Raw genomic sequence first — 144,179 nt, forward strand, 5'->3', positions numbered from 1 at the left:
GTTCCCTCCCTTTGAAAGCATCCCCCTATCTCAGGTGTGCAAAGTCAATACGGGCCTGATTTTGTTGTATTATACGGGCTAGCCTTTAATGGAGATTTTGGGAACACGAATGCGGTTCCTCCGACCCCGGAGTGTGTGTGGGGGGAGGGGGGGGGGGGGGGAGGCTACCCTTATATAGAACCAAGCCCGATTAACCTAGAGGTCTATAGATCTAGAAGTGTTTAATATTGTGTGGAAAGGGTCACGCCGACTCCCCCCCCCCCCCGCCCCCTCTTTTTACCTCCCAACCCAAATTTCTAACTTTGCTGCTATGACATTCAAGACTTTTGAAAATAAAATTGGAGGAATTTATGTAGCAGCTTTGTAAATGTCCTAATTTATTATGATGCTGCCCTCTTGTGTCGTTTTTCAAATATCGAAAATTAGCGGAAGATTTTCAATGAAAGAAGTGGATGCACAGTCATATTATCTCACAAGTTGTACTTGTAGCACAATTTCTGCAATCAATTCTGGCACGAAAAGAGGCATCTGATCTAGGACTCCAGAGGACACCCACTTTTTCTACAGTCTCTTTATACTTGGTAAGCTGCTTTTATTTATGTATTTTCCTCACACTCGGCTCGATCTACCATTTGTGAATCCATCGGTGCCAGCCGCTCCAGCCGCTCCGGCCGGCGGCGCACCGACCGGTCCTCTTATTTCGGTAGGGTCGGCTCCTCTCTTTAGTCTAGAGACAAAAGCGGGCCATACGATCTGCTGTGTAAAGTTAACTGGCACGATTGTGCCAGTAAATTTTAATTTCATTTTAGCGGATGCATATCCCAGGGCTTAAATTAATCCAAGGCCACCAAGGCCATGGCCTTGGATGCCCCTTTGATTGGCCTCAAAAGGCTCAATGCCCCTCTCATTGGCCTTGGAGATTTTTTGTGCCCTTTCCAATTCTTCCTATTTGTGCTGTAATATAGGAATGTGCCCTACAGAAAAGTGGCCTTGCCCTAAAAATATCGAAATTTAAGGCCTGATATCCGATGCATTTAATTTATACTCTAAAATTTATAGGCTAAAATACATTGGTTTCACTTACCAGCTTGACAGTATAATGCGTTTAATTAAGTTTTTTTTTCAGGATTTTCTGGTCAAAATATAACTCTGTGTTAAAAATCTTGCAGCCGTAATGTGATTATGAAAGAAAACTGTGATAAAATCATTACGAACCTGTAGCTTGTGCACATTGATTTCCATGCATTTCCTTTTCAATACATTGAATATTTTTATTTGAGTGCTAAAAAATCAATTCTGAATCTATCGTTTTAATGCCTTGTTTTTTTAAATGTTTTTCTTTTTGTTGTTCTGTGAGGTTATTACAGAGGTTCTCCTACATGTATTTAGGAGGGCGGCATTATGTTATGTCATTTATTGTAAATGCTTTTTTGTGTTGTGAGGTTGTAAGGGGTAATAACAAAAATGTTGTACAAATATACATGTATATAAGAGAGTACATTTGTAGTACAATTCACCTTCAATTTTTTGTAACCACAAACTTGAACTTAATCTCAATCTACATGTACCTCTTCCCGAGATATCACACGACAACATTGTATATGACATTGAGATTTCCCCTTCCAGAGTTAGAGAAAAGCTTTCCAAGCTTCACATCAACAAGGCCTGTGGTGGGATACATGTAAATGTGTTAACCCGTTCAACTCGGGAACCGAGATTTCTCGGGTCCCGAGGTACGTACTCACAAACGGGAACCGAGATTTCTCGGGTCCGAGCAAGGACTTCTTTTATTGCAGAAAAGTACATCTATTCACATTCTAAATACAATATAAACTACCTGTATACAAACCTTGAACCTTTGGCTACATGCATCTCATTTTTTACCGACTGTAGATGCGTAATTTTTGTTTTATTACAAGTTTAGCATGAGAATGCACGAGTCCTCTTTCAGGATATTCGTATGCCCATGCAAGTCAGTTTACGTTATTTTCATAGATTTTCGGATTCGCTGCTGCTAGCTAGCTGGGTCTACTATGCCTAGGACTGTGTAAGCCGGACATAATGATTTTACAAGCAGCGAATTCCACACTCGCTCTGGATACCTTTGTACTCGGCACGCGCGGAAACACCGTTCAATGCATGAGCCTTGGCCTTATATGGTCATGACGCCTATTCATGGTAACGGGCTGATTATTGAAAAGCTTATAGTATATTACAGTCTCGTTCGACCTAGCGCTCTCAGTTCAGTTTACTCATGCGTACGTATACAGGGTACCGGGCCGACCTATTATTGGGGAGATTAGCTAGTCTCGATATAGTCCATCCCATTGTTTCGTTTCAAGGTTGTCGGCTATTATTTACTTATCGTGCTATAAAGTGTCGGAGTTTCACTATTTAGTTCAGCTTTTTGATTTTCATGATAGTTGGTTGCACAAATTAGTTCTCAATTCTTTGCTTATAACTGCTCTTTATCTATGTAAGATAGTTTCTCAAAATGTCTCGTCATCGGAGAAAGCCTATTTTTAGCGTTGAAGATGCTCGAGAAGCGATCCTTGACTCGGACTCAGAAAATGCTAAAATGGACTTATCAAGCGAAGAAGAGTATTCGTCGGACGTAGAAAATGAAGAATATGAAACAACGACATTCGATGATATTTCCATAAGTTATCTATAAAGCCTGTTGTCTCAAAAGTTTTGACTCCACAGCTATCTTTTACGTCATTGTATTTACATGACAATACGCTTTTCATTTTATCAACTTGACCAATTTAGCGAATCATTCATGTATGGACCTCCTCTTTTATGAAAGGCTTATCCAGGCTCCCTCAGCTGCCCCACGCTAAGGGGGAACAAAAGAATGTAAAGAAGTAACTACTCTGGAAGATTGCCGTTTTGAAAGAAGAGGATGTAGGCGTAAATAGGTCAATTTACATTACAATACAAACAACCACTCTAACTTATACACCTTTACGAGGGCATGTAACAATTTTAGAGCAGGTTGAAGTAAAATATCTTGATCAACCTAAAGCCGGTCTTGGCTTGAGCGGGCATATGAAATGTTCAAATGTTATGTTCTCAGTGAAAAACGACCCCTTGCTCTTCCTCTCTCTCCCCACGGAATATTACTCTTGTCTTGAGCAACTCCGGCGGTAAAGCCACGAATATGAGACTTTTCCCGGGCAAAGATGCTACCATTGTTGAAAAAAAATGCAAGGCAACATAAAACCAGTTTTCTGGCAATGAAGAAAAGCGAGTGCAAGATGAAGAAAATAATTGTTATTATTATTATTACTATTTTATTACAATATTGTAAGCATCATCATCATCATCATCATCATCATCATTATCATGTATGCATGTACATGCCATCTCAGTACAGAACTGATCATGAAACGAGGATTATCTATTATTGACACGATAGGTTGAACAAGGACACAGATGGAGACGAAGACAAATAAAGTGAATTATCACGTTGTTTGCACTTCTTTCTTTATTGTTCCGTAATATAATGAATTACTATATTTTCAATATCATTTATTTTCGAATAAATAAAAGACTACCAATACTACGGCGATTAACTCCTTATTAGCCGCACCCTTTCAAAAAACAAAAAACAAACACAACAACGCGATACGGAAATAAAATACACTGAAGCACAATTCCAATTTCACGAAATTCCTGACGTATTCAGAGAGGGAAGGGGGAGGATAGAGACAGACAGACAGAGACAGACAGAGAAAGATAGATAAATAGATAGAAAGAGAGAGAGAGAGAGATGATTGTGATGAATTATGATTTTGTTCTAATCTCTGTCATTCATTTAGCTCTTTCCATTACATACAAAACAAATAAAATATGCGTACAATGATATTTAATGATATTTGTCTCTCCGGTCACCCCCCCCCCCCAACTCTAATTTTTTTTCTTCTTTATTTTGTCTCCTTTTTGTTTGATTATATCTTTTTGCTAAAGTATAATGTCCGACGTATAACATCAAGGATATGTTATAATAATTAATCTCAAGGAAGGGATGATGTCGGCATACATGCAAATGGCGGAATAGACAACATTATGAAGATGAAGATGGAAAACGACATAGACAGAGAGACAGACGGACAGGGAGAGAGAGAGAGAGGGGGGGGGGGGGGGGGGCGAGGGGAGATAGAAAGTTGGACGTAGTCTGTACTGTATTTATTACTATGATATTTTTCTCACCGACTCCCCCCCCCCCCCCCCCCCCTCAAGCTCACATTTTTTCTTTCCATTTTTTTGTTTTGTTTTATTTATATCTTTGGGCTAAAGTATAATATCTGACGTATAATAGTACCGTCAATATAGCATAATAAACAATTTTTGTGTCAATCAGTTTGATGCAACAGGGATTTACAATCAAAAGTTTTACTTGGTATAATTGTTGTTCAGTAATGTTTTTCTCATTTCGACATTATCAGCCGCTCGTTCTCTATTTCGTTTCCTATAATAAATATAAGATATAATAAGTACATCATCAGGGATAATTACGTTATAATAATTAATCTCAAGGAAGAGATGCTGCCGGCGTACAAGCAAATGGAGGAATAGAAAACATTATAAAAAAAGATGAAGATGGAAAACGACATTGCCAGATAGACAGAAAGACAGAGAGAGAGAGAGAGAGAGAGAGAGAGAGGGGAGAGGGAAGGGGGCGAGAGAGATAGAAAGTTGGATGTAGTCCGTACTGTATTTATTTATATGATATTTGTCTCTCCGATCATCCTCCCCCCCCCACCCCAGCTCCGATTTTTGTCGCCTTTAGTCTGTCCTTTTTGTTATCATATAGATATCTTTTCGCTGAAGTATAATGTCCGACGTATAATAGTATTGTCAATATAGCATAATAAACAGTGTTTATATCAATTTGTTGCAACAGAGATTTTCATTCAAAAGTTTTACTTTGGAAATATAATTATTGTACAGTAATATTCTTCGCATTTAGACATTATCAGCCGCTCGTTTTTCACTTCACTCCCTATAATAAATATAAGGTATAATAAAGTGTGTACATCATCATTATTTTATAATAATTTATCTCAAAAAAGGAATGGTGCCGGCATACAAGCAAACGGTGGAACAAAATTGGCAGATAGACAGACAAAGCGACCGGGTGAGAGATAGAGGGAGAGAGAGAGACACATAAGCAGAGAGAAAAAGAGAGAGAAACAATCATTTCTATAATTATCTATTTGTCTGTGACATCTTTATCACATATTCTTGTCCATTCCTTTATCGTGCATGATTGTTGTCTTTGAATGAGTGTTTCAGATAGGTAAAGTCTGGCTTTACGTTATATGATTTTTATTTATGAGAATGTCGGAACGTGATCCCATTTAAAAATTAAAAAAACAGCAACGACAACTGCAATAACAACAAGACCCTTCCCTCCCCAAAAACAACATAAACCAGGGTTATACATGAATACAAAGTCAGTTCATTGTTGTTGTTGTTGTTGTTGTTTGGTATTATCGGCGTTTCATTCTTTTTTTAGAATATTTACGCCTTTCACTTTATTTATTTTTTTCTTCTATTTTTTGGTACTATTTGTAAATTTCATATTCTTCTCTTTTTTTTTGGATAATATAATCTCAGATCTGTCATCCAATTATTGAATTATACCCTTACCTTACTTCCGCTCTTTAGAGTTTATAGCCATGACAACGACCCGTACCTTCAGCAACGTTCATTGTTCCTCTTACGTAACTCAGCTGTGGGAACATGCATGGGCCAAAGACAAAGACAAAGCTCTTTTCGCACATTCTATATAGGTCCCAAATACTTGCAGACATTTCTGTGTCGATTTTATTTGTATGTTCCTTGTCAATACATATACTTACAAACTACAATTGTCAAAATTTGGCAATATATTCATACATATTGATATTTATATGGCATAAACATGTTCAAAGCGCTTTACATTAGTAAATAAAACAAACTAATTATTTTGCTCTCCAAATGGCACATTGGTATAGTCTGTACTGTATTTATTTATTATTATTCTATTTTGTCTCTCCTTTCACCCAACCCTCCCCCATTCTGGATTCTTCTTTAGTTTCATTTTATAATGTCTATATCTTTTCGCTATAGTATAATGTCCGACCAAATAATATTATAACCGTCAATTTAGGCTGGTAAATTATTTCATATGAATATGATGCAACAGAGATTTACATTCAAATCTTTAATTTCTTATGAATTGTGTATTTTTCTCATAAAATTGAGTATCTAAATAAAAAGAGAAAGAAGAAGAACAAAATAAGAATGAGGCGAAGAAGAAGAAGAAAAGATAACGAAGAAGAAAACCCTACGAAAGAGCTGAAAGAACTGAGAGGCTTGGAGCACAGCAGAGAACAGCCGTGCAACGTGTTCTCGACATGACAAAGCCAGATTGGCAAATGATCTGCGCATGCGCTAGGTTCCCGTTAGTCGAAGCCTATGGCCGCTTGAACGCACACGCATTGTGGCGCGCGCTGAGCGGTCTCACGGTACGGCGTGTTCCATTTTTAATCTCGTTTGTGAGGTGGCTATCAGGCTGAATAATGCCGAGCTGAACGGGTTAAGGAATGTTCCTGATTTGGATGTACCTCTTTGTATTTTATTTGATCAATCTGTCCAAACCGGACAGATACCCCAAGAATGGAAGGACGCAAATATCACTCCACTCTTCAAGAAGGGATCCAGGTTGTCTCCAAACAACTATAGACCAGTCTCCCTTACCAGTCAAGTGGTAAAGCTTCTTGAGATAATTATCTATGACAAACTGATGGAACATGCAGTGGACAATGATATGATTTCATGTCACCAACACGGCTTCCAGAAGAAGTGTTCATGTGTGACACAACTCTTAGAATGTCTTTATGACTGGACGAAAGCATACAGTGAAGCGAAAGGAATGGATGTCATATACCTCGATTTTCGAAAGGCATTCGATACCGTCCCCCATCGTCGACTGTTATACAAGCTCAAGCACAATGGTATCCGTGGACACATTCTCAATTGGATTGAGGGGTTCCTAACTGGACGCAGACAAAGAGTAGTGCTAAGGAACGGCACCTGCAGATGGAGGTCGGTGACAAGCGGCGTGCCGCAAGGGTCTATTCTCGGACCGCTCCTCTTTCTAATCCTCGTAAATGACATTCCCGATATGGTTCTCACTACTGCTAAGATGTTTGCTGATACCAAGGTATAATAATAATAATAATAATAATCCGGTTTTTTATATAGCGCTCAATACACCGATCCAACGATGTACCTAAGCGCTTTACAGATATATTATTACCCTGGTCATCGGATTCAGGCTTACCCGCACACAATGTGTGCACATTTTCCACTCCCTGGGGAGCATTCCAGCCAGTCGCCATTTTACAGGCGCACACTTGCTCGTTCAACCACATGAACGTTCGCATCCTACCGGGTACCCATTTAACACCTGGGTGGAGAGTAGCAAGTGCAGGTAAATATCTTGCCAAAGGATATTAGTGCCGTGTCGGGATTCGAACCCTCGACCTTCGCATCTACAGTCAAGCGCCTTAAACCACTCGACCACGACACTCCCGCGGTATACCGCCAAATAACATTGAAAGATGATTGTGACATACTACAGAGAGACTTAAATGCACTCGCTGCATGGTCTAAACTATGGCTACTTGAATTCAATGCTGAAAAATGTGTTGTCCTGCGCATCCGAGCAGCTATTAACTACAATTATTCTATCAATGGTGTTCATCTGCAGGAAGTGACAAACCAAAAGGACTTGGGAGTTATAATTAGCAATACCCTCACCCCTAACGAACATGTTGATGAACTAGTTAAAAAGGCTCGCTGTAAGATTGCAATGTTCCGACGCTGTTTCACTGCACTGGATGAAAGGAAAATCACCATTTTGTATCAATCCATAATTAGTCCAGCGCTGGAATATGCATCATCTGCTTGGAGCCCACTTACAAAGAAGAATATTGAGAAGTTAGAGAAGGTTCAGACCAAATGCCTACGTCTTGGTAACAAGGAAATTCCTATTGAGACATTGAAGGAGAGAAGAGCAAGAACAGACCTTATCAATTTGTACAAATACCTTAATGGCTATTACACAACGCATTCTAGAAAAGTGTTCCAAAGACGTTCCAGAACTCAACTGGCTGGCCACTTTTATACTAACAGAGTGGTCCAACCTTGGAACAACCTACCAGAAAAAGTAGTGTCTGTACCTACAGTGGCGACTTTTAAGAGTCAATTGAGAGCCCTTTCCTTAGGAAAAGAGGGCTAATCTACCAAGTATACCAAGTAAGTAAGTAAGTGAAAGGTATGTTAACTCTGTTTTTACCTTTGTTTTTTTTTCTCTAAGCCTACAGTTTGTAATAATTTGAATTTGACATACAAAATACATGAACGTCTCTGATTATGTAGTTTGAGATGTATTTTGTGTAACTGTTTTGGTTCCATACTTCTGCCTAAATACATGTATCTAAAGAATTGAACTTTTTCTAAAATTATATAGATGGGTCTAGTCTATATCTTTTTTTTGGATAGACTCTCGATGAAATTATTATTTAATTAAACAAACAAAAAAAGAATCCTGAAAAAACATACAAGAGCACAAAGCAGATGGATATATTGTTAGACACTCTACATGTAGGCCTATTCAGTATCAGGGAGTTTGTCTAAAATGAATATTCATTTCAATGGAAAGATATCTCCCTCTTTAGTAATGCCATAATAATTATGAATACATACAGGTTGTATATTGCATTCTTATAAAAAAAATCAAAATTTATTTCCTTTTTTTTAAAATTCTAAATGTTTTGATTTTTTTCACCCTAAAACTTTCACTTATGTTATTCCCCCATTCTAAGACATGCTGCCAAATGTTTAATGTACTCTTATAACCATGTCAAAATGTCAAATTTTAATTATAACTGAGAAGTGAGAACCATGAATATTGAGTATATTATGATCTTACTACAGGTGTATGTGGACACAACTTTTAATAGAGAGGCTCATGAACATTAACTATCTAGAATTAATTCTCCTTCCAATCAATTAGGTAGGTGCTGAAAAAGTCTCTTCATTCATATTATACTCTTGGGTCCTTGCTTTTGACAACTCGATATGTTGATATTGGCAAGCAACCATGGTTTCCAGTTGATGCGACAATGACCAGGAAATCCACATTTCTACAAAACAGCTGCTCAGCTGAAATTGTATTCATATACATGTAGTCCAGTTAATTTCTGTTGAACTGTGGATCTATATACTTTAGCTCCATGATCAAAATTTACTGAAGACTTGGATTTTTAATGGTCTTTATCCTATTCTCCATATGTAATTTGTTGTTGTTGAGAACCAGTAAAAAAAAAAATCATTCATTCACAAAACAATGGCTTCGTCACTCACCTTAATTCTAAATTTAGGCTTCCTTCATGTCCTATGAAAATTTTTAACCTAAGGAGCATTTACACTGCAATAATTTTGTAATTTTTAAATCATCATATTTTTTTTTCTCATTATTCAGAGTTTTGTCAGAAGTTGGAAGGAAACTACCCAATTAACATAAAAAGCCAGAAATTAAAAATCCACCTCTGGAGTGTCTTTTTATATTTTTACGCCGGCAGAAAATCCAACGTTTTTTGTGGTGTAAATGCTCTAAAAATACCAGTGAATTATTCCAGTTTTTGGTCATGGGACTCTTATCTCCTTGTTTCTATGTTAACACAAACAGATGAGCGAAAAGTAGTGCATGCACACTACTCACAAAAATAAAAAACCCCACAGAATTATCAAACATCGACATTTTTAAAATCGTAGTTTAAAAAAAAAAAAAAAAATTGAATTGTTTTTTTTTTGCAATGTAAATAGTTCTTCCGGGTGGATAACTGTCTATTCCACAGACCATGGCTTTTACTAGCTTGTACTAGCTTGTAAAGTCTATTCATGCTGTCAATGGAAGTTCCTAATGCCACTATGCCAGTGACATCAATGGACAGAAAGAAAGTGTTTTGATCAGCTTAGAAGGACTTTGTTAAGCCAAGCTTTATGGAGACAATCAGGATTTAACTTATGTGCTATCACAAGAGACATTATGGTTTGAGTGGAAAGATAATGGGTGATTTAATGAGTGTGTTGCTAACTTTTGACATTTTTGTTCACAGTAGTGGTAATTATGTACAGACAGTCATTAAAATGTATTCAAATCTGGAATACATATAACATTCTTCCTTTTTTTCAGTTTATGTCAGTCACACAAGTTTTAAGCACTGCATAAGGAATAATCCTTAGATATATATATCTAAATTGAGGGACTGATATTATTATTTAACTACCAACCTCACACACAAAAATTGTCTCGTATGCACTAGTGCCATGTCGCGATACAATATTCAAAATATGAACCTCAAATACTAGTACTTCTGTAGAGAGATTTTACAAATTTGAATAGACTCTAAATAAAAGCGAATTGAGAGTAGACCACTCAATTCATCCATATGCACTTGCATCATAAAGCCTGCATCGAACTCAAGTTTAGGATGTGAGTTGGTCTAGCAGTAATGTCCATGGTCAGCTCTCTGTCTTCATCTACAAACTGATTTTGATCAGACCTGTAATCGAAAATGATTTAAGGTCGGTCATATCTGATTGATACACTGTATAAATCCATTCACACAAATGATACACTGCTTACTTTTCTTTGTACATGATGTAGTATACTCTATCATGAAAGCTAGAGGAACAAGCAACCTTGTGATCACTATTTGATAACAAGATCTCAAATCACGTTTCTCTTTTTCTTTCTTCTTCTTCTTCATTCTTCTTGTAATACAACTTTTTAAATTATATTTATGTTCCTACATATAATATTGTTTGAACAGATATCAAATATGTTGTCAAATTGAATGGAAGAAAATAAACGTTCATTTGAATTGAATTTGAATGAATTTGTAGCAACTATGAAACCCTTTCGTCTAATTGCATTACTATTTAAAAAATGCTGTATACAATATTTTGACAAAAATTTGTCTTTTAAAGTTTGTTTGTGTTTACATGCGATCGAAGGGAAACTATAATTTTAAAACAGAAATGAAAAGACAACATGCAGTCAATCCCTGAGATTTTTCTAACCAGTGTCATTTTAAGTCAATAACAGGTATTGAAGAAGATATTTCCTCTTTCCCTTAAAATCTTCCCAGATTAGATTTGAGCATAATCACACAAGTCCTTAAGATGTGAATGGATGACTACCCAAGCCCGACTAGGAGGTGAAGAAAAAAAAGCATTGTTAACTTGCAAGTGGATGAGGGTTATTGCAAGGCTACTGGTGGATGTCATCGACTCGCTATAGAATGAGCGACTATCTTATTGGTGTAAGCTTCATCATAACCACTTGTTGATGCCTCTCAGGTAGATATTGATTTTATTTGCATTCACTGTCTGCCAGTACTGAAACTACATGTAGTTAATAATTCATGTATGTGTTATGTTCTTTTACTGTACCTGTTTGGAGTAGATAGAATATAAAAAGCAAGAGAAAATACAAAATGAAAATAGAATAATTCATTTTAAATCAGTGTGATTTTAGGAGAAAACATATCACTGTTTTTGACAGTGTTTATAATATAAGCGGGTAAGATAAATTATGAGAAGCACGTATTAAGTATTAATCAATATATTTTATGGGTGGTGGGTAATGCTGATTAAAATTTGATGAGTGCATTGGAATTCATAGAGATTTAAACATTATTATAAGGAATCCTCTTTTACTCCATCTGAAGAAAAAAATCAATGAAAATCCTGTATTTTCTCAAACTACCTTTCTGTTTCACTAAAAATGTATAGATCTGGAAATGTTGTAACAATGCATTCATTTTTGAAGGGCAATGCACTCAATGGAAATTCATTTCATAGAAGTCTTTGATTAGTCAGATCAGAAACACAAGTGGAAGTGGTTGTAAAGGAAGCATTGAAATGGCAGCTGCATATACATGTAGTTGTCAAACTTGTCATTGTGTAAAGTTTCTACTCTCCTTTGTATTTTTCTGCTTCCACACAAATCCATTTCCTTCCTTTCCTCTTAGAAAAATAGAGACTGGTCTTTGAATCAATTCAGACCTTTTTTTTTCTTACTATAATTCCTTCCCTAGAACAGAGGGTTCTGTAATTACAAACATGCATTCAATATCATGTAATTCCAGTGAGAATGAAAAAAATGATATTTAGATGATGTACTTGTAGCACCAACCCTACATGTGACCTGTTACAACAAACTTAGACAGAAGTCGCTGGGCTAGAACTTAAGAAAATTGGGGAAAACATGAAAAATGTCATATTAAAAAATGTTGTTGTTGTTTGTTGATGTTCAATGTTGCATGAAAGTTCTGTAGAAGAAAAAAAATTGTTGAAAAAATAAGTCTGTGATTTGAAAGGATAGATAACAAATGTCAATAATTGCTAGGTTTTAATTTTTTTTTTTTTTGATGAACAGGAGACATTCTTTGCGAGAGTGCAAAAATTGACTTGCGCCAAAGTGATGCCTACAGCATGTATTATGTTGGGATTAGCGGAGTGAGAGAATGAGTTGAATGTATCAAACGAAATGCATTGCATATGGTTTTTGCAGAAGCAAAGTCACACACACACACACACACACACACATGCACAAATGTTCTTTGATATTTGATATTTGTTATGTGGCATGATTTATTTTGTTAGGGATGTTATTTGGATAAAGATCTGCAAAAACTGAATTAATACTCAAATTTTATTCAAACATCACATAAGCAACTTTGGCGCAAATTGATTTTTGCACTTTCGCAAAGAATGCCTCCTGTTCATCCAAGCGTGAACACATACCACACAAAAATGGTACCAAATGATTTGGGATAAAACACTCTTTCATAAGATGTATAATAATTTACTATCCATAGATGATTTTTATAATAATTAGCAATTTTCTAAGTGTAAACTTGTTTTTACCTCACACTGTATGTACCATATATATCCTCTTTGTTTGCCCATGCCTCTGTAGATATACATGAATGTACTGCATGTTGTGGCATGACTGTGACTGACTTGGATCTGTAGCCCTGCGGCCATGGCTAGTGGGGGATCTTTGTTTGAGATGTGCCTCAAGGAGGCTCAGTTGGACCACTATTCTTCATCTTTCCAGGGTGGGGGCATTGGTGATCTTGAGACGTTAGCAACCCTGTCCATGCAGGAGTACAACAGCTATGGTGTGACGTCATCCCAGGACAAGAAACAGCTATTTAGGTCTGCACAGTTCATTTGTAATTGACATAAATGACATTGTAACCTATTGTTGAGTATAATAGTACATCATAGTATAAAAACAGAAGAAAAACATTTGCAGCTTTAGTGTTAGACAAACTCTTATTACTATCCATTTAGATATTTGGATCTTTGCATGCCTTTTTAATTATTTTTATAAACAAATTCTGTGTTTTTTGAAATTTTAAAATTATCAAATTCTAAGCCTGCAATATGATCCCAAGTATCTTGATTGTTTTCTTGATACTTTATTTTATTACTTTGTTATAAAAGTACTCGTAATACTGTTTTAATTTTCTCAGACCCGTATTGTTAAGTGGTCAAATGTCTTTCAATACAGAGGCATCGACTACATGTACAGTGTATATGTACATGTAGTGATTTCAAAAGTGCAGCGAGATCATCATGTTTTCTTTATTTCTAACTATCATAATCCTGACCAGTAAAAAATTAAGAAAGAAAAAAAAACCTTCATATCAAATGTACTTAGTACATGATTAATAGTAATTACTTGAACTTCAAGACTCAAGAGTATACTTTACTGATTAATTTAGTATCACACATGTAGTTTAGTCTTTTCTTGATTTATTTTGATTACAGGTTAATCCACACACTGCGTAACCTAGACCTCAACAAGGTGTCTGATCTGAATGGACCGGACCAACAGGTTACATCCATTGAAAGCAGCACACCCTACACCATGTCTCACAAAGAGAAATCAAGTCACCATGGAAATAAAAAGGCTGTTAAGAATCACCATAACAACATGGCTTCACTGTCTGGTAGGAATGCTGAAATGGTACAATCCGGCGAGAAGCTGAATAATATTCATAACGATCATCACATAACAAAACTAGGTGATATGCCAAGAAATAGTGTGCTAAATAGAACTTTTGATAAAGATGATGAATCAGATAGAGACATCAATGATCGTTCTGTTACCATGGAAACCATTTACAATGAACCTGAGAAAAACCTTAATAATGGTGTTAATGATAGCCAAGTCCTGGTGTTGGAGCACAGCAATTCTGGGTATAATTATGGGGTACCTTCAGCCTCACCTACCACCCAATACAAACTGAAATCAGGAATGAAGTCGGCGACTGTTTCTACACCCCACTCAAGGAATGGTGTTACTGCGGATGAGAAGATCAAAGTTTGTGTGCGGAAGAGACCAATGAACCAGAAGGAATGGAGGGCTGGAGAAGGAGACGCTGTGTCAATAGAGGGTAGCAACACAGCGCTGGTAAAGGAGAGGAAACTCACTGTGGATCTTACAAAGATTGTCCAAGTGGTAATGACTTTTTTTCCCTCTTTCATGCATGATAATACTATAATCAATGTTTGTATTGTGAAGAAAGCCTTTGTAAATTATCTTATACATGTACATGTGGCCTTATAGCCTTTTGAGTTCCCGCCTTGATTAAATCACACTTAGCCACTGGGTTGACTTTTACAGTCTGTAACTTCACGGAGCTTGTCATACATGTATTTGTTGTTATCATTTGTATCCTGTTGTAATTAAGCTTGAGGCTTTCTTCTTTTCATGTATTATCCATTAAACAAAAACAGAACACACAAAAAAACACACACAAAAATCTTCCCATGGTAAGTTCAGAATCATAATTGAACCAACTGGACAAACCGACTTTAGACCGACTCCAAACCAACCAATTCTTGGCCATAGATATAAATTATTGTTTTCATTTGATCTGTTGTTGGTCGGTCTGATGTTGTTATTGTTGGTGTGACTAAGGTATAATGATACACTGTAAACCACTTCAATCATTTACTTATAACTGGACTGGTGCTATGTGAACAACAATTTATATGTACATGTATGTCTTATTCAGCACAGATAATAAAATTCACAATCGATATTTGATCAAGGAAAATGTGGGTTTTCAATTCCGTAATGTCAAGAATCGTAAATCGTAATCGAATGGATTAATGAGCTGACTTTTTTTCTATTTCCTGCCGAGCTTGACCTTGTACATCCTGTATTGAGAGATGAGGATTTGAGAGAAAGAAAGAAAGATCAACATATCTTGAATACCGTATAAAGCCCTGCCCAACACCTGACAAATGTGTAATTCATATCTTGCAATCTTTAAAAATCTTCGAAATCATAGAAGATGTATTTCTGTGATATGTGACTCTGCTTTCAAATTTTATTCAACTGTGAAATTTGACTTTGCAATTTCACATGGGCAGTTATAGAATTACTTGAGTTTTCTGCTACGTAGAGAGTAAGCTTCCAGGAGAATTATGGTATTAACATATACATGTAGGAGGTCAGTGAAATTGAATTTTTGTGTATACCATATTAAAAAGTAGTCTTGCAATTCTGGTACCGATAAGGGTGAAGAATAAATTCATGTGCAAGATATCAATGGGTGTTCAACTGTGTAGAAGAGAGTCACCACCTTTGCACGGTAAGAACCCCCTGCACTATTCTTATATGAGTTCTACCGGGGGGAGAGACCCTAGGGTTACAGTGATTCAGTTCGCTTTTTGCATCCCAGGCACAGGTGACACCAAATATTGAGTAATAATAATAATAATAATAATAATAATAATCCAAAGTGATTGTAGATATAAAATTGCCTTGAAAAAATATGTGTTTTTGCTGTTATATGTACATTTACCTGTGTATTATTCAAAACTTGATGCAATAAGTAGAATAATTTTGCCTAGACCTCAAGATAGCCTTCAATTGATAGGCTTCTTTCTTTTCATGAATGGATGGTATTGAAGCAGGAAGTTGAGCAGGTGTATTGCAAGGATTTTCATATTGATTAGCTATTCAATTTATAATTGATTCAAATGTATTTCAAAGAGGCATATTAAACATACAAGTACATTATGTTTCATATACATGTGTACATATGTAAAAGGCAAAATTTAAAGATGGATACCTGTCCAGTCTTGATAAACACAGTAATCTGACTTATATAATAGCCCTTACTAAGTTTTTTTTCTCTCCTGGCACACAGTCAGATCTATTTAAAAGAGATTTATATGTATGCAATAGAAATATATTCTTTTTTTAAAAATATGTTTGTGTAAAATTTTGTTTTAATGTTTTATTCTGTTTTTCTTCAACAGCACAAGTATCACTTTGATGAAGTTTTCCATGAAACATGCAGCAATGAAGAAGTCTATGAGAGGACAGCCAAGCCTCTTGTACAGATCATTTTCAACAGGTAAGTTCTACACTGTAAACAACAACAACAACAATTTTAGATCTGGAGTTGGAAAAGGTTAGAGTTATGCTATCATGAATTAGCTGGGGGAATGTTTATAATTTATTCCAAAAAGGTTTGATATTCAATTGATCAGTATAGATTAAAAAAATATGTACAATTCAGCCTACAGTAGGCTTTTTGCTGATGTAGGCTTGAAATGTTTGACTATTTGTCACTAGTATGCTGGCACACTTTAATAAACACAATGACATAAATTCTTATCCAGGCCTCACACTGTCAGCCTCTGGCTGTATCAGGAGCATCTATGTTACAGGGTCTATGGACTGCTGTCTCTTTGTAGTCTCCTATCTCAGTGCCTCTTTTATGCATTAGAACTGACAAGGGTTTGTGCCTGCAAACTAATGTGTCACTCTGTAGTCCCCCTCAATTAAGGGTGACTTGCTGACGAAGAGCTCTGCGCTAATTGTCAAAATATTGATCCAATCAGAAGGGCATGGGCCCTCCAGTTCCAATTCAATTATTCATTTCACTTTCAGCTGTGTTCTTCTCTACCCTTGCCTGTGTATAATGGGTATGCATACATGTACAGTATATGCACTGCAGGCTGTAGTAAAATTAAGCTCCTAATTGTTTTATTTTGTAGATTAATTATGTTTGTGTTCTAGAATGATGCTAATAAGATATGATCATCTAGGGTCGCTGTGAGATTTTATGTATGATTGATTCCTTTAGTACAATTGATTAATCATGCTAAAATATTATACTTGGACATTGAATGAAGAGTTAAATGGTTTTGACATGCTAAACAGATATTTTTACAAAAATATAGTAATTGTCTATCTTTTAGGACTTTTAATAAAGAATCATTTCCTTGGCATAATTGTATTTTTATGAAGAGGGTGACTAGACTAAAAAATATATCATATTCTGTTGATTTTGATAAATAAAAAAAAATCTCCCTCAGGCATCAATTCGGAAATTGTGTGTAAGATGTTTATGTCTCCATCCTGATATTAATCAAAATGGAGGAAAAAGCGATGATTGAAATTTGTTGTGATGATGATCATGATTCCATTATAAAAAGTATAACCTACATGTATATATTTACAATTATCTGTTTATCGTTAATTATACTTTAAATATCTCAATTCTGAGCTAGTACACTAGTAGTAACCTACCCAGATGCATTTGAACCGTGACTCAAGTGCATTTAAAATTTCATTTTATTTCACGGACACTTGTCAAATGCTGAAGTAAGCCTACCTTTAAGCACAATCTATGGTACCTACATGTACATAACATTTACATATTGTCTGAGCCTAGAGATAAAGCCATAGTGATTAATGGGACCTTTAGTCATGTCTGGCTGGTGACTCACAATTGTAGATTTGATGTCAAGTCATTAATCCTTCAATTTGTTATTTTACCTCCCAGCCCTAATTTGCAGCCAAATAGAAGTCATTCCATTTTTAAAGGAAGAGGGAAGATCCTTTGTCAGAATGGAACATCTGTTCACTTTTAGGATGTACACAAACAAGTTATATTGTTCATTTATGTTTGTGTTATACATGAGTGTTTCCTTTCACATGCTTAATGCTAATTACATAGAAGATTGAGAGAGAGAGAGAAAAAAAAGAAGAAGAGAGAAACAAGACAATCATCATGTACCTTATTCAAATTGATAGATCTCTGACCAACATAGTGATGAGCTCTTCCATACAATTTTTTTTATCAGTTGTCAAGTTAATGCCAATATTCAGTTGTTATGTTGGACTGACCTCAGACAAATGTGTTGCGTTCTTGCTTAAGTCTCAAATTTCACATTAAATTTAATATTTGAAATAGGGATGGTGCAAAAAGCATAGTATCACATGAAAAGGTACAACTACATGTGGACAAAAAGCATACATGATGAAGTGCTGCTCAGAGATCTTGACATATCAAGTTGTTTTTATGCCTCCGTTACGAAGTAGCCGGAGGCATTATGTTTTCGGGTTGTCCGTCCGTCCGTACGTACGTCCGTACGTCCTGTTCTCGTGATCGCGTTATCTGAAGAACCGATTGATGGATTCCTGCCAAACTTTGGTCATGTATGTATCTTGCAGAGCCAATGAACTGATTAGATTTTGGGGTCACGAGGTCAAAGGTCACAGGGCTCATTATGTATGCAAAAACAGCTTGTGATCGCGTTATCTGAAGAACCGATTGATGGATTCCTGCCAAACTTAGGTCATGTATGTATCTTGCAGAGACGATGAACTGATTAGATTTTGGGGTCACGAGGTCAAGGTCAAAGGTCATGCGGCTCATTATGCATGCAAAAATAGCTTGTGATCGCATTATCATTAGAACAGATTGATGGATTCCTCCCAAACTTAGATCATGACCGATCTAATTTTGACCAATTTCTCAACTTGTTTTCCTTAAAGGTATAGACCAGTTTTAGAAACGCTATATCCCCTCCCCAAAAATGAAATGGGAGCTCTTATTACCAATCATGTGAAAGAATATGTTTTGACTGCTACATGATAATAAAAATTTTGCCAGGAAACCGCCTGCTAATTGATATATTTGGTAAATTATCATATCGATCCGGCCTGGATAGATATCGAGAATACACTTCAACATTGAACATTTGGGCATACATTTCTGTTTTTTGTGAATTTAGGTTGAAGTATTGCCATCTAAACGGCTGAATGCAATATTTAAACAATATTGAATGGAAATTTTGCACCCAAAACCCTTGAACCGCAATTTTATCACTACCGGTCTATATCTTAAAGTTAATCAGATCCTTTAAGGCTCATTCCTGATGAGAATTGGTCCAATGGTCTACTAATGAGCTCATTCTGTATTCACATAATTAGATGAGATCCTTTGGGAAATGTCTTGAGATGCATTACTCACTCTCACCATAGTTAGTTAGATTATTAATTTTAGATGAAGAAACGGTTCATTGTATGGTTCAAAATATGATCAGACATGTATGTGTAAAAATATATTTGGAACAGCTGCTGCATTCAAATATTGATAACAATAGCAAGATAATATTATATTTATTTGCTTTTTGTGATATCCATGATAAGTTTAAATTTGGCAGTGTTAATATCTTCTTTTTTTTTCATTTCACATGTTCTTTCCAAAATGTGAAATTGATTTTTAAAAGGTTTTGTTTTGAATTTCTGTCTTTGAATGCCTGTCAAATAAAATTCTATATGTCTTTTGCCCGTGCTACAAAGTTGCAGGAAGTGACAGAAGCTTGTGTTGTGTGTGTCTGAAGAACATGTAGTTTTGAGAAATATTGAAAGAATTTGAAGTATACTTAAATTATGATCATATCTGACCTTGTAAATAATACAAAGCCATAGGAACTGAAGTAAAAGTAGCATTTAATCAGAATATTCAGTCAATATGCTTGTGCTGGGAGTAATTTTTTATTAGGTTAATTGACCTATCTTTGATCTGTTACTATCAGAAAGCTGTTTTGACAGTCCCAGCATAATGTAGGAATTAAAAAAAAAATGTATATTTATGTTTGACTAGCAACGAAGATTGTATGATATTAATACAATCAAGGAAGGGTTACTTACATAAAGGCCATTAACACTGTGCATAACTGACACCCGCCCCCACCACAAGAATATAGATAAATTAATTGATTATAATAAATGGTCATAAATAATCTTGGATTGGAATATGTCTATTGTCTACTATCTTCTTAAACAAATGAATTCTTTATGGACTTGCATCATTGATAATTCATTTTTCTTGATTCTTAAAGGGGTAAGGCCACTTGCTTTGCCTATGGGCAGACTGGGGCAGGGAAAACTCACACCTTACTTGGAGGTCAAGGGGGAAAGGTCAAAGGTCTTTATCTACTTGCGGCTGAAGACATCTTCACCATCATCAGGTCATCTGCAGATGGCCATGGTCTGGCAGTGTATGTGAGCTACTTTGAGATCTACTGTGGGCAGCTGTGTGATCTACTCAATAACAGAGAAAGGTAAAATATAGCCTACAGTGACAATTTCAGTAAAACAATGCATGGGAGCAGATGCAATTTAGCTTTGGAACATTGAAAAAAGAAGAAGAAGACATGCTGGAATAAAAACGATGAAATCCCTGTTTTTAAATGCAGCTTGTTCTTAAGAATAAAAAAAAAGAGTTTCTGCAAAAAATTATCTTTTGCACTGCTACACAATTTAATTAAAAGCTTGCCATGATGGACATTGGAAACAATTAAACATATATATTGGTACAAACAAGCGAAACAAAAACAATTCATGGTGTCTAATACAAGGTAAAGTGTGTTAACTATTGTAGATTCGATAACTAGCAAACTTAGCAGTCAGTTTTATCACTGTGGGGAGAGAATTTAAATTTATTATTTATATTTTTATATCATGTTGGCATGCTCCAAATACAGGATATATAGCATTAATTATGGATGATAAATAAGTAATCCATTATTTTTGGTTTTAATGATAAACTTCAATATCTGTAACAGTAACAGATGTTTAAAGAGAATTCATATTTTAAGACATGCAATGATCTTTATCTTCACAGATTACATGCAAGAGAGAATGCTCATCATAAAGTGTGTATCTCAGGCTTGAATGAGATCAAAGTTAGTGGACCTCAGGCTCTCATGCAGGTAAGAATCTCTACTTTTATCTTAAAAAGTATGATGGCGAACCCTACATGTATATCTGTGAACTTAACCGTTTCTGTCATGCGTAATCTGACATTATAAATGTACCTTACATTCTAAAGAGTAAAGTATGCCTACACCCTCATCGAAATATAGGCGAGAGCTATGTCATTTTCACAAGAGAAGGCAGCTATTTCATTTTGACATTGCAAAAACTAACGTTCCTATGTCTGTGAGCTCATAATTTTACATGTTGTTAGGATTTTTTGTATTTGATAACTAGCATTTCAAAGCTTTTGAATAAGATTACTGAACTTAGACTTTTCTCAATATTCTTGACTCATTTTAAAAACATCTGTATACAAATTGGTATTGCTATACACAGAGACTAAAATTTTGTGTTTAGTGCATGTTTTGTTTTATCAGATTTGCACAGTTATGCTACATGTATGTGCAGACAAGGGCACTGCAATGACATTATAAGCACTCTAGCCATACATGAATATAGGTAATGGAATTGAAAGTGTAGTAAAGTTGTTGATAATGCAGGCAGGTTGATTTGTGGTGATACCGCTAGAAGTTACAGCAGTGATGATGATGATTTTGATGTTAGTGATATTAAATGATTATTTGTGCTACAGTTAAAGGTACTATATCCCTTTTGCAGCCGACCTCAAATGCTGTAGAACTTTGCAGGAATTATGAATATGTCATGTATATCCTATCTTTGAAATTTAAATGTTAGCAGTGTCCTAATATTCAAATTATGCAAGGAAACCTGTTTACTTGCTAGACTTCACTGTCAGACACTATTGAGTGACTGACTGGCTTTTTTTCTTCTTTGGTAATAACATACATGAAAAGAGTTGTAAAGGGTACATGAGCATTTGTCTACATCAATAACCTACTTCTTGTGATGGCCAAGATTAAACTGATTGAATCTTTGCGCAGCATAAAACGTATGACCATTCGGTACAATTGTCTGAAAATTAAGACTATTACTTTTGGGCTCTATAGCCCAAAAGTCGATTTGACAACTAATAGTCGTTATTTACCCACTTGAAGACATTTTCAAGCCCCACCTTTTTTAGGGAAGTTCTAAATTAGTATTATCTTTCAAATGCAGTTGGAATTTAACTTTTTCATTTTTTGGGCCTGCTAATGGGACATAGTACCTTTAATATAATTATGTAAGACAGGTTTTTAAAAGTTCCTTTTTCAACGTTCATCTTGATATGCATTGTTTCATGATAACTTACAATTAGAAAATAAAATACATGTATCATCAATTGATATTTAATTTTAATAAACATGAAGCATTTTTGTTTTTCCAAAAGTATTAACCCATTTTTACGGAAATCAAGCTCCTGTATTCAAACCTATAAAGAATAAAATCATTCAGTAGTCAATGGATGAAAAGTATTTCAATATTTTCTCACTTTAAAGTGCCTAAGTACCAAAGGCAATTTTTAAGTGACATACAGTTTAACATGTGTCTAGTTTTGATTTGAGAATGAGGGTATTGAAATCAGATTATTTTTAAATTACTACTGTGCGGAGATATTCAATTATCAATGCCCTTTTGTGTCTGTGTTTTATTTAATTTGTAATAAAACAATTTGTTTGAAATGATTTAAAGTTCTCCTGATTCTCATCAGCAAGTAATGAGGCACAAAAAGAACCAAATGAACTATGAGACAATTAGTTTTAATGACCTATTTTTCAAACGTCTTCTCCAAATTTCTTAAAGTGGGGAAGTGACAGTTCAAACAATACCTTACCTTGGACACATGTTGACCTAACCCTCAAACTCTCCAGACTCTCCAGACTCTGTGAGATCCGCCCACGACCCTATGTTTATTTAATATGATTGATGAAAGCACTTGTTACATTATCCAAACAAAAGGAAAATAGTCATCATCACACAGAACTGGTGTTTGAGGAGTGTGCGATCTATATGCTCTCAGTCAAGGGAGACTGTGTAATCAAAGTTCACTATCGAGATTTAAGTTAGTCATCATTGGTGCAAACCGTTCATTTGTGAATTAAGTTGGATTGTGTGAAGTTTGTGAACAGCAGAATACTTGCTCTACAAGCTAATTTTCCTTAATGATCATTGTGCACATGTGCAGCCGTGTGTAGGCAATAAAAGATAACACAAAAGTAAGTTTTGACTTTCATTATCAGAGGAATTGAGTATTACATTTAGTGCTGTGTGAGTTTAATACTGTTTTCACATTTATCTATTCCTTCCTAGAGTGAAAAATAAATATTGAGAATAACTACTTTCGGTTAATGAATTTAGTTCTACGTACATGTTAAAGCTTGAAAACCGACAAGAAAAAATATTATGCCTGGTATATACATTTCATTATGTATTGTGAATTGATATTGAAGAAGAGCATACTAGACTACTGAGAGAGAAAGAGAGAGGAAGAGGATGAGAAAATAAGGGGCAGACAGACAAATATACAAGATTAAATTATTCAAGAAGAATGCTATAATATAATCATATATGTCTGTTTACTTTTGGAAAATAGTAACTTAATTCCTAGTACACTATTATTCATGATAATTGTGCAATTGGAAATTTATGAAAAGAAATCAAAACACCATGCAGATTAGTAGAGTGTTGTCTTATTGTGTAGTGTCGCCACTTCCATAAAATAGTGCTGAATTATCCTAGTTTATGATATGTGTATAGTGTATACAATATTGTATTATCTCTCATGGATTGAATATAGAATGATTTAAATTTCAGTTTGACATACCCACTTTTTCTGAAACGGATCAGTGAACTCGAATACAAATCTTTATTGTTATTTTTTTGTTCATCATTCCAAATCTTCACTGTAACTGCATGATTAATCAACCCCAACTTGGAATTTAGATTTTTGTCACAATTCTTTGGTATTTTAGTTCAGATTAAACACCATATCATTTTATTGTGAATTTGAGCTTTCATGATAGGAGTATCAAAGTCAAAGATTAGCTTAGATGAGAGTCTATTATTTTTGCAGCTGCCATCCCATATAAATTCAGCGCACCAATTATAGTCTTGGTAAGAAGTAACAGGGCAGCAGTCATTACATTTCTTAAAGATCTGTCTAGTTTTTCATAAGTCAAATCAGATTTACTGGATTATCAATTTTAAATAATATATGTATATATATCAGTCAATAAAGTCAATTTATTGAAATGCATTCATTGGAATTAAATTTTGTTTAAACCAAGCTTGATGCAATGTTTGGATATCAATTTTTTTGTTTAATGATATATTGTGTTAAACAGTGGATTCTGCAGTCTTCATATTTATCATTTGTATGACATACATGATAATTGCATTCTACCATTTTCCTGTAAAGATTGTTGAGACTGGTAACAGATTGCGAGTAGTTGGTGCATCAGGAGTTAATGCAGATTCATCCAGATCACATGCTATACTTCAGATCCAACTCAAAGATAAAGCAGGCAACCAGATTGGCAAGTAAGTAATACCTTAGTCACACCACCAGACTGACTCCAAAGTCCAGATTATGTGTTCAGTCAGATATAGGTCTCCTTGGTGTGACTGAGGCATAAACCAGATTCATTTTATTTAGTGCAATGACATTTAAAAATGCCAAATTTCAAGTAGTTTTTGAATAGTATGTGTGTGTTTGTGTGTGGTATCTACCAAATACTTTTCATTTTAATTTTTCTTTTTTTTTGGGGGGGGGGGGGGGGAGGGGGGAGGGGGGAGGGGGGTGGAGGAGGATAAATCCTGTTTCTTCTTTTCTCATTCCTTTTCTCTTCATCTTGATCAACTTGTCTCTGGCAGACATAATTTGTTGTTTGTATGCACTTCTGCAGGTATTATATTAATCATATCATAATCATATTATTTTTACACAATGGGTGTAAAGTGTCAGTTGAACGATTTCATGTTATATATTTCCTTGTCCCTTTTCTCATCATGTGTTTATTCTCTTTTTATCCATGATATATCAGATTTTCATTTGTTGACCTAGCAGGGAGTGAGCGAGCATGTGATATGAATGATCCTGATAAGGTCACTAGACAAGAAGGAGCAGAAATCAATACCAGTCTACTTGCAGTAAGTTCAGTTTATCATTTTCTTCACACTTTATAGCTTTATGAATTGTGGGCAAGCCTAAGGTACAACGTATGTCCAGATGTTACCCAGTATTATGAAATTGTGATCATATTTTGACTTTAAAATTGTATTGTATTTGATTTTTTTGTTGTCTGATTCAAACTCTAGTAGGGCTATCAGCTTGATAAAGTCATCAGATATCCTCAAATCTGTGGTCATCTACTTATGGGGAAAATATAGCTGGGACTTGCCCTTTATGTAGAATATCTTTACAACAAAGGTGTGGAGAGGACATTCATTAGACAGATATTGTACATTTACTTTTCCATTCACCAATTATGTTGAATGTCTTGTTCTTGCTTGTTTGTAGTTTAGGGGAGGGATTTTCTTTCATTGCTGTTGTTGTAATGCTCCTGATAGAACCAATTAGACCTTAGGCATCATGAAGACAAAACCTAAAGGAATATAGTTACAGGTACAAAGCAGAGTACAGCATGCATTTCATTTTCTGTAGCATATTAGGCTACTGAATATTCTGAAGCATGCTTTTTTTTGTCAAATTGTTTGATAACAGATCATAATCCACCGACTGTCAATATATATCAGTCAGTGATAGATTCAATATTCAATTAATAAGGTACCGTAAGTGCTAACACCTGCTGCACCATTCTGTAAGGGTTTTCAAACGTGTCTGATTGAGATTGTATGATTTGCTCCTGTTTCAGCTCAAGGAGTGCATACGAGCTCTTGATCAGGAGAAACGCCACACCCCATTCAGACAGAGTAAGCTGACCCAGGTGCTTAGAGATTCCTTCCTGGGTCAATCTCGGACCTGTATGATTGCCTGTGTGGCCCCTAATGCTAGCGCAGTGGACCACACTCTCAATACACTCAGATATGCAGATAGGTAGGCTATTTTCAAGTAGTGTTTTGTTGCTCAGTCACTTGGCTTGTTTTTTGTTAACTGTGCTCATCTATAAGTTTATATTTAGTATTTTAATTTTGTGGGATGAAGGTTTAGAGGCAGCTGTTATTAATCCTTCTATAAAGTAACAGTAAGACATATATGTGTATTAATATAGGGAATGAAAATACCTTTAAACAAACAAGTACTTTACAATAAACTTATTTTAAGGTTACAAAACTTAACTGTTATTTTTGACAAATATTATAAGTACCGGTATTGTAAAAATAAAAAATAAATAAGTACAAAGAAATGACATATAGTTAAGATTAAAAGTAAGTTTTTTTTCTCCCTTATATTGTAGAGTGAAAGAGCTGAAACAAGAAGGAGGACTTGGAAACAGTCCTGCTGCTGATTCTTCAATCACCATAGCAACCAAGCATCCTCCAACACCATCTAACTTCAGTCCTGGTAGCACATCAACTCCACAAAAGACCAAGAGATCCAAGCAAGAGAAATCTTCTGCTCTTAAAGGTTCCCCAAAGAAGAAAGGTGATTTGAGCCAAAGAAAGAATAGCACTGTAACGCCCAGCAAGAGCACTGGTAAGAGCAGAATGGAAACGAGACGAAAGAGTGCCCCCGATACCTCTCCAACCAAGACTCCTACCCATGCTGAATCCAGTAGCAAGTTTGCTGGGAAAAAATCTGCATCGCAACATAATCTTCAGAAAAGTTTGATGATGAGTGGGCAGAGCAAAGCAGAGAAGAGGAACAGAGGTGATGTGGCGGTGGTGCAGAAGCTGAAGTATGAGCAGGTCTCAAATGCCTCTGGGAGCAAGTCAGTGGAGAAAAGGATAGTGATTCAGTCAGGGGTGAAGGTGAGAGAAAACAGAACCCTAGAGGAGAGGAAGATAAGGGCCAGTGCAAACAGGAGCAGATATGAGGATATGAACCTGTCTCTAGGCAACGAGACCCCTTCCAAGAGAACTCCAGAGGTGAGAGCAAGAATGAAAAAGGCTTTCCTGAATAGCAGTCTCCCTGTCTGGGATTTAAACCAGCAAGAAACTGAGGTACCTTCACCTTCCAAACTTACTCCTACTCCTCAGAAACTTGAATTTGAGAACCCAAGGTATGTAGAGAGTCCCTCCAAAGAGAAACCAAAGAATGACGATCAGAGGACATGGGCCCAGAAAGTTGCTGATGAGGGCAAAGTCAATATTCCATACAGATTTGATGTACCCAATCCTAGGTATAGTTTGCAACAAGGGAGCCCAGAAGACATCGAAAGTGGGTACCTTCCCGATATGGATTCTGAGATCGAAACACCTAGGAATCATTCTGGACATCAAAGTAATGGTGATATTACAAGCAATGGCCAAGAGCAAGATTATAGATCTGACAAGAAGTCTTCTATTGGAGACTGCATTGTATATGATAGCCAGAATGAAACTACATCTAGTTTGCAGCTAGAGGAAGTCCAAGAAGTCAGAGTTAGTTCAAAGAGCAATGCTTATTCTGAAGAGAATGGGAGGAGGACTAGAACACCGAGCTCTGAATCTCGTCCATCGAGTAGGTCAGATGACACAGTTGAGCTTCTTGCAGAGATAGAGAGATCACTTCAACGGTCTCCTGTACCTGTAACTCCCAAACCAGGGTCAGAGCCTTGGATGAGAGTCATATCAGAAGATAAATTCCATGGAAGTGAGGTCTTTCCAGCTGAATCACCGAGGAGACAAACAGCGGACGGGTCTTCTATCAGTGCTAGGAAAGAACTTTTTGGTGCGGGAAATGGAGAACCAGAAGGATTGAGTGAGGAATCCCCTATGAAGAGGAAGGTGAAGCAAACACAGGATGTGAGGTGTAGTGTTGATGCCACTGGTGCCAGGGTTGGAAGCGGTGTGACAGATAGTTCAGATAATCAGAGATCATTTCATGTGTTCAAGGAAAAATTACATCATTCAGGCTTCTCTCAAAGAGAGCTACTTAGAGATGCATTGTCTCCTCAGATTCTCCAGGAGACCCGGTCAGAGAATTTACAAATGCACAACAGAAGCAAGAGTAATGTGAAAGATGTCAGAGTGCAGTCTTTACAAACTGGATATCCACAGACAAGATCAGCATGGGCAGAGGGCTCTGTTGATGGTTCTAGACCAGTTGTCCAGCAAGGGAAACAGAGCTCTTCTCAGGAGCAGTTCTTTTCTGCACTAAGTCACATTCCAGTCTCTCCATATGATTCCCAGAGTACGAACTATGCCACCCCAGCAGAGAGCAGACTAGGGCAGCAACCAACAGCAGTATCATCAACTCCAAAGGCATTTAAGCATGAATCTTTGGACTCGTCTCTTTTACACCTGTCATTCTCAACCATCCAATCACCCGGGAAAGGTTCCCAAAACCCGTCCTCTGAGACCAACGAGTCTTTCACTCCAGCCCGTGAAGCAGTCATTGGACAAGAAAACAAAGGAAATGAGTGTGAGGAGGTTGCACTTCCAGTCTCACCTCGTCTGACCCTCACCAAGTCCAAGAGTGATGGCAGTCTAATGACGATGTCAGTTAATAGGCAGAGCTGTAACGGTAAGCCAGATGGTACCAGCCCTACACTTAAACCTCCTCAGAGACCAGAATACCAGAGACAAAACTCTGCTGCTGAACGAGCAAGGTAATTATGACCCATAAATCATATCTATGCGATTCATTTTACCTTGCCCCTTACAAAATTAAAACCAAATTTATTTTCTTGTTTTACTTTGTGCGTGTGTGCATAGGGGGAGAGGTGGGGGGGGGGGGGGGTTGAGGCCCAAAGGATAGTAATTGGTTACTATATGAATAAGCTTATAATTTTTAGTGATGCTCAACATGTTGCCGTTATTTTGATTATCATGATGTGCAGCATTGAATTCATTTAAATTGCATTTGACATACATACATTGTGAGAAATTTTTGGCTTAGATACGTGGTGTTTGCTACATTTTACTTTAGTTTTCTGATGCTCACTTTTTGATGCAATATCCATCTTTGAAATATTCTGCAGTATGTCATGACAGTTCCTTCACTCATCTTCTGTATGCAAACATTGGAAGAAAATGTCATTGAAGAAAAGTATATGTTTTGTTCTTTCAGACATGTACATGTTTCTAAACCAAAATGGTAGGCAAACTCAAGTTCTACTGAGTGATAGTTTTGATTTGATTTGAAAGTTTGAAGTGACATTTGCATGCTACATGTATTCTCTCCATACATCTCCTTCGGTATATTCATTTCAGAATTTTACTATATACATTTTATTTTAAAAATTGAATTTGACATTCTTCTGTCAACCTATGTATGATGCCAATGCTATTTCTTTTTAATCATTGCATTTCAAATCTAGCATCATTAATTCAATGAAGGAAAGATGATTGTATCATATGTCAGAGAAGAACTGCTGAGGATAGTTATTCATGTGAAGTTGGCGGAGAAAGAATATGTGAAAAATCATGCATACTAAACATTTCCTATCTCTTGGAAACAGATTTTGTTACATCTAAAATGGTAGAATAAGCCTTAATTAATCAAGGACATCGGTCTCAGGAATTACATGTCATGTCGTGCTTCTCTTGTTGGCAGTTCATTTCTTACTTTTAGTGTGATACTATTGATAAGGGTTGGGTTTAGACCTACATGTAGGAAGAATATATTGTTTGATATTTGATTTTGCTAATTCTCTCAAAAATGCTTTAAATCTGATTTCTGTCCTAAATTGTATCTCAGATACTCTTTAAATTAATATAGCTACTTCTTCTCCCCCCCCCCCCCCTCTCCCTCTCTCTCTCTCTCTCTCTCTCTCTCTCTCTCTCTCTCTCTCTCTCTCTCCCATTCTCCCTCTTACACACATGATCACTTGTAAACATATTTGCAAACCCATTCTTTCATTCTCTGATGCGTTTCTCTATTCTAACACACAAAGCACTTGTAATCTTTCCAGTCATTCTTCTACTGCTCACCCTAACAATCACAACAGCACCAGGTAATTAGCTATCTTTCAAATATTTAGAACTACAACCTGTATATTAGTTGTTTGTGCATGTGTTCGTGATTTTTTTTACATCGTCCTCTTTTGTCTCCTTGTCTTTACTGTGCTTTTTGCCTTTCTTTTTTAAATCCATATTTTGTTTGCTCTTCTTGGGTTTTGTTCCTTTTAATTTTTTGTATTTTTTGTATGCTAATCCATGCTCCCTTGTGTTATTTCTGTTTCATTGTCGTTGGCTGTGTTTTGAATTTGTTTGTATTGCATGTATATTGTTCATGTGCTTTATTATGTAATGCTGACAAACTGAATTTCCAAATGGACCAATACAGAATCTGAATGTAACTTTTCAACTGTTTTTGTTCAAATTTGACTGATATTACCAGAAGTAAGAATGGGTGTTTTATACATCATTATCATTATGTGACAACTAATTTTCTATACTTTCAGACTGTATAATACAGTTTGACAATTAATATGTCTTGCTCAGAAATTTCTAAAATTAACTCTGTATTTCTGTGAATTATATTGATTGTATGTGTTTATGTTCCAATTATGGTAATTTTGTTGTTTGTGTATTTGTGTTTAAGTTTGTGCATTAAATAGTCTCTTGTTGATTTTTGCGTTTGTTTTTTGTTTATTATGGTAAAATAAAGAAAGGAGTGGTTGTGTAAAATGTTACCATACTTGCTATGAGCATGAGTAGCATGTTATTACATGTACTACATGTAGATATAGAAATGTAAAAACTTATAAAAAAACAGAAAAGAGATCTCCCTCAATGTCATTGGTTTGCCAATAGCCCCAATTGTAGATTTGATTTAATACACATGTACTGTTTATGGCACTTATATTCCTTCCATCCTTTCTTTTATCATTTCTTGTTTGTTTTTTTACATTGTAATTAGAAATTGCTTTATTATATTTCCTGTACAAATTATTTGAATTCATTATTTTATTATAATGTTTTTCTTTTGCTTCCATTCTACATTAGGAAGGTTCTTATAATTTTCACTTGAAGTGGTGTAAATTTTCTTTGCTGTTTTATAAAATTTAAAGGATTAAAGTATACTGTATATTGTTCAGGCTATCTCTTTCTCAAATGGTACTGACTTCTATCTCTCTTTTGAAAAGGGGTATTCCTTCTTTAAGTTTCTTTTCAGTAGTTGCTATTAGCAGGTTCAGGTTATTTTTGAGGAGGTTGGTAATGTTTAGAAAATATAAGGGAGCGATATTTTTATCAGACAGATAACCAACTTCATGAAATGACATTTACTTATAGAGAATCATATGCATACTTACATTTGTAAAAGTAAATACATGTATGACTGCATGTACCTTTATATGTTCTTAGCTGCTGCATGTACATGTAGTGAAGGATATATGTACCCTCTTTTGATATATGCCTAAGCAACTCTTTGGATATGAGCACAGTATGTTTGGAGATCCAGTCAGCCATATGTCATGAAGACAGATGCGTTTTAATGGATAAAACTATCTTTAGAATGGCATGCTAGAAAGGTAATTACTCATAGTTCTTCATTACTTGGTTTTCTTGTAGGGATCTGTTACTGGCAGCACATGCAGAGCAACTTGAGGAAACTCTGAGGTTATGTGAGACAGGTTGGAGTCTTATTGCACAGCTTAGAAGTAACCAAATGGTGAGAGAACTTAGATACTTTCCAAATCAAAGATTTCTCTGCAGGGCCCGGTTGCATAAAACTTACCATTGATGGTAACTTTGCCATTAATGGTAACTTTCATGGAAACCTTGATTTTGATTAGCTGTTGAGCCCTGCTACCACGGTAGTTTCCTTTGATGGCAAAGGTACCATCAATGGCAAGTTTTATGCAAAGGGCCTTAGATTTATAGTTAATTGTAAATTGCCATTCTTGAGTATTTATTAATAATTCTGTAGCTTATCTTTATCAGTTTGAACTGTAAATGTCTTTAAAAGGAATTTTGAGCCATTTCTGTCAGTGCTTCAATTACATGGTGACACCAAAAAGAAATTGTGACATGTAATGAAACTTTTAAAAAAATTGTTACTGAAGCAATATGTAATATATTAGTTGATCCTAAAATCTTTGAATCATCTATTGTATATGAATTGATACGTTCATTGACAAAACATGTGTACATTAAATGCTCATGCTTTCATATGTTTTTTGTCTTTTTCCCACTAGGATGTACAGTCGTACATGTCTGAGGCAGGAGATCTACTAGACAGTCATGTTTGGTGTCTGGATACATTCAGAGATCAGTTGAACTCATTCTCAAGGTGCTCTACACCGAACAAGTAGACTGGGGTGTGGCTTCAATATTGATATGAATGCAACCAATCTAGTTGATTGATTGAATGTCTAAATATAAGATACAATATATAACCCGAATTGATCAACCCGTACAAAAGTACTACACATGACAGTTTAATAATTAAAGGGTTAATACTTGCAAGTAGGAATAAAGTGAAAAAAATATTGTATGGCAAATTTAACGAGGATTGATATTCCCCTAATATGTATCAACAATTTTTTTTATAAATAAGTAGTACTTTTGCTTCCATGCATGTAATCTTGCTTTCTTCTCCTAGTGCCACTAAACAGTATTCTCTCAGTCTTTCTCATTGAAACACACAAGAAGTGCAAGTGAACACAACCGTGTATATGCATCTTTTTTATATTTATTTCAATAATTGCACAGTCTTGTACATCAAATAAAGGCATATAAATTGCTTATATTATATGTAACATGTAGCTACATTGAGTTTGTTTAGAAGTACATGTTTACATATTATATTTGAAGTGCCATAGCTGTGTAATCACTATTGCTCAGCACTACAATAGCTGATCCTTTGAGTGAAATACTAAATTACAGATTATGTACAATGTAATGGAAGAACTTTCTCATGATACACGTGTAGATTCAATGACTTCATTGACTTGTAGCAACACAATTTCTATGCAGCTCCTACAGTAAAGCCTCGTTTGCATATGCCGTCATTTACAGGGGGAGTTTGGAAGTGTAATGTAGTCAAGTGGTCTAATCAGTCGACTGAGAATGCAAAGGTCGTGGGTTTGATTCCTGGCATGGCACTTGTGTCATTGAGCAAGGCATTTTGTCTACTCCTCTCCACCCTGGGGTTTAATGAGTATCCAGTAGAAAGCGAATGTCAGTTTAGTATGGCATATGTTGACGAACTTATACGTTCGAGAATAAATCTTTGTTTTGTTTGGAGAGTAGATAGCCCTATTAAATATACTCACTGCCTTTTCAAAGTTTTGTATATTTGATACATGTACATCATATTGCTAGCCTGTTTTTTGTCCATGAAGCCTACAGCACACTTGACAATCAGTCATAATAAAATCTAAATCTGCTCAGAAAGGTAGTGATGACAGACCAGTGGTGCAAATGTTTACGATTTGAAGCTGATTGTGCTTTTATTCTGACTAGAAATGCACTAAAACTCTGGTAGTTAGTATATTATATCATTTATAACCTACTTGTAAATCAGGGTTATGATGTTAGTTCAGATTTCTAATATAATTTCCATTTCTTCAAAAAATGGATTACATGAGGATCGTATAATGTGATGTGAATGCTGACACACTGCCTATCTTTTTCTATATTATGTTGAATTCAGGTAACTGATGTGCTTTCACTCTGAATCGCCATTGTCTCTCAATTGTATCACAGCTTCAGTCTTTCTTTACATATCACTTAATGAATATGAATAAATATTATAAATAATATTTTGCACAGAATGCATTCGTTCATACTGAATTTAGTAACACGTGAGGCTGTGATACATGCATACATACTTAGGTTTGTCTAATGTTGGGGTTCCACATTCAGTGTGAACAGCCTGTAGACAATCACTTGATGATAACACTTCATATTTATTACTATTATAGAAATAAATCAGTTTTCTTTAGTTAAATGATAAATTATTTTAAATAAAATCACTCTAAAAATTCATGCCCAATCTGAGCCTGAAGAAATAAACTACATGTAGGCTATATACTGTAGTTACATTTCCATAATATCAATCCAATGTTTTGTCATTGACTATGTACTGAAGAAGTCAAACAAACAAGAAATAATGTGCCAACTTGACATGAACTGATATGGGCATGCACTGACACATAGTACATATCACACATTCTCCCAAGTCATTACATGTACTTGTAGTAATGAAATTGTCACTTGTTTTGAAGAGTAGACCTGGATTTTATGTGAAGTCCATATGATCCTTAAATATATGATACACTTTGAGGAGCTCATCTGACTAAGGGTTGAAAACTAAAGAGTGCTTGCCATTTGATGTGTTATTGATTTTGTACGATTTATATATATATATATATGTTCTTGCCATTTGTGAATATTTATTTTAGATGGTTGAGTATGATCTGTATATTTTGTTTGTGGTAATGTTTAATAGGAAAGTTTCCATAGTGTGATTGTGTTATGTACAGTATGCAGCTTTATGACCCAAGTGCAAATCTTTGTTAGTTATACAGTGAAGAATAAACATGTGATAATGGAATGACTTGGTAAATAATATTTTCTGAAAATTAACTTCCAAATATGCAAAAGATTTCTTTAAGCTGAAATCATTTTCAATAGATGCAAAATAAAAGTCAGATAGATAATAAATCTGTGAATTCATTAGCAGAAAAATGCAAAATTACAGTACCTGTATGCATAAAAGTTAGAGGAATTAAAAAAGAAAATTGATCTTAAAACCAAGCTGAAATTAACATTTTTTACATCCGAAAGTCTCAGGCATGAAAATGTTTTACAATTCATTGATAAATCTCATTAGATACATTTATATGATATACATGTTTTGTTTTCATGGTACATTCCAAATGACTTTATATGAAGTTATGTTTTTAATACATGTGCAATTATGTCCAGTATGTCAGCTTCCATTGAGTAATTCAGGAATGTGAATGCCAGGGCTCAATTTCAAGAGTTATAGTTGATCCAAGTAACAAGATTTGTAATTGATTTAATGATGACCTTTTCATGAAACTTGATAGAAATAACGAGTTACAAAAACTGTTACAAGCTAGTGCAATCGTTGCATTTCATTGGCTGTGAGAAAATTTGTTAAAGAAATATGACACTTGTTATCGATAAAAAAAAAATATATGGAATGGGGCCTAGATCAATGAACCACAATACTTTTAAGGTTGGGCCTTGGTGTAATGTCAAGCTTCCTTCAATATGCATTTCTCGTTGATTTTCACTTTTCAAATGGTCAATTGTCTACCAACTTGTGATATTATTGACTTGTGAATAAAATAAGTGTGCGATGTTTCAAAATGACCCCTGTCTCAAAATGTTTGTCTTTCATAATTCTCATGTTGTGATTGTACTCAGCCATTAATCATCAACTTTAACCAGCACCAATGACTTGTACATCATTGAGGCTCATTTTCGCATATGTCCCCACAGTAACAGGTAACCAGAAAACATTTGCTCAGTCACAACATCTAGAATGAGCTATTTTGTACACAAAAAAGCCTAAACTATGGTCTGAAAATAATTTGCCACGGCCTGAATTCAGGCAATTGCCTAAAATTGGCATTCCTGGTAGACACATTTTGTTATACTGCAGGGTATTATGGGAGGTGTTGACTGAATGGAGTGGTTGGGGATGAGGCCATGTGTGTAGTGTGTGTGTAGAATGGTTGAGCAAAAGGGGAAGGGTCTGCGGACATTGGTTTAAACATTTTCTGATCGTGAAAGAGTTGCATATGGAAACGCATGATGAACATTACAAATAAAATATTTTGAGTAAGCTGCAGTTATAGAACAAAAGGAAGATAATACAGTGACCTTTTACTTTCACATTCAACTCACTTTTTTCTCTAAATCTAATCAAGGCTTTGATTGCCTCACTAAACCTAGGAAAGTAACAGAAGCCTAGGGAATTCTTTGGATGCAAAGACTTGAATTTTTTATCTATATGAATCCTTGTGAATCTGATGACAAGGATAAATTAAAAAAAATTCCCTGTCATTTATAAACTTATAGTACCGTAAATGTCCGTTTATAAGGCTCACTTTTTTTCCGTCGGGGAAAAATCGAAAGTCGGGGGTGCGCCTAATACACAGGTACAGGATATTTTGAGTTCTCAAAATGCTACTTTTTAGTGGTTTCCGAAAATCTCTGTGTCTCAACATGAATTACATAATGCAAATAAAGAATAGGATCTACTATTTAAGTTAAATTGCGTTCTTAATTTGAAGGGAAGAGAGTTTTTTTTTTTTTTTTTTTTTTTTCAGTCTCGATAAATTATGCCCCTTCACAAAGCACTTTGCTGGCCAAAGCTCCCCTGTGTCTCCAGCTCACTCACCTGTATCATGCAGCTCACTAACACGGGGTATATCGAATCACCACTCAAAAACTAGCCTGTCTAAATTTCGATTTGGACTCGGGAGGAAAATTTTTCTGTCATCTTTAGTTTTAAAAACAACATTTACTATTCTATTCCTAATTCCCTGCATCATGGCTTTGGTTTCCGAACGGGACCGCACGCTGAAATAAGGGACCATTGAGTTGGTGTCGGCAAAAAAGCAAACGCAAAAGGAAAACAAATTTTTTTTTTTTTGTTTTTTGTTTAAATCTCAAAAATAGGGGTGCGCCTTATACACAGAGATTTATGGTACACACTGAACTACATGAAGGCCCTTAACAGAAGATTGCATTGACATCTAGACTTGGAACATGGAAATATTTCAGATCAGGGCAGCATTTCACCCAACCGACAAGTACAATATAACCGACATCCCATTGAAACATGTGTATTAAATTTTAACACACGTTTCAATGGGATGTTGGTGAACTTGTACTTAAGACGGTTTCATGAAATGATGCCTAGGCTCCTTCTTAAATATGGTTCAGATAGGCAACGCAGAAGCATCACTCCTAACAATGGTGTCCACTGTCAAAGATCATCTTGATTTCATCATGAGATGCATTTCAGAGTTGGTTATTTCCTCCAGTACTAGATGGCATGAGTGAAAGAAGGAGAGAGAGAGGGAGAGACATTTAGGATGAAGACAATTCCATGGTTTGCAGCATTTCATGAAAACAAATTCCCGGATTTTTCTCTTTTGAAGTTTCAAAATTGACCATTATTTCAATCTGTGTCCAGTATGAAACATGGACATGCTGTTTGGACACTGGACAAATTATAAGAGAATTAACTACTTTCTTTTGGGAGCTAATGAAATTCCCTGACTTTTCCTTGATTTTAGGGATACATTAGAAAATCCCTTGACTTTACGCTAACTGGAAAGAGGGAGAAACAATTCTCTAGGCTTTCCTCGATCTACATGATAGCTAGGAACCCTGATTACACATGGGTCAATTATTCCAAGTGTAGTATATGTGTGAAATGAAGAATCTTGGTATAGATCAGTTGAGACCCAATTACACTGGTAGGTTTGATGAACATGTAACAATGAATTGATGTGAAAATGGTGGTGGGGTAATTTTGTTGAAGAATCATGGTATTCTACTGCTTTACATCAATTTCTCACCACATTTACTTGAAAATACCATACAAATGGAGATGTAAATCATTTTGCTTTAATTAGGCAAAAGGCTTACCTGCGCAAATTTATGTATTTGTTCAACGACAGCTGCGAACACTGCCCCCACACTCTCATCAATCAACGTCTGCATGTAATGAACAGCCTCCTCATCAGTTAGGTCTAGACGAAACTTGTCCTGGAGCTGGAATTAACATTCAGACAAATAAACATTCATTTAAATATTATCTGTACAAGTGTGAAATGGATGATGCAGAAAATTGCATGCAATCTTTCTTTACAGCAATTAATAATAATAATAATAATAATAAATACCTATAAAGTGCACTTATCTAATAACTTACTCAAGGCGCTATACAAAACAAAAGACAAAAATCTCTCTCCAGAATTTAACCCACATAATATCATTAATAACTCTGAGTAATTAAACCCTTTTAAACATGTTTCTGAAAGGTTTCTAGGTATTGAATGTTTTGAATTACAATCTTCCTTTACAAGACCCCCACGTCAAAAACGAATATCATTATGAAGTGCTGAAAATTTGAGTTCAACAAAACTACTTAACTGGAACTTATTTTCTTTTTTTCCTCACAGACACATTTTAGGAATTTACCGCATGAAATTTTGACTAATTACCCACCTTTTATTTAAATCTTTGAGCCACACAGTCAAATACTTGTAGGCACATCAACTACAGAAATTGTCACTCTTAGCTTTTGACCCAGGTGTACAGACAGAATTTATAATGAATCAAGGAGGGTTTATTGCTTGTAATGCGTACCCGTAATACAAGGCTATTAAATGACAGCATAAATTAACTTTTATGCACTACCGGTATACATTAGTTTCTCCAAACTCATGTTACCTACCCACAAACAATGCTGATTAGACTGACCTTTTTAACTGTCTTGTCTGGTTCTAATGCAATATCAGGCACGCTAGCATCCACCATCAGGGAAAACAGGTTCAAGATCAGATTGGAATGTCTGGAAAAATAGAACATCAAAACTATCATCGTTATCATTATCAACATCATTATCCTAATCGTCATCATCATTGTTGTCACTGTAATAATCATCATTATTACTTTCATTATCATCACCAACATCATTGTCACCACCATCATCATCGTCATCATCATCATTACTATCATCAACTTCATCACTATCATTGTCATTATCACTGACATCAAAATCTTCATTATCGACACGATCCTCATCATTGACGACATCATCATCAACAATATCATCATTATCATCATTATCATCATCATCATCACCACCATCATTATCATCACCAACATCATTATCCTAATCGTCATCATCATCATCATTGTCACTGTAATCATCATTATCACTTTCATCACCAGCATCATTGTCACCACCATCATCATCGTCATCATCATCAACATCATCACTATCATCAACATCATCACTATCATTGTCATTATCACTGACATCAAAATCTTCATTATCAACACGATCCTCATCATTGTCAACATCATCATCAACAATATCATCATCATCATCATCACCACCACCACCACCATTATCATCATCATTATCACCATCATCATCATCTTTGTCACCATCATCATCATCAGTATCAACATCATTATCCTAATCGTCATCACCAACATCATTGTAACCACCATCACCATCATCATCATCATCATCATCATCATCAACATCATCACTATAATCAACATCATCACTATCATCACTATCATCACTATCATTGTCATTATCACTGACATCAAAATCTTCATTATCAAAATCTTCATTATCGACACGATCCTCATCATTGTCAACATCATCATCATCATCATCACCATTATCATCATTTTTATCACCATCACCATCATCATCATCATCATTATCACCATCAACAACAATATCATCTTCAACAACATCATCATCACCAATATCATCACCATCATCATCATAACCAACATCATCATCGTTAATGTCATCATCATCATCATCATCATCATCATCATCATCACCACCACCATCACCATCATCATCATCATCACCGTCATCATTCACCTCATCATCATCACCATCACCATCATCAACACTTGACATAGTTATCATCAATGCAAGGTTAACATTTCCAAAGGACATCAACTCACCTTCTAAGATGCAGGAATGATGTGTAACAGATCTTCCTGAAGTCCTGGTAGAGCTCTCCTTGCGCCCCTCCCATGCCCTCCACCATCTCCTTACTCATCTTCATGGGTGGGGGTAGAGGCTTGGGGTCACGCCCTAGGATGTACCCAAAGTCTACATGGAAGAGCTTGCCACACTTTGTGAGGAGGAGGTTGTCAAGGTGACGATCTCCGACCCCTAGAAGGTAAGTGATGACGCAGTAACCGGCACAGCTTTTAACGTAGGTATCCATCACATCAGGGCTGATGCCATATGGGGCTGCCTCGCTTGGTGCATGCTTTCTGAAGAAATTCTGGAGAATCAAAGAAGAGTTGTTTCTGTAATAAATGTTTTACTCCATAAATGAGAGTGATTTGATGGAATATTTCTTAATCTAGATTCTCAATGCAATACTTCTATATAATAGCATATTTTCAATGTAGGGTTAAGCTATCATTTCATTTTGTGTTGTTTTTTACTGCTCCACCATGAATTATCAAGCATAATTCATCATATGTTAAATATCATTACCAGCTCCATGACAGTCATATCTTTGTATGTGATCTACTGAGTTGTCGGGAACCTGACAAACCGTTTCACAAAACCATGTTGATTCAATAACCTCATGAAAGTGATACTATGTTAAGAAACATAGTCTTCTCCTGCATTACCATACCTGCCAACATTTGAAAATGAGAATTAAGATTTTTAGCACAGTATGTCTTCGAAATTAAGAAATCTGTACCCTAATAACAGGCGTTCGCACATGCAGCAGCAGTGTAACTGGCAATATGCGGTAAATCTGTGCAAAAAAGTGAATACCAATTTGCTGCTCAATCATGCAGCCCTTCAACGCATGCAATACATGAACTCTCACATCGCAGCATATGATAAAACAAGCTTCATTTGGCTTAAGCAACACAAAAACAAAAACAAAAACAAAAACAAAAACAAAAAATTCAAAATTTTGAAAATCCGGGATATCCCGCATTTTGGGGTCCTAAAAATCCAGAAAAACGGCATATTCCGGATTATTCGGGAGGGTTTATGGGATTATGACGCTCAATTTAAAAATGAAAATGTAAACTTGAAGAGAGTGGTAGAGAATAAGTGAATAAAGTGAGAGTTTGTAGATCAAGAAATAATTTTTTAATCAAACATAATTTTTCATATTTTAACTACCCATACACCATCTTTAAACTGATTTATTATGGCATTCTAAAAAAGATATGACGGGTTTGGAGTTACAACAATTCTCTTTTCAGGGAAGTTGTCTCTCATCTTTGCCAAGACGGTTTTGTGAAACACTTAGCGGACAAGTCGAGCGATAGCGTCGAATGGTGTTGATTTTGTTCTTCATTCAATTTTCCCCATTTCAATGCTAGGACTGGTATCACATTTCCTTATGTCACATAAAAAAGTGTTATTCTGTGTTAGCACAGCTTGCATTTTAAGATTATAAACATACTTTTGGATGTTACATTTCATCTCTTCAATAATAATAATTAATAGTGGGGCCTTATATTTATAGCGCTCAAGTCTGTTAAACATTATACTCTTTTATAGCATCATCAGTGTAATAAATTTTTTTTATTTAGGTTTTATTTCCACATTAACTGCATATGAAAAGAATTTACAAAGTAAGGCATATACAAGGTAACAAAACATGTACATAATATTCGATTGATACAACAGTAATAAAAACAATGTAATGGCAAGTCATTAAATACATATGATGCTAACAATTATCTGCAGTAATGAGGAGGAAACCTTGGAAGCATAATGCTTGTAATTAAGGTTCCCTTAAAACCCTATTTAGCCCGGGCTATTTTGAAACTGCATAGCCCAGGGGGGGGGAGGGCTTCTAAGGCCCCCCCCCCCCCCCCCCATGATCTCGGCCGTGAAACACCCGATCGCCGCAAAAATTTGCATACATGTCAAGTGAAGTTTATAAAATACAATGGTAATTTCAATTTTTTGAAAAATTCACTCATTTGCATATTTATGCAAATAAGGTCATAAAATTCACATTTTTGCCCATAAATCAGACATTATACATATTTAAGCATTCTTTGTCACTACACATATAATTGTTGGACCATTTGGACTAATAATACAACACAAAAAATTGAAAAACCAGGGTTATTCCTTATGTTATCTATTGTTTTGATAATTTCTTATGTATTTCTTTGTTTTTTTAACTTATGTATTTTATTGTTTTTGTTGTTTTATTTCATTTCCAACTATAATTTAACTATTTTGAACCCAAAGTAAACACCTAAACTATAAACAATACCAAATAAACAATGCTTTATCTCTTTATTTGAAAAATGAGATTTCCATATGTTTTGTACACAAATCACAAAAATGAGCGATTTTCGGGCTGACATGCAAAGACAAAAAGACACGTGACTTTGTAATGGTAGGTCCGATTTTCAAAAAAATTCTTTCAAAAGATGGGGGGGCTTCTAAAGCCCCCCCCCCCCCCCCCCCCCCCCCCCCCGTGCTAAATAGGGTTAAAGAAATTACAAGATAAATCTTTATTGCAATTGTAACTTAAAAGGAAAGTTGACAATTACCTGAATGTTTCCCTCTTGAGAGAGCACATCAGCCACAGCTACAGAGTCAACGAACTGAACAAACCCATTCTTGCTGCTTGTAGCTAGAACTCGGTATGGAGTTAGCTTCAGATCCAAATTCTCTTGCCTCAGCAACTACAAAGGATAGGACATAATTATAATTATAATGAATATATCTAGTAGAACCATTACAAATGCACTGAAATTAAGGTTATATGGGGATCATGAAGTCAGTATTAGTTGAGAAAAAAAAAGTATAATTCAACATGTGGTATGCTGAGCTCCTGTTTTATTCATGATATATCCTGATTACATTCAATCTATATTATGTAATGAATTTCTATGATTGTCAACTGAAATATGGTGCACTATGGCCCTCTTCTTGTTGGCCCTCTCCTGTTTTCTCGCTTCTTCCTGAGAGAAGAATGCATGTAACATTAAATAAGGATAGATTTATAAATCTTCAGTTTACATGTGGGAAAATAATGTGTTAGAGACATAAGATTGTGGCTTATCATCAAGAAGTGATACTTTAACCAGAAAACAGATGTTTTATCAATTACTAAGAGTGGACTGCACCATATACAGGTGTTACATAATAATGTACAGATCCTCCATCAATTTCCATCAGGAAAATTCCTCATCATAAATTCCCATCCAACCCTGACTAACCACTTTCCAATCTTTCACATTATATTCTGAATAAATTCCAAGTGGGCCACAAGTTTCGCTGCTTGCAAGATTTGTACACAAAGAAAGTGATAATTTCAACAAGTCCAATTTAAGTCCACTGTTTCACAATGCACATGGAAACTTTAAAGTTGAAATTGGGGGAATTGAGCATCTTTGAAAAAAAAGGAATTCATCTTTTTTTTCCCCCCTCACCTGATCCATAAGTGTGATGATCTGAAGAATGAGTTGGTCCTGTCTTAAATCATCTCCATTCTTACAGATAGCTACATACTCCTCATGATCCGTCGTCTTGAATGTGAGCTTGATAGGCATGAGGGAGCTCTTAAACATGGATGCCTTCTCCGCAACCACACCCAAAACCTTGACCTCTGGATGAAGAGGCAAGGGTAAAGGGTCAAAGCTTGTGAAGTTGACTGACTGTTGATCGTTTTCACCAAGTAGTGCCTGTAACCGCTCAATCTAGTGAAAAGACAAGTGTTATCCTAAGATTTGAGTTTGGATGATTCAATGCATTATGAGGTAAAAGATTGCCTGGATTGTGAATTGTGAATATTACCCAGAAGAATTTTAGTTGAACATTCAACAACAGACTCCTTGCTAATATCTTTCAATCATTGTACATGTGTATATCAATATCAAATATCTCTCATATACTCATATACTCATATATATATATATATACTCATATATCATATATTATAAAGTCTTTTTTTTAACGGTCATCTGAAATGACAGAAAAAAAGTATTTTCAGAATGTTATCGCTGATATATATTTCCTTAATTATCATACTCAATCCAAAACCAACTGTATCAATTATCAATCATGAAAAACATTAGCACCTCAAGTATTGGTTTGGTCGAGTGTCAACTAAAAATATCTTCTGGTCTACAGATTCTTAAAAATTATAGTTTTATTGGTTTATACTTTTCTAGCTAAAAGAAACACATAGTTTTCTGCAGTCACAAAAGTTGGATGCACAAATACATAATTTCTTGACAAAGGCTTAAAGCGAAAATTTGTATATATTTTGTATCTCCAACGGTTGTTACATTATTTCTTCTTCCCTTGACTACTTTATGTCAACCTCGGCAGGACTACATTCATTCCTATTTGGATTACAATTCATACATACATATGTTTGAGTGAAGTTTGGTATGGATTGCCTTGATATAATGAATGAAAATAAATGGAAACACACTTACCTTTTTCTTTCTGTTACCATTCTCTTTAGCTACCAGTCTCATGATATTAAGAATGTGATTGGTGAGTGTGTGTTGTCTGACTAGGAGTGACCGATAGTGAACACAATCCTTTCCTCCCTAATGGGCAAAGGAAACAAGATTATTTGCAATTTTTATCATATGGAATATATCCTGTGGAATATATCTGTTGACTTTTTGTCCAATTTTTTATATAATGTTGTTTTGTATCAACTTTTAAAACAACAAAAATAACTTAATAAGTAAACATAACATACATATATTGAATTAATGCATGTTAGATATTTTGTGTAAAGAGAAAAAATTAGAAATTTTACAATTATTTGAACATAAACCTATGACCAAATTGTAAATCTGAGACTTCCATATACATGTACCGGTATCTAATTATTACAATTTATGCATATCAATACAAAATCTTTCTAGTTTGCCGGACACTTTTTCAAACACTGGGCAAATCTAAGATGAACATCAATTTGATGTATGCCCCATGTATAACTGATTTAACTTTATAAAACATTTTGTTATCAAGGTATGACATCCATTTAGAAATTGACTTTTGAAAACTAACCTTGCTTAGCGACTGACTGAAGCATTTGAGAACGGTCTTGTACATTTCAATGATGCGTGAATCCTTGGAGATTGTATCTTGTTCATCACTCTCTACCAGTAGATACCAGTAGAGATAGTTAGCTAAGGTGTAGTTACAGCATGCTCGCTCTATCAGGAATGTTGCTAAATTACACTGGAAGGTAGAAAGATACATGTAAGAATGTCAGAATCTCTTCTCTTTACAGGGTTAACTGTATTTCATTTCAAATAAAGAATTTCATTTGAGAACTGTCATTTCAGTGATGCAGGTATCATAAGAATGGGTATCTTGTTCAGTAGATACCAGCAGAGTTAGTGAGTCAATATGCTCACTCTATCAGGAATGTTGCTAGGTTACACTGGAAGGTAGAGAGATAAAATTGTTATCATCTGCTTAATAGTAAGATCTTAAGGACATTATAATAGAAAGTGAAGAAAATGTAACTATGGGAATGATCGGCTAGTCCAATGTGTTTCCACTGTTTATGCTGCCTCTATTCTTAAAGCAGAATTCATGTCCAATTTGTATCAAATATTTCAATCTTTCTTTCTTTCACACAGGATCATGTACAATAAGCCAGTTTATATATCTATACATTCTGCACATGGGTAGATAAAGGTCATTTGTACCAAAATTGTAAAATACACCAAGATAAATACAGGATATGTGTTCATGAAAGTTATGTAAAAATTATTCATTTATGCACCAATAATACATTCTATTCTCAGAATGCTTATGACCTACGGGAAAAAAAATTCTTCAAAAGAGAACCCTCTCTGTTTTATTTAAAAAGTTTGATTATTCTCACTGTACAGATAAAGGCATGAACAAAACAATTTTAAATTTACACCTTCTTGGCAACTGGAAGCTTACCGTCCTACCTAATACAATGACCCATATGATAGTGGCTCAAATGAAGAATTGATAAGATGCTTGATCTGTCTTTACCTCTTCTGTTACATCCTTGCCTTGCTCCTGATCCCTAGGTGTGACTGGAGGGGTGGGGGACTCCGGTGTTTCTGCTAGGGGGTGGGGAATCGTGTTCTGACTTGAACTCCTATTACATAGAAAGAATGTTTCACAGGTTTAAGATGAAGAGTAATATAATGAGATTGAACTCATATTACATAGAAAGAATATTTCACAGGTTTAAGATAATGAAGTGATGTAATGAGATTGAACTCATATTACATAGAATGAAGATTCCACAGGTTTAAGATGATAAAGTGTTATAATGAGATTGAAATCCTTACATCTTAAAGAGGAGCATGCCCTCTACAGAAGAAGTCCTACATGATAATTGGTTTTGATAAAAGCAGAAAAACGCTTTAAAAGACAGTTTGTGAAAAAATCTGATAAAGTATAATAAATTTTAAAACTGTATACTTGTACTTAATCAAACAAAAACTAATTAATTCCTTGAAATGCTAGAGCGCCGCAGTGGCTGCCTTGCTAAAGCCAGGGTAATAATCGGGGCAGCGCCAGGAGCGTCACAACATGACGGACATGTGCGCTATATAAGAAGCCACCATTATTATTATTAACTGCAAAAAGACAATTTTCCTTGCAAGCAGCTCTCCATTTGTTTTATACTGAAATATTCTTCATGAAACGTCCTCTTGGTTTTGTTGATCAAAGGAGACAAGTAACTTTATTTCAGGGAGGGGGTTAGTGAAAACATGTGTCCAATAATATTTGAAGGTCAAAGGAATGACAGAATATTTTCTTTGGATAAAAATGGAACTCAATCAGTTTTCTTCTGACAAAACAAATGGACAGCTTCCGACAAGGGAAATTTATAGATTTGCCAATTGTGTGTGTTCAATAATAACTTAAAATTTCATAACTTTCTCAGCTGCTAGAGCATTTTCCTAATCTGCACTCACTTTTCTGATTTAGCATATTACCACGTTAGTGATGTCTCAAGAGGCTATAATGTTTACAGCATATCCTAACAATAAGCACAACCTACAAACCTGTCTCTATCCACATGATAGTCCTGAGAGACGTGAGACTCGCTTCTTGGTCTAGCCGAGGCAGCTTCTAGTCCAGCTTTGATCTCATTAAAGTCTTCATAACGTAAGGCCTGGACCAGTTGGAGAAGGTACAACATCAACTCCTGCATGAAAGAGGGATAAAACATCTCTTTGTATTATCAGTACTATCCTCTCTTGTTTCAATTTTTTCCTTTTCTCTTTTCTCATGTGACCCACTACATGTATACCACTTTTCTGCTTGAAAACAAATGAATAATGCACATCTTAATATTGCTTGTAAGCATTTATTGGCTATTCCTCTATATTTCTCTGTACAAAGTATGTCCATCACACCTTCTCATGGCAATCTCCTGTCCCAGTGAAAACAAATATCAAAGAGCTTTCAAACATAAAAGTGAGCCACACAAGAGATATCTAATCAATCTACCACAAATATAAAATTATCATAAAAGTAGTGCATTCACAGGCAATGCATCGCTATCAGCAAGGACTTCAAAGAACATCTCAGAAACCATGTAGAAGTTCTAGGGCACTTTAGATCAGTTCGACTCAAACTCAAATTTAAATCAAATTTCCACATAACCTAGCACCACACAGACACACAAAACTACTGCATAATATAACCAAAGAGAGAGCTATGTATGTAGTTTCAGTTGGCAGCGGGATTCCAGTACGAAAAGGATGTATCTTTTTTTTTTGGACACAGATCTTCTGAAGGGGCCAATTCTCATGAAGTAAAAATGATTGCTCATTAACTGCCCCCATTCTGAAGTTAAAAAGTCACGTTCTTACATGCTACAGCATTTCGCTAAAATACATTAATGGCCTGCCTACCTGAGCCTGAAACCTCATTATGCTCCCTTCCTGCCCCTTCCCATCCTCCCTCCCCATCCTCTTAATACCTTATAAGCCAACTTCTACATACCTCATCAATGGCCTGTCTGAGCCTGGAGACTGCAAACCTCCTCACAGCTCTATGTCTGAATTGAGGGGAGAGAAGCTCCAGTGCATCGGCCACATCAATAGGAGCCCAGCTCCGGAGTAACTCCAAGGCCTGTTTCTCCTCATGAGGTACATCCCATTTGACACAACGAAGGAACTTTGTAAGGGCATTCCCCTGGCTGTTAAGATAGTATCTGAATCTCCACACCACGTCCTGCTCCTCATAGGTTAAGGGCTTGGTAGGACCATAACCAACAATGTTCTGCAGATTTAAAAATTAAGCCATATTGATTTAGTATGGTTAAAAGGTAAAGATCAGTTCTGGTCGTGCGATTGCATTGTGAATGAAACGTTATGGAATCGATCAGAAAAGGTTGATCATCTAGCATATAAGTATTGGTGTGAACTGCAAGGTTCTGGAATCATGAAAATGATAAGAAATTTGGCCCAGTCTTGGTAAAGTTACAAGCACTGTACACAGACAGATGTATATAGTAATATGGGAACTACCCAACATGTGCGCAATATCTATCAGATCAAAATAGATATAATAATTTACCAAATATGTCAATTAGTAGGCGGTTTCCCGACAAAATTTGTATCATCACATATATTCTTTCACATGATTGGTAATAAGAGCTTCCATTTCTTTTTTTGAGAGGGGGCGTTTCCAAAACTCGTCTTTACCTTTAAGTGTACTAATCACCTAAAAAATCAATTAGTTTGCAGTTATAATGTGTAGAATCAACCTAAAAATAACATGGCATTTAAGGGTTAACTGCTATGAGTATGAAGAAAATAACAAATAAAATAAAACCCCATGCAAGGAACCCAAGTCCGAAAGTAGCAAAATCAGAAAATATGGAGGGCTTTGTCCTCGCAAGCTACCATACTCTCTCAAAACAGGTGCGTAGCCAAGAGGGAGGGGGCACAATCCTACTGCCCCTCATGTCTCATAATAGCTAAATGTAGAAGAGAGTAGATGACTTACATTGAGTTGATCTCTGGTGGAAGCATTAGGTTTGAGATCTTTGTCTGACAGTCCACTTCTTTCACTTCTAGCTAGGGTATGATGTTTGCTCTCAACAAGGTTTTCCTGGGTAAAAAATGAAATATAGTTATATTAAAAGATGCAAACATAAATACAAGTACCAAACCCTCTTCTCTCACGCAGATTTACTGTCTTATTTACCCTCTTTCATCTTATTTCTGGTGTATTAGCACAGGGATCGAGTACTGACACTCTGGTATTAAACCTATCTTTATGTGTAATATGGTGATTAAAAGTCCCAAAAAATAACTGTATATTACAGCATACAGGTCTATACATATAATTGGACTAATAAACAACATTAAATAGCACGACAAATGCAGAAGCAATTTGACTGGAGAAAGATAACATGGAGATTCTGATATGTGCATATTCGGGCACACTTTGTAAAAAAAATTGAACCACAGCAATCATTCTCATGTCATGGGTGAAAAAAGGCATTAGAGATTGAAGTATTGAGAGCTAACCTTGCTTAGAGACTTATCACTAATCACTTTTATCAAAAAAACATACTTCAATTATAATGAGAACAAAATATAGCACAATCACAAAAATACAATAATTCACGAGAATATTCAAGTTTCATCAACATAGGTAGAAAAATATTTTGTCATTACCATAATCCTGATTTCTTATAACAGAGGATGATGGTAGCTACACATTCAAACATTCCATGACGATCATGCTCTAAATATGAAGTGAATCTTAACATAACAACATTCTTCCCTTTACTTGCATATATGCAGTGAAGTAGCTATGAGGATGAGTGCACCCAATTGGCAAAGAAAGAAGAAAGAGAGAAAAAAGGGAGGAGAAAAAAGGAAGGGCGGAAAGGCCACATGAAAAGAAGGCGGTAGTACCCTCTAACACAGGGTAACACATGCCCCTAATCAAACAGCAAAAAAAGAAAGGGACAGGGGACAGGCAAAACAAAAAGAAGGATGTAATACTCATCTCACCCTCCCTTCACTCTGTTTCACATATTATTCCCCCCCCCCCCCCTCTCAATGGCAGAGCCCTTGCTATGCCACTGTGCGTATGACTCACCATTAACATCTCTGGGTCCGGGACAGAAACAATCTCAGCATAGTTTCTGGTGCATATCGTCTCCTCTGCATCCTAGTGAGTGAGAAGATAAGAGTCAAGCTGAGAGGAACATCTGTCATCTTTATTCTTATATGGTAGTATCTAATGCTTGAAATGACACAATGCAAACTCAGTCAAAAGCATTTTGGACAGCAATATAACCATTAGAAAGCAAGTACAAAGCTATCTTGAATCATCCAAAAATCCTTCTAAAATGGAATGAAAGCTAACTACAGCAAGTTTTCCAATTGCAGTTATCCAACAGCTATACAAAATAGCAAAAGAAGACATCTTTCTCTTCCAACACATTGCCAAAGTAAATACTGATATTGCATCTTACCTTCTCATAATAAACGACAGCAAACTCAATGTCATTGTAATGAATTCTGGGAAATTCCACCATCAGGTACATGAAGTTTGAGTCTCGCTTTTCCTTCTGTTCAATCGAAATGAAACAATAAAGCATCCAAATTTCACTCTTTATAAGAAAGCTTATTGGATATATTTGATAGGAAAAAAACAGTTGACAATATTCAGACTTGAAAACCTTATCTTAGAATAAAGTCACAAATTGATCTTACAGATAATTTGTTAATCACATTCAGAAAATCTAGAAAATAAATGATTTGTTATGTTGCTTCATGAGTGCAAAGCCAATAAGCCAAATACTCCCAGAACTAGTATCTTTCAATGGTAGTTCTAAGGGCATTTAAACAGAAATTGACAAACATGCAATAACATGGAAATTTAGCATGACTCCTGTTAATTTTCAAACCTTTATCAATCCATTGTATCATGATTTCACACAAATTACAAAAAAAAGTAAAACATTGCCATTTTATATACTAACAAACTTTTAAAACTTATTCAGGTTTTTCTTTCCATACCATCAACTAGAATCACAGAAATTCCAAAAAATTAGAACTTTGAAACCAATAAATGGAGAATGTAAGAGAGTTTAAATCAATCCAACATTACAAAAGCTACATGCATGGTGAGCACCATCAAAAAAGTGATTTAATCCATTCATAAGTTAGTTTCATCTTCAATATTAAACTCAAATTTGATGATATACTGACCTCATTGATCATCTCAATCTCCCTGAAGGTCAGTCTATCAAGCCAGTCCACCTTCAGCATATGACCCTTACGATGCTTCTTGGTCAGTTTAGCCAGTCTGGCCATGGTGTCATTGCTGTCTGCTAGCTTGCCTGGTGTCTTGGTTTGACCTCGACCGTCACCTTCGACCCCTGGCCATACCTTCAGGTCCTGCATGCCATTGCGGAATGTCCTACACAAATATTCAAGGAAAATAATATGGTGATTGCATAATATAACACACATCTAACTATTCAATGAATTGAAAGCTGCATTCTGCCCACATGCTGTTATCAATTCTAAAAATTAGAAGGCGCATTTCTTTAAATGTGCCTTTTTAAAGAAATTGTCTTCAATTTTATTTGGTACACATCGATCACAAGGATCAAGTATAGTTGTCCTGATTTGACAAGTGTTATACTCCATTCTACTCTTCATGGTCTGTGGGAGCTAAACAAGCAGGACACAACAGCATATCTAAAGTGTGCAGGCTTGTTATGTTTTAAAATAAAATGAGACATCCATTTTAGAGCACTCCAACTTTAATCATATTTGGCCCTCAGAAATAAATACGATTATTGAAGTGAGATGAGTGGCCCTATTAATCAAGGGCAATAGAGCCTATTAAAAAGAAATTCATTCCCACTGAATCAAATCTTCATGCTTTTACAAAGCTGGTACGTTTATTTTTATGGGAACAAAGATGCTTTGACTAAGATCACTAAAATCCCAAGCAAAATCAGATCTACAACAATAAACTCCAGTGTCTACATTATTTATTAATTTCAAACATTTTTACTTTGGGGATATACATTCTATACACACTGTATGTGTGACAAAAGTCAACCATGTCAGTCTATTATGTGTTTCACGAGGCTGCCAAGGCAAGCAAAGGGTCAAAGGCTGAACAAACTGGATGTATGGCATTTTCCTTTCATTTTCCGGCTGAAGTGGTTCATCAACCAAACGAACAAAAAAAAAACCCAATAACTTGGCAATAGTCTAGTCCTTAGTGAGCACATAGTACAACTGACCACAATTATTCACAGATCTTTTCATTATGGAGGAGTCCCACTTTGTGCATTTTAGAATAATCACTGCTAAAGCTATGGCTCTGTTTCATGAATACCTTCTGTTTGGCCTCTTTTTCTTTGTGTTCCATAAAATGTACTGTCAGTACATATTGTTGAACAATGATTACATAACTTTCATGACATGTACCCAGTAATCATGGGTTTTCCCATTGTACATTGTACATCTATGAACAGGCTTATTTGGGGGTAATGTAATATTTGTTCAGTTATTGTAAGTATAAGTGTTTTGTTGGTATGAATGGGTTATAAGACTGTGAGCCATTCATAAAAACACTGGGAACAAGTCAAATGCAGAAGTTTCCACATCCAGATTGTCCACTCTGACTGATTGAAGCTTACCCATGTTTACCAAAGAGACTGACAGTGGTTCCTCCTACTGGTCTTGCGTCGTCTGGGCCATACACATCCCAGATAGTCAAAGCAGCCTAAAGAGGAGATTAAAGATAATTCTTAGCATAGTTATGTTACATATCAGCACAAGTTTGATTTGATGCCATTTAGTCGTCCTGGTATTAGCAGTGCACAATAATAGCCATTATCACACAAGGCCAAATATGTGTACCTGTAAGTGTAAAAGTATGTAATTGGTATGTACTCAAAGTCTTCAATTATAGTGTCCAGGAAGTTACATGTATGTAACATTACTTTTCCAAGAAAGTAGATTTTTTCTTCTTTCAGTAGCAGGAATACACATTGTGTAGCTCTGTAATAGCACAATACAGATCATTCGAAAGGTCAGTTCTTACCTGTGCATTTCTTGGAAGGTCACTGAACTTGAGTGGAAGGGTTAGCCATTCGTTCCAGCTACAAGTGAATAAAATTTAAGGTGGAAACCAAATAATATTACTATCAAACAAAGAGGAGTGCAGATAAAAATATATAACTCTATTATTTGATAAATGATAGCAACATATATGCAGTCACAAGCGAATTTCATTAATTACAACTAAGTCTCCAATAACTACAAGTATAGTTAAATTGTCAAAAATACAAAGCTACCTTCCCATTATTTATTTTTTACATATATGTCTGGATAGGCCAGTTTCAAATCACACACATGTATATGAACATGCCTTTAATTTTTATAAGCATCATATCTATATTCGAGAAAGACATTTGCCAGATTTTTCTGCTTGTTTTTATTTTTGTTCACTTCATCCCTTTGAAGAAACAAAATGTGTCAAGTAAAGAAGTATCATGAGTATTAAGGCATTACCAGTACATGGCTCAACAAGGAATTAAAACAAGAAAGTGAAATCCAATCTTTGACCACTTACTTCCATCTGGTAGTAAAGGCCCTGTAAGACGTCCTTCTTGGCAATATCAAAGGTTTCCCATCTGCAAAGACCTGGCAGGTCACATAGAGGTCAGCACACTTTTCTTCATACAGACCAGAGAATCTCAACTGAGGATCTGCCAGTAAATCTCTGTAACTTGGCCTCTCTCTCTTTCCCTCTAGTGTTCCACTGTATGATAATCAGATACATGTAGAGGAAGAAGAAGATAGATATCATAATCATGACATTAAAATACTCCACTTTGTGGAACAAACATTTTGGATTTGACCAAGCATCAGCAGGGCTAATTAATTCAAATGTAGACATGGAGGAATAGTTGAAGGGACATCCATCCATGTCCACATCTTGTACTTACCTGAGTCATAGTAATATAATAAGTGTTATATCCCGCATACTAAGAATCTTGCAATCTGATTTGTCTAAACGAGGTCACATGATAAAATATAGATAAGTACTATCTACCTGAGATAGTACTTTTGTAAAGTAATTTTTTGCTGCTACCCCACTTGCCCACCCTTGCCCATTGAATACGCATAGCAAAGTAGGTTACGCGAAATGTCAAATTGTTAGAAAAACTAAATGGTCAAATTAGTTACAAGTATTGTGGGCTTTATTGGTGCAAGAAAAAGGAAAAGAGAAGATTAGAAAAAAAAATCAATTTAATGGTTTTGATACAGCCGCTTTGTTCTTAAAACGAAGCGAACTATTGCTTTTTGTTTAATTATTTCTGAAATTTTAAGTAGTGTCATGATTTCCTGTCGATGTGATAATTCAGTTTCTATGAGTAACATAGCTCTTTCTTTGATGAACTTTGGGCATTCAGTGAGAAAGTGGTTTACAATTTCAGTACGTCCTATGCAGTTATTGCAATGGCCTGTCGAGTGTATATTCAATCTGAAGAGATCTAAGTTCAAACCTATCACCTGCCTATCACTCCTATTCTTAATCTATGGAGAATACTTTCTTCAAATCTGTTCAACTTACATTCATATGGTTGATTTACTGTAGGCAGTATCTGTCTAAGAAAACTTTCAGAATTATTCCATCTGTCTTGCCCGAGTTTTATATACTTGCTGGTAATAATACTCTTTATTTCAGAAAAGGATAATTTATTACAAATTTTAATGTTATTTTGTAAAGCAGATTTTGCATAAAAATCTGCCATTTCATTTCCGTGTACACCACAATGGCTAGGAATCCATTCTAAGTTTATGTGTTTTCCGTCGATCGGAACGGCGTTGGCGCATCTCCAAACTGGAAGTTCATCGGCAGATGTTTAGACATGAGTCAAAAAAGTATGAAAAAGCACTTACTCAAGCAAAGAAGGAGTACTTCTCACTTCGACTGAAGGATTGTGGACCCAGACAGTTTTTTCAAAGGGTGAACCGTTTGGTCCACACGGAAACATCGCAGTGTCTTCCAAGTGACAGCGATCCTGAAGCTAACCTGGCTGATCGATTCTGTTCATTCTTTGCTGAGAAATCTGAAAATATTATCAAGTCACTTGATAATGCTTCCAGCAGTGACCTCACTCGTATTTCCCATGTAGAAACGGACCAAAGATTTGATGAGTTTGACTGTATTCTTCAAAGTCAAGTTGCATGTCTGATTACCAGATCACGTTCTACCACGTGCGGCTTAGACCCTATGCCCACTGATCTTGTAAAGAAGTGTGTAAATGAACTAAGTCCAGTGAATACTCGCATTGCAAATATGTCTCTACGTGATGGTTGTTTTCCAGATGTATTGAAACTTGCGAACATTTCTCCACTGATAAAGGCTAGCAAACTAGATTTAGAGGACCTAGGAAGTTACAGACCTATCGCTCACATCCAGTTCCTGGGGAAAACCATTGAGCGACTGGTGAACTTGCAGATTTAAGACCATCGGGTAGAAAATCACCTGTATGCAAGTATGCAGTCCGCGTATAGGCCCTATCACAGTTGCGAGTCTGCTGTTCTCCGAGTTGTTAATGACATACTGCTGGCCCTTGACAGAGGAAATGAAGCTGTGTTACTACTTTTGGATTATTCGTCAGCATTCGACACCATCCATCATGAAACATTGATCTCCCGTCTACAAAGGCGCTATGGAATCTGCAAGAATGCGTTGAAGTGGTTTCAATCATACTTCCAGAACAGGAGACACTCTGTAATCATTGGGGAATCACAGTCGCGTACTTACTACACCTGGTATGGGGTACCTCAGGGTACTGTCATCGGACCTTTAGCGTTTAGTCTGTATGCTTCTCCTCTTCAGGATGTCATCGACCATCACAACATAAACATGACACTCAAATGTATATAACCTTAAAGAGTAATGAGCAATCTAATATCATTGACAGACTACAAGTGTGTGTGAACGATATCATCAATTGGTCTAATAAAAATGATCTTAAACTCAATAGTAACAAAACTGAGGTTCTACATTTCACCAGCAAATTCAGGAAAAGTAACCAGACGGATGGCATAGAAATAGACAATACCATTATCAAATCTGTCGATGCCGCTAGAAATCTTGGCGTGCAGCTAGATAAAAATCTTACAATGAAAGCTCAAGTCAATAATGTATGTAAAACCAGTTCGTTTGCTCTGCACAAAATTGGAAAAATCCGCCAATTCCTAACCAAAGAAGCTACTAAGCAGCTGGTTCATGCCCTGGTTATATCTCGCATAGATTTTTGCAATAGTTTACTATATTCTCTTCCTGATGTTCACACCGATAAATTACAAAGAATCCAAAACTCAGCAGCCAGACTAATAACTAGAACTAAACGCAGAGAACATATAACACCCATACTTAAACAATTGTACTGGCTGCCAGTTAAGTCCCGTATAATTATAAGATCCTTTTACTGACATATCAATGCCTAAACGGTACAGCCCCGTCTTACCTCCAAGATCTCATTCTACAATATACCCCTACCAGAAACTTAAGATCAAATAGTAAATCCCTCCTAGTAGCTCAAAGCACTCAAACAAAATATTATGGCACTCGCTCTTTCAGAAATTCTTCGGCCGAATTGTGGAACAGCTTGCCTGATACTGTCAAACAGGCAAGCACAACAGAATCATTTAAAACTCTGTTGAAGACCTATCTTTTTGTAAATTGTTAATTTTGTTCCAGCTGTTTAGTGACTTCTTTGGTTATAGTATCATGTACATATTTAATATTTAATTTATTTTTCATTTAATTGTCATGATTTTTCATGTTTAAATTTGTATTACCTGAATTTACAATGTATTACATGTAAGCTATGTAGGAATTGTGTATCATTATTTTTGTTTGTAATTAATTATTTTCATGTATCAGGCATAAATGTTCATTTCTATTCTGCCCTTTTCCTTCTTTTCTAAGCGCATAGGGACTTTCTTTATGTGAGTGATATGCGCTATACAAATAACGTTCATTATTATTATTATTATTATTTCAGTTACAAATGTAATATCTTTTTCATTCTTTATGGCGAGCAGGGCGCTTACGGAATCACAAAAAATAACAATGCCAACATTCACATTAATGTTCTCTAGCCAATTAAGCGCAAGGACAATTGCAGCCAGTTCGGCTCTGAAAGATGATGTGTGATCCGCCAATCGTTTGGCTTGTTGAAAGGAAAAGGCTGGTACATAAAAAGAAGCAGAACTTATTTCAATATTTGGAACCTTTGGCCCATCTGTATAGATGTGTAGTTGTATTGGCCATTTGGTACTGATCAATTCTAAACTCCGTTGACGTAAATAAGATGGGTTTTCATGTTTGTTCACTATTTCGCTTAATTCTATTGACACATTTGGAGCATTAATTTTCCAAGGAGGGAAACTAGGTATAGGGTAGGGTTCGATAGTATAATGTTTCATTAGTTCTGTTCTGCATCCAAATGGCTTGTTATTCTTTTGGAGCTTCAAAAGCTCCATTTGCCAGCTGGGCTTAACGTTTAATATGACAGGGTAATCTCGATGCATTTCAATCTTTTGTCTGAATCTGTCCGCAAGCATCTGTCTTCTTAAGTCTAAGGGCATTTCACCTAGTTCAACTTGTAGTGAATCTAATGATGTAAGAGGAAGAGATCCCGCACAAATTCTCAAGGCTTGATATTGAATGGAGTCAAGTGATTTCTTTATACTTTGAGCCGCACTGTCATAGGCTTCACAACCAAAATCTAATAATGATCTAATCAATGCTCTATATACCATTAGCAGGGATTTCGAGGAGCTTCCCCATGTAGTCCCAGTAAGGCATCTAAGAATGTTCAGTTTCTTTTTACATCTAAGGACTACGGCATCTATGTGCGTCTTCCATGAAAGTCTTTTGTCAAATATAAGTCCTAAGAATTGCTTCTTTGATTGGAATAAAAGTGCGTCGTTGTTTAATTTCAGTTCTGGGTATTTTGCTTTATTGTTTTTAGTAAATAACACTGGAAAGGATTTACTCTGAAAGGCGAAAGCCTCATTTAGTAAACCATTCACTCAATGTGTTCAGATAGCACTGTATTCTGTTTGAAATAATTTCTATGTTATTACCTGACATCCAGATGACACAGTCATCAGCATAAATGTGGAGATGTGGTGATTAATTCATCCGTTGGAATATCACTCATCATGATATTATACAATATAGGACTTAAGACACTCCCCTGGGGGAGGCTGTTGTACATTTCATATAATTTTGATTCTTCTTTACCAATCTTTACCTGGAAAGTCCATTCTTTCAGTTATAGAGAAATTCTAGCATATTACCTGTAATACCATGTACTGACAGTTTGTACATAAGGCCTTTGATACAAAGTCTATCATATGCCTTTTCAATATCAAGAAAGACTGCTAATGTATATTCACCAACATTAATGCTTCTTTGGATGGCATTCTCTAAAAGTACAATGTTATCTGTGACCCCACGTTTACTACGAAAGCCAGTCATGAGGGGAGGGAGTATATTGTTTTTTTCTACATACCATTGGAGTCTATTCTTCACAATCCGTTCTAGTATCTTGGCAAAACACGAGGAAAGTGCTATGGGTCGGTACGACGATACCTATCGGGGGTCTTTATTCTGTTTAACACAGGTATTAGGATATAGTGTTTCAGACTGGGAGGTATGTTACCCGTATCCCATATCAAGTTCATGACCTTTAGCATATATTGTTTTGCTTTCTGAGGAAGTTTTTGATAGACCTGATAAGGGATCTTGTCTTTTCCAGAAGCTGATTGTTTACATGTTTTTAGAGTTCTTTGCAATTCAAAAAGAGTGAACGGTTCATTCAAGATATGCTCCATTCCCCGCTTCAGTGATTTCGTGACTTGTTGCTCAACATTTTTGTTTTCTTTTATTTCTGGACATTCTTTAACATTACTAATTGATTGGAGGAACTTAGAGAAAGCCTCAGTCTTTTCACTGTTACATGTGATTTCTTTTTCATTTTCTATCAGGACTGACATGTTTTTTGTTTTTATGACAGATACCCCCTTTAACCGTTTAATGGTAGACCATATCGCTGATTCTGGTACAAAGCGGTTGAGTCTTGAGCAAAATTCTTGCCAGTAATTTCGTTCTGCTTGGCTTAGAATTTTTTGTATCTTCAAATATGTATTTAGATTTTTATTGAAATGTGTCTTTTTAATCTATTATTAGCCCTGTTTCTTTCTTTGATACTTTGTGTACATTCTTTTGTCCACCAAGGTACAGGGTCATGTTTTTCCTTTCCCCTCTGGGGCATTATTTCTTTAATAGTCTCTGATAAACTTTTCATAAAACATTTATACATTTTCGTAGGGTCGGAATAGTTGCCACTATGTTCAATTTTATGTTCACATTTTTCGGCAAAAGTGTTCCAATCAAAATTTTTAAAAGACCAAGTTGTTTCCTCATTTATCTTCTTGCTGTTGCTGTTCACTTGCCCTGCCGGTCCAGCAATATCTGGGTGGAGATGGTAAAATGGTCACTACCAAGGGTGTGCCGCAAAAATTCCCATGAGCATAAGCAAGATAGTTTGGGGGAGGTGATGCTAAGATCCAAACATGACATTTTCCCAGTGCGTGGATCTATTCTGGTTCCTCTTCCGTCGTTCAAAATTATAAAGTTATTGTCATGTGTGAATTTTTCAATTATGTGCCCATTTTGGTCTATCTTTGTACTACCTCACACAGGGTTATGAGAGTTGAAATCCCCAACTATAAGGAATAGATTGTATTCTAGATTGTTAATCATCCTGTTTAAAATAATCTCGTTTAATTTTTTGCAAGGGTTATAGAAATTGATTATGGAGATTTTCGATCCAGCAGCATGTACTTTAATATGCTGTATTTCGCATTTTCCACCTGAATTTGGATCACATCCGACATCGGGAAGCCTCCGTTTAGGGCTTCGATGTCGACGTCGTCGCTCAGTACCGTCTCCGCGCTATAGCTTTGCAACTCAAACTTAAGCTATCAGTCTAAAATTATGCAAGCTTCTCGTATATGGTATCGTGCATGTGCGTAATACCATAAAGCATACGCGAAGTTTGCATAATTTTAGACTGATAGCTTCAGTTTGAGGTGCAGAGCTATAGCGCGGAGACGGTACTGAGCGACGACATCGACATCGAAGCCCTAAACGGACGCTTCCAGATGACCCCGCTTCCGGGGTCCGGCTGCATTGATTTAATACATGCGATGAGATACTTTTGAGCTTGCGACTAACACAAAATCAGGCTCTAAATCTGAAAAATACTTGAAATAAAGCTCATTTTATGGTACCCATATTTCTTACATACACGCGTAAGAAACTCGATTTTTGAGATTTGGGTAGCGGGACCGCCGATTACATCGCTAAAATGTGATATTTTAGGATATATTTTCCATTGCAAATGCAAATGTGGTTCTTCAGTGACTCTGGCATGGTATGGTATGTGTGGGATATGTAATATGCTAGTATTATGCGATGTAGACTATTTTAAAGGGATTTTACCATGCATCCAACGGATCGGCCGAAAACTGGAGCTGGTCGTTTACCCCTCCTTTACTCTAGCGCCATTTAATTTAGGTGTCATCAATCACAAAAGTACCGATTTTGAGTGAAATCAGTTGAGTTTTGTACAGTAGTGTTTGAAATGTTGAGAATCAATAGCACAGCTTTTAATACACAACCAGGATAGTTATGCACCTAGATTTAGATCTATGTGTGAGTCTGACAGGTTCCAGACAACTTGCCCCGATCAAAATGTCAAGCTCAAAGTTTATGTGTGGGACTACAGTCATAGGAGCAATCGAAGTATTACCCACGTTCAAGCTTAATACTCACATTTTAATCTGCACATTAGCACTTAGATCACAACTGTATGTATAGTAGAACTTGTCCTCACTTTCTGCCATTATAAAATCTTAAATCTGAGGTCGATATGTGGATTTTGCACCAATAATGTAGTAAACGACGAGATGAAAACATTATAGTGTAATAGACACAAGCTGGCGCTATTCCATGTAGATACACGACTAATGTGTCCTCGGTATTAGGTCCATGGTCTCCCTTACTGAAAAACGAATCATATCAGGGAAATTGTGGAACATCATGCCCTTCTGAGAAAGGCAAAGGTTTTGTCTTTCATCAACCTATTTATTAAAGGGAAGACGATTAGATTTAATTTATTTTTAAAAATGACACTTAGAAAAGGTCTAAAAACTGAATAAGAGGTAAGAAGTAAGTTTTTAAATCTTGGAAAAATGACAAAATAATATTAGACATACATGTTTGTACAATTTATACCAATCAATTATAATAATCTATCAATCCCCTCTTCTCTGTTTTATTTTCCCGATTATCTCCCTCTCTACTTACATTCTCATTCTCACCCTCACTAAATCCTATTTACAGCTTTTAAAGATATTCTATCATCATGCCTAAAATAAAAACTTGTTGCATTGCCCTTTGGGTGCCAAAACATGGGTCGGTCGGTCGGAAAAGATTTTTTTTTTTTTTAACTTTTTTTTTGTCGCCCTCTTTGGGCCGATATTTTTCAGATTTGAATGTTATTTTTTTCCCGCCCTCTTTTGGCTGATATTTCTCAGTTTTTAATGCTTTAATACAAGTGTTTCAACGTCATCATTCCATTGATATCTTTTTCACATGATCATCCATGGTTTGCACGAGTGAGAATTTTGTAATAATTTGATTTTATACATTTATATCCCATTTACACAAACAAAATACATAATTTTGTATTCATTAATAAAAAAAAAATCTAAAAAAACGGTTAAAACAAAAAAAACTTTTTTAAAATGCCGACCATAGATTTTCAGATTTGTGGGTCGGTCGCAAAGGGCAATGCAACAAAAAGTTTTTATTTTAGGCCTCATCAGCATCAGCGTCAGTATCAGTGTACGGTAGTTAGAGATGATCCTGATAAAACTTCCGGTCGTTTCATCGAGTGGTGCTTCATTCTAACCTGAACTTTTTTTGCTTGTTGTGGTTTCTTTTCAGAGTCCTGCAATATTAAATAGGTTATCTAAATGAAGTATGTTGCATTATCAGCTGACTTGTATTTATACTTTATTTCAGACTTACAATGTACAGTCACTTCCTAATGTATTTTATTGCAATGGTTAGATGGATTATAGTAGTAAAAGCCCTCAGAGCTGAATCAGCTGTTCTTTTATCCTCCATAAGCTACTTTTCTACCCCAACTTTCATGTCCAGACTGCATAAAATCTGTACAATGACACATTAATATCAGCCTTGGAAATCAGTTTGGAGAAAATACATGAAGATCTAATATTGTAACCCTATCATAACAAATATGGAATACGCAGTTGTCTTAATTTCATAATTATTACACATTTTACAATATGTGTGTTTTCTTTTGTTTTTTGTTTTAAAGTTTGATTATTTAATATTTAACATAAATACATAAATATGTTCTTAACTTATTTATAATCTTGTTATACTTCTTTTTGTTTTTACTTTATATATATATATATATATATATATATATATATATATATGCCAACAGATTATGATGATCTTATTTCAATTGTTTATCTTTTGGGCCTACCAATATAGTTTTAATTAATATGTAAATAACTCTGAAACCAGTGAAGTGGTATACCCCTATCACCAAAGTAATTAAGCTTATATAAAAGTATGTCATGATCCACAATATCGAAAGCTTTGGAAAGATCCATAAATATGCCTATTCCAAAATTATTATTTTTTATGGCTGTAATTATTTTGTCCTGTAAATCTATCAAAGCATGCACAGTTGCATGATTTGAGCGGAATCCATATTGATTGTTGATAATATAATTATTGCTACTCAGATAAGAATAGAAACGTTTGTGCATACATTTTTCAAATATTTTAGACAGAGAAGGTAAGATTGAAATAGGCCTGTAATTTTCAAAAGCATGACGATCATCTTTTTTATAAACAGGAACGATTCTAGCGATCTTTAGTTTTAGTCTATCGTGTACTCTCCTGACGGGCGCTTCGTAAACGAAACCAGCCCTAGCTGGGGGAGACAGAGAGAAGGAAAAAAGGGAAAGGGAAAGAGAAGATAAAAGGAAAGAAAGAATAATAAGAAGAAAAGAGGGAAACGGGGGGGGGGGGGGCGAAGGGCTCTTGCCTCCTCCTCACTCCCCCCCCCCCTCCCCGCCAAAAAATAAATCAGAGAGAGAGAGAGAAGGGAAAGGGAAAGGGAAAGAGAAGATAAAAGGAAAGAAAGAAGAGGAAGAAGAAGAAAAGAGGAAAACGGGGGAAGGGCGAAGGACTCTTGCCCCCCTCCCCCCCCCCCCCCGCCAAAAAATAAATCAGAGAGAGAGAGAGAGAGAGAGAAGGGAAAGGGAAAGGGAAAGAGAAGATAAAAGGAAAGAAAGAAGAGGAAGAAGAAGAAAAGAGGGAAACGGGGGCAAAGGGCTTTTGCCTCGTCCCCTCGCCCCCCGCCAAAAAATAAATAAGAGCGAGAGAGAGAAGGAAAGGGAAAGAGAAGAAAGAAAGAGAAAAACGAAAAAGAGGGAGAATAGGAAAGAAAGGAAAAGAAAGAAAAGAAAGGAGGCAAGAGCCCTTCGCCCCTGTTTCCCTCTTTTCTTATTCTTTTTCCTCTTCTTTCTTTCCTTTTATATTTTCTTTCCCTCTCCCTTCTCTTTCCCTTTATGGAGGGAGGGGGGAGGGGGAGGTAAGAGCCTTTCGCCCTTCCCCCGTTTCCCTCTTTCCGTCTTCTTCTTCTTTCTTTCCTTTTATATTTTCTTTCCCTTTCCCTTTCCCTTCTCTCTATCTCTCTCTCTCTCTCCTATTTATTTGTTGGCGCGGGAGGGGGGAGGAGGCAAGAGCCCCTCTTTTCTTCTTATTCTTCTTCCTTTCCTTTTTTATTCTCTTTCCCTTTCCCTTCTCTCTCTCTCTCTCTCTCTTATTTATTTTTTGGGCGGGGGGATGCAAGAGCCCTTCGCCCCCGTTTCCCTCTTTTCTTCTTCTTCTTCCTCTTCTTTCTTTCCTTTTATCTTCTCTTTCCCTTTCCCTTTCCCTTGTCTCTCTATCTCTTATTTATTTTTTTGGCGGGGGGTGGGGAGGGAGGAGGCAAGAGCCCTTCGCCCTTCCCCCGTTTCCCTCTTTCCTTCTTATTCCTCTTCTTTCTTTCCTTTTATATTTTCTTTCCCTTTCCCTTCTCTCTCTTATTTATTTTTGGCGGGGGGGGGGGGGGAGGAGGCAAGAGCCCTTCGCCCTTCCCCTGTTTCCCTCTTATTCCTCTTCTTTCTTTCCCTTTCCCTTCTCTCTCTCTCTCTCTCTCTCTCTCTCTTATTTATTTTTTTGGCGGGGGGGGGGGGGAGGTAAGAGCCTTTCGCCCTTCCCCCGTTTCCCTCTTTCCTTCTTCCTCTTCTTTCTTTCCTTTTATATTTTCTTTCCCTTTCCCTTTCCCTTCTCTCTCTCCTTATTTATTTTTTGGCGGGGGGGGGGGGAGTGAGGAGGAGGCAAGAGCCCTTCGCCCCCCCCCCCGTTTCCCTCTTTTCTTCTTATTATTCTTTCTTTCCTTTTATCTTCTCTTTCCCTTTCCCTTTTTTCCTTCTCTCTGTCTCCCCCAGCTAGGGCTGGTTTTGTTTACGAAGCGCCCGTCAGGAGAGTACACGATAGAGTACACGATAGAGTACACGATAAAATTCACGATATCGTCAATTTCATCGTGAAAAGTTCACGATAAAGTTCACGATATCGTCAATTTCGTGAATTTCTTCGTGAAAAATATGCGATAAAATTGACGATATCGTGAATTTTATCGCATATTTTTCACGATTTAGTCTATTCGCGATGTCCCTTCAGGGCCACCATAGAGACAGCACTAAGATTTTTCAGATAATCTTTAAAATCTGAGGATACAAAACTATCATCTTCGAGCAATGAAGTAATTGCTATGAACATTAAATTATTTCAAAGGAAATCAGATTTTTTTAAAGCTTTGGTAGTAGGTCTAGGAATGTTGATAAATCAGATTAAGTGAAGCAATTTTATGCTCATTTACTGGTAAATTGTTACTGTTTTCCTATACTAGTGTACTTTGGAAAAACTATGTGTCTCTGACAATTTTTTGCATCTAACATGATTTATTTAAAACACTTTTGCCAATTAATTACTAAATGCCCCCTTTCATCTCATTCCAAGCGCCACTTCTCTCTCATTCTCTCTCTCTCTCTATTTATACTGTACATAATCATTCTCACTCATTAATTGATTCATCTGTCATAATCATTCTGTTATGAACACTACAAAGGAGAGTATTGTATATAAAATTACAATTATTACCATGATAACTATCTGTCAGGTATATATTTATGATCATTTTGATTGTGTAGCTGGTAGCCTGGATAAAAACTTTCCACATTGTGTTAGAATATAAAATGGGAATAGGATATGAAGTCCGGCCGGCCATTTTAGTAGAATACAAATGAAAGTGAACATACATTCAATTCTGATATTCAAAATAATGGAAGTACATGTACATCAAACCCATTTTGAATAAATTAGACAGTAGAAACTATTTATAAAAAGCTCTGATGTAACAAGATATGATAACGATGTGATTTTCATGGTCCAAATGATCTCATTATAACTAGTAATACCATCTATAAATGATATTGTGGACCTACATGTAGCTGTGCCTTCCGTTCTTGGTCAACAGCTATATACTAGGCCCTAGTATATACCAACCCTCACAACATATCATGTAGCATACACAAGGAGTAAGGGATGCTCTCGATAGCTCTTTCTGAATATCTTGAACCGGCCTTCCAAAGCAATGAAAATTCTATCAACATGCAAGTGAACCATTTTTGTAATAATATCTCTGTTCCTTTTTGTTTCTTTTCTTAAAGAGCTGAAAGGGAAAAGTACTATAAGCATAAAAAAGGCCAAGGCTTATCCTGGAAAGTACTTGAAATAGAAATGAATAAAAAATCACAAGTTATTACCAAACGCAATAACAATATGTAACACCTGAAACTCTATTAGAAATTTACATACTGCATGTCCTCATGTTTTTTTAAATAAAATAAAATAATGTTAGTGTGATTTAAATTGTACCCATCATATTACACATCATATTCAAATCAAGAGATGCCCATCCTCTCTCTCTCTCTCTCTCTCTCTCTCTCACTCTCCCTCTCTCTCTCTGTCCATTACACTATAATTACACTTAATATAAATAATACACTTTATATACTGCTATTATGGGTTTCAGATTAAGTAATAGCCCCCCCCCCTTCCCGGTCTCTTATTGTATTCTATGACGGTTAAATCTAGATATTGTATTTAATACTTTCCTAAAGATTTTATCACAATTATAATAATAATAATAATAGTGAACATTTATAATGCGCCATGTCTGTCAAAAATGACACTCCTGACGCAGTTGTGTGGAAGCTGTATTATTGTGGGCAAGTAATTCAAGAAAGAAAGTAAAATACATATAAGTTACAGTTTAACATACTTCAGGACATAATTTGCAATAATACAATAATACAATACAATACAATACAATGCATATTACAGCAATACATTATGTAAGGGTAGTACAATGTAAGACATAATTAAACAAACTAATATGTTGAGAACAAACATTTTTAACAAAGACTTGCCAAGATTTTTTTCTTCTATTTCTATGTAACTATAAGTTATCAAATTCAGAGTTGCTCAGAGAATCTTATACATTTTTTATTCATTTAATACATATTTTCTTTATATTGGGACGGTATGTATTGCTCATAGATACTTGATCCAATATATCTGGACAACTTTTGATGCAGTATAACCTTTACAATGACATACATGCAAATGTATCTTATATATTATTGCCTAAAGCGCTTCAATAAATTAATGATAAACGGAAGACTTTAAAATCAGTAATCAAATAGAGCAACGTGCACATTCCTATTGAAAGAAGTACCATTTTGTCTACAATACACCTTGTATTATTAATAACATTAGAGGACAACTCCTGCCATAATCACCACATCTTACGATAATATCTTGCTCTGACCTTGATTGTGCAATTCAGCTACATGGCTGTGACATTGATTGTTTAATAAACTGTTCTGAAATAATAATTAATGAATTAGTGTAAATAAATCATGAAATGATTTAAACCAGATTAATGTGATTTTTTTGTACGTGCAATATTTTGTTCATTGATCATCTTGATAATTTAAGGTAAACGAAAAGTCAAACTGGCTTATGTTTCCCATTTATTCTTCAAGTTCTATTGTGTAATATTTTTAATGTATCGTAATTAGTATCAGTGCCATCAGGCGCGGATCCAGGATTTCTTAGGGGGGGGGGGGCCCAAATTTGAAATTATGCGAGCCAAATATTGGAACGTAATGGTGACCAACTGTGACGTAATGCGGGGGGGGGGTAGGTGCAGGGAGGGGCGAGTTTCCCCCTCCCTCCTCCGCGAAACGCGGAAGCTTTGACGTTTCATTAAATCATTAGAGAAAGAAGACGATTCGTTGTACCGTTCTCGAAAATAATTCTCGTTTGAAATTAGTTTTTCCCCTCCCGCGCGAAGCGCGGAAAATTTTACGATTTATTAAATTATTGGAGAAAGAAGACGATTCGTTGTACAGTTCTCGACTCTTAATCATCGTCTGAATTCAGGTCCCCCCCCCCCCTACCGCGCGAAGCACGGAAGCTTTCAAATTTCCTTAAATCATTAGAGAAAGAAGACGATTCGTTGTACCGTTTTCGAAAATAATCCTCGTCTGAATTTAGATTCTCCTCCCTCCCCCTTCCGCGCAAAGCGCGGAAGCTTTTACGTTTCATTAAATCATTAGAGAAACAAGACGATTCGTTGAACAGTTGCATATGGTATGGCATATGCTCGACTCTTAATCCTCGTTTTAATTCAGTTTTCCCCCTCCGCGCGAAGCGTGGAAGCTTTTACGATTCATTAAATCATTAGAGAAAGAAGACGATTCGTTGTACCGTTCTCGATTCTTAATCCTTGTCTGAATTCAGTCCCCCCCCCTCCCCTCCTGCGCGAAGCTTTGACGTTTCATTAAATTATTAGAGAAAGAAGACGATGCGTTGTACCGTTCTCTATACTCTTAATCCTTGTCTGAATTTCAAAGATTTTCTTTGTCTGCTCCTTTTTCTTCCTACGTCCTCTTCCGATTTAGGGGGCCCGCCCCCCTCCAGGCTACGCGCCTGCGGTCAGATAAACACATTTTGATACCTTGTCCGGGGTTTAAGGCAATAAATTACGGTCAGATAAGCATTCAGGGGCCCGCCTTAGCAGGCACGTAGCCAGAGTTTGATGTTTGGGGGGGGGGGGTGCACATAGGTCTAAAAAAAGAGGTCTAAATTTTTTTAACCCCCCCCCCCCCACGTGCCTGCGCCTTAGGCCCCTGGTGGGGTCGAGGCGGCGGAGCCGACCCCGGAAGCTCAGGGGTTTTAGCCTGTTAATAAAAGGTCAGATGAGCATTTTATTTTATACCTTATTATTTTGTGACACTGGCAGGTCACTATTTGGCGTAGGGTCCAGGGGGAGGAGCCCCCAAAAATCAGGAGTTTTAGGCATTAAATTCCCGTCAGATGATCATCTAAGGGCCGCCGTAGGGCCCTAGGTGGAATCCAGGAGGCAGAGCCCCCGGAAGCTTAGGGGTTTTAGGCATTAATTCACGGTCAGATGAGCATATTTTGATGCTTCATTATTTTTTAACACTAGCTGGCAGTTAACTATTCTTTCTTTCTTGCTCTCATTCTATTTTATTTCTCTTTAATATACTTTTTTTCACAAAAAGTCGGGGGTGGAGGGAGCTCGAGGCTCGCCGATCCCCGCCGTACCTCGGGCCCTGACATGTTGGAATCTCAAGAATCATATTTCTTGCCTGGCTGTAAATTTAGGAATTTTCCAACAAACACATACAAACGTATAACTTACTAAAAAGTGAGGAAAAATTTCGGAAATTATGTCATTTCAGCATTATTTGTAATCCACCGTTGTGGAATTAGAAATAAACCACGTTTGAATTTGATTTCCCCCAAGCCCCCCCCCCCCTATCTCCTCTTTTCCCTTTTTTTCCCTTTCCTTTCTTCTCTCTTATTTTTTTGATTGGGGAGGGGGGGGGGTCAACAGCCTGGGAGGCAAGGCTCTTTCGGCCCCCATCCGATCTCCTTCTTCCACCTTTTCTTTTCTTCTTCCTCTCCTTTCTTTCCCTTTCTCTCCTCTTTCCCTTTCCCTTCTTTTCCTTTCTTCTCTTTTTTTTTTTTTTTTTTTTTTTTTTTTGCGGGGGGGGGGGGGCCAAGGCCCGCTCGGCCCCCCCCCTGGATCCGCGCCTGAGTGCCATTATTATTCAACAGTATTTATTACTATTTAAGCAGTAATACAAAGTCTAGAAATGAATTATATATTTATGAATTGTTTTTCATTTTATTTAAGACTTTGCAAAGTACATGAAAATGTTTAATTTTGTATATTAATGTTCAAATTTGCTTATTATCTGAATTGTCTTTTTTGTCTTGCATCTAAAGCTTGATATTTAAACAAAAATTGTTTACTTTGTTAGGCATCCCACTTGGCATTGTTTAAGCAGAAAATTCCAGATAGAGGAATTTAGAGGGGAAAAAAAAGAAATTTGAGATTAATTCCATCTCGGGACTGAAGATGGAATTTAGTCTGAGTCACGTGTTGCTTATCAGTCTCTGCACAAAAATATGGAATTATACATGATAAAGAACCGTTTTTTAAATGGAACACAAAAAGCAATGTCAAAATGGCTCTTAATATTACTTTGGTTCAGCAGGTAAAGTTTGCACATGCAGACGTGCATATTTAAACTTATCCTGAATATGCAATAGGGTTTATGCAATAGAGTAAACTCTTTTTGCATCAGCAACTTTGTTTTCATTTCCAGACGTGAAAGTGTTAATTAAGTTGACTAATACATTAATAAAGTTGTGCATCATTGTGCCATGCTTTAATTCCTAGTATTGTGAGAGCATGAGAAAAAATTACGACTCAATAAATTCCTGGCATCTAAAGTTTATTTGTACCTTGCAAGTGGGAAATGTTCATACCCTGTTACATTTCAGAAATATAGAAATATAACATGACATTTTTTTAAATTATCAATTGGTAATTGTAAATCATACATTCCAAGTACTTCTGTGAGACCTTTTTTTTTGCCTGTACACAAAATGTTGTACAAGTTTGCTTTTGTATCAATATTAATATTGATATTTTGATAATTTATATTATGAACCAAGTTAGAGCACTATATACTTTGTTATCTTATTGTAGTTGTTATCAAAACATTCTGTTCTGCAATGGTTATCATACTAGTTATCATGCTTTACTTTTTATCATAACATAGATTTGATATTTAAAAAAGATGGATTCATTTATTGTGAAAAAGAGATTTATCGTTGTTAATTGTTGGTTGTGAAATGATTTAAATGCAACACAAGTTTGCTGTTTATATATTCATGCGTTTATGTTATTGAAGGGATGATTGCAATACCTGATACTGTGTTAACAACACTTCTAATTTGCCATAGTATGTTTGAAATTCTTATATCACATATAATTACTGGTATATATTTGTTAGTGACGGCCATACTCTAATATAATTTGATTGTAGAACCTTGGTAGAACCCCCATAATCTCCTGTTAACATATCCAGGAGCTCTCATTTTGATGAGGGTGGAGGCTGTAGTCCTCCCGAAGCCTGGCATAAGCTTGCTTGTTAGCTTGGTTCGGTGTACATGTATGTACCATATTCATGGATGCATACGTGTGTACCACTGGTGAGTTAGGAACTGTCACAAGTGTAGCTATACCACAAATTGCATTCATTCTTTTAACCATGTCATACAATGTATGTTCCCACTAAGCAGTATTATCTGCTTCATTATTATTGTTTATACAGGGATATGTCCCTTGTATGTGTACTAGCTTAGGCAAGGTGCCCGGCTGTTCATGTTAAAGCAATGTTTGAGAATAAATTTGACTTTTTTTTTCCTTCTGAAAACAAATGTTTACACTATTTAGATGTTCAAATGGCCTCGTAAAATGGTGGTCATTGGATGGTAGGATAGTGCCTATACATCTGTGATGTCTCTAGATAGGAAACATGGTTACACGGTTAAAAGAATGTTTGACTGGTATAGTGCCATCCACTGTATATTTATAGGAGAGTGTATAGCTTTATTGGTAGACAGTTTCCTACCATAAAACATTGTTTGTTGTATTGATAATCAATGTTCCACTAGAACAACATACCTTTATATTCAAGGTTTGATTATAAGATGTTGGCAGAATATGTGAGAGAGGGGAATAGGAGGAATTCATAGTATTTTCCTCCCATTGTCTTATATGTTTGTGTCACGTTAGTGCATACCCTCTCTCTCTCTTTACTTGACATCTAAACTGCTGCTTTTTACATTATGATGAAGATACGTACATTTTGTAGTACATACCAGTTTGGTGTAGCCAGGCAAGTATGTAGCCTGTTCTTCTGCACCTTTTCCCTGAACTGGTATTTTTGTATGGTTTTAGGACAGACATATATCCTTATCATTTTATACAGTGGATGGTTTAGCATTGAAATACCTGCACCCTTTTTTAATTTTTTTTTTTTTATTTATTTATTTTTACTATAGGTGGCAAGTAAGCTTTACTGAGATTCTCTTTTGGAACTCTATAGTGCCTTTGCCCTTAGAGGGCTGGGGCGTCTGGTCATAACAAATATTTTTTTTCAAGGGGGTGAGGATGGGAGGATGGAGCCCTTCCTAGTTGAGCTAAACAACAGGAATTACAGGACAGTGGTAGGGAATACCCCAAGCCTGGGCCAATGGATGATAAAAAAAGGCAAAATGTGCCAGTCAGAATGTACCCCTCCCTGATATAACTATCCTTAAACACAACAGATAGGGAGGAGCTTCAATCGATTGCTCCTCTCATTATCTGTTGTAAGCTAGAAGGGGAGAAGAAACTCTAAATACCATCTTCAAATGGGTCCCTCCCCTGCATACCAATGCATATATACAGTGACAGGGAGGAGCCTAGCTAGTGGCATATATAAGCAGTGCTCCTACATTGATGGGCTCCTCCCATTATTATACTATAGGAGAGGGGCAATAAAGTACCTCATCCCAAATATACCACCTTCGACTCATATGGGAGGGGCAAAGAATCACATGAGGAATTTCCCCCATCATATACCCCCTTCTAATTTCATCAATAGTTAAATCCTCATCCTATCAAAGTTGGTTGACGATACAAGAATTAGATTTTGAGTTCCACAATCTTAAGGATAATTTCCAATTGGTACTAGGATGATTATTTCCATTGGGCATAATGAAGTTCATTTTGTCCAACATTCATCCAATATCTGTACTATTGCGTGATCAAGGTTAATCTACTTGCCACCTGTAACCATGGTAACTGCACGTCCTGTGCTATGTAGGACCCACATGACAGGGTTGATGGCAAGAGGAGACATTCAAGAAATGTCTTCATGACATCTCCAGTCACGTCGATGTGGGTAGGGGCGTCAATCCATTATTGGGGAAAACATTGCATTATTATATAGACAGCCACTTCTAAAATTAGTTGCAACCCTTAGGATTGACGCCCCTGAGTAACATCATTGTTTGTGTTTCAATACAATACTCACAGCTGATTTATTGAAGCATATATATATATATACTATTTACTGACTCTATTTGTTTGTGAACAATGTCAATGTCATTGAAACTCCAGAAAATGCAAATGTAATATATGCATAATTAGTAGCACATTGTATTATTTTCAACTGACATATTGCAATAGTGTAAACATTTGTACAACTCTTATGATTGAATTACTGATTTTATGAGACCAACAAATATAAATGTATTTCACAAATAAAGATAATGTTTTGGAACTATTATACACTTCGTGATGTAATACATAAAATGAAATTCTGATATACTTTCTGCTGTCATGTTTTTTTTTCTCCAATGAAATGAGCTTTTCAAATATTTCAAAGATATTTATAATGAGTGTGTGTGTGTGTCTGTGTATGCGTTAGTCCTTCTTCTGCTACCTTCCTACATCTCATACCCTTCTCCCACTACAGTCATACTTTGAATTCAACTATCGTTCTACCTACAACCATCCTGTTTCTACCATCCTACCTATTTTCCATCCTACGTCTAATACCACCCTACATCTACCCCCATCCTACCCCTACCCCAACCCTACCTGTTCTTCAAGCCTACCTCTACTACCATCCATCGTCTACTTCCACCCTACCCATTTTTTCCAACCTCTACTACCATCCTACGTCCAACCCCACTCTACCCCCACCCTACCCGTTCTACCTCCCTATGTCTACTACCACCCTTCCTGTTCTTCCATCTTGCCTCTTCTACCATCCTACTTGTCTAACACTCATCTACCTCCTATACGATCATGAACATCCTATCTCTACGACTATCCTCAATCTAACGGTATCCTTTCCCTACTACCACACTACCCATTCTTTAATCCTACCTCTACTAATATCCTACGTCTACTAACACCACCTATCTCGTTCTTCCACTCAATATACATTCTATACGATCATTAAAATCCTACTTCTACCACTTTCTTCCCTCTAACACTATCCTCCCCTACTACCATCCTACCCCTACCCCCTTCCTACCTCTAACCCACCCTACCCTTTCTTCTATCCTACCTCTACCACTATCCTTCGTCTACTACCACCCTACCCATTCATCCATCCTACCTCTACCCCCATCCTATCCATTATTCAATCCTACCTCTACTACCATCCTACCCTTTCTTCTATCCTACGTCTACCACTACCCTACCATTTCTTCTATCCTACCTCTACTACCGTCCTTCGTCTACTACCACCCTACCCATTCTTCCATCCTACATCTACCCCCATCCTACGTCTACTAACACCACCTATCTCGTTCTTCCACTTAATATACATTCTATACGATCATTAAAATCCTACTTCTACCACTTTCTTCCCTCTAACACTATCCTCCCCTACTACCATCCTACCCCTACCCCCTTCCTACCTCTACACCACCCTACCCATTCTTCAATCCTACCTCTACTACCATCATACGCCTACCACCACCCTACCCTTTCTTCTATCCTACCTCTACTACCATCCTTTGCCAACTACAACCCTACCCATTCTTCAATCCTATGCCTACCACCACCCTACCCATTTTTCAATCCTACCTCTACTACCATCCTACCCCTACCCCCTCCCTACCTCTACCCCACCCTACCCTTTCTTCTATCCTACCTCTACTACCGTCCTTCGTCTACTACCACCCTACCCATTCTTCCATCCTACATCTACCCCCATCCTACGTCTACTAACACCACCTATCTCGTTCTTCCACTCAATATACATTCTATACGATCATTAAAATCCTACTTCTACCACTTTCTTCCCTCTAACACTATCCTCCCCTACCACCACCCTACCCATTCTTCAATCCTACCTCTACTACCGTCCTACCCCTACCACCACCCTACCTCTACCCCACCCTACCCTTTCTTCTATCCTACCTCTACTACCGTCCTTCGTCAACTACAACCCGACCCATTCTTCCAACCTACGCCTACCACCACCCTACCCTTTCTTTAATCCTACCTCTACTACCATCCTACGCCTACCACCACCCTACCCTTTCTTCTATCCTACCTCTACTACCATCCTACGCCTACCACCACCCTACCCTTTCTTTAATCCTACCTCTACTACCATCCTACGCCTACCACCACCCTACCCTTTCTTCTATCCTACCTCTACTACCATCCTTCGTCAACTACAACCCGACCCATTCTTCCAACCTACGCCTACCACCACCCTACCCTTTCTTTAATCCTACCTCTACTACCATCCTACGCCTACCACCACCCTACCCTTTCTTCTATCCTACCTCTACTACCATCCTACGCCTACCACCACCCTACCCTTTCTTCTATCCTACCTCTACTACCATCCTACGCCTACCACCACCCTACCCTTTCTTCTATCCTACCTCTACTACCATCCTACGCCTACCACCACCCTACCCTTTCTTCTATCCTACCTCTACTACCATCCTACGCCTACCACCACCCTACCCTTTCTTTAATCCTACCTCTACTACCATCCTACGCCTACCACCACCCTACCCTTTCTTCTATCCTACCTCTACTACCATCCTTTGTCAACTACAACCTTACCCATTCTTCCATCCTACGCCTACCACCACCCTACCCTTTCTTTAATCCTACCTCTACTACCATCCTACGCCTACCACCACCCTACCCTTTCTTCTCTCCTACCTCTACTACCATCCTTTATCAACTACAACCTTACCCATTCTTCCATCCTACGCCTACCACCACCCTACCCATTCTTTAATCCTTCCTCTACTACCATCCTACGCCTACCACCACCCTACCCTTTCTTCTATCCTACCTCTACTACCATCCTTCGTCAACTACAACCCTACCAATTCTTACATCCTACGCCTACCACCACCCTACCCTAACTACCCTAACTATGAAAATGTGCCTGCTTGGTCTACTTAATGTCGCATTGTCATAGCCTGGATAAGATCAGTCGGGGGCAGGGTGGTGGGGCAACATTTCCCACAAGGAAGTTAAATTACGATACGATAATATATGTTCAAGTTTTCCTTTTTTTGAGTCACCATAAGGGCGGGAGATGTCTCTATATAATTATCAAAGATAAAAGGTGAAATTAAAACAAGACAAATATTCAGGGCCATGTGTCGCCTTGGGGTGTCCTCCGCCCAACATTTCCCTTGGTTATGAGCATTTTGGATATTGCTTAGGCCTGTTTCATTCTATGAATAACGACCCTCATCCCGTATTATGAATAGCGACCCTATTTCTATATTATGAATAGCGACCCTCATTTCTTATTATGTATAGCGAACCTCTACTCCTATTATGAATAGCGATCCTCATTTCGTATTATGAATAGCGACTCTCTCTCTCGTGGTATCATGAATAGCGACCCTCATTTCGTATTATGAATAGCGACCCCCTACTCCTATTATGAATAGCGAACCTCATTTTGTATTATGAATAGCGACCCTCATTTCGTATTATGAATAGCGACCCTCTACTTCTATTATGAATAGCGACCCTCTTCTTCTACTATGAATAGCGACCCTCTACTCCTATTATGAATAGCGACCCTCTTCTATTATGAATAGCGACCCTCTTCATCGATTATGAATAATGACCCTTATGAAAAGGGACCCTCATTTTGCATTATGAATAGCGACTCTCATTTCGTATTATGAATAGCGACCCTCTCGTCGTATTATGAATAGCGACCCTCTTCCTGTGTTATGAATACCGACCCTTGTGTAATATTATGAATAGGGACCCTTAGGAATAACGACCCCGATTTCGTATTATGAATGGCGACCCTCTTCTAATATTATGAATACCGACCCTCTTCTTTGATTATGAATAGCGGTCCTCATGAATAATGACCCTTATGAATAATGACCTTTTCTCCCATCATGAAAAGCGGACCTTATGAATAGCGGTCGTTACGAATAGCGGACCTTATGAATAGCGGTCCATATGAATAGCGACATTGACTCATTTTAACACCTAGTACTTTGTCTAATTTAAAAAAAATAAACTGAATATCTTACAATTCAACGATTTCTTCAAGTAGGCCTACTTTTATTAATTTCTTCAACTGCTTAAAAGAAGGGCTACAAATGCATTTTTGTAGTGCTATAGTGTGAACAGGCTACTTGAAAAATCACATTTATAGTACATCATATATCCTTGATCATCCTCTCCTATCTGTTTGTTTCCATTCCTCTGTTTGTCATCCTTTATTTGCTACCTATGATATTTGAATATACATTATTTCCTTTTATTATATAAATGAACATGTAGATACCTTTATATGCAAAATAAACCCCTGAGGTTTAAAGTTGTAAAGCCCAGGGAAGTTCAACATGCAGTCATAGAGTAAGGGTGTCTTCATCGAAGTGTCTCTGTAACTTTAGAACCACGCAGGTGCGTAGCAAGGGGGGTGGGGCAGTCGCCCCCCCCCCCCCGAAAAAAACGCCGACCCCCCAAAAAAGTGAGGACGTAGGAAGAAAAAGGGGGGAAAGTCGAGAACGGTACAACAAATCGTCTTCTTTCTCTAATAATTTAATAAAATGTCAAAGATTCCGCGCTTCGCGCGGGAGGGGGACTGAATACAGATAAGGATTAAGAGTCGAGAAATGAACAACGAATCAACTCCTTTGTCTAATAATACGTCAAAGCTTTCGCGCTTCGCGCACGAGGGGGGGGGGAGACTGAATTCAGACAAGGGTTAAGAGTCGAGAAAGGTAAAACGAATCGTCTTCTTTCTCTAATAATTTAATGAAACTTCAAAGTTTCCGCGCTTCGCGCAGGAGGGGGTGGGAGGAGGGGTGGAATTGAATTTAGACAAGGATTGAGAGTCGAGAAAGGTACAACGAATCGTCTTCTTTCAAAGCTACGGCGCTTCGCGCGGGAAGGAGGAAACTCCCCCCTCCCTGCACCCCCCCCCCCCCTAGGGAGCGCGCTTTGCGTGCTACCGCCCCCCTAAAATAAAATCCTAGCTACGCGCTTGGAACCACGCCCTTTGCCTACCCGCTCAGGCCACTCTACATTATCGAGTCATTATATCGAGAGAAAAATTGGCTCGCGCTTTGCGCTTGCATGGTTTAACTGCATATGGAATTCCGAACGTGATTAGCATCTTAGAACTTCCGACGCCATATTTGTTTAATCTATTTAACCCATGTTAGAATGATTATTTCAGGGGATTATTTTGAATAATCATTTTAACATGCAGTGATTTCAGGTCACTTTATCGAGAGCGGAAAAAAAAAATCAGCTCGTGCTTTGCGCTTGCATGATTTAATCGCCCAGTGGGTATACAATTAAGACTCAAAAGGCAAAAAATACTGTGTTTCCAGGTAATCACCCTAACCCCCCTCCCTAGTGGTGGTTTAAAAATGGGGGTAGAGCAAAGAGAGAGGAAAAAGGAAGGCTTAAATTTTGTGGACTGTCTAAAATGGTAACACCGTTGGGGGTGGGGGTGGCAGTCGGGGGAAAAAAAATCTTCAAACGTCGGGTCAAAAACGAGCCCCCCCCCCCCCCAATCCTGAAAATCTTCCTAAGCCTATGATGTAGATAAAACAAAATGACTTGCTAATAGTTTATATGTACCTACATTATTACATGACTTACAATACCTTTTATTTGAGCTTCATTGTCTTTGTTGCATCTATAATTTTCTGTTTTTATCATTTAATGTGATGTATTATATGTCATTTTATTACATTTTATATTACGACATGTATATTGTTTATTAATTAAATGTAGCAGTGATGTTTGATGAATATATGATGCGACTTGACTAAGCCAATTAGGCTACCTTAGGCACTATACATTGGAGACAAGGGCTCTCATGTGATCCTACTCCTAATAGTTGCAGCTTCATGCATATCAAGGGGGCAGTCTCAAAATTAAACTAATGCTGCCCCGAGGTGCCCCAAGGGAAATAAGTTGAAAAAATGCAAACAAAGTATTAACATGATAGTGTAATGAGTGTATTCTGGATATGAAATTATTTAAAAATCCATCATCAAGAATTCCAAGTATCTTTATTTCATAGTCCTTCAAAATCTAATTTTAAACACTACAATTAATACACCTCTAATTCCAGCCCCTCCCCCCCCCCCCCGCCATGACCCAATAGAAAAATCTAACTTTCCTGCTGTATTGTAGATATCTAAGAGGCGGATGTTTATATCGTTACATTAAGAATAGACCCACATTTTGCTTTTTCTCTTTGTTATGTTTTTTATCGATCTGTGGTGGGTAAAATTATGTAATCCAAAGTGCTAATACTCACAAATTATATAGCCATTCACCGCAAGAGGGCACGCGACCAAAACACCGTCAGCTGATTCTCATGCGCACGCATCCACGTTCATTCATTATCTAGTTATCAACATCTAATTTCCCTTCGACTGGAAAAAAGGTCCTCCCACCACGGAGCAAGCATGGAAGAAGACGAAACAGACAGCGGGTATGCGACATCAGTCAACGAACACACACGGGTAAGGTGCTCCTCTTGAGTAGGATTATTAGCTTTTATTCACGCGATTGTCCTTTTAATCTGGAATCATATGGTATGGTAATTTTTATTTGTTGTCCAGCTTGGCCCCATCCCTAGATCTGTGTGTATTGTTTCTGGATTCATCTGGTTCATGTGTTGTGTATTGCCATAATGGTGCTGATTTGCTGTTCTCTCCATTTTGCGTGCTAAATCATAAATGTTACAGGTGCCCTGCAAGCCACTATCTCCTTCGTAGTCGTCAATAGTGTTTCACTTTTAATTAATGAAATATATTTTGTTATGCAAACCGTGCAGTTTAGACCCCTAGGTCGATTAAACAAAATTAATTTATTTGTAGGGTCTAATCCTTTAATAAGTTATCATTTAAGTTTTTAATTTGTTGTGATGTTAATGCCACTTGCTCATGCATGCGTGTGTTTTTTAAAGTACACTTTTTTTAAATGTCAAATGCTCATTTAATATTCATATTACGGGATGGGTCGTTGTCATTTGTTAATAATTTTGATTTAAAGAAAATAAAATGTAAAAATGTATACAATCTCCAGAGTCCAGTGCCATACATTTGTTTCTCATGTTTCTTTTAGTATCTTGATGTATCTTGCATGAGAGCTGTATTCTTTAATTATGTTAAATGTTAATAAAGCACTGAATCAATTTGTTTTAATATATAATCTATTTCAATTTATTTCATCATCATAAAATCTTCATTAATAAAGTTTGAATTGCAAAAATATATAATCAGACAAAGAAAAAGAAAGTATTAAAAAAAAAAATTAAAGAGAAGGTCCACCCTTGATACTAAGCTGATTTTTATAGAAGCAGAAAAATGAGAGAACAGGTCAGTGAAAGTTTGAGCAAAATCTGATTAAAATTATGTAAGTTATGGAGTTTTAAGTTGCAATCGATTAAACGCAATTGCAAACTCCTTGATGTGTCTTAACAGGGGCCTGTTTCACGATTAATAATAATATTAATAACATTAAATTTTTATATAGTGCTTAATACAAATGTCTCTAAGCGCTTTACAAATATACTATTACCCCGGTCATTGGATTCAGTGCTTGCCCGCACACAATGTGTGCACAATCTCTACTCCCTGGGGAGCATTCCAGCCAGGCGTTACATGACGCTCAAAAACTGTTTGACCAACAATGACGTTCGCATCCTACCGGGTACCCATTTAACACCTGGGTGGAGAGTAGCAAGTGCAGGTTAATATCTTGCCAAAGGATATTAGTGACGTTTCGGGATTCGAACCCTCGACCTTCGCATCTCCAAGTCAAGCGCCTTAAACCACTCGACCATGACACTCCCACTAAGATTAAGCACTGGGATGCGTCTTAAGCATCCTTAAGTCTGGCTATAAGACTTAGTGTAAGATGCATTTTGGCGGGAGTTTCACAAAGACCACTAAGACGCATTACGTACTTAGTACCCGTTTAACTAAGTTGCATACATGTGGCAGCCCACGTCTCATTGAGACGAGACATAGCAACTGTTCTTAGTGTAATGTCATGTGATAAATCCCATGTCAAATGTTTTGTACGATAAGTCAATAATAGCTGTATGTCGTGATGTTTTATTCTATAGAGTACCAAAGAGCTCACGTCATATTCACTCGTCCTGGTTACTGGTTACCAGTGTTCCCCCAATGTTCCATCTTTTATAGGGTCAAAGGTCGTATTTTAAGGGGATATCTTGTGTTGCTTTGCAGGTCACATTTCTTTACACATTTCTTTCAAATTTTCTATAGAGATGCATTATACTCTAATCTACACACATATTGTTTTAGTGATGCTGCTCTTAGTCTTGACATTAGTCTGAGCCACTAGTGGCGATCTCTACAGTACGTCATCCTTTTGTTTCAGGAAGGGGGAGAGGCGATCTTTGTCCCTCCTGCGAACATAAGGATGACACAAAACTTGCTGCCACTGCCAGGGGCAATGTTTTTTGATCTTGGATTGTTGTCCTAAATAATCTGCAAGGGAATTTACACTTGATATGTAGATGCAGGTGGTTATTGATTAGGGGGCATGGTTTAAGTAGGGCTGCTAAACCTGGTTTGAAAGCGGTCTAAACTTGTTATTATGATGAAGATCATCATGATCATTATTGCTTATTACTACCGATATTATTCTAACTTTAACATTTTTATTTAAATCTTTGTTTATTTAGATGTTGGAGACGGAAAGGATGACGACCCATGTGGATATTACCAACTCACCCTCTAGTAGACATTCCATTAAAAATCTAAGAAAGCCATCTTCATTGCAAGTCAAACTTGGTGAGTAAGATGCAACATTCAACCATATTGTAAACAATTTAATCCTTGAGTAGAGCGTTTATATGCCAGTTTAGCTGGTGGTATTCTACATGTGGAGGTGCAGTGGCACAGTGGTAGAGCAGTAGTTTTGTAACTGAGAAATCCTGGAAGAGCAGACTTTAAGCCTTAAGTCTTGTCCCTCGGTTGCATTCTTACAAGATTACGCAGGTAATAGCAAACCATTGAACTGATCTTCATTGGTGTACATTTAGGATACAGCAATATCTTTCATCAGTGAAACATGGCAGCATACATATTTGCCTGGCTTTTACTGTCATGAATACATATAGAACAGTGATTACTATTACAATGTATTGTAATTAGGCCTGTAACCGATCATCGGATCGGGGGCCGATTTCTTGAGCCGATTTCTTGAGCCGATCAGGGGTGATCTGATAATAATTTCCGATCGCCGATCAATAAAAATGATAGAAAAAAAAAAAAAAAATAAAATAAAAATAAATTGTTGGCATTTGTATACACGTACAATACATAATATGTACAATGTACTCCCAAACAATGTAGCAGTATAGGGTTTCAATCAGGATAGACCAGTTTTGGAAACCTCTTATTTGGAAACCAATCATGTGAAAGAATATGTTTTGACTAATACGTGATGATACATGTATATATTTTGCCGGGAAACCGCCTACTAATTGATATTATATTTGGTAAATTATTATATCTATCCGGACTGGATAGATATCACGTAGTCCCATATACATCTTTCTGTGTACAGTGCTTGTAACTTTACCAAGACTGGGCCGAATTTCTTATCATTTTGATGATTTCAGAACCTTGCAGTACACACCAATACTAATATACTACTGTAGATGATCAACCTTTTCTGATCGATTCCACAACGCTTCTTTCACAATGCAATCGCATGACCAGAACTGGTCTATACCTTTAAGCAATATCATGACAGGGTCTATGTCATTATGTCATTAGTTATAACAACACTGCCGAAATTAATGAATATCACATGTACATGTAGCGGGTTGTTAACAATTTCTTTGTCAGACAGTTATTCTTGATAACAATTATTTAAACAAAATTAAAGGTATTTTGTGCAATTTAATTGAGATAATAATGTTACTTATAATTGTTATTATTGTCATTATTATTGCTGTATTATTGTTATGTTGTTAGTTATATTATTATTATTCAATATGAAAATTGTATTAACTGAGTGATTTACATTAGAGGTGTACAATATGCCTACATATTTATGAATGAGAGGGATAATAAAGTGTGTTAATAAATAAATCATACTACTGTATCAGTATGCACTTAACATGTTGATCATTTTTCTACAAACTTGTGCATTCAATATCCTTCCAATGTAGTGCACTGTGTGTAGTTTGTAATATATAACCGGCAGTGAAAGCATTGCGTGAAAACTAAGTGACTTCTAAAGAAAGACAAGATATAACAATTTGAATTGAGGCTATGGACAAAGTGAATGTGAGAAAAAGAGAAGGATAAAATGAGAGTAAATGCATGTAGATTCAAGAGATAGAGGATAGAGGAGAGAGAAGGAGAGGGATGAGAGAGGGATGAGAAAGAGAAGGAGAAAGAGAAGAAGTAGGAGTAAGAGAGAGAGAGAGAGAGAGAGAGAGAGAGAGAGAGAGAGAGAGAGGAAGGTACTAGATGAATAGAAATGTATCTTGAGAGCTTTGTAATATATAGTTGTCTTAGAAGATTGAATCACAAGTCACAGAGGAGTTCTATTATAATAGATGCAACGGGTATTCTCCAAGGAGAACCCATGAAAGGGCATTGCCATTGAAAGAGAAAATTATGAATATATACTTGCCATACTCTGTTAATAGCATGGTAGATTTCTCTTGAGTAAAAAGCCAGCACACATTTCAAACATGGAACAGCTCAAGATATATTCAAGGTCTTTACAAATTTCTTCCCACAATATTTTACCATGCCATTCTCACCAAACTAGGCATAGAAAAATAGTTTACAGCTACAACACAGGTAAAAGGAAGAAGAAATGTCTTTGATGTCTAGAGAAAAAATTGTCCACAAGCAAATTTCCCATTTGCAGTGTCCATTCCAGTCGCCATTCAGATATTTGTTTTCTCTTCATTCCTTTGTTTTCAGTGCTAGTTTGTAAAGCCCCACTGCACTACTTACACCTACTTGCACCTCTATGTAGCAAACAATGCCTAATCGGGGACCATTGGTCCCTCATGATCCTCTTTTTCTTACATTAATGGAGAGCTTATTTGATGAGAAAACCACCTGTCACTGACCGTGCAGGGAGGTCTAATCCCTCCTGGCCAAACTAGTGCAGTGGGGCTTTAAGACATTTTTCTGTGATATTCAAGACTGCCTGACTCAATTATATTACACGATAATTTCATTTCTTGATTTACTTCTAAACTAATGAATTTCTATTTCTGTTTCTCTAAGGAATTTAAGTTGATTTCAATCCAGTTTTTATAATTGAATCAAGCAGTGCACTTAATCTTCATTTCCACCTGTTTACACCTCCTCGTTGTTGCCAGGTACTGTAGTTGATAAAGTCAGAGTATGTAGGACAGCTTGTTGGAGTACATATAGACTAGAAGCTGGAGCATGCCAATGCATGTTTACAAGGCACAATATTGCTGTGTTATAGAGCAGATTGAAATGTAACCATGAAAATAAATTAGGATGATACACAAATTCTAAAGCAGATTACATTACCAAGAGCATTGGACATGAGATGTATTGAGCAATGAGAACATCACAAAAAAAGTGAAATTTCTCACCCGATTCTAGTAATTAATAATAATAATAATAATATTTAATTTTTATATAGCGCTTAATACAAATGTCTCTAAACGCTTTGTGAATAAGAATCAAATAATTAAGTTTGATGGATTTACATATGAGTTGGTACTAAGGCAAAGAAATGAATGTTATTTTAGTATCACTAAACTGAATTGCAATATCAAAATCAACCAGAAATTAAGAAATACAGTAGGTATATATTGACAGTAGAAAGTAGGTGTCACATCCCACAATTAGTACTCAACATATTGATCAGCTTTTGAGTAGGTCCTCTCCTTGTATTTATTGTTCGCATTGATCTAGTCTAAATTATAAAAAATAGAGAGAAAGGAAATATTTCAAAGGTTCAAAGGTTGAAGCTGACTGTTGTTTCGATAAAAGCAAATTACCTTGCTTTTTGTGTCTTCTGTGCTCCTATCACGTACACACATACATGTATATGTAGACAGAAGTCAACCCATTCTTTGTTTATTTGAAAGTGTTTGCTATCCTTTCAAATTATTTAAACAAAAACAGCTCTCACCCGTTGCCTCTAAACAATAACCAGTTCTGAAGTATGTAGACTACTATGGTAAGTCCACATCATAATGGAAACAGCGAGTTCGATAGTCGAAGCTCCAAAGATTGTTTTGAGTTCAGGAAATGAAAGAAAAAAATATTAATATATATATATTTATATCACAAAATCAAACTAAACTTAAATGACATGTACCTACGATTGTCAGCTCCATGTGAACAGACCATGTTGATCACAATTCGTACAAAATATAGTTTATGTCACAGTTTTTGCTGTAACAGTATATTCACAAGGGAAGTGGAATAATTTGGTGGGGAAATCGATAGTCACGTCTGGGAATTCAAGTACCTTCTCTCTCAAAGTACAATGGCTGTCAAATATCAACTTATATTCATTCCTTATCATTCTTCTGATGTAATAGTAACACCTACGTAAAAACCCAAAGAAAAGTAAAGGTGGATTTGTGTAAAGAAGTTAAAATATACAGTTTGTAACATTATGGCAGATATTGGGGAGAAATTTTAAGACTATGTAACAGAGTTCAACATTTATTAGTTTGAAATAAGATAAAGCTATAGGTGATGGTCCTAAAATGTAAAGTTCAATAGTTGCACATTGCAGTTATATTTGTTATTCATATTTGAACTTTCAATGAGAATAGGTTAACATATATATATCAGTTGCACACACACACTGTACTGTATTCTCTTACATGTATTTTCTTGAGAGTTTAATATGTGCAAAATTTGTAAATTGTCACTTGGTTCAGAATTTAACAATGTCACAGAAAAATGAATAGGCAGTACATGCATGAATGGGTTATGCAAGGAGTTTAATCATTATGTCTATGTACTCTGTATCATGAACAAATTATATCTACATGAAAATATTGGCTTACACAGTATAAAGTTTGTGCAAGTGGTGTTTGATTAATACTCTGACAGCAGTGATCTTTGCTCTAGAAAACTATTTTTTCCATTGGAAGTTAAGCGGTTTTGGAAAACCCATGTTGATACTAACCAATGCACTTAGAGCTTTAGAATATATATATACCAGTACATTTTTTTAAAATTAGGTCAAAAAATTTGCCAAGGGAAAAAGGAAATTACCACAAGGTAACTTGTGTTACATCCAAGGAAATTTAACTTGCAATATTCAATATTGATTATTTTGCAATCCACACTTTCATTAATAATGAAGATGATCTCTTTTGATGGTTCTCGCTAATCTCGTGTAGCAGTTTGCAATGCATGTAGCTTAGCATGTTTGTAATTTGATAGGATTAAATGTGCTTTGCGTATATAGGCAAAGATTGTACATGCATGTGGAAGCCAATTCATTGTCTGTGGCGCTCTAATGCAATTCTAATTACTCTTTGCTATCTACCCCTAGACCATTTTCATTGAAATTAAATTCCGTCACGCTTGGTTTGCATAAGTTGATTGCGATTGCTTTCACTGTACTGTGTGACCTGCTTCAAGAGTATTATACAAAATGGCGGAGAAACCACCCTATACATGTATTAGTCAACTATTCATTGATATTATTGGTAGTTAGGGGTATTTCACAAGGATCATTTATTCACAGAGAGAGAGAGGGATGGAGGGAGGGAGAGATGGAGGGAGAGATGGGGGGAGAGAGAGAGAGAGAGATGGGGGGGGGGTGGAGGGATTGAGGAGAAAGAGTAAGACAGCAACGAGAGAATGTACATGTAAGAGCGGGAAGCATGTAACTATATAAACTTATCTAATACTAGTACAAAATTACTCATGAAATGTCAATAACCATCACTCTATTGTTTGCATGTAATTGTTTTGATGAACCAAATTATCATCTCTGCAAATGATTACGACGGAATATGTTGTTAAATGAATAAAAAGCATTTGTTGTCTCAAATAACCTTGTCTGGTCTTCTATTGCAATGATTAGAAATTATCCATCTTTTGTATCGTTAATTCTGAACTTGATATGGTTGGCATGGGAACACTGTGCACCAGTTAATTCATCACAGCAACAGGGTATGTAGTCATGTTTAGTCTCTCACATCAGACTCTTATAGGCAAAATGATGCATACATGTACATGTACATATCTGTAATCTGTACTGTGTGTTTAGTTGCTGAGCAGATACTGTTAAAATTGATATGAACTTGTGAACAGATGCAGTCAAAATTTATGTGAACTAAATCCATACACAAAAAATTAAAAAACGCTTTTGGAACTCTTTATCAATTTCCTACAATTGGAAAGTGATGTTTCCATTTATAAACGTGACATTTAATATATTCATGAATCTATCAAAATGAAAAATGCAAGTTCAAATTATATGTACACGTATGTTCATGATTGGTTGAAAATCAAGTTGTATTAGTTTGATTTTATTTGAAGCAAGGGGGCCCTGCTCTGACAACTGTAAGTACAAAGTGTAGAATGATTTTGTGGTTGCAGATTCAGTCTTTTGTACTGGCTTTAGACTTACTCTGGACTCACCGTGAAAATATTTTCTTGATGTAAGCCACATATTATCATGTAGGTCATGGGGATATACCAACTAGAGTCTGAATGGTTGTAGACTATCATCTTTAGACAGTGCTTTAGAGGTTTACCGCACCACTTCAAAATTGAAGCAGGAAGCGTGAAAATTGATGTGAAATTACAAACCCTCTATTCTCTCTCTAGAGTGCTGGTTTATAATGTCATAATTTCAAGTGATCTTGGGAAATCTAACTTACTTCCGATTTTTCACCTGTTCATATAACATGTACATCTTAAATTTTTTGAGGGTTATTATCTAACGGAATAAACAAGCCAGAAAAGCCAGTGCCATTATTCTTTACATTTGTTGGAAAATGCTTGTTACTTTTTCAGGTAAAAAAAGTTCAGGGTGGAGAAATATTTCTAAAGATAAATTTGCAATTATTTGTTTCCAAAAGTTCAGTTTTAAATTCTTCTTCATGACATATAGAGTTAATTGTTAATCACTACAGATAAAATACAGCCATCAAACAATTTAAACTTTAAATACACTGAACACGATTGCATTGATTTTCAAGAAACCAACTCAAGGGCAATCTTGATGTATTCTAAATGTAAACAAATCATGTTCAAATTAGGTAGTTTATCCTTTTAAATGTTAATATTGCACATTTCAATTGGATAGACAAGAAACTTAAAGTTGCCTTTTATGTTGATTTTTGGTAATTCTTTGTGATCATGTTTCTGCTCCTTTACCGAAACTTGACAGTCCTGGAACAGAGCTATACGTCCTACATGCATGCGTGTACCTGAGAGATAATTTACATTCTGGGTAGTTAGTTCACAATTTGTGTTCATATGCAACTACATGTAATATGGGTGCCTGTATCTTGTATTCTTTGTCAAATACTACATGTACCTGTATATTATCAAAACAGAGCAAGTAACTTTTCTAGAGATATTTACTATGCCTTACATTCATTCAAAAGCAGTGTTTATTTGTGGTATATTTCTGTGACCATATATATGTATCTGTACCAGAGGTACCAGAGCAACTGCTGAATACCGATGACTAGATTGTGATTTCAGTCTGTAAACTCATTGATGAGGAGGAGGTGTTGTGGTATAGTGGTTCATTCACTTGACTCTTAATCCAAGGGTTGAGGGTTAGGATCTCAGCTTGGTACTAACATCATTTGGCAAGAGACTAATCCACATTTGTCGCTCTCCACCCAGGTGTAAATGGGTACCTGGCAATCACTGGGTTGACTGAATAATAATTGCAGGTCCCTCAGGAAAAACATTGCAGCTAATGAGGCTTCCCTGGATTAACAAAATGATTAATATTTAGTTTGATAAAAACAGGAGTAGAAGGGAGGTCATACATGTAGACATTGTTCTATCCCATGATTGATGTAGTTTCTGGAGTCTTGAAGCTATCAGTAGAGGTGCTACTTTTCCATGTAAAAGTCCAGTGATCTTGATCAAGACATGAGTAGGCTCCTGTGTATGCATCGATGGTGTAGTTTCTTGGACTCTTGAAAGGAATGAACATAATAACCATGGCCATGTGGCCAGGTGGGATGTTGACCCATGATGACCTGATTGTATGGCCCTTGCTCTAGTGAAAGTCATTTGTAACTCTAACAAAAATCATACTTACAAACATGGTTCAATCACTATACCTAACGCTAACCCTAAACCTAAACCTCCATCTAAACTGTAAACCCAACAAACCTTAGCTCTATTATCTTTGATGAATGAAAGGTGAGAGCAAAATGTCATCAGAGTAAATATCGCATTGCCCAATACTTTTAAACTACATATATGATTTCCTGAGTTAAACCTGACTTGTCATCCAGCCTACTCTAGCAGAATACCACCTAAGTATAATCATCTGTTTTGTAAAAGAAAATATCTTTACAAAGCCTTAAAGTTCTATCATCTGCTGTAAATTGAGACCCAACAGAGATATCCATCTCAAATAAAAATGTTCAGGAGATATGTGAGAGTTAAACTGAAGCTGGAGATGATTCTTGAGTAGAAAGATGGAGAATTGAAGATGTAAGAGGAGATAGCAATTTGAGAGAAGTGGGTTTGAAGAATGTAATTGTAGACAACAACAGATAGTGCAATTATGGTACTCCAGAAATTCTTTAAAAAAGAGAAAAATACCAAAACAGAATTGCACATGTAAGGTTAATATTCTGACTTGTTCAGTCCAGCTCAGAGAGTCAGTGCTTGTTAACAGTATACCATGTATGTTGACCAAGGGATAACAGAATTTCTGTCTTTCTGTATAACGTTTTGTCAAATTTCTACTATCTAGTGTCATTCAAAGATTTTTCTCTTTTATAGCTTAAAACTTTTCTAGAGATGTTCATAAATTAGGTATTTGAATAAAAGTGATAAAAAACCTTTAGTTTTTATGATAAAAAAGGTGAACGATTGCTTAATTCAACTGGTTGAAAATTCAAGACAGTTGTTTTGTTGACTTGTAGAAAAATTTGTGATATAACATCTATAACTATTAAAACTATATTTCATATGAGAAAGTTGGAAAAATACTTGTATTACAAAAAAGTTTTTCATTCTTACAATAATAACGATTTCAGTACTCTTCTTTTTGTCTTCGTAATGTGTTGTGTGGGTATGAAATGGGCTCTAAATCTTTGGAGAGACGAAATGGAATATATTATTTGGATATATTTTATTAGGATGGAGACAAAAAAAGTTTAGACGTTGATGATGAGATCATCTCCTAGATGATGGAGTCACTCTGACGTCATTCCTCCCACAACATCATCAGACTGACCGAAGGGGTTTGAAAGCATGCATTAGCTCCTCTCACTATCCCTGCATTCAATTACGGCTGTGCAATTAAGAGCAAGAAGACATACAGAGCTGTAGAGTGTATGCTCGCATTCCTATTGTAGGGTGCAGCATTAGGAATCTAAAGGGGAAGAACTCCACCCTGATATGAAGTTGCTTTCAATAAAGCAGACAAATTAAAGAAACTGATTAGTAAAGTTTGAGCAGAATTTGATTAAAATTAAGAAAGCTGCGACATATGCGAAGTTGCGACAGTTAAACACAAATTGGCAATACTGTGACATATCTTTTGAGGTCCTCTCCCATTTTTACTAAACATTAAATTTCCATTTTATTGGTTATTGATGAAATTTGTTTCATACAGTACATGGGTTTGTGTAAAACATATTTGTAATAATTATGATTGCAGGGCCCCCAGGGTTAACAGTTTTAATTCTGATGATGCTACCATGGGTAAACAAGACATATTGCTATCATGAGGACGATTATCATGGTGCATGTACATGTTGACTGAAATTTTTCTGTTGAGAAAATAGAAATTTATGAACTTTTTAGTACATAGAAAATTGGAGAAGACCATGAAGAGTTGTGATTGATTGAAATAAACTTCATATGGAAATTGATACTTTCTTATTTTTAATGAGATTTTGCTAAAAACATTCACTGGTCTGTCTCTCAAATTTTTCTGCTTCTATTAGAAACTAACTTGATACCAGGATGGACTTCCCCTTTAAGAGAAGACATGCAGAGATGAAGAGAACATGCATGAAGTTCTTTTGATTATGTAGGGCGTGCAATTAGGGAATCTTGAAGTATAGAAATCAAATGGCAAGCAATTACTGCAGTTGTATGTGAATATAGAGAAAATGTTTACAATGCATCATGTCAAGGGCAGATAATAGACTACATACTCTACTCTTTTTCCCGTTTCAGCTTCTCTTTCTCCTCAGTACGGAGTAGGAGAGTATCAAATGATCATGTATGTCAGTGCACGGAGTAGGTCCATCGCCACTGTCTCTCAGTGATCAATATTTAGACAGAATATTCATCGTAATCTGTGATGATTGGTAATCTAATTTTTGAGTGTCTATATTTTGATCAGTACCTTAGAATAAGATTTGTCTGTAGTTTGTGATGATTGCTAATTCAATTTTAAGTGTCCTTTTGATCAATATTTTCGAATATAATTTGTCTGTAATGTGTAGTGATTGCTCGTGTTATTAAGATGGTGATTACAGGCTTCTTCAGGTAATGGGCTAACATCCCACTTTATACCTTTAACAAAAATTGTTTATATACATGTATAAAATGTTTAGGGTCATTCAGATATGTAAAATTGTTATCAATTTTTTTCTAGATAATTACAAGGTATGTGTATGTCATTCTAATATGTATATCATTCTAATCTGTATACTGCATGTGCACACAGTGTACATATTGAATAATAGTGACAATAACAATTGAATATGTTTCTCAGTTTCAAAGTGCAATCATGTACATGTGCTCATATCACATGTGAAAATCACACTGATCCCTGTGATGCTTATAAATTACACAAATTACATGTTCAAGTGCAAATATCTGAACATGTGCTATATGGCTTATATGACTTATGGTAAAATGATTTTTTAAATAAATATCATAGCTTTGGCTTAATAATGCTAATTTTCATCGATAAACATGTCCATTATTTGCATATACAGCTGTATGGTATGCACAAAGCTTGCCTTTGCTGAAACAATATCTCAGTAACCACTAATAATAACTCTCTGCTTATTGAGTAAAAAATATATCTCATTTTGTGAACAGTGATATGAGCTTGGGAATGTCTAGATTGCCCTTTTCAAAACTATTCACCACAAACATCCATGACATTGCTGATTGTAAACAACTTATCAACAAGGGAGAATTGAAAGCAAATATCACATTTGGTTGTTACCAACAAGGTCATCCTTTACTCTCCGCAATATATTCCTCTTTCAAAGGAGAGAGACCGGTGGTGGAGAAGCGGGAGAAGGGAGAGTGGGAGACAGAGAGAGAGAGAAGGGGAGGGGGTAGAGAGAGAGAGAGAGAGGGGGGGGGGGGAGGGAGAGACTTGTTAGTCATGTTACCTTCTTCGCAACTTGTTAGTCATTATATGACGTTGATGATGCTGTCTTTATACATTGACTTGTAATTTTGATTTACCTTTGATCCGGGTATTTATATACATGTACATGTACATAATATTGTTCACCATTTGTTTCAGATCTGCTAGTTTGCTTCATGTGGATGGTAAAAAAGTTACGGCTCTTGAATTGTTTTCTTCATTTCTTTTATTTATTTCCTTCCCCTTCAATTTATCAGATTTGTAGAGAGGAAGTGTTTATTGAAATCCTGTACACAATCAAATACTGTAATATTGCTTTGAACATATTGTTCCTCAAAGTTGACTAAAGGTGATGTTATAACGCAGGTATCATTTGGAAAAGCTAGATTTTCAATTTATTTTGTTCTGTACCATTGTGTTAGAATCACTCTGTAAAATCAATGTTGATAAATGATTGCCAAATCTGATGCTGAATTATTGTGTTCAGGTTTATTTACATATATTCATTATTGTTTCCTTTTCTTGTTTGATTCATTGGGCGGATGGTTGGGGGGGGGGCAGGAATCATATGATAAAGTAGTACTGAACTGCATTATAATATCTTGTGCTGTGAACAGTTAAATGAGTAAAATGCAAAGAATGCTCTAATGACTGCGTGCCTTTGGTTTGTTCAAACAGCAAGCTATATGATTATTATTTTCCTGAGCATATATCACGGTACATTAGGCTAGAGTGACACATAGTTATACATGTATGTACCTTGGAAGCTGCAATTTGGCAAAGAGTCATGTACATGTAGCCAATGTAATAATTGCATCCAAGTTTATTGATTTTATTTCTTGTGCCATCAAAGCGGTGTCTAGCTCTCACAGTCTATGATCCATTCTATTCTGTTTCCAAGGCCATGGTTTTTGTTGGAAAAAGGTCACATCAAATTAATGTCCTTTTCTCGATTAATGCTTTTAGTTGGAGGGATGGCTATTTGAAATGGAACTTGACCCAATAGTTATGAACAGAATTCTTGAATATTCAAATTGGCAAATAATAAATGTGACCATGTAGACATTTTACAGAAATAGAACAAGCCTATTGCACTTCAAATTAACTGGTTCTGATCTTGAACCAGATGAAAATTATATTAAGGTGTATCTAGCCATGATAAAAACAGTTCAGCTGCCTTACAATAGAGCAAGAAAGCTCTTTGCCCCCTCACCAGATTATCTACTGTTTCCCTGCTTTTTTTTCTTTCCATAACAGGATGATTGAGTTGCAATGAGAGAATTATTACTTGCCCCCTAAATTGTATTTGATGAAATAAAACCCTTCTGGGTGAACTGAGGTACAACAATCCACTCTCAATAGTGCAGATTGCTGGAGATAATGAATTTAGTTTGTGCCGCTAATCGCACCCTGCGTATGATTGAACTTTCTCTCTTGCCAAAGAGATGTGTCTGCATAGATTTCTTAGTGCATCCGCGTCAGAGAATAAAAACGTTTTTCCGCCGTGGGCATGCCGTGGCGGTAAACCGGTAGGTGAGGACTTTTGAGGTTATCCAAACACTCCTGTGTTTTGCGTTCTCTCTGTCTCCCTATCTGTCTGTCTGTCTGTCGCTCGCTCTACCTTGTGTTTTTCTCCTTGTCCCTCTCTTGCTCTCTCTCCCTCTTTCTTTCTCTGTTTCCAGTCTCATTCAATTTCTGGTTCTTTTTCCTTCTGCTTTCAAATCTCTTTTTATATTCTTCTTTTCTAAATCAATGCTCTTTTCTTTCACTCTAATATAGTGTCTAATTGTTCTGATGTAACTTAGTTCCATGTTTTGGGGCTTATGACAGAAGGAGAAAAAGCAAATGTTATGATTAAAGGGAAAACATTGTAACATGAAAATAATGATTAAAAATAAAGACATTGCATGAAATAATGATTTTTTTTTAAAGGGAAGACACCATGTGGTCATTTAAAAATGAGAAAAGCTCATTTCACACTACCCTATCTGCTTAAGATATGAAGTAATTGATATCGCAGAGCTAGAAGGTTTTGGCTATTTATATGGGTCAGGGTGAGGCTTCACTACGGTTTTGAATCTTAAAACAAAAATTGAGAGAAACATGTACCGGTCTGTAGAAAAACTGTGAAATTATAGTAATTACTATTCCTATGGCATATGAAGTGCAATAGACTCCATATATGAAGCTAGCAGGACTGATAGTACTGTGTCAAGAAGTCATTATGTATCTCAAGAGCCATTTATCTCTTCCACAAAATCCCTCTCCTAATGGGTTCCAATGCCTGTTTAATAGCAGCGCAGCAGTAATCATGAAAATGAGGGTTTCAATATTGCATGCTGCTAATGCTTCTGCAAGCTTGAGGATAGAGGTGTGTTTTCTTAATGGTGACGTACATGTATGTATGTTCATCAAAATATGAAAAGTTATATCAGCTTCTATTAAAAGCAATGTCAAGTGACCTAGTGCCATAGACATTAAATGAACATGGTCACCATCATCTGACCTTTCTTCAAATTTTCAGTGCTCAAAATTATGCAAATGTATCATCTGAAACTATATGCAGAAGTCAGATCATTAGATTAGAAAGAAACTCTGTTTCTATGGAAGATTCACGTCCTAATTATCTTAAATGAAATTTTTGTATTATTCTATATCCGATGTTAAGGCTTGTTTATTGTCCTTTGCACAAAACCTGCAGGAAAAACTGCACTTTTAGAGGGAAGTGAGAGTCAAACTACCCAAAATGGCCTAGTGTACACTGAATGTGACTCTCGTTAGAAATGAAAGAGTGCTGCTTTTGGTGTGATTGCGACCTCTTGAAAAGCTCAGAAGAAACGTTCCAATCGGCAGAAGGATGATAGTAAATAGGGGGAAAAAAGAAGAAAAAATGTGGAAAATGTGGGTTGTGGTGAGGTTAATGTTAAGGTTAAAGGTTAAACTCAATTAGCATACTTAAAGAGAAAATAAATTCTTATCTTCTCAATAGGTTAAAGTATACAGTTATTATGTTAAACTTTTTCTTCTTGGAAAACTTTTACTTTTGTTGCTATCTTCAATATTTGAAGGAAAAAAGTAATTACCGTATTTGCCAGCGTTGAGAAAACTGTTTTTTTTACAAACTGATACCAAATTCATCAATATGCTTATAAAATTTAAAAGAAAAAACAGAGTTAAAAGTTGTATTTACTCCTAAAAAATGATCGTAATTTACCAAATCTTATTTTGAAGCTAGTTACTGCTATTGTATTGCAGGCAGTTTTGGTATCCGATATATACCCCGCCTACCACAATGCAATGCGAAATTGCTTGAAATGGATTCACACAACAAAGAGGCTTTTTTGCAGACAGCAAATGCGCAGTTACGGTCCCTACTTTGGCAATGGCGTAGGTTTTTTAACATGGACCTGACTTGCTGCCGACAGAGTCGGCAAAAAAAAAAAGAAAGAAAAAAAAGGTTATTATTTTTTTTTTTTAGGGCAAAAAAGAGGGGTGCGGTTAATACACGAGGGCGGTTTATACACCGTTAATTAGGGTACATGCTGATTTTGACTGTTGTTGCGCATAGGTTGCACCCAGAATTTGCTATATTTTCTCTTTCGAAAATCCTACAGCCTTTACGCCAACAAATACAGTACTGTGTTATGCCATATTACGATACACTGTATATAGTGCTTTCAAACATTACTTGCGTGTTTCAGAAGTTGTATATTCTATCATAATATTCCATCACAAAAAAATAATCTGTGGTCCCATGTGTGCAAATGGGTGAACTTCTGATGTATGTGATGTCAAACACGCTGTTTGTCATTTTGATCAATTTTGCTGGTTCAAAGGCATTAGTAATATAAGGTTCCCTATTTTTGGATGCTCCACAGTTAAAGATGAGATGAGTTCCTGAAAACGTGCAATTCATGACAAATACGAAATATCATCTGTTCAGAGCCTAAGCGCATTAACTGGGTAAGGTATATAAGTTAACGCCCTTCTGGCTCCAAACATATGATGATATTACCTTAACACTTCCCACAGGAAAGATAATGACAATGATTGGTTGGTGGACTTACTACTGGTTATATCCACAATGCTGTAACAGGCTTGGGAGTAATTTATCATGAGGCATAAACCTCTTTACTTAATGGCTTGCAATGTCATGTGTAAAGCTGCAAAAGCCATGAGCTGAAAATGAAGGCATCAATTTTGCATGGCATGATGATGATGATGAGATTGAAACGAGCTTCACTGATTGTAGGTTCGTGTTGAATTTATCTTGTCTGTTGTACGTTGCGCGTTGTGAAATATCAACAAGATCAGTGCCATCATAGAGGACTACAAGTATGCATTTCTTTTGTAAAAGCCTGGAGTGGGTTTTATGAAAAGGGATCATTAGAAAATGCATCAAATAAAGAATTCTTTGTAAGAATAAAAGAGCTGTAGATATGGAAGTAAGGTGAGGAATGGGGGATTAGGAAGCCGAGAATGACTGGGTAGTAGAAAGTGGATAGATGCATCTAAAGAGAAGTATCTAGGCTAGCATACATGTAAATGAAGAGGAGAAAGACAGATTAAGAAGAAAGAGAGTGTGCTTAATTGTGTTGGAGGGAGTGGAGTAGTAACAAAAGTATGTGTAGAAACAGTCGTCAAAGGCAGTGAAAAAGGCTTTGTCCAGAGTCATTAAGTCATTTGAACAGAATGAGCATAAAATGTATTTCATTAAATCTACAAATATAGAGATCATTCAACCTTTCCTCCTGGCTTTATTTTGTCTTGAGATGTAAGGTTACGATTTAGTTTTGTCAATTTTTGTCACCTGCTCTGTGTCTGCACACTTAATAAAATAACTAGCTCCAGAAATCAACTTACATGTAGCTTGGCAAATGGCATTCACAAATTATTCAAAAAGTTGATGAGAAGGAGAAGGAGAGGACCTCATTAGCATAATTAGCAGTCAACCTAAGTGACCCCCTTGCCACATGTGTTTCTTCATAATAGATTCATATCTAAGGTTATCCCATGAGATGTAGCCTCATGAATAGTAAATCTTATCTACCTGATTCTATCTTCTTGCCGAGAGCACTATTTGCTCTTTCATCGATCGCTGTTTAACCCCTCTCATCCCAAGCCAGCTGTCGCCAGAAAAAAAGGAATTCAATTGTGAAATGAATGTATTGTGTAGAAGCATTAGAAGTATGGATGGATGTGGGGGGGGGGGCATTTTTTAATTTTTAAGAAGAGATGAAAAGTTATCCACTGCTAGGAATGTAATGAGAACAGTGTGAATCATTCATTCTTAGGAGTAAAAAATGATCCTGGTTACCTTGGACCTCATATTGTACTTGGACTCAAGACTTTGTTATACAGTGAAAAAGAGATAAAGTGATATGGGATGGAAATGGGAAGGATCAAATGACCCAGGGATATGAAATATTAATGCGTGGTCTGTGATCACCTTTCTCTATCTGGCTTTTTAAGGTTTCATATTGTAGAGAACAATTTGGCTCCTTCAATGTTTCAGTCTCTTTTCAGTCTAAAGGCCCGTGGAAAATTGAGTGATTCTTTGCATGTAGTTTGATTGTGCTGGAAGTAGAAGCTCGTTGGTCACAGCTGATGTGTAAAAGGTCTCGGTGCATAATACATTGTGGTCTTGTGATTGAGTTGCTTTCTCTCAAGCCCCCTAGGATATCTATTGAATGGAGAGGAAATGCTGTTCATTGAGAGAGCCCCCTTCCACCACCTGGCCATGAACTAGTCAAGCTCTAGTCACACCCCACAATACAAACACCAGACTGACTCTACACTGAGCACAAAATTCCATTACCTCAAATGGCCAAGAATATGTAAACTTGGAGTCGATTTGTTGCGGTTTTGGTCAATGTGACTGGGTTGTTAAGGCCTAGGGATGGATGGCTAGCCAGGGCCATGTCTGGTATTAATTCATAGAAGGAAAATCAGCCGGATATAGAATGTGATTGCGTAGCCAAGGTACTGTCGCCTATTACCAAACTGGTTACAAGGCATGAGGTAAATGGGATTATTATCATCTTAATTGTGTTGCAAAGTCTGAAAGATAAAAGTGAGACCTACATGTAGATGAAGAAAAAAAAAAGTGAAATCATAGTGATACTCTCTCTCTCTCTCTCTCTCTCTCTCTCTCTCTCTCTCTAATTTGTAAACACGGACTCAAATTTGATACTTTACCACAATTCCTAAAGCCATGAGCAGAGCCTAGATTTGTCAGATTTTGGCTACGTCCAAAGCAGCTAAAGTCTAGAGCAAATTGTAGTCTCATAGTGCAGACACAGTTACGCATAATGACTGACAAGGTTTTGTACCTGCAAACTACTCTCCCCCTCTTTCTTTCTCTCTTGCCCTTTTCCTCTTTCTTTTCTCTTGCACTTTTCTCTCCAGTTCTATTTCTCTTACTCAGTCCATTTCTGTGTGTGTGTCTTGCTGCCCCTGTAGAGAGAACAAATACCCTTTCTCTCTTCTCCCTCTCTCTCTTCTTATCTCTCTTCCACTAAGTCACACTAGGCATACATGTACGAATGGTTGTTGACTTCTGACATCCAAAAAATAGAGGTAAAAGGTCAATAGATAAAGCTAGAAATCAAATGGTGAAGCTACGTGCAGATAACAGAGAAAAGATAGTAGGTTACAGAAAAGGAAAGGAAATGGGGAGTATTGTATGTAATGGGAGGGAAGACACATTTTTCAGGAACATGGCAAATAAGCACAGAAGTCACCTTTTATAATATTTTTTCTTTCTTTCAAGTGGTTCCCTTGGAAAGAACAAAGAGTGACATCTTACAATAAACTGGTTGATGAATATATATAATGATGTTGATAACTCTCCATTTTTAATAATGCTCATCTTTGTTCTTAAAGGCATTACCATGACATTTTTTTTTTGGGGGGGGGGGGGATCTATGAAACTTAGTCTTGGGTGTATCATGAAGGGGAGGGACTTTTTCCATATAACAGACAGTAGCAATATTCTGCAACATGTATCAATGAATAGATTGTATGTTATTTAACCTTTAGTATATTTACTAGGCTGCTGTAGGATGAAGCAATTTACACCCCTTAAACTATTCACTTTAAGACCCTATTATATGCACAGCATTGAGGAAGAAAATTGCATGATTTTACACCACACTTGCCTACTGTAGTGGCCGCTGGAAAATATTTCAAGTCAATTTTGATAAGGTTTTTATTGAGATCACCCCTTCATTTCCGTTGCCAAGTAATCAAGGTTTAATCCAACGCTCATATCCACCCAAGGCCATGCATTCCCACATGTCTATTTTGACATAAACTGAGATATTCATTGAATGGATGAGCATCTATATACATGTAATGTTGCTTTGTGTTTTTCGGTACTGTGATCAGTTCATATTCAATGTGGGTGAAGATCAGAGAACACTGTTCTGTAGGAAATACTAGAGTTAATGAAAAAAAGAATGTTTGAATTGATTACACTATGTCATGTTAAGCATAACTGCATATCTTACATGTAGATTATCATTTTTCCATAAATATATTGCACTTAATATGGTCTAGTGGATAAGTCCCTGGACTGCATGAGGATCACAAGGTGTAGGGCTCAAGTCCTTACTGCAGCATGAATGTCCTTTGGCAAGAGGTTAATCTACATTTGCCACACACTTTACCCAGGTGAAGTAAACAGGGACCTGGAAGGAATCAGTTCCTTAAAATGATAGAGTGCCGTAATGGCAGCCATACTAAAGCTGTAATAGTAGTAGTATATTTTACTTCAATAGATGTGTTTGAACTGTAATCAATTAATTCCTCAATAAGATCAAATTTATATAAAATTTATTGTTACCTCAGACAACCAAGTCATTGCTAAAGTTATTCTAGACCAGTTGGAAAGAAGATTTAGTACATACATCTGCATAGACCGTTTGATGTAGACACCCAATTGCAATCATAATCATAATAGAGAAAGTAAGAAAATATACAAATAAGTGTGATTTAATGATATTTCAGAATAATTTTGTTCAATATGATGCATCCCTGTATTTAAAGCACTGAATTAGCCTGTTGCTCATTGTATGAACAGTGACAGTGATGGCTCTTACAAGGTAACAGCAAATCAAAACACCTGCCATTTTTCCTCATTTTTAATTGCCTCTCATGTTTCTGTTGTAGGTGCATTTACAATGTATATCAGTAGTGAATTAAGAGAACAGGCATAATTATGTCATATACTGTATCTTAAAGATAATGCATGGTGTTGGGGACGGTGTAAGGAGTGAGAAATACATGTACATATAGATTTCCTATCCCTCCTGATACATGTATTTGGATTTTGGATACACCTACATGTGTACAGGTTGTAGGAGGAGAGTAGACAACCCCTTCAGCCTCGTTCTCATACATGGATGATGCAGTAAATTGCTAGGGCAAAATAAGCGCAGAGTGCTTTTTTTTCTGTATCTTGTAATACATTATAGATACGGTCCATAGATATACCGGTATATGCATAGGACCTTTGATGCATGTACTTCATATGATTACAGGGCCCTCAGGGAGAACGGTATTAATTCTGATGAGGCTACCATGGGTAAACGAGACACCATCATTATCATTAATTATTAATGAAATTATTATTAATAATAATAGTTATTGTTGTTGTTATTATGATTATTAATTATCATTAAGTATTTATTACCTTTTTTGTTTTGTTTTACTGTTCACTGAGAATGTATTTAAATTACGATATGTGTTTGTAAAAGTAATATTTGAAGCTTAAATTTTTAATGCAGTATAGCCACATGGAACCCCTTAAATCAAGAGCAAAAACATTTTTTAGTGATTGGTACTCTTTAATGCACATTAAAGAGGAGTTTGAATTCATTTTGATCATTAAAAACCTTAAAGGTATAAATCAATTCTTATGAACTACATAATCAATAGTTTCCAGACAATTTCTTCCACAATGTAATCACGTTAGCTGAATTCAGCTTTGTCTTTAATGCACATTAAAGGCCCTCTCTACTAGTGTGGACAGGAGGGATTAGACCACCCAGCAAGGTCACTGACAGGTGGCTATCTCATCAACTCAGCTCTCAATTAACATTAAAAAAAGAGGATCATGGGGGACCAACAGGCATCGATTAGGCATTGTTTTCTATATAGAGGGAGCAAGTAGCTACAAGTAGTACAGTGGGGCTTTAAGACGTAGCAATGGATCATATCACTAACCAAATCCTTGAATCTGTCACAGGATAAGCCTTAGAGAGTTCTTAAATGCGCTCAATTTCAACCTACTGGGTTTTTACGACATGGAAAACTATATTGATCATGGTATTCAAATATGCATAGTTCACCTGCTCCTTACCTGATTCTAAATGATGGATCTTTTGCAAGAAAACTTATACTTCATTAACGCTAATATATTTTAGTCAACGAGGGCGTCATGCTTACTACTCAATGTGTTGTTCATCAAGTGAAACTTGTAGAGTTTATTTAAATCTTTATCCAGCAATAATTATGATTAGTCAACATTTTTACCATTATATTTACATATAGAGGTGTTATGGGTCCAAGGGTTGGGCTTTGAATTTTGGCCCGGCACTAATGTCCTTTGGCAAGACATTAATCCACATTTGCCATTCTCCACCCGGGTGTACATGGGTACATGGCAATCACTGGGGTAATAATAATTGCAGTACCCTCAGGAAATACAGCATTGATGCTGATGAGGCTCCTCTGGGTAAACAATAGTATCATCAGTAGTATTATATATTCCTACGTAATTTACATTTTTAATGTTATTTTATCATAATAATACTGTGCAATTTAGCATATTACAGTGAAACATGTTGTCTAAGAAACCATTACAAAAATGAATTGAATGAATCAAGCTTTCTATCTCTCTCTCTCTCTAACTTTAAAATTGAAATAATCAATGAAGTAAGAAATGAGAGGATTTATAAATTTCTATCAATGATTGCAATAAGAATAAGAGATGACCTGATGGACTGCCAGGAAGAAGAAGATGTTGCTTCGTTCATATCCTCTCTGTTTCCTTTTTCCTGATCTCTCTTGAATCAATTTACGGTATGCAGAAATTCCCGCCAATCTCTTCAACTGGGACTTATGAAATTCTGCCTTAAGAAATCCCTCCAGGAAAGCCTCTTAGTTCATAACATAAAGATATTGTCTACAAAGTAATTGTGTTTCATCTTAAAACATTGTAATTCGTCGCTGTTTTCACGAAGTGACGGTAGTGAAAAAAAATTGCATTCGCTTTGCGTTACGATTTTCCTCGCTACCGTCACTTCGTGAAAACAAGGACGAATTGTTCAATAAGCATGATTTACTTCCATTGAGGAAGTAATTTGATTTATAGTGAAATAACATTTGGTACTTCTGAATATATGCGGTCGCCTGATATTTGCTACTGCGACAATTGCTCCGGGCTTAATTTTGTGGATGTAGGGTTTTGGTTGGGGTTGCAATTGGGTTTTAGGTCAGGGTTAGGGTTAGGGTTAGTTGTCGTGTTGGGTCCAGGATTATGGTTAGTGTAAGAAATTAATACAGAGATGTTGTCCCAGGAGCAAGTGCCATACACCCGAATATGCATCGACCCCATGCGTCTTCCTCTATCCATCCATCACAAGAAATCTTGTAAGCATACCTAGGCATCAATTAAAATATACAGCTCATGATGAAAGAGGATAGAAATGGAGAAACCTGCTCTCCAAAAATCCTCTTTATCCACTACATCCAACACTAGCCTTGAGCCTGGTAAAGGCAAGTGAAGGAGAGTAGGAGAGTGTTAATTGTGAGAGGTTTAGACTTACTTACCACAGGGCATATCTTACCAACCAATGACGTAAGATTGATCAATTCAAAGGTCTCGCGCGTCAACACAGTTCCATCTCCCACACCCTATCTCTCCTATTCTAGAGTTCACTCTTTGGTTTTATTTGTTAAGGTTGAGGATTACGCATGTGGGAGGAAATGCAGATTATTTGAAATTGTGTTGGTAAACTTTGATGACTCTGTGTTTCACTTTAGAATTTGTAAATTGTAAAAATGTATTAAAGCCTCTTGTGTAAGATATGAATATAAATTGGTATGTATACATTTCCATATAAATTGATATGTATACATTTAGGGATTATTTTGGGTTCTGACTGCCAAATATAGACCACAATTTTAGTGTTCATGTTGTAAATATGTCATATAAGTCGATGAACACATAAACAAGTGATATAAATTGCTCTTTGTAGACAAGAAATTGATGATGTATGAGAAGTGTCCAAACTCTTTAGCCTAACAGGAAAATGAGCTGATCTTTGTAGGTTGTTTGAAATTGTTTATGTTCTTCAATAATGTATTGATGATCAATAAAAGTAAGAGTTGGAAAATAAACTTTTGTTTTATGTAACTCGGGCAGATTGCAGTGTTGGATTTGGAGTGAATTATGAAGTACATCTTGAGAAGATATGAAAACACTGAATTACAAATTCTCTTTTAGATCAGTGTGTATTACGTTACATTCAGTATGAAAAGCTTGGGTGTATTCAAATACAGATACATGTACATGTACATTTATCTCCATTGTGCCCGGTCTATATGTACTTGTTGATAATGCGGTAATGCAGCCTGAGGCTACTTTCTTGCTTCATCTTCTGAAGATGTGAACACACCAAATGAGCTTTTGTATGTTCAAAACTATATTGGCAATAGTATGATTAGAAATAAAATGTAATAAATGCTGTTTGTTTGGTTACATATTAGCTGGAGCATTGTGTTCAGCAATATTATATATTACAACCTTTGATGGATGTTGATATTGTGATGGGTCACGTACATGTATATTGACGGGACCTTCTGCAAGAGCTTAAGCTTAAGCTCCTTTTGAGGTATAGCTCCACGTCAGCTAAGCGAGCTCAATCAAATATTATTTACTTTCTTTACTGTTCTTGGATAATGTGGTGGGATCGGCATATATGCCAGCTTGTAAAATGGAGCCTGTCCGGAATACTCCCCGTGGAGCAGAGTGTGTACACTATCATGTGCGGATTAGCAATTGAATCCAATGACTGGTTTAATAATAATTACAATGGAAAGCACTTTCAAGTGTATTATTGATCACTAAACAAATGTGAATATTATTATTAATTTTACAGAAAAACAGAGAGAGGCAGTAAGGAACCCTCATCACAGACCGCTCAACTCACCATCACCAGTGGAATCTCAGCCGAGGCGGTCAATACTAGTGACAAGAGAAAGATTGGCAGTACCATGGAAAGCTTCAGCCTTAGATAGAGAACCAAGTGAACAACCTTTAGTCTCCATAGATAGTGAAAGGTAAGTCAAACAACCATAGCTTCATCAACCTTCCGTGTAGCACAATATGAAAGACTTACATTAAGTTTCCAGGTCTCCCACAGGCAGCAAACCAATGACCCACCAGAAATTTATTTCAAGCTTGCCTTTGTGTCACAGGGATAAGGGAAATGTATGGTGGTGATATTTCCTTTTATGGAGTGGTTGTTGGAGTGAGCAATGCATTACATAAGACCTGACTAGGGCTGCGACGAGTAGTCAAATGCTCGAGTACCCGCACTGTTGACAACTACTCGAGTACGATTTCTCGTACTCGAATATTCGGCCGCCAAAAAAAAAAAAAAATCCTGTTCACCTGGCACTGTCCAGGCCGACGCTTACCCGTGCCAGGGAGAGCGCCTGCCGCTGGCATGGTACTGTCGTAAAAATGTTTCCCAACTCAATCACTGTCAAACTCACCACTCAGAAACTGGGACCAAATGTCCGGATTTCTGTTTGGACTTGGAGGAAAATGGATTATTCTGCCATCTTTGATTTTTAAAACAGCATTGTTTACTGTTATTATTATTATTAAATCGGCGCTTTCAACTGCAACTCGAACTAAAATTGCATGAGTTTTCGGAGACGGACCTGGGATACTGCTTCCGTGGTATGATGGTGGCAAAAAAAACCCAAAACAAACAAAAACATGGCGTTCGAATATTCAAGTATTCGCTTGTAAGCCTGGGAGTGTACTCAGGTACCTCATGACACGGTTGTGCACAGCCTTAGACCTGACAGTCACAAATGTAAAGTCCATTCTGAGTGACTGACAGCACCTGTTATCGGGTAAACATTGGAATGGTGTTAAATGAGAACCCACAACTATTCGGCTGTTCACCTTATGACATTACTGTGACTAGATAGATATATAAAGAATTGTGAGATTAGATCTGGAATATCAAAATATCTTTTCAACACAATTGCAAAGACATTCAAAAGTCAACCTGAGGCAATTTTCATAGCCCTGTGCATCACAGCTACTTATTGAAATGTTCAAACATCACAATGAGATATCCTAACATAATAAAATAGTATATTGAAATTGCCCTTGAGTTGATGTCATGAAAGTCTTTGGTAATGTGCTATTGTTGGTCCTGACCGTTATGTCAAAATAGTAATGAGCCCTTCAGTCTGAAAAAAAAGTCCTGATCTGCTTGGAATAGCAATGCCGTCCTTCCCGTCATACGAATGTCTACCTATCTCTAGCACATTGAGCTTTAAAAAACAGAAATGCTTGAAATACCATACAAATTTTTATATTACAAGTCTCATCTGATCGCAATTCCTTTTGAATTGCAGTTGTAGTGGGGTCATAAGGTGGAGTCCTCAAGCCACAGTGATAGGTTAATAAATGACCTTGATGCCTTCTTCAAGGTGATTGGACAGACATTGTAGAGTAGATTGTCATGTCAATCGATCTATACATTGAATGATTGAGTGAGTGAGTGATTGGCAGTTGGAGGATCTTGGTATTGATGGTCTGTTGAATGAATACATACATGTTTTCAATTAACAATTTGATTTTTTTGATGAATGGATTGGTGGATGAATTGAATGATATGGATTCATTGCAAAGTGGATGGAATGACTGATGGTGTGATTGTTTGGTAGAAATATTGAATTGATAATTGGATGAGATATTGATATTAACTGCTGAGTTGTTTTCATGATTTATACACTCATTGTTTATACAACAATGCACTATGCTATCTGCTGATGTGTAATCACATCTTTTATAGACAGGATTTGCAGAATAGAATTTAAAATGTGATAGAGTACATACATGTACGTCTGTTCAAGGAAGGTGAATGCATAATTCCCAAGCAATTCTATATTAGAAATTAGATAGTAAGATGTCTATAAGTGCTTGGTTCTGTGTGTTGAAGTCATGGGAGTGCACAAGCATCTATGTTGGGTAAAACTCTGTAAAAGATATTTTAAGTGATATGGTAAGTCACATACATAATGTTAAAAGCCGTTTAATTTCCCCCTCTTGCACCTATACAGATACATATCTTCTCTGAAAACGTTGATGATTCAAGATGCCTAGAAATATCTTGTTTATTTACATTGCTTTAAATTTGAATTGCAGTGATACATCAAATTTGATTTATATTCCTCAAAAATTTCTTCACTTTCTCCCTGAAAATCTTGAAGGTGAAAGATACTCAGGAGTAACTTTATTACTATGTTTCAAGTTTAAATTGCATTAGAACAGATAAGAGGTAGCTTGACCCTTAACCTTAGGTGGTAGCATCTTGAACCCGTACCTACCCATCAAAGAGTCCTTAATAAGCACCCCTCCACCACACCACCATCAAACAGGATCGAATAAGAAGTGCGTGGGAGCTCCTTGATCATATTTCTAGGTGACCAATTATAAAGGCATATTATCGATCGGGCAACGTGACACGATCCACGGGAGTATGCCCATGACAGCATAGTAGACATGTAAAGCCTCGTCATTCAAACCCACACCTGAAAGCTGTGCAGGAAAAATCACGTAAGAGGAAATCAGCCACCAAAAAATAGCCCTGTTTTCTTCATTCCTCTCATTCCGATTTTTTGCTGGCTTGGGTGAAGAAAGAATTAAAATAAGTGAAATACTTGCATCCATAGTTCACAATAGTACTTGTTCCATTCAGAAATTAGTAAATCAAGCATCATGATGCTCCTGATTTTACTTTTTGTAAAAAACATTGAAGTAAAATTGATATGATCATGGAGGAAATGAAAAAATAATTTGCAGAACAAAAGAAAATATCTGCAGTATCTCTGGGAGTTTGTGGTATTTGGGTTTTCAACATTATTTGACTTTCTTCATTGAAATAGATTATAAATGTTTCATGATTACAAAAACCCTATTAGAGATTAAGTTTCACCACCTTGAATGATTATTTCTTGATGAATATAAGTGTATTATAAATATTAATGCTGAAACAAACTCTCATTCTATCAATGAAAATGCTTGTTCCTGCACAATTTAGTGACATTCATTTGACCATTCATAGACTCCAAAACAAATTAAGATCTATCTTTAAAACTTTCATTTAAGTGACTGATACAGTAATTATCAGAGGTTCTATCTGCACAGTTATTTATATTATTGTCTGTATCTCCCCAATTCATTAATCACTTTCTAAAATCCTTTTCAAGTGAACTTGAATATTTTAACTTAAATGACAATTGATTGTTTGACAGTGGTGTTTTTGCAAGTTTAGAATCTGTTTGGATGGACCGTAAATACTTGGAGTCATCATCATCTAAATGGTTTCCTCTTTCTCTTTTAGCCTTGGGAATTTCCTTTCAGTTGATGGGATTAAACATGAGTAAATATTTGCAGCAAGGATAAACACTCCATGTGATGAGATATATCTGTCTGTCTGTCTGTCTGTCATGCTGGGCTCTTAAATGTTTGACATTTTTCTTGGTACGGTTTCTTCATTTTTAACTGTTTGGAGTCAGAAGGGTGTTACTTAACACAGAGTAATCTTCTTGCTATAAAGAGACGTATTAAAAGATTAAGTTGTGCTTGTCTTTTGGAAATTGTCTGGTGCCAGAAGGGCAGTAGCTCTTGAGTTTAATACAGAGTTAGCTCCCCTCTGACTGTGTTCAACACACAAAATGTTCTTATACATGTACCATTCTGTTCTTTTTTATTATGCCTCCGCCACCGAAGGTGGTGCCGGAGGCATCATGTTTTCGGGTTGTCCGTCCGTACGTCCGTACGTCCGTACGTCCGTCCGTACGTCCGTACGTCCGTCCCGTTTGACCGTTATCACAATATCTCAAGAACCATTTAAGATTTAAACTTAAGACTCGGGAATAGTATTTATCACCATAGGAAGACGATCTGATTAGATTTTGGAGTACGTAGGTCAAAGGTCACAGGTCACAGAGGTCAACTTATGAAATTCCTTGTATTGAGTTTGTTAGCGCGATATCTCAAGAACCATTTGAGATTTAAACTTCAAACTTAAGGATAGTATGTATCACCATAGGAAGACGATCTGATTAGATTTTGGAGCACGTATGTCAAAGGTCAAGGGTCACAGAGGTCAACTTATGAAATTCCATACATTGAGATTGTTATCATGATATCTCAAGAACCACTGGAGATTTAAACTTCAAACTTAGTGATAGTGTGTATCACTATAGGAAAACAATCTGATTAGATTTTGGAGCACGTAGGTCAAAGGTCAAGGGTCATAGAGGTCAACTTAGGAAATTCCATACATTGAGATTGTTATCATGATATCTCAAGAACCACTGGAGATGTAAAAACTTCAAACTTAAGGATAGTATGTATCACCATAGGAAGACGATCTGATTAGATTTTGGAGCACGTAGGTCAAAGGTCAAGGGTCACAGAGGTCAACTTATGAAATTCCATACATTGAGATTGTTATCATAATATCTCAAGAACCACTGGAGATTTAAACTTCAAACTTAATGATAGTGTGTATCACCATAGGAAGACAATCTGATTAGATTTTGGAGCACGTAGGTCAAAGGTCAAGGGTCACAGAGGTCAACTTATGAAATTCCATACATTGAGATTGTTATCATGATATCTCAAGAACCACTGGAGATTTAAACTCCAAACTTGTTTAAATTGCTCTATGGCGGAGGCATCATTTTCGACTGCGCGCAGTCAAAATTCCATCTAGTTAGTCATGCACTGCCGTAAGAAACCGTTTAATTTAAAATTATTATGACTAAACACAAACTATACTAGCTCTAACTTTTCCAATTGTCTTCTTTTATTACTTACATGTACATACATTTTGCATATCATTTTGGTTTTTGTATCATAAAGAGTCTATTTCTTCACTACCATTCTCACTGATTAATATGGTGATTCTCATGTTTCTATTCATTTAAAGCCCGTAGAGTACACTTGTAAATGTATACTAATTCAGATTGATCCCCCTGTAGTAATATGTAACCTGTGTCGTTTGTAATGCTCATGAGTAGCATGACATTTAGCATTTCAATGTTTAGAGAAGACAGGTCCCCCCCCCCCCTCTCTCTCTCTCTCTCTCCCCCTCTCTCCTCTCTCTCCCCATCTCTCTCCTCTCTCTGTGTAATAGTCCATACTGTACATGTACATGGTGTAGCAGTTGTGATTAGCAACTGCCCATATACATGTACTTCTACATGTAACACATAAAGAGATTATGAATAAGAAATTACTGTAATGTTCTTAGAGTTTTTAATATGCAAATAAAGGAAGAAATTGCAGTGTATTGAAAAGTAATCTTTGAAGACCATATATTATGGAACTTTGCAGATCGCACATCGCAATATCCTGGCATTTTTCTTCTTTACATGAGCTCTAAATTTTCCAACAAGGGTTTGAAAAATTTGATAAAAAAGAGAATCCAAAAATTGTGAGAAGTTGGTTTCTTTGAGTCTGTTACATGTAGGAGTGAGTTCTTTCTTCCCATTGCAATTTTAAATTCAATGTAGTTGTAGATGTGTAGCAGGTTGGCTGGAATCTGAGAGGGCTTGATAATGGAGAGAGGGTTAGTTCAGTTTTTGTCCAGTGGAAACATGATATAGTCTGCTCGCTTTTAACTGGAATATCTCTGCTTTAATGCATTTCCAAGTATGAAACTGTGCTGATACTTGTAGTCAGATCTGAATTTCTGTTAAAATGATGAACTCAAACTTTTCCTGTACTTATTGTGTGCAGAAAAACAGCAGCAATATTGAAAGAAAAAGGTTTTTTTGTAAATTTTGGTAAGGAATGAATAATCATTCTGGCAAGGAAAGACTAGTGGACATGTAAAGACCTTTCAAGCAACGTTCTTGTTCTTCCACCACCAATGGGTTGTTTGTCTGTATGAGTTATAATATACAGAATCATCAATTGGCATTTCAAATGGCATTTGAAATGTCAATTTTATTCATACATAGCCTTGATGGTTAATTGCAACAGTGTAGAATCTGTATGCAAAGTCTATCAGAATACCGATTTACATGTATGCTATGGTTGAGTGGAAATTGCTAATGTTAAGATGAAATTTGAGAGTAACTTCAACTTTGATCTAATATTGTGATGTTAGTTAAAAATGGCATATAGTTGCTGATTAACAACCTCTGTAATATTGTAATGTTTGTCAAATTGCAGTATTCATGAAATTGCATTATTGATATAGACTTAAAGTTGATACACTAAGCAAATAAATGTCCCTTAATTTGTTACCTACGGCAAGTATATGTTATTTTTAAGTTTTTCAATTACTTAGTATATCACAAAAAAATTCTGTCTACTCGAAATCCTCAATTGAAATGTCGAAAATATCCGCCTCTCTTTGCATAGAAAATCAGTCACGGCGCTGGTCTACTATTTATGACCTCACGTCCGGGAAAGAGTATATTCACGTACCCGGATGTTCCATAGCAAACATGTGCAGAGTGATATGATTTTCTGCATAATTTTGTTTCAAAGGCTGAAAAGTCTAATAAATCATAATTCTATGTACAATTCTTTACCTTCCCCTAGTACTTCATAGTATTAATATCAATTCCCCTTTTAAAAATTTATGACATATACATGCCAACGATGTGCTATTAGTCGATATTTTCACCATGTCATTTTTGTTTTGGTGTTGAAATCGGCCCAGGCACGGAGTGAACAGTAGCTGTCTACCCATGCACAGTTCATTACCACACACTACAGCGATCTCCTGATGGTTTCTTCTTCCTTTTTCCCATGTTTTTCGCCTTCCTTGGCCCTGAAGATCCTTCATCTACCAATTCTGACACCGGTAGTCAGGAGCAAGTCTTTGTTAGTGGTTTTTCTTAGCTGGCAACGTCGCTTTCATTCTCTTGCAATTGCCGATAAACATATAACTAGCGCACGTACGTTCCATCACAAGCAAGCAGCGCCTAGAGCAGCGGCTTGGTCTTACCTCCCGATTCTGCTCGCTTCACGAACATTCATGCAAGAGCCGCATCACACGCCAAAATATTATAGAGGAATCGCGCTTGCATGATCTTGTTCAAGTTTGATATTTTACAACATAAAATGTTTAACTGGTACTGTATCCTTTTTTGAGGCAGTCACACACATCTATGATAAGTACTATCATAGTTCTAGACCTATTCGTTTTACAAAACTGCTCCTGTACCTTATCTGATGACAATATATAATGCATCCGCCTATATTCATACATGCACGATTTAACTTTAATTCCTAAGCAGTAAACTAGTCTTAAATCTCTACCAAATAGGTGAATATGAGGATATAAAAAGAAATCAGCGACTGGAAAATGTTGCTTCGTTATTCTTCATTCAAATGAAAACAGAAAATCCATCAAATATACTCCTTAACAACAACAAATCTAAGCTCTGACAGGATAGCATTTACGTAGGGATATCACTGCCATTCACTCTCACTGAGCCCATGAGTCCCGTTCGTGACGTCACGGATAGAGGCCCGACTCTACGTGCACTTCCGGGTTTCAGACTTAGATATTTTGGTAGAGTTTACTCGAATAAATTCATTATTCTAAACTTGTTTTGTCGGGTGGACACCATTTGGTGTTATTATGGGGGTTAAAAGCTTTCTATTTATGTAATTATCTCAGTATTTGGGATTGTCTTAGAGTATCAACTTTAATAATGTGAATTGATCCAAATTAAAACCCAATATGGTATTGTTACAGTAAGGCCTGGTTGATTTCTCTGGTCAGTCAGTGTCATGTACAAGACTTGATTACATGCCTGATTAATTCTATTATGTTGTCATGGTAACTTCATACATTCAGATGGCAAGCACTGAATCCAATGACCGGTGTAATAGTATATTTGTAAAGCGCTTAGAGACATTTGTATTAAGTGCTATATAAAAATTAAATATTATTATTATTTATTATTAAATGTCCTTAGAGACTTGGCATTTTAAATGAACTTTTGCATACCATTCAAATCTTAAGATAGACATATACGCTGTATTTGTTTGAACATGTATAAAGTGTATATCCAATCAGTATCATTGAAACTAAAATTGTTATTAAAGGTAAAGACCTGTATTGGAAACGCCCCAATTTCAAAAAATGAAATGGAAGCTCTTATTACCAATCATGTGAAAGAATATGTTTTGACTAATACATGATGATACAAATTTTGCCGGGAAACCACCTACTAATTGATATATTTGGTAAATTAGTTTATCTACATGGTCTGTGATAGATAAACGCACGTGTCGCGCACGTGTGCGTGTGGTCTCATATACATCTTCCTGTGTACAGTGCTTGTAACTTTACGAAGACTGGGCCTATATTTCTTATCATTTTGATGATTCCAGCACCTTGCAGTACACACCAATACTTATATGCTAGATGATCAACCTTTTCTGATCGATTCCACAACGTTTCTTTCCCAATGCAATCGCATGACCATAACTGGTCTTTACCTTTAAGCATTCCAAATTACAGGTCTTGATAGATGTACATGTAGTAAAAGCTAAAACTGTTTTTAACTTGGGTTTGTGATACACCCATGCTACCTTATATAGGTGTATATTGTACAGGGATTAGTTTTTATCTATGTGCTGTACAAAAGCTATACAAGTCATATGAAGAATGTTTAGAAATTCACATGATTTGAATTCATGCCCACCGACAAACTTTTATAATGTTCCAGTAGTCCACTAATGAAAATTAAAGTAAGGCCAATGAAATGTCTTGTTATCATCTCCATATATCCCTTTCTGCACTTTCCCCATGAATTAAGGACATTCTGCAGATGATATAATACCAAAATTATCAGAAGCAATTCTTAACTTGTTTTAAAGCTCTTGTAGTATAGCAAAAGAGCAAAAACCAAACCAAACAAAGCTATAACAATCAATACAAAACAGAACAAGCCACTCTGGTGTTATAATCACTTCCCAGCTATCCATTTTGCAAAAATATATTAATTTTTCTTTATAATGATATCCTCCCGCCCCCTTCCTCTTTTGCTTAGTCTAATTATCTGATGATATTTATTTACTTAGTATAGTTACCTTTCAACAAAAAACAAAAAAACAGTATAACATGCCTTAAAAAACACACTATTACATTATACAGGCAAATTACAATGCATGAAACACTGTTGAGATATCCCTTGAGCATACTTTGAGTGCAAACGTCCAGATTCTAACAAATTGGTTATTCTGTATCCCAAAGAAGTGGACAAATAAAGAGAGGTGGACTGGTGATATTTACAGTGTAGGATGGCGTGACGGAGGATGAAAAATGAAGGGAGATACATGTTCATGTACAAAGCTTACAGTATATTGGTTGGGATGTGCTGCCTCCTCCGTCTATGGACGTTATTTGCTGTCGGCCACAGCTTTTATGACAAATTTATATTTGATCTATCTATGTATGTTTGACGTAATGAAAATATCCATTTACAATGTATGTTTAGGAGCTGTGTAACACAGACACTAGATGTGTGCATTAGTAATGAAGATAGCTTTCATATTTCATGTGTTCTACTTGTACATGTGATTTTTAATGTAATTGAAATATTCTCTATACATTTTAATTTCAGATTGTTTGCAAACTTGAAGGTTGTAATAGGTAGAGTAAAATTACAGAGAGAAAGAGGTAAAGAGAAAGAGAGAAAATAGAGACTAGACTTCACATTATTTAAAGAGGTGTGGATTATTAAGACTTGTGTTGTTCAGTTCAGATTTATGTGCAGAATTCACAAGGTACATATATATCTTTACAACCAAAAAAAATTGTGAATTTCTCAAATAAAAAATATTGATCAGTTTTCCACATTTCATCTAATGTGGTTCATTATCTTCCGACAACAACATTCTCAATACTTCTCAATTATATATGAATGAAGGTTTGATAATAGTTTAATTTTTATTCATTTATTTATTTCTGGGGGGATGGAGTTGTCACTAGGCGTGAACTTTGAGTGCCTATCTGACGTCAGTATTGTTGTTTTCTGAACCATTACACAGCCAGAAGCATACATTTTTTTACATTTTTGGTCAGACTGAAAAAAAGGCATTCCAGAGATCATTAACCCAGTTTCCTTCCTCTTCTTCTCCCTCACCCCTCTACAATCACTACTGGTCTTGGTATATTCCTAAAGATAGATCTATATCTCTCCTTCCCATGCATAGAGAGACCCACGGTTGCACCGAGAGTAGGCGAGTAGTCATCTTTCGTCAAATCAATTCGGCAAGGTTTATATTTCTGGCTGCTAATTTGTCAAGTATATTGATCGTAGGGATCGGCAGACTTTGGAGGCTGGAGGGGCCAAATATTAATGGGAGTAGGGCATTAATTTATGTGCATTTTGGGGGCTTTCTGGTTGGTTCAATGGGGGCTTTGGGCAGAGGCAAGAGGAGGGAGGTATCGACTTACAGAGTAAAATCAGTCTACGTTACGGTTATAATCAAAGAACGAAAGAAGGAAAAGGAATATCATGGGAGGAAAAACGGGTCCTTTAAGCCACAGTGAACAACAAAGATTCTTACTGTAGACGACAGAGATGAATTGGATTTTCTCGCTGTCATGTTTATTTGAGTTCATACTATGTGAATACAACGAATGGTCTATTCAGAGCGAGAAAGACGGTGAATCCTTAACTTTACTTCAGTTAACGTCCTTCTGGCTCTTGATACATCAAATCATGTCATTTCAAAAGCCAATGTTACTGTGATATCTATCTTTAGTAGATGTGAATATATCTTTAAATCAGATCGGTTCCTGTAAGCAACCATTTTCTTGTGTAAAAATAGTAAAATCATTAATTTAATCATCCCATAGACAGATAGGTTTAATAAAATGTTAAGGGGAGAACAGAATTATATAAAAAAAGTCATCATTGATTATTAGTTGATGAAATGGAGAGAAAAGAAATATATATATATATATATATTGTCTGCTTGGTCCCAGAAGGGAATTAAGTCTGTGTTGGAATGATAAGAGATAATGCACTTCTGGCTTTAAACAGAGGATATGCCATACTACATGTATCTATAGAGCATTTTACTAATGCATACATTAAGCATTTTATGTAGAAAGGAATGAAAAAGTGCAATTTTACATTTTTTACCTGTTCTAAAGTGGGTATATCTTCTTTTTGGATATATTGTTTATTCCAGAATTACCAATAAATTATGATTTCAATATGAGAATCTGATATCATAGGACATATAATTTATGCATATGAATGTAACCTGAAAAAAATGAAACTACTAGAAGTTGTAAAAGATATAGTCTTTTCAGGATTTTTTGTTTAATTCCATGCAAAGCTGACATATATGTTGTCTTGTGATATTTAAGCCACAGAATCGTTTATTTGTAGTGTTGAAATTCTGCTCAGTGCCAGAAGAACGTTAACCCTCATTCCCTAAGACAGAGTTAACACCCTTCTGGCTCTCATCAGATAATGTCCTCCAAGTCCAGTCAGTCAGTCAGTCATGTAAGTGTAGGCTCAGACTATGTGAATTAAAGACACTGTCATTAATTAAACTTAACAAAATATTGCTATGTAGGGAGCTGTTTTAAAGAGCAGCAAGTACATGTATGTTGCCGCTCCAACAGACCACTAGCAATCTTAATCAGGCATGTATACATATCAGTATTATGAGTAAAGACTTGATGTCAACTTTGTCAAGTGATACTACAGCCAGCATAGATCTACATCTAGGTCGGTGCATAATTTTGCTCTGAATGACATGCTGAAGAAATCTGAATGGATCTGCATCTATACAGAGGTTTTTATCATTTTATTATTATTATTAATTTTATATTGCAATTACTGATAAAACATTTTCATGTAGAATTCATGGTCTCTATTAATTGTATTGATGCCTCAAGAAGCTTCAAGTAATATTGTGTAATGTAATGTAGAACAAAGAAATACATGTACAGTAGGCATGTATAACATCTTGGGTAATAAACGCAACAGGAATATATTTTGTTGGAAGTGGATTGTCAAACAAAGCCATATTAGTATCACTTCTCGATGTCCAAAATATGATGTAAGCTACTTCAACACAATTTTGCTGATATAATCTCATGCATTAACATGTAGTAGGGAGCTGTCATAGATACTACATGAAGAATCATGTTATATCAAAATGCAAGCTTCTCTTCAGAGCCCACATGGATAGAAACCCTGTCTGGACTTGAAGAGTAACACCTCTTGTAATTCTATTCTAGCGTATCGATACAACGACTATTTGGAATACCCAGGAGAGGGGAAGAAAATAAGAGAAGTGCATGTATGCGGTGAATCCCTCCGTGAGGTGATGCGATGCAGCTTCATATTGTACATGTATGTATGTAGTATGTAGTAGAGGATGCTGTCAGCATGCAGGCTTGAACATTAGATTGGAATTCCAAACTCCTGTCATGACTTTGTCCTCTTGTGAAGTGGGTACACATGTAGGGTTCTCTCTGAATGTAAAATGATGTACAGGGAGAGGTACTGTGATATATGGTTATCACATACAGAATATGATGTTAAAAATCATTATTCTGTACAAGATACAGTTTCTTGATAGATACAGTAGGATACACACACTGGTGTTGTCATGAGCATGCAAGGCCAAAGTTGAATTTTGCCAGTTTGAAGCCACAAAGGCATCACCTATGTGTAAAATGAACCCTTCTGGCTCTAAACATACAAGATTTGAATTCTTAACTCTTCCTTATGGCTTCCTTTATAGTAGGTATAGGTTTTTGCATTCTGAATTTGAAAAATCCTGTATGAACAGCTAATAAGGTTTTCAAACATAGAAATATATTTACAACATTGTTGTTCAAAAGAAAATATACAAAAAAAAGAAAATAAAAAGAAATAATGATGCTTAGTAACATGATGGTACTTTTATGGGGACGCATGCTTATAAAAATGTATTTTTACTTACAATTTGATTCTCTGAATTTGATTGGAGATTCTTTTGAAGTGGATGTGCTACTCTCTAAATTTGAAACTGAGGGAAGGTTCTTCTTGGAAAGAAATTTGAATATAAACCATCATTTTATACCAAGATCTGACATTAAGTAGAGTATAAATGTGAAGATATAAAGACCTGTCTTTGATGAGATATGCATAATGTATGATCCATGATCAGTTGGTTCAGATGGAAAGGTCATTGAAGGATGATTGATCAATTTTAATCAAATATGAAACCTGGTGGGTAGTTTGAGGAAAGCTGGAATTATTGATCTATAGAAGTTCAACAAATTTGAGAAACATTCATTTAGGGAACTTCTATTTCTAGTAATTTAGATCAGTTTAATTATTGATGAAAAAGTATTGCCAGAATTTATCTTGCACTTGCACTTGCCAATCATGTGTTTCCATTGTTTTGTGCATAGTAAACTAGACTTTGTGAATATATTGTATTTTTAAAACAATTTTGTACCTTTGATGACTTTGTATAATCAGTAAAAGTGAGTTGTTATTTCTCACACCTTGACATATTAAAGCTTTACAAGTTACATGTACAACATGTAGTATAGGAAATATACAAGTTCCAACTGTTCAGTACTAGATGTTTGTATGTAACCTCAGATGCCTTCAAACCTTTCTCCCCGGTGTATATCCTTTGCTGTGAGCCAGAAGGGGGTTACCAAGTACCATATTGTGTAGAGTTGATGCCCTTATGACTCTCACCACACAATATGCAAATGTATGTGAAGACTGCGAGGCGACAGGCTTTCCTTTCATGACAAGCTAATGGAAACCTTAATCGAGGATTTGAGCACAGGATGCACCAAAATGCATATTTGCTGCAAATTCTAGTTTAATATATTATAGAAGAAATATATGTGATGTGTCTGCTTGGGAATCCTCTTTCGTTGAAAGCATTTATTTGTCTTGATGCGAAGTGAATGCAGTCACATCAGCATGCAACAATCCGATAATAGAAGAAAAAAATCATGGTCATGCTAAAATGATTACATTTTAAGTGTTCTGGATGTTTTTGAAAAACATTATTTTTATGTTACAGTTTGAGAATATATTCTCTTCAATCATTGAAGGGTATGTCTGATGAGAGAAAGAATGGTGTTATCTTTATATGAATGATAGGAGTTTACCTCCTTCTGGCTCTCAACAGAACGTATGTACTAAAGCAAGTTTTCATCTCAATTTGAAATTCAAGATGGAGATTGCTTTTTTATGGTTCTGTGGAAGATTTACATGCATATTATTTTTTTTTAAAATTATGATCTGTATATTGTATTTGAAATAATATTTACAAATTCAAATGGGGGTAAAAAATACAAATACATTCAAATTCAAATGAGGTAATACATAAAAGTATATACAAGTACATGGGGTGTGACCCGGCCCCCCCCCCCACTTAGTGTTATTTAGGGTACGCATATGCGTGTTCCAACCGACCCCCCCTTTTCAGCAAAAGTTCGGTGTGTAAAGTCAATACGGCTCGACCTTTTTCTTTTGTATACGAGCCTTTTTCAGCAGCCCCCCTTTTCAGCAAAAGTCCGGTGTGTAAAGTCAATACGGGTCGACCTTTTTCTTTTGTTACGAAAAGGACATTTTGGCAACACGCATGGGGTCCGTCCGTTCTCGGAGTGGGAGGGGTCCCGGGGGTGTGACAAAACAGTACAACTGAAGACAAGGAAAATGTACATGCCAGCCAAAGCCTGGAGATAGCTATTGAGAGGTTCTCCACGTTGGCTGGTTTCATGCAGGAGTATCATTTCATCTGTTCAGAGCCAAAAGGTCCTTAAATCTCTGTTAATGAATATGAGTTTAATAGTTCCCTTCTTGCCCCCAAATAGACAATGTTTACACAAACATAGAGTCAGGCACTCCATTTCTTAATGGACCGATTCTTTAGAATTTTTTGAGTCATTTTCCCGGAGACCCTTTTACATGTTATGTCGACGGTGTTGATATGGCATTTGATGAATCAAAATTGTATCACAGATGTTAACGTGTTAAAGTCTAATCTAATGTCAGTTTTGCTGCTGACAATGCATATCTACACATATGTAAATTCATTTCTTTCTAGGGCTTTTTTAAAGGCAACTTTAATAAACATATCTTTTTAATGTAATTATTGATACACACGCCAGCTATTCCCCACTCCTGACGACGGATAGTCAGCCTGTTTGAAACGTTGAGCCACTCCCGCCACCCATCCTCTCCAATCGGTACTATAGTTCTCCTGAGAACTATAAGCTACGAAAGATAACCAACAGTCTTTTTCAAGACTACACCAATAGTCCTTATCAGGACTACACACCCACAAGAAAGATTACCGAGAGTCCCTTTCAGGACTTCTCAATCCTCCCTCTCTCTCACATGGTGCATCCACAGGCCTACTGTATATCTAACTACTTTTTTTCTGGCTTTCAGCAAACGATATATAGACCTCATAGGCTCATCACACCTTCACATTGAGGATTCCAGCATATTAGACCTATTCAGGATTACCTAATTGCATTTACTTAACATGAGGGGGCGTCTGAGGGGCTTGACATTTAATTGGAAAATGCTCCGCGACCTTTGACATTATGTTGATGCCAGTGGTACAAGGTGTGCGCACCTGTCGGCTTCTGCACACTTTACAACTGAACTACAGCTTGATTTTGATAAGAAAAAAAGTATTGATAGGATAAGATTTATTCAAAAAAAGGCAACCCAATATGTGTAAATGTATCATTAGGTGAGATATTGAAGAGTTGTTCATGTGCCTTGTTGTTTTGTGCCTTTTCTATGAATAAAAGAGGTATACTATGCATGTAATACACTAAAAATAAAAATAAATCTTTAGAAGATATTAGAATATTGTTTATCATAGATTTTTAATTTCCCTTAATGCAAGTAGCATTGATTATGATTCTTATAGAATTCTATTTACCAGTGAGATGGGAGTAACATACTTAGTGTGATTGATCAGAGGCTACCTGCCTTAAAGCTTATCTGCCATAGTTTACAGGAGGGATTGGAGCGCCCTGCAAGGTCACTGGACAGGTGGTTATCTCATCAACACAGCTCTCAGTTAACATAAGAAAAAGAGGATCATGGGGGACCAATGGTCACCGATAAGGCATTGTTTGTTATATAGAGGGCGGAAGTAGCTACAAGTAGTGCAGAAGACACATTTTTTAAAAATCAAATTAAAATCAAACGAGGGCAGGATGCTAGAATTGATCAATGCCAATCACCTATACGCCTTGAAGGCTATATAGAAATTAATTAATTTAATCCAGTAGTTAGAAAAGAGTGAAAGAAATTTGAGAAGTGAAGAGAGCACAAGAGAGAGTGTAGATAGGTGAGAGAAAACATAGAAATATACAGAGATTGAGAGGGGGAAGAGGGGCAGACGGTAAACGATTTGAAAGGTGAGAGAAGAAAATAAATTGATAGAAGATCGATTACATGTCATTTATTTTTGCAATTTCTTACATAGTGAAAACTTATTTTGTGTCTTTACTCTTTTATTTTTTTGGGGAAACAAAGTTGAAATTTGTGATGATTTATTCAAGCAGGTATGAAAGCCTGACATAAATGCATCATGTTCTTTGTTGTAATTTATTAGAAGTATGATGATTTTCTTCTACTTTTCTCCCAAGATGCATACTGATATACATTATGGATCACATGAAGAAAATCTCCAGATTCATGTCTGTATTTTTTATCCCTTTGAGTTTAGTATGATTGATTTTCTATTGCTTTCCTTTTAACGTGCTTGTCAGTGTGCATGTGAGCTGCAATATCATGTTCTTCAAATTTCCACATTAATCTCAGGACACTTTGCCTACATACATGTACATGTACATGTGGATTGTAATTGCCCTTGATTTCCTCATGATCACTGTCATGGTTACTAAGAAGGATGTCTGGTGTCCCTTTCACAGCACAAAGATGAAATACTTTCCTGTCTGACTACTTTACATCCTATCTAAAATGAATATAGACACCACGTTGCTTATTCAAGTGACAGATGTCGTCCTCGGTAAAGAGCCAGCATCTTTCAAATTCAAGGGCTGTATTGGACCAGAGCACAGGAACGATGGCTGAAATTACCAGCATGTTCCTCCCCGCATATTTGAGCAATTCATCATTAAAGGATCTTGGAGATAGATTATTACTGACACGAGCAATCAAAAACGATCACTTCAAGCTGTCTTTCCAGGTTCATTGGAATGATTTGCCACATGCTGGATACTCTAAAAGAAGCCTCTTTATTGCATATTATTGTCTCAAGTGTGAGGTCTTTAAGATTTGATGAAGTGCTACTTGAAGTTGTCAGTTTGCCGATACCAATAAATTGTAAACCTTCAGCATGGAAGATTGAGGTATTTGGTAACAGCATTCACAGAAACTGATGTAAATTTAAACAATCATCATTTGACGTAACAACATTTCCTGAACTAAATATATATCGGTTATTGAAAAATAAAATAGCTCCCATCAAATATGATATGTGTAAATGAGTTGTAATACAAAACACAACTGAACTGAATAGTTTGCATTAAAAGTCACTTCTGTAAACAAAAATCAATAATTTGTATCCTGTTTTATTATTCAACAAAATACATACAGCGTAGTAGCATTTTAATGTATACTTTGATGTCCTTAGCGCAAGAAGGATTCTTTCATTTAGCAATCTGTATAGAAGGAAAAAAAAAAATTAAAAATAAACCATGGTTTAATAAACCACTATGTAAGCTCTGTTATTAAAAACATTATTTATGTAGACGAAACAATCAACAACCAATCCCAGACAGACATGAAAAACACAAGAATTTTTTTAATAAGGTAACGGAAGAAAAAAATAAAATCAAAGAGAATATTTTAAAGATTAATTTCAAAAAGCTCCAGGTGATATGTAAAAATGTGGAAAATAATGAATGGAGTATCAGGTAGGGGTGTAAAGAAGAAGGTATTACCCAGTTCAATTCAGCCCAATGATGTAACAATAAATGGGAAAGCTGCAATATGTAATGCTTTTAATGAATACATTGTAACTCTAGGCAATACACTGTCTTCTTCTTTTGCAAAATTCAGGTGACTGTATTTAATATGTAATAAAAAATAATTCATCTGCATTTTATACTCCATGTACTCCAAAAGAAGTTATTGGTATTGTTTCTAAATTCAAAAATTGCAAGAGTCATGGTTTTTATGGAGTGTATATTACATTGGTTTAAAATGTTATTCATATTTATGTTATCCTATATGTGATATTATCAATTTATCTTTAAATACTAGTCCTGTCCTAGATTAACTAAACTAAATGACCCATCCTTCTTCAAGGTTGTAGTGAGGGAACCACACCAATCTGTGTGATGAGTGCTTTCCCCCAACGATGCTGTTTCTTTCCATCTGATCTAGTTGTTTCTTGAGCTTGACCCTCAGGTGGATGCTGTATTTACAAGGTGGGTCAATCAATGGAGTTGTATCCTTCTTCAAGTGCAATGTTGCTTTACCAATTCCCAATTAGATCAAACTGGTCTGGGTAAACTTTAACTAGGTCTTTGACTGACCTGAATGGGAGGAAGGTCATTTAGACTGTCCGGGGGCCCATCTCTTGTTCTACTGTGTGAATCGTAACAACTCATAGTTTGGTTGACCTAGGAAGTCTGACAATGATCGGTCACCAGACATCTGCAGCAACCATGCCTGGTCTGGTCTTTGACCCAAGGTGACCCTTTGGACTTGCATGACATCATCAAGATTTCTATAAAGCGTAAAGGTGTCTCACCATAGGCAGAGAGCCACGTACAAGTGGGGCAGATAACATCCTACCGTCAAGCCTTGTACATGTCCTACAGCGTCCACAGTGGAAGGACGTTACCGCTTGCTCCTGTGTCAATCTTTGCTTTGAGACGATGATGACCCTTCAGGCATGGACAAATTAAGTTGTTATTTGCATATATGCTTTGTTTTGCATTGAGTCTATTGAGTTCGGTGATACCTGTATCATGTAGAATTAAAGTTCCTCTCTGTCAGGCTGGTACATGCTGTCTGTTTCAATTTTGACAGCCATATGCTAGTTCCTGCAATGCCAGGATGTAGCTCTATACTGCTTGTTTCTAGCTTATCTCTGCTGACGGGCCCGTGGTGTGCCCTGCCTGTCTTGTGATTTTTTAGATACACACCATGCCCCACACATCAAACCCAAATTTCATACCCAAATTTCTCTTGAATTAAATGGGGGGGGGGGGGGGGGGGGGTGGGGAGAAAGGGTAGGGTTAAAAATTTCTGAACCAAACCATGCACTATGTACATGTTTCAAAATGAAGAAAATTTGTGTCACCTGGAGTCTTATTTATGTATTATTTTGTATCTGAGAACTCATTATCGGTTGAATTAAAATGGCAATTGAAACTAAGAGGTGTCTCATTCTAATATGATGAAACCTCACTGTGTACAGTTGCTGAGGAGAAGACAGCCCTCAGCAACCTAAACTTCATTTTAGCTCATATCAAGGTGTCAACTTTAGAGCACTATAACTTTTTTGTTAGAAAAGCAAAGAATTTGTAATTGGGATATAATATTAACCATATTTGTAGGCAGTTTTCAAGACAGTTTCTAGTCATAAGTCATCATTATTTTGTCATTAGAAGATGTAGATGTTTTGTCACAATTCATATTTTTCCAAAAAATAGTTTAAAAAAAATAAAAATTGTTATGCAATTCATCCCTAAACCTTATGAATGTGAGATAATCTTGTAGTAAATTTGATTATCTTTCATATGATACCTCACACATGGTAAAATGAGGTTATGTTAAAAAATAATCTTCAAAAGAATTCAACAGTAATAATACTTTAACATGGCAGCCATTTGGAGAAATGGCCTCGGATTTATTTTCAGCATCATATTTTCAAGGTAGTCCACCTAGAAATTATGCATGGTGGTGCCCTGAACAGTCTGATACCAAACAATGTTTTACAACACTCATGTCTCAAGAACCTGCTTTGTCTCCTGGGTAATTCATGAAGTGACTTCTACATCAGGATCGAAATAAGAACCTATATCTTGTTGCCTGTATTATCTGCTCACTGCTGAGAGCCGGGGCATTTTTACCTAGAGTTAATGCTCTTTCGGCTCTCAGCAGATGATTATAAATACGTAAACTCAGCCAAAAGGTTTTTTTTTTTTTAATCTTCTGAGTTCCATCAAACAAAAACTTTAGCTGGCTCTGTCTGGGTCAGGATCGGGAGATTAAACTTTCCAGAATGTTCATTTCCTTGCAGGAATAAAGAAAATATAGGGGGTAACATCTCAATTTGCCAGATATGGATTTACTGTCAGTGGGAAGCATTTTGAATGGATGCGGTTATCGTGGTAGTAAGTTACATGGGAGGAAATTGCATTTAACATCATCCATCATCCTGGGGGTCTGGTTTCTAATGTTTTCTGAGATATGATGGATTGTTCCTGATATTCAGTATTTACCCTCTACAAAGAGATGATGTATTTGGATTTCTACTCTTCTTTGTACCTTTCAACATCTACGTTCCTCTCCTCTTCCTCCCTCCTCTTCCTCCTTCCTCTTCCTCCCTCCTCTTCCTCCCTCCTCTTCCTCCCTCCTCTTCCTCCCTCCTCTTCCTCCCTCCTCTTCCTCCCTCCTCTTCCTCCCTCCTCTTCCTCCCTCCTCTTCCTCCCTCCTCTTCCTCCCTCCTCTTCCTCCCTCCTCTTCCTCCCTCCTCTTCCTCCCTCCTCTTCCTCCCTCCTCTTCCTCCCTCCTCTTCCTCCCTCCTCTTCCTCCCTCCTCTTCCTCCCTCCTCTTCCTCTTTCTTCTCTCTCTCTCTCACCGTTGCTCTCAAAATAAAGTTGAAAGTGGAAATTTTACCATCGATAAAATAATGTGTTTAGGAATAGAACAAATTTGTATTACTATTATTTGTAGTGAACATTATGTTTTGTTTTTCACTCTAATCATTTTTTTTTTCTCTCAACATTCTGGGGGATTATCTTTTCTTACTTTCTTTAAGAAATCAATACCGGTAAACAATTCAAGTACTTTCATGACCAATATGTTCAACATATAACATCTAAAAATGTTAACATCATGATATGGGCTAGGTTAATCTTCATCACAGGGGGTCCGGATTGAAATTTTAATTTTCTGTGTGCACAGGCCTCTTGTTTACTTTTTACACATTATGGGGGTCCATAGTTGAAAATAATGGGGCCCATGGGCTGATCATGTGCTGATCATGGGGAGGTTCATCTCTGTTAGTCTATGTGTATTTCTACTGATGTCTCTGAACTTTAATGCTACGTTGTTTTACCTCTGATTAACACTAATAGATTGATGAATCATACATAAAGATGTACTAAAAACACATTTAATGTTGATTTTCATTTAATCCGATAGAAAGCAGCATGTTGCTGCATTATACATGTACTGATATTGCCAGGATTCAATGAAATAATTAAATGCTCTTGCCCTGCTACAAGAATTTGCTCTGTGAGCTTCTTCCTTTTAAATAAGGCATTGAATAAATATAATTCCTTACATCTTGTTTAATAAAAATTTAAATAATTGAAAGACAGTTATTTAGCTGCACCATAGAGTAGGTTATTCACCCAACTCATGAATCTATGGACAGGTGCCCAATGTTGAGTAATGTCCTCTTTCTGAAATCATTTGTAGACATCGGACCATACTGTGATAATAATCTCTCCATCCAGATGATCTTCTATTTATGAGAGAGATCCATATTTTATTATTGATTGAATCATCTTAAGAGTGTGTTACCACTGCCAGTTTTCAAGATTATTCTTATCCCTGGCTAGATCTTGCATCAGCCTGCTTCTTTACTCTTGCGTCTGCCAGTAAATGCTTCTCGCTGAAGATGAGCTGATAAGATAGTAAGAGGGTTGTTGAGTAGTGTAAGGGAGCCTAATAAAAATGGACCAGCATACTTCTTATAATGTGGGGTCAAATACACAGGTACCAGCGAAAAGAGAATCTTCTCACTTGAAAATTGATACCAAGATAAACAAATTATGGGGAGCATTTTGTGATGCAAGTTGGGAGTTCAGATTTGTCTAGTATCAGAACAGGGTATTAAACCATTAATATAATTCCATGTCTGTGTTTAACAAGTCATGAAAAACTCTTGAAACAAGAGAAATGAGTTAAATCTGGCGTTTATTACAGCTTGACCAAATCTCAGGATCAATGTCTGAAACTACACAATGATACATTATTTTCTGCAAGGAGCACTGCCAGTGGATGTCTTCAACTTCGCAAAAATACATCAAGAAGTAGAAATACTCAACCACTTTTTGCAAATTTGATATCATTTTTTCTTCCTATTGGAAATATGCTAGTCCGTTGTTTATGAGCCACCCTTTATAGGGAAATGGGACATGCCTTATCCTCTCCCTAGACTGTCGACTGACCTAACTCCTATGAACTACAGGAAAGGGTGCAGAGTGTGAGCATAATTTTGTTTATTGATTAAACAGTTTATTGATCAACATCATTTAAGGCGGGTGGGCTGAATCGAAGATTTTCTTACAAAGGATAACATAATACATTGCATGAATAAGATACAAAATATAAGAAGCATATATATGCTGATTTATAATCATGGTAAAACATTTGTTACATAAATAAGAGAAAATTCATATAGTATTGATGTATGTTTTTTTTCTTTCTTTCTTATCTATTTGTTTTCAAGAACAAATATTTCATTATTATGCTTCTAATTATGTTTTCGGGTTGTCCATCTGAACGCCCGTCCCGCTTTCTCGTTAAATCAATATCTCAAGACTCGCTTGAGGTATGAACTTCAAATTTGTATCACCATAGGAAGACGATCTGATTAGATTGTGGTATCTGTAGGCCATATGTCAAAGGTCAAAGGGGTCAATCTTTGAAATTACAGGTACCGGTATTTGCCTCATGATGGCGATATCCCAAATAACTACTTTAGGTTTGAACTTCAAACTTGGTGACAATATATATCACCATAGGAAGACAATCTGATTAGGTTTAAGATTATGTAGGTAAAAGGTCAAAGATCGTAGTTGTTAAGTTGACATGTAATTATAGGCTTTTGTTTTCATCATATTTCCAGAATAATTTCATTCATTTCCTAAACTTAATTTAGGGCACAGACATATTGGAGACACAGTCCTAGTTGTCTTGTTACCCATGTTTTGTATTTAATTTATTCTTTTAAAATAACATTATGGCTCTATGGGTAAATTCCCAAGCTCAAAGAGTTTGAGCATGAGCATTGGATGACCTCTCCCCCCCCCCCCCAAAAAAAGAAGAAAAACCCAATAATGTAATAACTGTAATGCTTTTTGAAAAATGTAATCTTTTTATGTATATGATGATTCTCAGCAACTCATCAATTTGGACTGCTAATGTTACTGCCTTTCCAACTGATGTTGTTTTTGCACAAATAAACCATCGTGTAAATAGAAAATATTTTCTTTAACTCGTGTATTATGCCTGCAAGAAGGCTTTAAGAGCTGTGTATTGTCTAATACTCCCTTCACATACATGTACACGGAATTTCCTTAAGGATCGCCAACTTGTCAATCACAAGCATCCGTAAATAACTCGCTGGTATCCGTAAATAGCTTGTCATAACTCGCAGACACTCGTAAGGATCCGTGAAAGTAGAGGCAAGAATGTCAAAAATCTTCTTAAGATTGTCCATGTATATTTTTCTGTAAATAAGTTGTAAAGAGCTCGTAACAATCCGTAAGTATCGTAAACTGCTCGCAAGAATCCATACATGACAATTTTTACGGTCAGTTTACGGATTATTACGAATGCTTACGTGTTGTTTATGATTTCATTGGGGACCATGTTATGAAGGCTTTACGGATTGTTACACGCTTTTACAAGCACTTTACATGTAGTTACGAGTGTTTTACAAATAGATAGGTATACTTTACGTATTCTTACTTATTGTTTACGTATTCTTATGTATTATTTACGATTTGGGGAAAAATATAAAAGCTGCAAAATCCTAAGGACTTGTAAATACTCGTAACTAACTCCTAACTATTTGTATCAACACGTAAGTTGCTTGTAATTATCTGTGACAACTCGTAACAGCTCGTGGAATTTTGCCCTAAATACATCGTAATAACTTGTAATGATGCGTAATAAACCGTAAATAGCTCGCAATAACTCTTAACAACTCTTAACAACTCTTAAATCGGTCGTAAAAGTGGCCAAATCATAAGGATCCGTGAAAGATCTGTGAATTTGCAATATCTTTAAGGACTCGTAAGAAAAATCTGTGTATGTGAGCAGTAATGGCCATCTTGCAGACACCCAACAACGTATCTTGCTTCTGCCCTAGCTTACTGACCCATTGAATCCTGGAAGCGTCTCTGTACAGATTACCAATCATTATTTAAGGTGTTAAGTTTCAGGGAAAGGCATGGAGAGATATTTTATATTTATGTTAGCATTGATTTCAGGACTGGAAGCAATGTTTTTGCATATTCACCATAAGAGGGGCCTGATGTAATATACTGAGAGCTGAAAGAAAAGAATAATTTAATGGAATTTTACTTCCTTGTCGCTCTTTATCAACCAATATGTAAATTAATATAAAATCAAAACATGAATGTCATTGAGAGGTCATTATAATTATACTTTAAAAACCATAGGCCTGAAAATAAATGCAGAATTGAAGCATATATACCCTTTGCAAAGTTCAAGTTCATTTTTTTTCAAGTTCATTTTTTTTCCATTTCTCATATAAAAATACATTTAACAATACATTATACATATATGCAAATGTATAAATATAAATAAGACAAAGAATATGGAGGAGCCAGCAGAGGCCATTGGCCTTTCAAAGGCTGGGCTCCAGTGTCTTCAGATAATAATACAAAGTACAGAGAAAAGAAACAATTGGTAGTAAATAAATAAACAAATGAGTACAGGCTAATTAAATTAAACATACGATAGGAGTTCCTTCATTAAATAGTTCTTGTATTTACGTTTAAATGAGGCAACAGATGGGCACATTTTTATATGGGTAGGTATTGCATTCCTTCGAATTACTCCGGAATATTTAACTGATCTACATGAAGTATGGTATTTTAACAATGGAATATATAAATCATTAGCATGTCTTGTGTAATGTGGATGAACATCCTTTGTTATTTTGAACATATTATCGAAAATAGAAGGTATCATATTCTCATTGTACATATACATAAATGATCCAACTTGCAATTCATGTATTTGAAATATGGTAAGTACATTTAATTTCCTAAACAGCGGTTCAGATGGGGTTCTGGGGTGAGTATTTGTAATTGCAGTTAACCCTCCTACTCCTACATGTATATCTTTATAGAAATAACTTTCTGTGTCAAAGATAATTGTTGTGGGCCAGAGTGATATTTTTCCATTTATCCTTGATTTTTGCAAATTTAGAAGACAACAAATTTGTATCGCGTCTAAAGTACAGATTTTTCCCTATTTTGCTCCATTTATCTAGTCAGGATAATTGATCTACATGGAAATAACAGGAATAAATTGCAGGAGCACTTCAGACTTCTTCTTTTCCATAGACCAACCTATACTATACAGTTGAGAGTAACATGACGCAATGACTTCAAGTAGTGTATCTATATTTTTCTATTGCTTGCTTTGTCTGCATATAATGAATTATGCACACGCTACAGCCGTGGTCCAATATGATTAGTCTACCAGTAATTGGTCACAAAAATGTTCAGTATTTCTAGTAGAAGAAGATCGACTTCATTTCACTTCCCTTATACCCTCTTCACATACATGGATTATTCTTACGAGTCCTTACGGATCGCACAAATTCACTGATCTTTCACGGATCCTTACGATTTGGCCACTTTTACGACCAGTTTAAGAGTTATTACGAGCTGTTTGCGGTTTATTAAGGATTATTACGATGTATTTACGGCAACAGTCCACGATTTGTTACGAGTTGTCACGGATAACTATGAGCAACTAACGTGTTAGTTACGACCTGTTTACGTGTTTTTACAGTAGTTACGAGTAAGTAAAGAGTATTTACGAGTCCTTACGATTTTTAGCCAAAAAATACCAACTGAAAATAAAGTGTTTGAATTTGCAGCTTTTATACCTTTCCCCAAATCGTAAGCATACGTAAAGTATACGTATCTATTCGTAAAGTACTCGTAACTACACGTAAAATGCTCGTAATAACCTGTATCAATCCGTAAAGCCATCGTAAAATGACCCGAATAAAATCGTAAACGACACGTAAGCACACGCAACCATCCTTAAACTGCTCGCAATAATCCGTAAATAATCCGTAAACAAATCGTAAACTAACCGTAACGAATCGTTACAAAAATCTGTTACGAGTCATTAATGGATTCTTGCGAGCAGTTTACAATTGGGTACGTGTTGTTGCGAGCGGTTTACGGATGGTTTCGGATTGTTACGAGCTATTTACGAACAAATCAATCCGTGGACACTCGTTAGAAGATTTTTGACATGTCAAAAAATTTGCCTCTCCTTTCACGGATCCTCAAGAGTGCCTACGAGTTGTTGCGAGTTGTGACGAGTTATTTACGGATACCAGCGAGTTATTTACGGATGTTTGCGATTGACTACGAGTTGGCGATCCGTAAGGACTCGTAAGAGAAATCCGTGTATGTGAAGGGGGTATTACCTATCTATCTCATAGTTGCCATTCTAATGACAATAAGGATTGGGGTTTCCCAGCTGTTGCCGGGGCAACAGAGGTTCAAAGAACGTTTTAAGCTACTGGGGGCAATCCTCATGAGCATTAGAATGTCAACTATGAATTAGAAAGGTAAGTAAAGATCACTTGTAGATAAATGTCTGGTCACAAACATTTATTTTATCTTCAGGCAAGTTTATTTCTGATATAATCTTTGCATAGAAATTACTGTCCTTCTGTTGTTAATGTATGAAGAAAAAAATGGGAAATTGTGCTCTTCAGACAGTATACAGATAAAGCTAGAAAATACAAAGGTTCAGACTTACTTTGACTATGTAGTAATCATATACACTCAGCATAAGAAAAAAGTGGACGCTATTTATTGTTAAGGTTTTAACTAAATATTTAGTACACAAATTTATTTCATATTAAAACCAAAAAATAAACATAAATAGATTTCCTTCAGGTGAAATGCAATAGGAATCATACCATTCATGCATGAATGAGCATAGTCATTTAACAATAAATGAGTCTTTGAAAGAAAATTAGGGCATTTGGCCATTCCAATTTTAATGAGCATTGGAGATATATTTTATTATATCTTATTGCAGCTTATTTGCAAATTTTGAACAATATAGAGTATCCAATTTTTACTGGCTAAATGTATTTCCATCATTATACTTTTGTCCCCTTTTGTAACAACCTCCACAAGCAAACTTAGGGCCCATTTGATGAGATGTGTTGTTGGTCTAAAGAAGAAGGGAGATAGAGAGGTGTAGATAGAGACATGCATTCAATATTTGATGAGCTAGACAATCTCACTTAATGGGATGTTATTACCTTCCTCAAATCCTCAGTTAAGAAACATTGGCTTTCAAAGAAAAGGCAATCAAACCCAAAGACTTCTTCTTGAGTTAGTCTTGTTTCTACACCCTGAGAAATGATGGTCTACCTTGAGATGGTCTAGTGTTGCAAGTATTTCAAGTCATCTGCAAATGATTTCACACAGAATGAGTCAAGTTGTGTAACTGGAATGACATCACAAGTACCCAGTAAGAAAGTATTAGACATAAGAACTTTCCATTTACTTTAAAAAAAAAATTATCGTCTCTTTAGAGCTAGAGATAAATTAAAAAACACAATGGTAAAAGTTTCATCATTAGGCCTATGAACATTACAGGAAAACTAATTTTAAAAGCCATCAGTTTTTGGAACTACCATTTTTTGATAACCGTTACGTAACCAAAAAACGGAATAGCTCACTGGTGTTTTGAGCTTGAGCACTTACTCTGCAAAAAATACACTCCAGAGGTGGGTTTTGCGATTTGAGTTTTTGTCATGTTTATGGGAGGTTTGCCTGCAATGAAAATGCAGCTTTTATAGGACAAAATTAAATTTATGGAATTTTGATGAGACAATACCTCTTTTTGTTTGTTTGATTTTTTACTATTCACTATCTGCAAGGAAGAATCAAATAAAACCAACTCAGCTGACATTAAGAAGTTATCTTTTCTTTCAGTTTGATATTTTCTTTACTTTCCACTCAACCATGGCCATATCAATTCCATCTTTGAAAGTCGTCTTTCCACATACATGTAGTTAGGAGAGAGGAATTAAGATTTGAGAGGAATTAACACTTTAATTCCTCTCTTAACAGCTTCCCGTGCAGGTCTAGGATTTTCACTCTGAAAAGTGCTTCTATCCTTTGGGCGTACCTAAAGTAATGCTAGATACGTCTTGCTTCTAATGGTTCTCTCCTGAGACTAGCTAGCTTCCTGGAGTAATTGAGGCTTTCCATATATACAACACATAATCCTGCACTTAGATTGTGTTTAAGGCGCTTAAAATTGCCTGGACATTGTTGGGATGGCCACTCCACCTTAAATCACAGTGCAGCAGCCACATTGCATTGTTGCCTCAATCTTACCTTTTCATTTCATTTGTAGTTTTTGTCATGTGAGTATTGTTGCCCAAAATGATGATTCAATACAGTTGCCTCTTTTCCCCTGAGAACCTCTTCCAGATGATATGATACCCTGATTAGTTTCCTGAATAAATTATTGATGTATACTACATGTAGTGAAATGTCCAAGATTGGCACTGAGATGTAAATGGTTTGCATGATTCCCATTTGCATTATTTTATTTGTGTGAGGAGAACATGGAAATAAGTTTTAGTCAGCATAAAAAATACCGTAATCAGAGTGCTGCAAGAAAACCCATAGCTATCTGTAGTCTGAATGTCCTGATAACCATCAGGTATTATACATCAAACATTGGTGAGTAATCAGTGTTCATTAGAATATTGCTGGTACCAAGCAACCATATATTTGTAAATTTTGCTTGATGTTCCCAGCATTATGCATCTGTAAGTGGAAGGTCAACTATTGTCATTGTAGATACACAAATATATTATGTGTCATCATCCACTTCAAGAGCGTTGAATGCTAAAAGGGGCATCGTCTTTGACACCTCTTTACACAAATGTTACGTGACAGTTGTAGCTATATCACTGATTCATCTCAACTTGGACAACACAGGAATAGCTGATTACTCACTCATGTGGCCTCTTCGATCAAGAACTGATATACAGTACATGCATGTATCACTTTGTGTCTTGTGTCCCTCCGACGTTTTGCATGATTTCTTCTTCATGTGCTGCTAATGGTGACAGCCTTGATGAATGAATTCTTTCTCTTGCCAGTAAGCTTTTTAGTTTGTAAGATGTAGCCGCTGATACAAGAGTTATCATCCCCCGTATTCACTTATCATTATAGTATGAGAAATCTTGATTGTTTTTCCTCAGAATTCAGTCTTCTTAGCACCCTCTTCAAAATTTCAATAGGATTTTGTTTAATTTTTAAAAAATTTGTTTCTTATATTCTTTTAGGGGCTGCACATTCATAACATTTTTTTAAAAATCTGCCATGCATGTTGTTAATAAAGAGTGTAATGAGATTTGGAAAACCTAACAAATTTGTACATAGTACACACCGTTTCTTTCATGTTCTCATGTAGTTTACTCATTTATGCCTTCCTCTTCCTGCTATGGTTTCGTAATGTAACATGTAAATGATATTTTTTGTAAGTACCTGACTTTGTTCATAACTTTAGATTTTGACATTTTGACAGACAAGAATCCCAATTGTCACTCATCAACACATTGGCATTCCTAGTTCAGTTTGAAAGAGGGTGTCCGACCAAATTTGCTGACAGTGGTCATTACAATAGTAATGATAACACCCTTAAGCACTTTAGTGATGTCTGCTCATGAATACAAAAGCATGGAAATGTTAAAATGATCACTAGCCATGCATTGTTAAACAAACAATTATGTTATGTAGAAATAGATACTCTATTGATTATTCATGCCATCATCTGTTGGAAGCCAGATAGGATGTTGACTTATATCTGTAACATAAAGTTGAAGCCCTTCTGGCTCTGAATAGACAATGTGAAATTATACAATTTTCTTTTAAGTGGTGTAAAACTTCCTTTGATAAAGGTACCTGATTTTACCCTTGCCTTGTTGTGAGCCTCATGAACCATTGAAATATTACTCTCATATTGTATACCATCATGCGAGGGGCAGGAATCCATTTCAGTAAACAAATCTCATCAATCGTTTCTAGATGTGCCCTATTACCTTTGCAAGTTCATGTACAAGGACTGCCATTCATCAATTGAAGGGGGATTTTTACTTCTGGAGATGAAAGATAAGGTTGAGTACTGGTCTTGAAATGAAATTGTGAAATAATCTGTTTGGAGGCCATGGGGAAAGGTTGATTATTTAGTATATGTATAATCATTGATGTATACTGTAAGGTTTTTGAATTATCAAAATGATAAGAAAATTTACTAAATCTTGCTCAAAATCACAAAAATTACTCACATGCGGCATGAATGTTTTGTCCAAACTTCAACTATCTTTTAATCATATTTTGAAAATGAAGGCATTTAAAGAGAAATGCTTTTCGCTGGAAATTGTTATTATGATATTCTTTCCAAACTCATACAAAGAATTAGAAAGCTCACACATTATTCTTCATGTTCACTTGAACTCAACTTTTTTTATGCCTCCGCCACCGAAGGTGGTGCCGGAGGCATCATGTTTTCGGGTTGTCCGTCCGTACGTCCGTCCGTCCGTACGTCCGTCCGTCCGTCCGTCCGTACGTCCGTCCCGTTTGACCGTTATCACAATATCTCAAGAACCATTTAAGATTTAAACTTAAGACTCGGGAATAGTATTTATCACCATAGGAAGACGATCTGATTAGATTTTGGAGTACGTAGGTCAAAGGTCACAGGTCACAGAGGTCAACTTATGAAATTCCTTGTATTGAGTTTGTTAGCGCGATATCTCAAGAACCATTTGAGATTTAAACTTCAAACTTAAGGATAGTATGTATCACCATAGGAAGACGATCTGATTAGATTTTGGAGCACGTATGTCAAAGGTCAAGGGTCACAGAGGTCAACTTATGAAATTCCATACATTGAGATTGTTATCATGATATCTCAAGAACCACTGGAGATTTAAACTTCAAACTTAGTGATAGTGTGTATCACTATAGGAAAACAATCTGATTAGATTTTGGAGCACGTAGGTCAAAGGTCAAGGGTCACAGAGGTCAACTTATGAAATTCCATACATTGAGATTGTTATCATGATATCTCAAGAACCACTGGAGATGTAAAAACTTCAAACTTAATGATAGTGTGTATCACCATAGGAAGACAATCTGATTAGATTTTGGAGCACGTAGGTCAAAGGTCAAAGGCCACAGCGCACATTATGAATGCAAAAACAGCTTGTGATCGCGTTATCTCAAGAACCGATTGATGGATTCATGCCAAAATTAGGTCATGTTTGTTACTTGCAGAGCCAATGAACTGAGTAGATTCTTGGTTCATAAGGTCAAAGGTCAAAGGTCATGGGCCCATTATGTATGCAAAAATAGCTTGTGAATGCATTCTCATTAGAACTGACAGATGGATTACTATTTAACTCAGAACATCTTGCAGAGCCAATGAACTGAGTAGATTTTATGGTCATGAGGTCAAAGATCAAAGGGTCATATATGTATATGAGAAATTGCTTGTAATCACAATATTCTGAGAACCTGTCAATGGATTACCATTGAACGTGAATTCAATTTTTTTTTTCTGTTTTGGTTTGTAAAATTGCTCTATAACGGAGGCATCACTTTCGACTGCGCGCAGTCGAATTCCATCTAGTTTAAAATCTAACATGCAGTAAATTAGAATTTTGATATTATTTCTAGGCTTCTACTTGCTCTTGCCCATCACACATCCAAATATCTTATTTTTAGTATATATGTGCAACAATATTTATATATGTTTTTTCATAATGATCCACATTTGAAATCGTCAGAAAATAAAGTACACACACACAAACAACGCTGGCATGCACAGTGCAGCCATGCGCCCTAAATAGAACGGAAGCAACTTTGTCACCCAAATTATCCCAGAGTGCATTTGAAATTGGGCCTGAATGTTACACAGGTAACATATCTTTAATATACTGGCAATAGCAGAATTTGCAGCCACTTTCTCTAATTGTTGTTTTAAATTACTAGAATGAAGGAAAACAGTACATTTCTTTATGTAAATACTGTTTGAGCTTGTATTGCACGAGGTAGAGCATGATATTTTTCCTATTGTTGATTTATAGCACCTCAATGCAGAGATGCCAACCGTTACGGTTTTGCCGTATTTGTTACGGTTTTAATGCTCTTGTTACGGCGTTACGGTAAACAATCAAAAGGTTACGGGGAAACGATAAATAAAAGTACATCATAGCGAATGCCGTCTTATCACATAGCCTCCGTACACAGCGCTGCATGTCGCACGCAATTACACATAAGTTCACTGAATTTGACTACACTGGATAGGCACTTTTGCGCACATGGTCCGTCCGCCGCCATCTTGTTTAATTCTGAAACAACACGGCCGACGTCATTATTGTTTTGATACTAGTATACTACGTGCGGTCATGCATTTTGGGGGAGCATGGTGGTGGATGATCGTGCGCGCGGCGCCCACAATACCCATTCAAAGTATAGTAGCGAAGACTTTGGTGAATCAGCGGGCGCATTACAAATGCGGTATACGGTGTGTTGTTGTTTATGAACGCCGGGCCTAGAGGCCTGGGCTGGTGTGTCTGTGGTACTGGTGAGTGTACGTGTGCGTCTGTAGGATACAAGTTCTGCCATTATTTTGACTGTGGATTTGAATTTGCCGTTCGACGCTGGAAGGAGGTGTTTTCTTCATGAATATTATCATGGATTCACTCAAAAGAGCGAGTACCCCAGGAGGAGATCCTTTGACTGCAAACAGATTTTTAAAAACGTTTTTATGCACATCTTTATTTTTGACTTAAAAATGGTAGGTTCGAAACGCAGTAAGAGTGATTGGGTGTTTGTGTACGTTTTCCGCGAAAAATTATGCTGCGGTGTCTTGCGTTACGGAAAGACCCCCATTTGTTACTGACAAATGTGGTAAATGTTACTGACAGCCACCCTATAGGGTTGGCATCTCTGTCAATGGATTCATGCACAATTCAAACACATAATTGTATATCTTTTACTTGAAAATAGTGAATAGTGCCATAATCATTATATTATCAAATCTCACTATAAAGGCTACCAAACTGATAATTTGTTTTTACAATTGTTGGATGCCTTAAGGTTATAATGCAAGCTTTTGCCATGGTGAATGACTTTGCACCATGGTTGTTGCAAGACAAATCATGAAATATATGAAATTCCGCTCCTTTGCAATATGTGTGTAGTGCATGCTACCAAAGAAGATGTCCCAAGAGTAAACGTTGAAGCAAAAAGAGTTCATTTAATTTTACTTCTCCCTGAACAACACACCATCTGAAACCCCTCCAAGTGTATAGTTGTCCAGAGTGATAAATTAAGACTTCTTTCTCCTGGGGTATATTCTTTAGGCTCTATTTGGTGAGTGAGTGAGGTTAGCTGATGGCTACATCCAAAATGGACCCATGACAATAAAATTGTTGATTGAATGTACAGTGCGTGCCGAGTTGTGATGAGTTCTGAAATCTACCAAAGCCCATTAAAGCGCTCTGGGATGTCCTTCACAAATGGCCATTTTGATCTTTCCAATAAATATTTGAAATGCTGCATCTCTTTCAGGCTTCATTTCCTCTTGCTCTTCTTTGCTTTCTGTGTTGTTATCTGCTGTGAGCCAGAAAGGCATTAACTCTGCATCGAAGGATAGGAGTTAACACCCTTCTGGCTCTCAGCAGACAAATATATATATATATATATATATATATGTGTGTATATATATTGTGGCTTTTCTCATGTAGTATATTTCTTGACAATCTGATGCTCATCTCTTCCATTTCTATTTTCACCTTTACTTTTACTATCCCTTATTGCACTATTCCTCCTTTTATTCTCTCCATGTTCTTTTCACCTTCTTTTTTTTTCTTTCTCCTTCTCTCAATGTTTTCATTTCTTTCTTATTACTCTCTTACTACTTCTCTCCTTCCTGATCATTATCCCTTTCCCCTTCTTTTTCTTTTTAATCTCAATCTTTTTTTTCATTAACTCTGTGTTTAATGTGTAAGAGTTTTCATTCTGGCTCTCAACAGACAATATATACCTTTTATCAACCATTGTATTTAATCCTCACTGTATATCAGATTTTGTCCTTTTTCCATCAATATTATACTTTCTTGCCTTTAATTATCTCATCTTGCCATCTCCCATTCCTATTCTTGATATATTTGGCATTGTCCATTCCTTATCAATTCACATATCTACATTTCTACTCCTTAGTCAGATTCTCTGATTAAGGTTCTCCTTGACTTCTTGACATCCCTATTGGATACTTACATAAGGCTATGAAATGAAACAAGTTTAGGGAAAAATCAAATGTATGAAGTTACACCCCTTTCCAATTTTTGGTACTCCATTAAAACTGTCAGAAACAATTCATTGTTCACTGATCACATATTTTCTGAACTATGATGATTTTATACAAAGTTATCCTGACCTTTTATCTTCTAATTTATGAATTACAACATAACACCTTTTTTCATTACAAACCTTTAAAGAGGAAGTCCACCCGGATATTAACTTGGGCATTTATAATAGAAGCAACAACAAAATGAGAGAAACAGGTTAGTAAAAAGTGATTTAGAAAAAGAAAGTAATTAACAGTTGCGATCAATCAAACACAAATTGGCAACTCTGATGTATCTTGCGAGCTTCCCTCCCAGTTGCCATGAATTTAAAAACTTCAAAAAATGTACATTTTGCCTCAAGAAAATTTTCAATCATACATTCACCTGAAATATAATTATTGTGAACAAGTTTTTATACAACCCCTTTGTGAAATAAATTTATTCCAGGCTGACAAATTGGTGAAAACGAAGTACCTAATTATGTCCTCTTTGTCCTTGTTGTATTTGTATTAAAGAAGACAGGTAATGTGGTTGTCTATGAACTGGCATGACATTTGATCTTTGGATCTAAAAGAAGCCCTTAGGGTGTCATGCATCAATGTCTAACAGTCTGTGATTAAGTGAAATCTTGATGGACTGTGACATGCTTCATATTCAACCCTTAAATGTTGTGCTCCCTACCTTCAGACCAATGTACATTCACATCTCAGGTATAACCTTGTCTGCTATCTTCTAGAGATATGAACACATTACTTCCACTAGATTTGGTGTGCAGCATAGTGTGTCATATGATGGGAATAGATATTTTTGTGTAATCCTGTAACGTGTACAGTAACTCATTCAAAGTGCAGTATGTAGTATTATCTGCCTTTATTTAGTTCTGTAATGATTAACAAATCCTGTTTATGCTCATTTTAGTACCCAGTGAAGTTTGCTTAATCACACTCTTCTCAAGCACATATTTTACTTCCAGCTCTACATGATGCACTCTTTACAAGCTCCTCATACATTGTATAATTATGTATGTTACTTCAATGTATTTTGCTTGTCACTTACCCCTGTCTGTATCTCTTCCGTTCTTTTTTCTTCTTCCTCTATCTCCCAGTCACTTTTCCTATCTCTTTGTCTCTCTTTCATTTCTCTCTTGTGTTCATCTCTCTCTCTCTCTCTTTCTTTCTGTCCCTCTCTATCTCCCTCACTCTCTTTACCTAAATTTCTATCTATATTTCTTTATCTATATTTGACTGCCACTTACTGTGTCTACTTCTCTCCATCTCATTTTGTCTTGGTCAGAAGATACTTGCTATACCATCAACAGTATCTCATTACCCATGTTGCTTACTTATATGCAGTAGAACAGTAGTGGTGTTGTGGAGGGATGAATTTTCAAAGAGATCTTTATATAAAACTGAGTGGGCGCATGAGTGGGTTGGAGTCTTAAAAGGTATGAATACTAATGATAGTTTTAGTATGTTTATAGTCAACAGTGTACTGAGAACTCTGACGTAGACAGATATATATGAGATTTAAAGTTTAGAGGATTGGGAAGAGACTTTACTTCCAGTAATATAAAGATACCATTTAGAGGGTAAATTGCAAGTGGCAACTAGTTGGTTTAATTTAAAAGAAGAAAGGTGAGAGATCAGAAAAGTTGATGAATTATAAACTTTTAACTCTTTAAATTTGTAATGGATCAAGCAAAAATTTGAAACTCAATGACTTTTCTTGCAAACATTTTTCCATTGTTTTATTCTTATAATTGTCAAAGCAACTTTTAATATCCTAGGTTGTTAGTGTAGGAACAGATCTCTTTCATCTATAAGATCTTTTGTGACAACATGCATCTTATAACATAAAGGTTCATAAATTCACAAATTTCCCCATTTTCACAGAAGTAAATAATTGATATGGATCTAGATATAAATTATTTACTTCTGTGAAAATGGGGAAATTTATGATTTTTTTTTGTACAGTCTATATATCTAGAGTAACATATTCAATATTTGTCCTGTTTCCTAGTGAATGCATGCATGTTTACCTGGTACACTATTGCAGCTATATTTTATTCTATTCCTCATTTCTACAAACAAAGCTGATATGAGTGATCAAAAACTGCAATAAATAGTGCAGACTTGCAATCTCCCACATCATGACTTTAATTCAAATCTCCATCCATTTTCATTCCGGTCTTAATGGGCGGCAAATCTATGGGGCACAAAGGGTGTACAGGTGTTTGACCCAGCTGCACGTGCTAGCTGTCTTACGTCACATTGCATAAAGCCACCCCTTGAGATCATACTTTCACATTGTCTGCGATGCAAATAAGAGAATAAGCTTTGAATAGTCAGCTTGAAAAAAGCTTTTGAAAAAATTGATTGGACTCAACCACATTCACATTTTGTAATTTTTGTTTTTAAGGGCAATAACATGAAAACATTCTTTTTTTAAACATGATTTTTTTTTTTATAATGAATACTACTTTAAAGGCAAGTGACAATCCAATTGATAAGTACTTGTTGGTGATTAGAAAAACCACAAATATACAGGATATACACAACCAATATCAATACAAATCAAAATAATTTGGTGAATTATTTTCCATATTGTATCATTGCTAACAATTACATATATGTCTTCATGGATTGGGTTTATCCTCTATAATAGTCATATTCAATCAAAATACAGTACTTTTTATGGAAAAGATTGTACGAAAAAGAAATCAGACTTCTTATTTTTTTTTTACTGTGATGTAACTTCTAGCTAGACAAATCCTCCTATTTGAACTTGATAGAGGTTTTAGCACAATATTCTACATGCTAGAATTACCTCCTACTACTGACAGTAATGCTAACCTATGTTTTATATCAGATAAAGCTATGTTACTCTGCAATCCAAGATCTTGATAGATCTACAAGGATGTGGCCATCTCAAGTCTTTATCACCTATCCTTGGCATCGATCGTCTCAATTAACTGCTCTACTATCCTAACCTGGCATACCTCTAAGCCGCTTTGATCGCCGCTGACATTTTCAGTGGATATTCAAAGCAACTTCATGTGTATTGTAAGAAATGCAAAGTATAAACCTAATGGGGATGTTTCATGAGCTGTCAGCACTAAGTTCATAAGTGACACTGTTAGTACATGGCTCTAACAGCCTTATTGTGGCATGTGAGATGTATTTATTATGAAACATCATTAGGATATGCAGAACCTATCATGTGACCTAGCAATTAGACATGAAGTGATGTAAAGCATTATTATGGGGGCTGTAGTTCATTTTGTTACCTTTCCTTAAACTGTTAAGATGTTGAGGATGAAATGACTGTATGGACAATCTGCCTGTATTTCTGTTTGACTAAATGCCTGGACCTGCAGTTAAATGTAAATTAGGAAAATGTTATTTGTTCCATTACAAAAATTTAGAAATTAAAACTTTGTAGATCAAAGTTTCTAGTACACAGTGAATGGAGAAGCGCCCAACTTTGATTTTTATACTTTATGGCTGCTACTTTATCTCTACGACTAATGAGAACAATGGTAGAAAAAAGAATATATGAAGGTTGAAGCAATGAACGTAGACATTTTGAATGGATAGAAACATTGACATTAAGATTTTGTACAGATGTATCTAAAGAAAATAATTAACAATGTCTGATTGTCTTGACAAGCTATATGGCATAATAAGGATTAAGGTGAAATTAAATTTGAGATGATCATTTAATAATGTAAGTGATACCAGAAAAAACAGTAGTTAATGGATATTTCATTTTTGGATGAAATGAATCAATAAATGCCATGCATCTAATACATGACACATTGCATGAAATTCCTCATGGAAAGGACTGATAAGAGCAAGGAAAGCCACCCTCCCTCATTCTATTCCTGTCTCCTGCATGTCTTCAATGTAGTGTCAATTGAAAATGAAATGCTCCAGTGAATGTCAAATAATGGTGGTGGGTTGACAGTCAAAGAGAGGCTGAGAAAGCGTTGTACTTGGTGCAAGGGGGTAACATGACTCGCTACGTGAGGTGAATACTGTGATTAAAAGGAGCTAGTAGAGTAGCAGAGAGTGTGGTACATGTTGAAGGACTACCAAGAAATGTGTGATTTAACAAGAAGCTGGTGACTTAGTTCAGAGAGGATTCATGCTAAAATCAGATGTTTTCTACAGTAACCTCACTTTTATAGAATACCATTATTTTATATATTTTTACCTCTAGTGCCTTGTTACGAAAAGTTAATGCCTAGTACTGATGATAGAGGAACAATTTGCAAAAGTGGTAGTGATAGAGATGGTGGTAATAGGAGCAGCAAAAACAACAACAGTTGTAATATCAGTAGTATTAAAGAAGCAACAGCAGCAATATCAGCAGAAGTAGTAGTTGCAGCTGCAGCAATAGTGAAAAGCAGTAGTACCTTTGACTAATGTTCATAACATTTCCAAGTAATATTTATTACAGGTCTGATGTCTGAAATTTGTGTCTTTGTAAGCTTTTCACCAAAGCATTTCACCAAATCACCAAAGCAATTCTCTGATCTTCCTAGATATTGCAAAAAATTACAAGATATCCAATTGTTGAAAATGAGCATAGTTTGGTATTATCATATCCATTCTGAATGCTACTTTATTTTTCTCCTATGAAAATCCATAGTTGATGAAAATGAAATATTTGCCAATATATAGATGGCAATACCTGTTCATATTACATTTACCTTCGTTAACAATGCATTTGTAATGATAACTAAGGATCATGGGAGACCTCATCATCTCTCCCAATAAAAGTCACAACTCATTTACCCATCCTTATTGGAAAGGTTTCATTTTGGTGTCTCGCTTCTTAGAATCCTCGTCTTGCTGGACCTGCAAAGATATCGATTCCATTTGGTCCCTGGGTAAAGGGCACGTACACTGGGAGAAGTGGAGAGCACCAGAATCAAATAACCGTCCCCTTTTGATCAAATTTCCCTTCCTTGTTACCGCAGGCT

The 144,179-nt window shown here is 36.2% G+C and overlaps 3 protein-coding genes across 6 annotated transcripts; 2 read left to right on the top strand and 1 right to left on the bottom strand.

Moving 5' to 3' along the window:
* The first annotated feature begins 408 nt into the window (after positions 1-408).
* On the top strand, positions 409-35,512 carry LOC577877 (kinesin-like protein KIF24). 4 transcript variants are annotated; one of them, XM_030976942.1, is made up of 14 exons: positions 409-581; positions 11,214-11,424; positions 13,049-13,290; positions 13,909-14,602; positions 16,417-16,514; positions 20,299-20,520; positions 21,084-21,171; positions 24,534-24,655; positions 25,159-25,264; positions 25,990-26,171; positions 26,533-28,827; positions 29,289-29,315; positions 31,736-31,835; positions 32,362-35,512. In XM_030976942.1, the coding sequence occupies exons 3-14, from the start codon at positions 13,115-13,117 to the stop codon at positions 32,476-32,478; spliced, it is 4,227 nt and encodes a 1,408-aa protein (XP_030832802.1). In that variant the 5' UTR covers positions 409-581; positions 11,214-11,424; positions 13,049-13,114; the 3' UTR covers positions 32,479-35,512. The 4 variants fall into 4 exon arrangements, with proteins under 4 accessions (XP_030832802.1, XP_030832799.1, XP_030832800.1 ...); XM_030976939.1 differs by lacking the exon at positions 29,289-29,315 and adding an exon at positions 30,115-30,174; XM_030976940.1 differs by lacking the exon at positions 29,289-29,315 and adding an exon at positions 30,133-30,174.
* On the bottom strand, positions 34,957-60,984 carry LOC591736 (phosphatidylinositol 3-kinase catalytic subunit type 3). Its single transcript, XM_030976944.1, has 19 exons — positions 60,825-60,984; positions 53,526-53,714; positions 52,995-53,052; positions 52,588-52,673; positions 51,137-51,347; positions 50,398-50,493; positions 50,019-50,090; positions 48,912-49,016; positions 47,904-48,182; positions 46,958-47,100; positions 45,930-46,038; positions 44,961-45,134; positions 44,372-44,488; positions 43,361-43,627; positions 42,476-42,610; positions 39,881-40,209; positions 38,642-38,732; positions 37,805-37,930; positions 34,957-37,196 (listed from the first exon to the last, which is right to left on the bottom strand). Exons 1-19 carry the CDS (start codon positions 60,893-60,895, stop codon positions 37,182-37,184), a joined length of 2,673 nt encoding a protein of 890 aa, XP_030832804.1. The 5' UTR covers positions 60,896-60,984; the 3' UTR covers positions 34,957-37,181.
* Positions 60,985-78,867: 17,883 nt separating this feature from the next.
* Positions 78,868-104,853, top strand: LOC752325 (protein FAM219A). The gene is made up of 3 exons (XM_030976945.1): positions 78,868-79,160; positions 81,356-81,464; positions 104,376-104,853. The coding sequence occupies exons 1-3, from the start codon at positions 79,104-79,106 to the stop codon at positions 104,558-104,560; spliced, it is 351 nt and encodes a 116-aa protein (XP_030832805.1). The 5' UTR covers positions 78,868-79,103; the 3' UTR covers positions 104,561-104,853.
* Positions 104,854-144,179: the final 39,326 nt, after the last annotated feature.

This window comes from Strongylocentrotus purpuratus, unplaced genomic scaffold (genome assembly GCF_000002235.5).
Source record: "Strongylocentrotus purpuratus isolate Spur 01 unplaced genomic scaffold, Spur_5.0 spur5_scaffold_9, whole genome shotgun sequence".
Lineage (NCBI taxonomy): Eukaryota > Metazoa > Echinodermata > Echinoidea > Camarodonta > Strongylocentrotidae > Strongylocentrotus > Strongylocentrotus purpuratus.

Excerpts from the sequence above, each read along its gene's own strand:
- LOC752325 (XM_030976945.1), top strand. The coding sequence starts at position 79,104 with ATGGAAGAAGACGAAACAGACAGCGGGTATGCGACATCAGTCAACGAA. Across the intron at positions 79,161-81,355 it reads CAGTCAACGAACACACACGG|ATGTTGGAGACGGAAAGGAT; the intron begins GTAAGGTGCTCC and ends TTGTTTATTTAG. Across the intron at positions 81,465-104,375 it reads TTCATTGCAAGTCAAACTTG|AAAAACAGAGAGAGGCAGTA; the intron begins GTGAGTAAGATG and ends TTAATTTTACAG.
- LOC577877 (XM_030976939.1), top strand. The coding sequence starts at position 13,115 with ATGGCTAGTGGGGGATCTTTGTTTGAGATGTGCCTCAAGGAGGCTCAG. Across the intron at positions 14,603-16,416 it reads TTACAAAGATTGTCCAAGTG|CACAAGTATCACTTTGATGA; the intron begins GTAATGACTTTT and ends TTTCTTCAACAG. Across the intron at positions 31,836-32,361 it reads AGCTTAGAAGTAACCAAATG|GATGTACAGTCGTACATGTC; the intron begins GTGAGAGAACTT and ends TTTTCCCACTAG.
- LOC591736 (XM_030976944.1), bottom strand. The coding sequence starts at position 60,895 with ATGGCAGAAAGTGAGGACAAGTTCTACTATACATACAGTTGTGATCTA. Across the intron at positions 43,628-44,371 it reads ATGGTAACAGAAAGAAAAAG|ATTGAGCGGTTACAGGCACT; the intron begins GTAAGTGTGTTT and ends TCTTTTCACTAG. Across the intron at positions 38,733-39,880 it reads TCATTCCTGCATCTTAGAAG|ACATTCCAATCTGATCTTGA; the intron begins GTGAGTTGATGT and ends CTATTTTTCCAG.